This window comes from Mytilus trossulus, chromosome 12 (genome assembly GCF_036588685.1).
Source record: "Mytilus trossulus isolate FHL-02 chromosome 12, PNRI_Mtr1.1.1.hap1, whole genome shotgun sequence".
Taxonomy (NCBI): Eukaryota; Metazoa; Mollusca; class Bivalvia; order Mytilida; family Mytilidae; genus Mytilus; species Mytilus trossulus.
Window position 1 is genome coordinate 24,857,344 of NC_086384.1, and position 123,068 is coordinate 24,980,411.

At 32.3% G+C, this 123,068-nt stretch overlaps 4 protein-coding genes across 4 annotated transcripts; 1 reads left to right on the forward strand and 3 right to left on the reverse strand.

Annotated features, from left to right (window-relative positions):
* Positions 1-4,185: 4,185 nt before the first annotated feature.
* Positions 4,186-6,149, reverse strand: LOC134692322 (collagen alpha-1(X) chain-like). Its single transcript, XM_063552774.1, has 2 exons — positions 5,579-6,149; positions 4,186-4,607 (listed from the first exon to the last, which is right to left on the reverse strand). The coding sequence occupies exons 1-2, from the start codon at positions 6,081-6,083 to the stop codon at positions 4,186-4,188; spliced, it is 927 nt and encodes a 308-aa protein (XP_063408844.1). The 5' UTR covers positions 6,084-6,149.
* Positions 6,150-15,227: 9,078 nt separating this feature from the next.
* On the reverse strand, positions 15,228-28,435 carry LOC134693460 (uncharacterized). The gene is made up of 6 exons (XM_063554291.1): positions 28,301-28,435; positions 26,399-26,488; positions 23,166-23,243; positions 21,938-22,018; positions 21,132-21,224; positions 15,228-20,203 (listed from the first exon to the last, which is right to left on the reverse strand). Exons 1-6 carry the CDS (start codon positions 28,320-28,322, stop codon positions 15,333-15,335), a joined length of 5,235 nt encoding a protein of 1,744 aa, XP_063410361.1. The 5' UTR covers positions 28,323-28,435; the 3' UTR covers positions 15,228-15,332.
* Positions 28,436-31,771: 3,336 nt separating this feature from the next.
* Positions 31,772-84,712, reverse strand: LOC134693461 (rho guanine nucleotide exchange factor 10-like protein). The gene is made up of 22 exons (XM_063554293.1): positions 84,677-84,712; positions 81,266-81,321; positions 73,265-74,402; positions 72,964-73,002; positions 70,443-70,508; positions 67,628-67,860; positions 62,758-62,889; positions 62,247-62,324; positions 61,521-61,694; positions 60,958-61,074; positions 59,282-59,374; positions 58,555-58,767; positions 57,765-57,844; positions 57,066-57,214; positions 56,491-56,743; positions 55,454-55,539; positions 54,581-54,693; positions 53,801-54,063; positions 53,105-53,280; positions 40,112-40,254; positions 39,059-39,233; positions 31,772-38,287 (listed from the first exon to the last, which is right to left on the reverse strand). Exons 2-22 carry the CDS (start codon positions 81,293-81,295, stop codon positions 37,299-37,301), a joined length of 4,740 nt encoding a protein of 1,579 aa, XP_063410363.1. The 5' UTR covers positions 81,296-81,321; positions 84,677-84,712; the 3' UTR covers positions 31,772-37,298.
* A 16,824-nt stretch (positions 84,713-101,536) lies between these two features.
* On the forward strand, positions 101,537-114,968 carry LOC134693464 (alanine--glyoxylate aminotransferase-like). Its single transcript, XM_063554296.1, has 12 exons — positions 101,537-101,950; positions 103,333-103,411; positions 104,615-104,728; positions 105,592-105,656; positions 107,525-107,625; positions 108,357-108,427; positions 109,500-109,584; positions 110,008-110,103; positions 110,715-110,784; positions 111,571-111,666; positions 112,442-112,524; positions 113,085-114,968. The coding sequence occupies exons 1-12, from the start codon at positions 101,696-101,698 to the stop codon at positions 113,239-113,241; spliced, it is 1,272 nt and encodes a 423-aa protein (XP_063410366.1). The 5' UTR covers positions 101,537-101,695; the 3' UTR covers positions 113,242-114,968.
* The last annotated feature ends 8,100 nt before the right edge of the window (positions 114,969-123,068 follow it).

Genomic DNA, 123,068 nt, shown 5'->3' on the forward strand with positions numbered 1-123,068 from the left:
AGTTGGTCCCTTTACAATATGTGTACTAGACCAGTTCAGTGAAAATGGACGTCAAACTGAACTCCAAAACTTTACAAATCTTATTAATCTGCTATGTATACATGTTGATAGTTTTATCAATATTTGAGTAGGTGAGACTATCCCACGTGTCATTGAACAAATCTTTATATTCCCCTCTAGGTAAAAAAAAAATCACCTCTAAGTATCATATTCCCCTCTCCAAGATCGGGACAACAACGTAAGACGTTACGCGCGATTAATGTACATAACATTTTGAAATGCTTTTGTTTAGAAAACAGCGATAGTAAACCTCATAATTGTGTTTAAATTTGTTTAAGATGTTAAAGCAAAATGATCTAATTCAAATAATTAAGGTTAGATCCGTACTTTTTATCAATGAGAATATCCTGTTTAGTTGAAAAAACAAAAAAACAAGTGGATTCGAAAACAAAAATGTATGAAAACTTATATGTTATGTTCAGGTAATAAACAAAGCATTGGAAGTGGAATGAAACATCCATTTCCCTAGACTTATGGAGATTTGAAGATTAAATAACTTATTGTTGAATGATTTATGATGACCTAGTCCAATAGATGTTTAAATCAATTGGTATTTGATAGGTCTCATTGGCATCAATTTCCTTGAAAAGAAACTTTGCAATGTTTTATCCAAAAGTTTTAACAGCATAAATCAGTGTTGGATAACATTATATGGAAGTTAGTGAAACTTTTGTACACAATTGTTTTATCCAATTAGGAACAGACACTCTTCATATCAGTGTTCTATTAGAAAATATATCCTAAACGTGAATCGAAAACACTTTAAGAAATCACAAATTGAAAATATGAAAAGTTATGGCGCTGTATGAATGCAAATGTTTTCCCGAACAAATTATCCAAACAGCGTAATATACTTGCAATATAACGATAATCTAGTTATCCTTTTGATGGCTCATTTATTGGAGTAAAAATCCAGAGAAAGATGACCAAAGACCTCCGAAAACACGAACATTTCCATCATTAATAGTTGGATAGTCATAAACTCTAACCCACACATCATTTACTGCGTTCATCTGGACTACTATCGCCTGCATGCCTACACCCCAAGTATCTCCGTTTCCGGAATACAGTCTAACAAGCCCATTTCCATTCTTAACTATTTCGGTTTCCATGTCCTCTCCATAATAACTCATTATGATGACGTCAAAATGATAAACCCCAGTAATTTGCGCTTTAAAAATGCCGGTGTTTTGATCAAATCCACCTCCAACATTAGTTATTACGTGGTCAAACAAAACAGTTTGTCTAATCCCTAAGTTTTCTTTGTGGCTGTTCATTGTAGAAGAAAATGCAACAACAGGCGATAAACCTCGATCAACTGAAATAAAATTATTAAAACATTTGTAATGATTATTAAAACATTAAAACGGATATGTGTGTTTGGCATAACTGAAGTCTTTAATCATGCGTTTTTTATATCCACATATTGTATTCGGAAATCCTGATAAATTTAAAAAAAAATTTAAAACAGTTTGGCATTCTAAACTTTTTTTTCAATGTTATTTGCGTAATTAAACTTTTTTTTTCAATGTTATCGTATAAGCTGAATAGTGTAACACATTTTTTGGGTGAGGTCTTCCTGAATGAAAAGATATAAGGTCTACAATTTCAAGATTATATAAAAGGTATAATGTGACCAATCAATATATCATTATACATATACTGAAATAATAACCCTTTCTATTTTTCTTAACAATAAATACAAAAGTAATATTTCATAACACGAAATTAATTACAAGAACTTATCCAATATCCGCTGCTTAACATCTTTTGAACTTTCACTATTGTCATGCAAATTGAGTTCTTGGTACACCGACTTTTTTTTGTATCCACCATCACTTCTATTTTTCACGTTGAAACGTATTCTCTTAGAATGGAAAAAAGTAAAATCACAAAAATACTGAACTCAGAGGAAAATCAATTTGGAAAGTCCATAATCACATGGCAAAATCAAATAACTAAACGCATCAAAAACGAATGGACAAGAACTGACATATTCCTGACTTGGTACAGGCATTTTTAAATGTAGAAAATGGTGGATTAAACCTGGTTCTATAGCGCTAACCCTCTCACTTTAATAACAGTCTCATCAAATTCCGCTACATTTACATGATGCGTTAAATAAACAGTCACAATTAATAAAATAGTCAAAATATGGGTACATCAGTCATCATCGTATAACAATTTTAAAAAGAACAATTTAACAGGACACAAAAACATCTACTATCTACAAACACATGGATTGATTTGAGTGTCTAACGTCAGAAAAATTATAAACGTCACATAAATTTGTCGTTCAATGTGCATACAAACAATTTTAAAATTTACATAGGCAATGTACGCATACAGGGTTAAAAAATCAAAAGTATGTAAGAATAAATTACAGAAAAAGACCGAGAATAAATTACAGAAATAGACCGAGATTCAAACTAGTCCAAAAGTTATACATATAATTTATGAGAATCCAAAACTTTTAAAAGGAACAATTTACCAGGACACAAAAACATCTACTATCTACGAACACATGGATTGATTTGAGTGTCTAACGTCAGAAAAATTACAGAATCGTCTTTATCAATCTTTGGAATTTCAGCAATTGTGTCAGACATTTCCTTTGTTAACAGAAGTTCGCGTTCTAACACTATTACTCGATTTTGGTATCTTGTGCATTCTGTTTCGTTAATGTAAGTTCACGATTAGTAAATGCAACTTCATTTTCTAGTATGTTAATCCTTGATTTATATTGCTCCATTTTGTCTGACATAACTTTCAACTGCGATTTCAAGAACTGATTGTCCTCCAGTATTTTTGTCACAGTCTCGGACATATCTAGAGGTGATTTTGACAGTCCAGCGTTTATGTTCAAAAAGAATACAGTCACCGGACAAACCGAGACAATAAAAACCAAGAAGAATTTAGTAAGCAACATTTTGTAACAGTTAATAGTCTTTTGACAATGCCAAAGATGTACTCAGACAATTCCTTATTTCTTGTGTATGTAAAAGAGGTATTTTCCTTTCCTTGTGAAATAAATTGTCCATAATAAGTGCCGGCGACCTTGAACAATACAAAAAAGTGAAATGATTGTTTTATTTTAAAAAATACTCATGCACTGATTGATTACTAAAACATTTCTTATTGAAATTTCATTTAAACTAATACTTTATATATTTTAGTACAAAAAGTAAATGAGTCCTCTTGAGAAGCAAATCTATATGTGTAAACCTATTTTTTGAAAGGCTTAAAAGCGCACGAGAGGGCACAAACCTTTTTTAGCTAACAAATGGTTAATGAAACATAGGTTGCTTTTTCATATTTTTTAAATTAAATTACACATAAAAATTTTACGAGAACATTTGTGATGTACAGTAATGGGGGATCTAAATTTTGTACGTAAGTTGCTCTGTAAAAGACTCATCAGTGAAGTTCGAACAGAAAAAAATTAAATGGCCTAATACACGAAGCTGGAGAGCGTTAAGGACACAAAATTCAGAAATGTTTGGCCAAACACAGCGAAATAAACGTTGAAATAAATGAAAGATATCTCACCATGTTCGATGAAATGATGTTTAGGTTAATTGATAATTACCTGTCAATCAATACTATGCTTTACAATTTCATATATCGTAGAGGACTTGACATTAAGGACTACATTTTCCTCCATTTATTCTGTATTTTTTTCAACTTCGTACTTTATTTGGCCTTTTTAACTATTTTGGATTCGAGCGTCACTGATGAGTCTTTTATGGATGATACGCGCGTCTGGCGTATATACTCAATTTAGTCCTGGTATCTATGATGAGTTTATTTGATACAGATGGACGAATTCAAACATGAATATATGACTATCATTGCACTTTATGCTTTGTCATTATTCTATTATTCAGGGGTAACATCTTTTAGCAGTTCATTAAACTGCTTTTGAATTTATCTTCATATGCAGTACATGCTCTAGTTAATCAACGGTATCAATTTTATTTCCCCGATCTACCTTTCAACATCTTAATTCTTTTCAGTAAGTCTCAAAGCCAAGATGTATTGAAAAAACCAGTATTTCATAATAATACAAACATACTGAACCACAAGTAAAGCCAAGCCAGGAAAAAGCTGTATATGAGGACTCATTTATTGAACCAAAAACCCAGAGAAAGATGACCAAAGGCTTCCAAAAACACGAATATTTCCGTCATTAATAGATGGATTGTTATAAACTCTAACCCAAACATCATCTCCTGCAATCATCTGGATCACTACCGACTGCATGCCTACACCCCAAGTGTCACCATTACCAGAATACAGTCGGACGAGCCCATTTCCATTCTTAACTATTTCTGTTTCCATATCCTCTCCATGGTGACTCATTATGACGACGTCAAAATGATATACACCAGTAATTGGAGCTTTAAAAATACTGGTGTTTGGGTCAAGGCCACCTCCAATATTTGTTATAACGTGCTCAAACAAAACAGTTTGTCCGATACCTAAGTTTTCTTTGTGGCTGTCCATAGTAGAGGAAAATGCAACGACCGGAGGAAAGTTATCTCCAACTGAAAAAGAATAATTCTGTATCAGTTGTGGTAAAATTTTACATACGCAAATTACAAATTCAAACGTGATTTAGAGAAAATATTCGTAATGCCATTTTTTTCAAATATATTCTATTAACAAAAAAGCATACGTTTGAGTTGGTTACACAACCGATTTTATTCGTTATTCTTTAATAGTTGATTTTTATGTGGCATGATTTTTTATTTATTATTTTTGAAGTGCTGTTATGTATACACATGCATTGTGGGGTATCGGAGTTCTTTATATCAGAATGCAAACTCTTTTTCGTTTTGATTTGAAATATATTTACAATATTCTTGATCTTAGTTACTATTTTTTTGTTGTCATAAAATAAAATAATACTTGTGACATAACACAAATATTAACATCAACGTGAAAAGTTATAATAAAGTCGGACTGATTTTGATAAAGTAATGGAAATGGTAATTTTTCATTTGCAATTATATGCAAAAGGATAATATAAGTAATCTACGTTCATATCCGTAGATATAGGTATTTTAACACCCTGAGGCGCAGCCGAAGGATGAACAGAGTACTGAAGGGTGTTAAAATACCCATATATCATGTCTATGGATATGAACGTAGAGAACGAATTTATCCCCGGTATCAAAATTTCACAAGGAGCAACCATGATTAACCATTGAACTAAGGAAAACTTGCGTGAAGTTCCCTGGGATAATGGTCAGCCTCATCCGGGTATATGGGTCACCAATACCCAGAGGTTATCGGTTTTGAAACGACGTGCGTTAACCAATCAAAATCTTAGAAAAATATTAAGCCTGGGATAATACATATTATTCTAAATAAAGTCATCATAGATACCATACAACGCCTTATTGTAGTGTAAATCATGATCAAACTAGAATTTCTTGTGTATTCCAAATATGTATCACCCTTTCAACAAATAAAATGCTACTTGTATTACACAAAATTCAATACAATTGCATACCTAAAAGTCGCTTGATATCCTTTGAGGTATCACTATTGTCAGGCAAATTGAATTCTTGGTAAACCGCATCTTTTGCGTATCCATTATCAATTCTATTTTGCCCACTGATTTGTATTGTACTAGAATGAGATTGATTCACGGAATCATCTTTATCAAACTTTGGTATTTCAGCACTTGTTTTAGACATTTCCTTTGTTAACAGAAGTTCACGTTCTAACACTATTACTCGATTATTGGTATCTTTTGCATTCTGTTTCGTTGATATAAGCTCACTTTTAGTAAATGCAAGATCACTTTCTAGTACTTTTATCCTCGATTTATAATTCTCCATTTCGTTTGCCATGACTTTCAACTGCGATTCGAAGAGTTGATTGTCCTCCAATATTTTCGAAACAGCCGCAGAAATATATAAAGGAGAATTGGATAATTCAGCTTTGATATTAAAACACCAAACAACCGAACAACTAAATGAGACGACAAACAAGAAAAATGTAGCTAGCAACATTTTTGAATAGTTTTAAGTTGAAACAATGACAAATAGAGCTATTTATGAACACACAGTGCTTTATCTCTTAAAATTTGTAGTAAGTGTGTGCTTATCTTTAAGTAGTCATCTCGACATTAAATTGTTACTATACTGTGTCAGCCACCTGAACTTAATGTAATTGAAATGATGTTTGTTGTTTGACATTATTCATCACAAAATTGTTGATAAACTTCACTAATTGTTATCAAAACACCTTTTGTGAGACAATATGCTAGTAATTTAGATTTTCGAAATGATAATAAGGTTTATCAATGAAAATGCGAAATTTTAAAAAGAGACAAATGTTGATTTATGGTTTGCTATATTGAAAGACGATATCAGAAACATGTTGGACAACATATTGGTGGACTAAAATTTCAATAAGCAATATTGTTATAAACCGTATCGCTTCGTCGAAAATTGCTTCACTTCAATCTAGAATTTGAGACATTTGACCAACTAATGACTTCATACATCGACCTCTTTTTTGTTGTGGCGTAAATTATTTACTTTTGCGACGTCAACAGTTAACGAGAACATCATCACTCCTATTTTGCTCACTGAGATGTAAGCTATTAGAATGGGTAGTACTCACTAAATCGTCTTTATCAAACTTTGGGATTTCAGCACTTAAGTCAAACATTTCATTTGTTAAAAGAAGTTCGCGTTCTAACACTTTTACTCGATTATTGGTATCTTTTCAAATAACTATTCCATTATATGAACTGGATATTCAAAAATACGTTTTGTCACAAAAATAGGCACGTATCATCATATTGTGTCACTTGTGTCCGTTCAACCGCCAATCCCGCACTTGGTATATAGGGTATATACGGCTTAGTATTTAGCGCTACAGACTTTTTGCTTCAAGTTAAAATTATGAACATGGTGTTAAAACTTTTAAAATATTAAAGCTGCGCATATCGTCTGGATTTTCTTTATTTTTTGTTCATGACAGGTTGCTAGATTAGGCATTTTGTTAACAAACAAAAAAAGGGCACGCAGAGTACAGACTCCGACTTACATCTCCTACATATGGAATTTCAAGCTGGATCCTTTATATTTCGTAGTTTGTTTTACTTATAAAGAATGCATATCTGATCTCAAGATTTGTTTTGTAAATAATTTTCCACAAATAAGAGACTGGAATTTTGTGAAAGCTTGCGTACAATTCGCAATGTTTGTCCGACTTTCTTAGCAACCAACTGACACATTTATACGCAGAGTACGCTATACTTATGTATGTAGCAAATCAAGAATGTGAGTTCTGAAATTTCCTTTGAGTTTTGTTATTTTATTTTTTAGAATGTGTATTTTATCAGGATAATTACTTTCACTCATAATTTTCACAACTAACAGAATGTTCAACCTTTTTTGACGGGTGCATTACATGTGTCTTTTATAAACAACTGTTTTCAATATTGTACTGTATCATCCCGAACATGCATGAACTATTTGCCACTGAACGTTAAACAACTACCAAAACCGTGGCCGAGCAATCATATTACTGTGTAACTGGATCAAATTTTTTAAGTACTCTATTTCTGCATAGATGAAGCGATGATACCATCTTTGTCTTAAAGGATGGAGATAAAATCTCAGTTATTCAAATCACACGTGAATTTTTTCATGTTATTTCCACGTGAACTTTATAAAAATTTGAAGGTATTTTTCATGATTTAAATTAAATTTTAGAATTAAGATCTTTTATCTTTCCGGTGATTTATTCATGAACTATTATCATAAGATTCACGTTGAACCAACCAGTTCTAGCAAGTTTCAAGTATATACGTATAAAAAAAGATGTGGTATGACTGCTAATGAGACAACAGTCCACAAGAGACCTAAATAACACAGAAATTAACAACTGTAGGTCACCATACGGCCTTTAATAAAAAGAAAAGCCTATACCGCATAGTCAGCTATAACAGGCCCCGAAATGACAATGTGAAACAATTTAAACGAGGAAACTAACGGCCTTGTTTATATTAAACAATTAACTAAAAACAAATATGTAACACATAAACAATCAACAACCACTGAATGACAATATGCTCGTTTGGTGTGAAAAATAGACAAAATTAATGTTAATTCATTTGAGTGAAATTTCCATGTGCAGGACGAAATATTTCATATTGCATTACTAGGAAATTTACGACAGCCGACAGGGGAAATGAAAATACCAATCAGTTTCCGACACATATTTTGTTTTCCATTTTTCTGAGTAGGAATAACGTTACATTCTGTATTCAATAACGTCACACGTTTTCGGCCAAATTCTAAGGGTATCGATCAACTTTGAAGCCATTTATCTCAAAAACAAGGATGGTGACATATAAGTTTCTATACGTGTATGGATTCAGAATGCAATCCTGGATATTATGTTAGTTTTTTGTTTTTTTCCGTATATAAGAACATAGCCATCCATTGGAAAATCTAAAAAGGCAAGCCGAAAAAATAGACATTTCCCCTATATACCTAAGTAAATCTGTCGACAAAATTGACGTTTTCTTATGAAAATACCAAGAAAACAAAAATGGTGACCCCTATTTTTTATTACATATTCCGATGTAACTTGATTCAAAGAACACGTGTGCCAAAAAGTTTGGAAATCAGGAGATATGCCATTCGGTATCGTGTTACCTTAATTCAAGATCACGGTTAGTAAATGTAAGTTATGCTAATCCTTGATTTTTATTGCACCATTTCGATCGACAAAACTTTTTTTTATAAAATTTGGATCTCAAACACTTTTAGGAATTTTGGATCTCAAACACTTTTAGGAATTCTGGATCTCAATGCTCTTTTATTTCGTACTTTATTTGGCTTTTTTTTAAAACGTTTTTGGATTCGAGCGTCACTGATGAGTCTTTTGTAGACGAAAAGTGCGTATGGCGTATATATAAAATTTAGTCCTGGCATCTATGATGAGTCTATTTTCAACTGCGATTTAAAGAACTGATGTCATTTAGTATTTTTGCCACAGTCTCTGACATATCTAGAGATGATTTTGACAATCCAGCGTTTATGTTAGAACAAAAAACAGTCATACGACAAACTGTGACTGCTAAAACTAAAAAGATTTTCGTTAGTCTTATTTTTGATAGTTTATAGTCTTAACAATGACAACTATTATTGATGTTCAGACAATTAATGTGTAGTAAGTAGTTGTATATCACTATGGAATAGTGACCTCTCCATAACATTGGCAGTAAACAGTGCCGGTGACCTTGAACAATACAGAAAGTCAAAAGTAAAATCATTAAAATACTGTACTTCGAGGAAAACTCAAAACGAAAATTCCTGAATCAAATAGCAAAATCAAATGATAGAACACATCAAACGAATTGACAAAAATTGTCATATTCCTGACTTGCTGATTGCATTTTCAAATGTAGAAAAAGTTGGATTGAACTTGATTTTATAGCAAAAACATTGTTTTATTTTCAAAATACTTATGCCCCGATTGATTACTAAAGAAATCGCTTATTGTTTGTATATACAACACTATATCTTTATATCTTATCTATCATGTGAACTTCTCAATTTTAAACTTTTTGAAAGTTTTAAACGCGCATGATACACAAAAGTAACGACACCAGGGGCCACAAACCGTGTTTTGCTAACATATAATATAAAGAACATTGGTATACTTTTTCGGTTTATTTTTTAATAAGTTTCTTGCTTCTCATCTTAAGTCTGTCTGTTCTTTTTTTCTGCTATAATTGAGAAGATTTTACTGTTTGAAAATGAGTTCTATAACCCAAAAAAACAAACTTTAGTAGGTTTCAGGCCAGAAGGTTGGAAAGTGAAAAAACATTCATAAGCTGCATGAAAAGCATCATGTCTAATACAAAATATAAGTAAGTCCGAACCAATGACGACCCTTCATCAGATTGTATTCATCGGATCAAAAGCAGTGAAGGTGCTACAAGTCTGACAATACATAGATACATGTAACCTTAGCTGTATTTGGCACAACTTTTTTGGAATTTTGAATCTGCAATGCTCTTCAACTTTTAATTTGTTTGGCTTAATAAATATTTTGATATGAGCGTCACTGATAAGTCTTTTGTAGACGAAACGCGCGTCTAGTGTACTAAATTATAATCCTGGTACCTTTGATAACTAAATACATCTGTATACACAATTCGTCTAAACAGCATTCTTATGTTAGATCTTTCGTAAAACATTTGACCTTCCCTAGTCAAGATTCGAACTGATGCTACTAATATATCGTGGCATAAGATTGCCTTGCACTGTTTCCAACGCGCTAGACCACTCGACCACATACACTCTATGAAAACAGAGTTTTCGGTGACCAGGTTTTACCTTTCCTCGTAAGTTTTAATCTAGTGTCGTAATACAGTGAGTATATGATATATAAGGCATGAAAATGGAGTAGTTACAGACCAACTAAATTATCAAGCAAAAGCAAATTCACAGATCTGACATTGTTCAGATGATGTTTAGACGAATTATATAGACAATAACTGTTTAGTGTCTTTAAATATCAGCTGTATTTGTACGAGGCTAGGAAACAAGGTGTATGCGAGCTTTTAGCGAGCTACTACACCTGTTTCGAGCCGAGTACAAATACAGCTGATATTTAAAGACACTAAACAGTTATTGTCTTTATCCTGCAATTAATTCTGTATATTGTTTGTGTTTTGAAAGACACAAAAACTTACATATATTTAGCATTTATTTTCGATTTGTGAACCCTTGAGGCCAGCGTAGTAATATCAAAATCACACATTACGCTGAAGACGGGTTCGCACAAAATGAATCTCGAATGGTCAACAATTATAATACATCGCTAAAGGTGAATACTTATCTATTTTAACATAACAACTAATTTCAATAGTAAAAACAAATAACAAAACATTGTCCAATTTGACACAGAAGTGTACGAGTTGTCCTACGCTTCAGACTTGACATGGAATTTCACTAAACATGCATGCTGAAATTGACATGGTTGATTTTGTAACACAATCATACACGTTCAAGTTTTGAAATCGACAATTTTCATCGTCATTGGAATGCAACAGGAATACACATCCTGAGGTCAAACAGGTTCAAACAATACTCAGTCCGGCAGTGGGCGGAGCTTTAAAGCGATATCTGTATAGTATACAGATACAGCATAGCAATATATGTAGGGCTGTATCTGTATAGTAGGACACCCAATTGCAGGATAAATATAAATATAGAGTGCCGGTGAGACGAATCTCCATCTATTGTATGATGTCCACTTTTTTTCATGAAGAAGGCATTTTTCAAATTATTTTCATAAAATCAAAATTGTTTAGATTTAGAGATACTGGTCACCATTCAAATTTATTAATAAAATGTTAAAGATATATTTAAGAGTTCATCATTTGAATAAAATTAAATTACTAATTCATTCTCTCTCTGTTGACATTTCAAAAGATTCATAACAATATAATTCAATAACATCTTTGTTGTTATATAGACATAACTAATTTATGACAGAAAACTAAGCATACAAAAGCAAGCATAATAACGATAAGAAACAGCAATTCTAGAAAAAAATGGACGAATGGATAAAAATAATAAACTTATGCACTCAATTTAAATGGCTGTTTTATAAAGTATCCAATATTTGCAACGTGTTGAATATCAAATGTTTAATTTCTTGAATTGAAGCTGTCTTACAAGTTTATGATACTTTCTCTAATTCTATGGACATTTATCCCTTTCCGAACCCATTGTATAATAAAATTTGATCAACGTGTGGTTGTCGGTGATCTATAACGATCAGTGGATGATTTTAAGGGCCATAACCTTTTTTTAGCAAAAAAAAGAAAATTTATTTTTTAATCATTATATTCTTACATAGTTACTCGTGGATTTAAATTATAATTTTTAAAGTCCCCGACTAGGCTCGGACTTTAAAATTAATAATTTTACTATCTCGATTCGATAATTCCGATAATCCTCTGTTATCAATGAAAGAATCTATATTTATCATATAAACTTGACTTGTTTTATATATGGGACTCCCAGATTCGAATACACTAACCATGTAAAGGCATCAAACCAACAGCAAAATAATAAAAAAAAAAATTACAAATAAACTGAAATCAAGAATAAACAATCTCAAAATATGATTTTAATTCCAATTTTTAATGATAGAAAAGAATTAATTTAATTTGACAAAGCGTTAGTGCTAACAAGAAACAAATAACATTGGAAAATATTACATTACTGCTTGTATATGTTTTATTAAATGCACTAATCAAATGAGTCCCCTACATAGTTAAAGACATAAGTTGATTTTTCCGTTTGAATGGTTTTACACTAGTAATTTTGTTCGGTGTTAGCCACGGCTCCGTGTTGAAGGCCGAACATTGACATTTAATGGTTAACTTGTTATTTGGATGGAGAGTTGTCTCATTGGCACTCACACCACATCTTCCTATAAATATATAAGCCCTTTCCATGTATTGTCTTAAGCTGACAATTGATTCGCTTATATATTCTAGAGCCTCTATAAAAAGAAAACAATCCGGAAAGAGCTCGATAACCGTCTCAAAACCAGCTTATTTGAAGATCCGGTATAATCAATGCAAAATTTTAAACGATCCCATCAAGTTTAAGATTGGGGGTTCGTTTTTATTTCCTCAATTATTGAAGTCTCAAAACTGATTGCAGGCTTCCGATATAAAAAGTGACCCTGGTAGTAAGTTATACTCTTAATTTGTTTACTTTGTCACTCAGTAAGTATTTGTAAGATCTCAGTAAAACTTCTGGACTTTTAGTATTATTAACAAGATGTTTTAAGTGACTGTTTCTCAAAGTATCCATATAATCCAAAACGCTTTTTCCATCTCCATCGTTTATTGTAATATCAAAGAGCTTTGCTAGAAAAATGTATCTATGAACCATTAAATGAAATGGAGTACAATGAACTTGATGTGATCCTAGAGATAATGTGAAATGCATTTCGTCCTTGTGCTTCGATTTTGAATGGACCTGCACCGTGTTTTAACATTTCCCGCACAACCTAAAGACTGTTACTTTTTTTTATACTTGCATGTACTGAATGGATGGTTTTCTATTTTGATCATTCAATATTTCTTATTCCTTTAGAGACTCACTTTTTTCCAATCGTTCCAAGCGACATGTCTGAACATCAATTATTTGATTAATTCAACGAGGGTGTTATTTACTCTATCACATGACTGAGCGGGTGACATTTTTTTAATGTTACCCTCTTGTCCAGACCAATATAACATCGTGATTTAAATGACATTTCATTGAATTTACATCAAGTAATTAAATACAATGGTTAAGTTCTACGTTTTGTCTAAGATTTTATTATTTTACTGTAAACAAAAAAAACCATAAGCATTGTGTTTTCTAATACCCGTAACGTTGTTATGTACGTGACGTCATAGAACATACTTTAATAATAAAATTATTCTGTAAAAGACAGTAATGATAGGACATTCAGTATGATATATTAAACAACACATATCTGAAAGGGCGATAGAGCAGTTCGTTACCCCTCGAAAAAACCTTTCAAAAAAATTGTCACCCGCCTAGCCATGTGATTGAATAAATTGACACCCTCGTAATAGCAATCAAAATATGACATTTTAACATGAAATATAATAAAACTAAATGACGTATGGTAATTTCCGTTTTGATAACACTATACATATGGTCTCTGCTGGTTTAGTTGTAATTCCCAGAGGGTATCACCAGCCCAGTAGTCAGCACTTCTGTGTTGACATGAGTTATTGACAAGGGTCATAATTATGAATTTCCTGTTAACAAAACTTTTAAAATAGTAAGGCTTTCCTACCTCATGAATATATTACATTAGCTGTATTTGGGGAGGGGGTAGGGTGTCCGTTTACATGTAAACAACACCTCGATTTTGGCAAAAACAGTTAACAACAAATACAATAATGCTGATAACAGTTAACAAAATTGGTTAACAGTTTAATTATTTTTAGATAACAGTTAACAACACATTGAAAGAGGTCAAAACATGTAAACATAAAAAGATATTGCCCCCTGTATTTTGCATTTCATATATACGCCAGACCCCAGTTTTGTTCATAAAAGACTCATAAGTGACGCTCGAATAAACAAAAAGTTAAAACGGCCGAATAAAGTACAAAGTTCACATTTTTTTTATTCGAGCGTCACTGATGAGTCTTTTGAAGAAGAAACAGACGCATTGCGAAAATACAAAATTCCAATTCTGATTTCTATGATGAGTTTATTTTTATGGTATCGACATGCCAGTAGTTAATTTACATCCTTCCCTAAAGTTTTCATTGATACCGTTTATGTTGTTAAGTAATAAATTCAATACTAAAAGTCTACGTATTCCTGTATTTGAAAATACAATTTGGCCGTATGATATGTCTATCATCACCACAAAGGTTCATCTTCGCTGACACATTTATTTAGCGTGCTGTTTCATTTTGTACTTTTAGAAAAAGGTTCTGAAATAAACTACTTTTTACTAAAATTTGATTAATTTTTGACCATATTTAGGTAACAATCCATAGTCTTGTGTTGAATTTGTTTTGAAAAATTTCGCTCATTTTTTTCCAGAAATAAATGGTCCATGCTTTAATAATCAGACTGCAAATACAATATTAATAATATTACCCTCCTAGATTAACGATCTTGAGTAAGCGGCATTGCCCACCACCACCACCACCACCACCACCAAAACCCAATTATTATATTTCATGCACATTTGTTGTCTGTAATGTTTATTTGGTACAACCGGAATCAATTAAGATTCATTTATGAGCGTACTTTTGCCCTCTTGAAATCAAAAAATGGTCAAAGGAAAAATTATTGATTGACAATAAATAAAATACTTAATAAAATGGACACGTTTAGTTCTCCTGCATTTTCCAGTGTCAATATGTGTACTTTAGCTCCTTTGATATAACTTTGAGTAGAAGAAAATATCTATTCATAAGTTCAAAACTGTAAAACGGAATTCATTTTGAATTTGTTTAACTTGTAGTGTGAGTTTTCAATTTCTTAGTAATTTCAAACCTGTAACAACTAGTTGCTATTACTTTTTCCTCATTCTATTTCATTTTGATCTAATTCTAATTTCCTTTATTCTTTTATTCAATTATATACATCATTTGTTATCTAATTGAATGCAGCTTGTAACATACAATGCCTTGAAAATATCTAGACAGTTGCTTTTTTCACAGAAAGTTATGTGCCGTGATCAACTTCAAAGTCAACCATTGTTTCATTCGTCGATTTCGTAGCACTTCGAACCTCTAATTTCTTGAATAAATCCTCTGGTGTCGTTGTATTGTCTATCAGTTGTTTTATATCATCAAGTTTCCACATTTCAACATAGTCCAAAGCCGACTTGTCTTTGTCGTCTCTTATCCCCAAATCAGCGTCGTATGAAAGAAACAAGCTAATCAAAGCTACAATGTTATGAATGAATTTCTTAATTTCACTTCGGAAACATGTGACATATTTATGAAATTGAAAGATAAGTGAATGAAAAGGAGTTTGATTGTGTCTATTTACCTCGTTTAAATTCACACCTTTGGCCAGAAGTATGCGGGTAACAACAACACGTAAAGAAGTACACCATACGTCATCCTTATTACTAAATGTGCATGCATTGTGTAATGCAGTATTTCCATAATTGTCTTGAATGTTCATGTCACGCTGAGAATTTTCAAACTTGTGTAAAAGCAGGAGGAGAATTTTTAATGAATTAGGTCTCATCATGCTTGTGATATGATGAAAGGAATTTTGACCATGAATGTCTTTGTGAAATGGATCCGCCCCATATTTTAGCATTTCTCTCACTACCGCCATGTTTGTTGTGTCTAAATACAATAACATATATTGAAATGCTGATCTATTCCCATCGCTAAGACAAGTCTCGTCTTTTTGTTCTATTATTTCTCTGTCGAGTCCACGAGTGGAATTTCTACAAGCTTGATGGCCTTTCTTTTTATTTACATCTGCACCATTTCGTAGCATGTCTATTATTACATGGGACTGTACTTGTCGTTTCATTGCAAGATGAAGTGGTGTTTCTCCATCATCGTTGTACATATTGATATCAACACCTCTGTCAACAAGAGCTACTAATGAGGACGTTGAAACTCTGAAACTGCGTCCATATTTGGAATAGGCTATTACTAGATGATGCAAAGCGTTTCCTTTTTCATCTTTCTGATGAGGAAGTACACTAGAAGGCAAATATTTGATCGTTTTTGTTCTAAGCCTGTTGATATCAACCGCTAATAAAAGAGAATTACCAATATCAAACTTTGCTTTCTTTTCTCTGAATATTTCCGCGCATCTAAGAACTCGATCGTCTCTGGTGCTGGATAAAATACAGTGATGAAAGGGAGTTAATCCGTCCTTATCTTGTACGTTTGGGTCGGCCCCCAAATTGAGGAAAAGTCGAACAATCCGGTGAATTTCCTTACTTTGATATCTACTTGCCATTGTAGCAGTTATTAGCAAAGATGTTCCTTCTGTGTTGAGTTCATTTATATTCGGAACATGGCGAAGTAATATTTCCAGTACAGTTATTAAAACTTTACCGTCATGAATATGAAGAATGCATTCCCTAAGCAAGAAATGGATTTCATCAACTTGAAGTTCTATTTGTTTTAACCAAAATGTTCGTTCAGGCAAATCTATCAAGGAAAAAAGTACCCACAAGTGAACGCTTTGGAAATGTTGCTGGTCCTTGAAGTAATCCTGTAATTCTTCATTTTCCCTTGAGAGAAACTCAGGACAACATTGTACTATCGCAACCAGTAGTGCTATATTGCAACTTTTAAAGACAAAATCAAGGTGTGAAAACAAGTATTTCTTCAATAGCTCATCTTTATACAAAAACGTAATTGTTTTTCTTGAGTCCGTTAAAAAATGTTTTGACTGATCCATAATTAAACAAAGACTTTCCAGTGGTATTTCACACCATTTATTTTGACCATAAACGTTCAAATTCCCATGGGAATATTTCTCTATTAAAACTAAGATGTTTTTCTTTCCTAAACAATTACACTTCAACAAACAATGTAAGGGACTTTCGCGGTTGTCATTTAACAAATGCATATTTGCTCCATTTTTTAATAAAATCTCAATAACTGCAGTTTTATTTTCTTGTGATAGTTTATTTATTTCTTTGCACGAACAAGCCAAATGAATTGCACTATTTCCATATGCATCTTGAATATTCAGTAAATCCTTTGATTTTGAGGCTCCCAGGACTTTCTGGACAATGTCTGCTACTTGTTTTATTTTGTTTTCTGGCGCAAGTATACAATGAAGAATTGTTTTACCTTCACAGTCTTTTAAACTGAAATCTGCACCATATGAAATCAAAATTTCTACAATTTCAACTGAAAGTTTACCAATCAGAGCGAGTTTCATTGCAACTGAATAGTTTTTTGTATCTGGTTCTTCAGCATTGTCTTCGTTGCTTTTGTCGCTGCTGCTACTTGCGTTTGTTGATTTTGTTGAACTATTTGATTCTGACGACATACCAGACGTTTGGTGACTGTGATAAATTGTATTTGCAGCATCATCAGATTGTCCAGTTTCAATTGACAAAACCTCGGACAGATTATCATCAAGGCTCATTATAAATCTAGCTGAATAAATGTATGACAGTCTCATTTGCTTTGCAGAATCTATAATCTCTTCGTAGATATACTTTCCTTTGCTTGCTTCACTTTCGCTTACGCTATATTTTTCGGCTTGATGGTTAACATTTGCATGGTGTTCCAGAAATAGCTTTATAATGTGTGGTGATGTCCATGAAAACATCGGAGTACGGTTTAGCTTGTCAACTTTATTGATGTATCGTTTTATGTCCTCGTCAGACGCGGTATTTAAGATATATTCAATTATATCCTGACGCTTTATAAAATGGAGAATAGTTTTGTCATAGTAATCTGTAGTGTTGATAGGAGATCCTCTTGCCATGAATTCTTTGTAAATAGCAATCGAATTAGAATAAAACAGGGGAATTCTTCCATTCTTGTCTCTTTGGTTTAACGAACAACCTTTGTTGACGAAATAAGATATCAAACTTTCGTGTTGGACCCGATGCAGCAAAGTTTTACCACTGACGTCTGTCTGGTGAAAATCCTTATCGATATTGTGTTGTTCTATCAATTTCACCATGTTTAAACTTCTTGAAAACGGAAGAAGGGAATGAGGAAAAATAGACTGTGATTTAGCAATAATCAGTTCTACAATCTCAACATTGTCGTTGAGGACGGCATACCAAAGAGCTGTGTTTTCATGTCGATCTTTCCAGTTAACGTTAGCGCCTCCATCTAATAATGTTTGTATGGTCATCTTTGCAGTAACTATATCTTTCGAACCGTTTTTTAATACCTCGTCATAGATTTCTATGGCTTTTATCAATGGTTTGTTGTAGGAAAATTCTTTAAAACATGCCCCGTTTTTTAGGAGATAAGCAAGGGTAACATGTTTTTGTAAATTATCTCCGAATACACTAGCCTGGATAACAGTCATTCCTTCGTCATCGTGAACAGTACAAAAATCACACAAATAGGTTTGTAACCTGCGTTCTTTATGCATTGCACTGTTGATATCTGCATTTAATTCTAGCAAAGAACTCAACACCGTTTCTTGGAAACCGTACCAGCAGGCTGGAACAAGGGCAGCAGAAGCTTGAATTCGAACCCAAAATTGATTTTTTATGTTATCATAGAAATGTTTTGCAAGTAATGAAGAACATAATAGCTCTGAATTTAAGGAGGCAGACCAGTACAATAAAGAGCCATTAAATAAAGCTCCTAAATGGTTTTCCCTTTCTGTAATTTGCAGAATAAATCGAAACTGGTTAATGTCGTTAGTCAATAATCCTTCCAAAATTGCGCAAAAACTTGTGACGAATCTTCCATTTCGAAATGCTTCATGTTTACACACTTCGACTAAATTTCCCAATTTTATTTCATTGATAAATCTCTCTGCCAGATAGTCGTATACAGACGGACCTATTGTTACTATTTCATTATCATTTGACTTCTCAGATCTGTCAGTTCTGATTCGTTTCACAATAAAATCAAACGGTAACCACTTAACTGCTTGATGTTCGAGAGTTTGGCTAAACGAAAAGCAAATAGCTTCCAACACACATGAATGTCTAAAGTGAATGTTGGAGTTCTCTTTTACGACAAACGCTGCATCAACCCTTTTTATTGCAGAGTAAAGACGACGACCAAGCTGTGTAGCGTTTGGAAAGTTACCAATGTTTTGTAAAAGATGAAACTCGTTGCAGTTATCGTCAAGCGACTGTAGTGTTTTTTCTTGAATCTCCCCATCTTTTATCAGAAGAAACAATAATAAAGCGTAAATGTCGGGGTCATTTTCAGAAAGAACGTGTATTTCCTCTCGAACAAACTGAATAGGGGAATCAAAAAAAAGTTTTCCTTGATCAAATAATTTGTCGATACGAGTAAACATGTAAACACAATAAGGGAAACCTGGATGTTTGCATTTGCTGATCGCCTGCTTTATTACTGGGTCTATAGATTGCCGTGATCGGTATTTATCAAGATGTTTTTCTAGTATTTCTAGTCGTTCCTGTTGTGATAATTCAATCTCCGACAAATCTACAACATTCGAGTTATCTAAAACTCGATAGCTTTTCAAGCTTGTTTTGATTCTTTGAAGAATACTATTTCTGCATGTCATCACTACAAATAAAAATTCATCATATCTCATCCTTTCTTCAATAATGTGTCCAATCTCAGAAACTAGTTTCTGATTTTGGTCGATTTTGCTTCCTGAGTATCCGAATAGATCGTCCATTAAAATTATTTGGTGTTTGTTCCAGTGAACTTGACGTAGTTGTCTGACATCGTCAACTTCTTTTAAAGAATATCCCTGTGAAATTTTATCGCTTACAAGCTTATTTGCTATGAGCGTGGTGCCTTCCCCAGGTGATCCTGTTATCAACACATGGTGTTTTGTCTCTAATTTCTCCTTTGCATTAGCATACCCTTTCGTTTCAACAAAAACTTCTTCCATTGACTTAAATTTTTCTTTAAAGATCTCTTCTCCTGATAGAAAAAAGGTAATATTATTATTTTAAGCAAAGCCCTCGTGCAATACGAATATTCTTGGGTGACCAAATCTGCATATCTCCCTCAGGCACGGGAAATGGATGTTTTATCCCACTGCCTAATAAGTGTTTACTACCTGAACATAAGATATTAGTTTGCATGCATTTTTTTCTAATCCACTTGGTTTTTTATAACAAAACACAACATAAACATTGATAAAAATGCAGTACTAAACAAACGTTAATTATAAGTCTTTCTGTTTTAACGTCTGAAATAAATTTGAACACGTGACGATAATGAATTTTGCTATCGCTATTTAAAAAAGAAAGAAATTCAAAACGTGTTGTACGTTAACAGCGCGTAACGTGGCACGATGCACTTCCAAAATTTAAGAGAGGAATATGATGCTCAAAGAAAAATATGATACAAAGAGGGGAATATGAAGGTTTGTTCTATGACATGTGAGAAAGTCCCAGTCAATCAAATATTGATAAAACTATCAATATGTATAAACAGTTGAATAATATTATTTATACATTTTTTATTATTATTAGATACAAGCAAGTTGGTGTATTCTGTTGTCATAGGTTATCAAAATAGCAATTAATCATGCAATCAAATGTTTGAACCTGTCCTAAGTCAGGAATCTGATGTACAGTAGTTGTCGTTTGTTTATGTAATATATACGTGTTTCTCGTTTCTCGTTTTGTTTATATAGATTAGACCGTTGGTTTTCCCCTTTGAATGGTTTTACACTAGTAATTTTGGGGCCCTTTATAGCTTGTTGTTCGGTGTTAGCCAAGGCTCCGTGTTGAAGGCCGTACTTTAACCTATAATGGTTTTACTTTTTAAATTGTTATTTGGATGGAGAGTTGTCTCATTGGCATTCACACCACATCTTCCTATATCTATATAACGCACTTACTCTGTATACTTTCATCTTCTTCGGCTTTTTGAATGATATAATTAATAGTTTCACCAATCAGGACTGTTTTTCCCGATACATTTATCTGTGAACCTGTAAAGGACAGATATCAAGATAAATTGTGTACCATAGTTATTGATTTCTATAGTAACTTTAATCAACGCTTTTGAAAAAAAACCCAGATTGTTTACAAATAGATTACAATATCATAATAAGTTGATGCTAAATAATACCAAACAATGGTTAAAGTCTCAAATAGTTTGGTTGCAATATTTGTGACTATAAGTGCCCAAGTTTATATTATATTATAAAGAAAGTCTCAAAACAATTCCATACTTGCAGGTGTTCAATGTCAACATATGATCAGTCTTTTTGAGAAGTTTCAGGAATCTAGATTGAAACAGTAGCATGTATAGGATGAGTTCATTATCTAATTACGCACCCACATTTCCCCGCCAACACGGCCTCAGCATACTAAAAGCAGATTTAGGACTTCGTCCAACTCGGTCAAAACAACTGATAATGGTTTATATCATTCCAGAAAAAAGTGTTCATGTAGACATGCTTTACTTTATCATATCGAGGTCTTTTCTAGCTGACTATGCGGTATGGGCTTTGTTCATTGTTGAAGGCCATACGATGACCTATGGTTGTTAATGTCTGTGTCATTTTGGTCCCTTATGGACAGTTGTCTCATTGGCAATCATACCACATCTTCTTTTTTATATGAATCTTGTGTACTAAACAAACCTTTAAACAAAATAAAAGAAATATTAACTATGGTCAGTTAAACTTGCTATACATACTTCCAGAATAGTCATCTCCGTGTAGGGATCTGTCTCCTACTGGGTGGGTATCATCAGTACCTATATTTGTCAGTATGGAAACTGAAAGGGTTAAAATATTAACATGATAATGGATAATTGAATGCTATACCATTGCAGACGTAACCAACTAACAAATATAACAAACATAATATACGCGTGTTACTATATAACAAACATAATATACGCGTGTTACTATATAACAAACATAATATACGCGTGTTACTATATAACAAACATAATATACGCGTGTTACTATCAAAAATCGTATATTTTTTTTTAAACTGGTGATATATTATTAAAAATAGCTAGTGGTGCAGTAGACTCTCTTTTAAAGTTAGGGTTGTGTTCACCTCAATTAACATTAACATATTGATGGATATTAAACGTTGTATAAACCATGTATCTTAGACTAAGTTTTCACTCAGTACACATCGGACATCATATGTATTTAGTGTAGGGACGTCATTAACATTTAGATAAATACATGGTCTTGTATAATGCAAAACAACTAGTATCGGCAGATTGTGTAACCGTGGATGTGCATATGCATTTATGTATATGTATGTAATAATATTATAAATAGTTTGGTTTTAATCTACTTATAACAAAATCAAAATTTATACAATTAATTCAATATTTAAAGATCTAATTTAAGTGTTGAATTGGTAACATTTATAATAAATTAATTTAAAGGATTTACTCGTTTACCGGATAGCATCTAAATTTCTGGACTCGGTATAAACAATATCTCCATGAAAATTTGGATGTACAATCTCGTTTAAAATAAGTTTACTAAAGATACAATCATTACACCTGATAAAAATAACAATATTATGAAATAAATATCCCTTTCAAGGTAAATTTGTGGGTTTATCTACAATGTATAATGTATTGCATGTCCCACCTAAGGACCATTTGGTTTAAGTGTGAGAGATGTTTGCTGATAATAATTCAATTTATTAAACAGTGTTTCTATCTAAATTCACAATATTTGTGCCTATCATTGAGACAGAAGAGAGAGTATCAGTAAAGGAAATTTTTATATGACATTATTTTTTTTTTTACTATAGCAGTTTGTCGTGTTTTGATTATTTTTCTTTGATCATGGAAAGATTGTTAGAAACTAGTCAAATCACATTTGTGTAATGCAACGTAGCGTCTACATTTGTGAGTTTTGCGTTTAAGAAAACTTTTAAATGTGAGGTACCTGTGTCCAAGTGTGGGTCATCTTTGAACGAAAAATCCGTACTTGAAGCTGTACTTATGCATCTTCTTCTTTGTGAACCTGTTAAATAATTCAACAAAAATGTTTTTGTCTATCAATACTAAACTAAATCTTTAACCCACAACAGTGATATACCGGTACCCATTATTAAAATATTCAATTGATTAAGGGCAGATGTAAGATGAACTATTACAATTAGAATAGGGAATTAAAACAAGAAATGTCTCATAGAGACAAAAACCTGACACAAGACCACCAACACCGTGTAGAACGCCACATGCGGGGTGTCGGATATGTTTGACACGGGGTGGCAATTTCGAAGCGAAGAAAAACTGTCACAGTAAGTTTAAGTATCAAAATTTCTTTATTTAGAATTCTTAGTACCATATAATGTACTGCACGGAAGGAACTGCAACAAAATATATTTCCTGCAAGCAAAATCAGTCGTTTTCATTACTCTTTTCTCTCAAACACCTCTCCCTAGTTTTCCGTGTTGCAGATTTTGAGGCTTCATATGCAAATTTCTGGATAAAAACTACTTTAGACGACTTCCCTCTGCATCATTTATATAGAATTGAATTCCTATTATGGAATTTAACAAAATAACAGCTTCATACTTAAAATTAATTGGTTTTAAAACTAGTTTTTCGTCAAAATATAAAGTGTCGCTCGGGGTGTCAGATTTTGCATCTCAAGGGGTAGAGGTTTCCAACAAAAAAACGAAGATATTTACATATGAATCATGTAAATCTGTCTTTTGTCTGATCCTTTTTAATTCAAACACATCTGCTGTATCATTATAACAAACAAAAAACTGAAAGAGCTTCATTTTGTCTGTTTTTTAGTCATATAAGATATGTGCTCTTGATTTCATAAAAAGTTAACATGAATCAAAATATTTTGATTTGAAGCTAGAAATTTTAAAATGATACTTTTACCTTTTCAGTCACTATCATGGTCAGATAAAAAGTCACTGATTTGGCTCAATGCACCGACACATGGTGGAAAATCATAAAGCAGACCTCCATATAAGATTTTGCCGAAGCCACCAACAGTCAAACTCTATCATTGGTATCAAAGGTCTTCATCAGGTTCCTCTCAAACGCGTGACCAGGCATTAGTTTATGTTATTTGTTGATGGTTTTGAAGATGGAAAAAAATCAAGGAAAGAAAAACAGTCCTAGAAGACCAAATAAATACAAAGCAAACACTTATTGGATGTAGACAAGTTTTTTGGACCTTTTCTTTGTCAAAGAGCACATGAGGCATCAACAGATTTAGGTTAACGATTGAAAGGCCGTAAAGAGCTCGCCATCCGCCAAAAATTTGGTCTTTAAAAGTTTTAAGGAAAGGCGGGTGACAATTGGCATCAATCGAGATTGGTGTTTGTGATCAATGATTCAGCTAACGGAACTTTGTGGAAATTGCCCTTTTCGTATCAACTCGGTTCTTTCTAGTGCCAGTGACATATTTGGAACAAACTCCCATTATGGTAATGAAAGCACAGTAGACATTTTGTATCAACGAAACCATGTCAGCCGCTTTGAACATGATGAAATGTTTCAATGTTAGAACCAAGATATCTTACACAGAGGTAAGACGTTAGGATACTAAGTATCAAAGTCCATGGCGATGAAATCTGATAGTATCTTACGATTTGGAACTGCAAAACTTATTTCTTCGTCTTGAGGGTTGACCATTCTGCGCTTACATAAGCTTTCTGAAATATGTTAAATACTTTTTGGTCCAAAATTAGGAAATCAGCAGCCAAATTGATTTTTTTTCTCAAGATTTTGAATCGCAGACAAGAACAGAAGTGTCATCGTCTGCAGGTCTCCTCAGAGCTGTATTGCCATTTGTTGATAAAGATACTGGTGAGTGTTTCATTGACGAGAGTAACCGAATTCTTTTTGAGCGAGAGCTTTTTGCGGTGTGTACGTCCGCTTTCGATAGGAGCCTGATAATGAACTTTGGAAGACTGTTGGTGGCTTCGGCAAAATCTTATACGGAGGTCTGCTCTGTGATTTTCCACCATGTTTCGGTGCATTGAGCCACATCAGTGACTTTTTTTCTGATCGTGATAGTAACTGAAAAGGAAAAGAAATCTTCTTCCACCTGTAAAAAAATATTTTTAGTCATTTTTTACTGTTTATAAAATCAAATGCACATGTCTTATATGACTAAAAAAACAGACAAATTGAAAAACTTTTTTATTTGTTATCATAATATAGTAGTTGTGTTTGAACTAAAAAGGAACCGACAAAAGACAGATTTACACGATCATATGCAAATATCTTCGTTTTTAATTGGAAGCCTCTACCCCTAGAGATGCAAAATCTGACACCCCGAGCGACACTTTATATTTTGATAAAAAACTAGTTTTCAAACCAATTAATTTTAAGCATGAAGACGGTATTTTATTAAATTCTATAATAGGAATTCAATTCTAAATAAATGATGCAGAGGGAAGTCGTCTAAAGTAGTTTTTTATCCAGAAATTTGCATATGAAGCCTTAAAATCTGCATCACGGAAAACTAGGGAGAGGTGTTTGAGAAAACAGAGCAATGAAAACGACTGATTTTGCTTGCAGGAAATATATTTTGTTGCAGTTCCTTCCGTGCAGTACATTATATGGTACTAAGAATTCTAAATAAAGAAATTTTGATACTTGAACTTACTTTGACAGATTCTCTTCGCTTCGAAATTGCCACCCCGTGTCAAACATAGCCGACACCTTGCATGTGGCGTTCTACACGGTGACCAATGGGTCATCATTGCAGCGCGAAAATCCCGTAACCGGAAGGGGGATTCATTTGACCTATAAACAATAATGTATAAAATTGAGAATGGAAATGGTGAATGTGTCAAAGCGACAACAACACGACCAAAGAGCAGACAACAGCGGAAGGTCACCAATGGGTCTACATTGTACTGAACTAAGTTCTAGTATATATGTAAAAGTAAGTATATAAGTATGCATTGATAAAGAAATATAGAAACACTTAGTCTGAAACACTTCTTTGCAGCCGAAAATAAATACGGTAATCTCAACACGGAGCCTTGATTGCATGAAATATTTGACACTGTACATTTCAAGAACAAAGGTATTTAAAATATTTTGTAATTTTCCTTGAGACAAACTAATAGGACCAGTGCGTAAATGGATAGCAAATGATATAAATTTATATAAACTAAATCTAAAGAGATACTTTACTTTCACCAGACTCTCCTGAGCTTCGTTTTCCTTGTGACGTATCTCCAGTACTGGAAGAACTACTCTTCTCTGGTAAGTTTAGTCTTTCATCTGAAAGTGAATCTTTAAATATCAGTGAATTAATTTATATATTTTATTCAATTAAGGTAACTTTTAAAAGAATCAAAATTCGAACTAAACTATTACAGATCGCTTTGATTTGTTCTCTTTGAATGTAAATAACATGTTTCTAGTAAAAACTACGTTATATAAGGCTAAACATATTGAACATACAAATGAATATTATGTCCCCCATAATTTAGGACAAAATTGAGTATATCCCCATTTACCGACGGAAAATAAAATGGTCTACATAACCAATTTTATTTGCTAATCGAAAATTAAGCCGAATAAAATAACTTAAGACGGCAGAGAAGAGAATTCTGTTTTAATTGGTTATTACTAACCAACTTAAATAAAAGAGTGAGCTATTAATACTGTAAATGTATGATGTCTCTAGTCTGGTCAAAGGGTCAGAGTGTCCTATTTAATTAAACGATAAATTGTTGAAATTAGATAACTTGTTTTCACGTGCAGAGAAATTTCATTTATGACCAATGCATGATTTGATATTATCATTCTTATTGGTCAATTGCCTTGCGGGTCAGCACGAGTTCATGTGTAAGTGCATTGTGGTCACTTCCTTTTATCATCAGCATTTGATGTGTTTTAACTTGTGATTCTTATCAAACAATTTGTTCAAAATTCCCACCCGCATACCGCCCTTTATGCTATCTTTTGAAGTAGCTATGTAAATATGTTTATTTATGGGCCAGGTTTTTCTCCCCACCTTTGCTATTTTTTGTCATTTATTCAATTGAAATGATATTAGCTGATGTTATTTCGTATTAATTATGTATTATTATTTCATACTAAATATGAACTTTTATGTCAAATGTTTTATTTGCAAAATGTATTTTTTGCATTTTATGATTTTGAATAAATGACCTTTTTTCGTCAGTTTAGTTTTTATATTATATAGCAAATCAAACTCAGACTCTGGCTTGTGTATACATAGTATGTTTATGGTATCTAGCTGTCTGTCTTAAAACCAATTTCATTTGCTAATTGAAAATTAAGCCGAATAAAATAATTTAAGACAGCAGAGAAGATAATTTTGTTTTAATTGGTTATTACTAACCAACTTAAATAAAAGAGTGAGCTTTTAATACTGTAAATGTATGATGTCTCTAGTCTGGTCAAAGGTTCAGAGTGTCCTATTTAATTAAACGATGAATTGTTGAAATTAGATAACTTGTTTTCACATGTAGAGAAATTTCATTTATGACCAATGCATGATTGGATATCATCATTCTTATTGGTCAATGGCCTTGCGGGTCAGCACGAGTTCACGTGTAAGTGCATTGTGGTCACTTTCTTTAATCATCAGCATTTGATGTTTTAACTTGTGATTCTTTTCAAACAATTTGTTCAAATACCCACCCACATACCGCCCTTTATGTTATCTTTTGAAGTAGCTATGTAAATATGTTTATTTATTGGGCAGGTTTTTCTCCCCACCTTTGCTATTCTTTGTCATTTATTCAATTGACATGATATTAGTTGATGTAATTTCGTATTAATTATGTATTTTTATTTCATATTAAATATGAACTTTTATGTCAAATGTTTTATTTGCAAAATAAGAAGTTTAGTTTTTATATCATATAGCAAATCAAGCTCAGACTCTGGCTTGTGTATACATAGTATGTTTATGGTATCTAGCTGTCTGTCTTAAATATTCATTTCCTTTATTAATTATTTATGTTCATGCTCCTGAACTTTCAATTTTATTTGTTGATTGTTCGTATATGAAAAGTAAAAAAAACCACGTCATTGTTAACGAAATAAAATGCAACTTACTTTGCTCTGTGTTTGAATCCATTTTCGATCAACAAATATTATATATTTCTTACACAAAATAAGTAGGTCATTTTGTAAACATATCTTGTGAATAAGCAATATAAAACGGTTCTATAAGAAATTTAAATGAATACGAACAATAACCGTAACAAAAAAGGTTTAAATGTCAATACCAATTAAACAAATATATATAATGTATGAATTCCTGATCGACTGTTAACTGTTAAGCTACAAATATACTCCTGACCTAAAAAAAAACACTATCCCGGATATAAACAAAAAAGTCGGTCAACATAATAGATTGAAGTTGGAATTCCCAATTATTTTTATGAATGATGAAAATGAAGGTACACACAATATTCTGTTAAAGAAATCGAAACTATTCGCCAATGTTATACATTTTTCCGAAACATTTCTAGCTGGACATATATTCAAAATCATTCGGCTAAGCTGATTGGCTTCAGTTTAACGACGTAATACCCATATATATCCGACTTTAATACAGTTTATCGTATAAAAACATTTTTCCGAAATGAAGATAAAAGCACGCAGATCTGTAAAACTGTTCTGACTAAACAAAAATTCAGCAATTCATCGGTTAAGGCAGGATAATCACTATATGATTGATGTATTATTAATTTAAGCGTTTATTCTAGTTTTCAAAAATGACTAATTTTGTTATTGGATGATTTACATTTATAATGGCTATAAAAATATAAACGGGAAAAAGAACCTTTATAATAACGATTGCCACATGGTTGAGTAAAATTTCAAATCTCTTTAAAAATTTAATAAGTATGAGTGTAGTATACATTAGGCGATTTGTCGTCCGTGAATGATAGTTGTCTCTTAATGTGGAAAAAAGTATTGTTTTATTGATTTTTGAATTGTCTATTCAATTAGATCTATCCAATTGGTATAGAGACTGTCGTTTACCCTGGATCCTGTCGAAATATCATAAGGTTATTTGGTAGAACTTACATACAACAAGATAAATTATGCGAGGTAATTTACTGGCCTGTTCCAATGATACTCTTTTTATGATAGAGGAATACAACCTGATTTTAAAAAATTATATTCATATATAATAAACCAAGGATTTTAAAGTAAGACTTACTAAATAAACTCATCATAGATACCAGGATTAAAATTTGGTATTTGCGCCAGACGCGCATTTAGTCTACAAAAAGACTGATTAGTGAGCTCGAAACAAAACATGTTAAAAAGCCCAAATAAAATACGAAGTTGAAGAGCATTGAGAACCACACTTTTTAAGTTTTCATAAAGTAATCCTGAGATAGAAATGCCTTAGTATTTCAAAAATTAAAAGTTTTTCAAACAGTGGATTTATGATTATGACCATATCAAAGATAAGTCATGTTAACACAAAAGTGCTGACTACTGGGCTGGTGATACCCTCGGGGAAATAAATCTCCACCACCAGTGAAATCGACCAGGTGGTTGTAAATATCTCATCATAGATATCAGGATTTAAATTTTGTATTTGCGCCAGAAGCGCGTTTCGTCTACAAAAGAATCAACAGTGACGCTCCAATAAAAAAAGTTAAAAGCCAAAAGAAAGTACGAAGCTGAAGAGCATTTAGGACCAAAAATTCTTAAGGTTTTTGCCAAACAACTAAAGCAATCTATTCCTGAGGTAGAAAAGCCTTCGTATTTCAAAACATAATAGTTAATTTATCATTTGTGACCATAGCAATGATCATTCATTACATTACAAAAGTGCTGACTACTGGGCTGGTGAAACCCTAGTATTTATAACTCTACCAGCAGTGGTATCGACCAAGTGGTTGTAAACAAACTCATCATAGATACCAGGATTTAACCAATCATTGAATTTACATAATTAATTCCTTCCTCTTTTCATTAGAAATTTTGTCAAGTTGTCGGCAACAAAAGCAGAGAGAGCAAGCAAGCATGCTTTTATGGTTTATCTAAAACTTAACTTGAAGCAAGAAAATATGTATGGAGATCCTCCCCAGGTTTATAGGATTCAGTTCTATTGTGTTATGTTTTTTGTATCCTTTTTTCGTTATGAGCCATGGTATTTTCAGAGTTTTAATATCTAATTTTTGGTTTACAGAGTTTACTTATTGAATCCCTTGTTATTTTGTTCTTGTCATGAATCTGCATGAAACATTTTCCACTGCAATAACTTATCAACGAATCACCATCAAAGAACTGTAACAACATTTATTTTTTATTTTTCAGACTTTGAGGTTCTCTCAAAATACTAGACATGATTTCTTTTCACAATTTGAGCAGGTACCATAAAGAAATGATGTATCCTTACTTAAAATGATCTAAATTAACACGGATTTGGCTTTACTTTTTGGACCTTTTGGATTACAGCTCTTCATCTTTTATATAAGCTTTAGATTTCAAATATTTTGGCCACACACATCACTGAAGAGACATGTATTGTCGAAATGCGCATCTGGTGCAAGAAAATTGGTATCGTTGATTTTATTAACAGGTTTTTTTTATTCTACTAAGTTTAAGGGATGTTGGAATAAAGTCATGGAAGAAAACTGCCAAATTATGAATAATCTTGACAAATTGACTAATACAAGCTTAAGAAATAAGGCAGAGATCATCAGTACCTCAAAGGATATATCAACAGTTTTTGACAATTAAAACTTTATTTGGGTGTTTATGTTTTCTGTAAATTCAGCAAACAAATTCCTAAAATAAACCTATTTTTGATTGTTGTAAAAGTTGAAGTAAAGTCATCACAGTTGAAGTTAAATGATGTCCTAGACAAATTATGTGATCAAAGACTGGCTTATACTCCCATTCTAAGAATATTTTTTTCCAAAGATTAAATTATATAAATAGTTATAGCTTCACACACATCAATGTTAAAGGGTACTAAAAGGTCCAACAAAGCACCAAAAGGTAAGACAAAAAAATAACAAATAATTTTTTTTTAAATTTGATTTTAATTATTCAATTTACATAACAATCAATGATTTTGTTTAATGAAATATATCTATATAATGATACTGCAATAATAGAGATCTTAAAATGAAAACACATGCTACACAGATAAATAAACTACAATAAAAATACATGTTAATGGTAAAATAAAGATAACTCATTGTAATGTCATATCGACAAAAAGCACCTTCTCAAAGCAATTTATTCCATTTTAGATTTGGTATACTACAATTTGTATCTCGCTTTATAATCAAATAAGGAATCATAAATTTTTATTTATAAATATGATGTAATGAACCAATAAAGGAGTAGGTCTGGTAAGGGCCGATTTTGGACTCAAATTTCAGACAAAAGATTTTGGACCCTTTTTAATTAGTTTATGTGAAAGATTCACTCTTTAAAAAACACTCCGATTCCAGCTTAAATATGAAAAATCTATGAAATATGCAAAAAAAAGTCATCTTTTCAGATGTTTTTTGTCAAAATTGAAAGTGGCCGCTTTCAATTTTGACAAAAAAACATATTTATGAAGCATAAGCATTCTACTTTGCAATAAATAACCAAAAGTTTACATTTTAACAATTTTGTAAAACTGCTATATTTTGAGGCCAAAAAGGGGTCTTACAAGACCTACTCCGTTAAGTCAGTGTGTTTGCCCTATATTGAGTTTATTCATATGAAAAGTCATGTTTTGGTGATAGTTCATGTTTTGGTGTAGACTATGAAGAAGGTTCAATATGTATATTTGTCTTACTCCTTAAACTTGTCCTTTAGGTTATACAGCTATAATCAGTACTCTTGAGAGCAAAATTTGTGTTTGAAACACCAAATTCAGTTTTTTGATCGGTTGATTTCTCAGTGAGTCAAATATCGTACTCAAAAGTGATAGGACTAAACACTATATGCACTATTGTTGATGCTAGTAAGAAACGAAAATTATGCAATATTCATGCTAGTTATCAAACCACACAATCATTAATTATTAATATTATACAAAATATTTATAAAATCTAACAGAAAAAAATTATTATATTAATATATGTATCACAGTTAATATAAATATAAATTCTTTGTTCTTTACAATTAAAACTATGTTAAAATATGTCTAAAAATAACAAATCAAAGATATAACAATTTATCATAACTAATATTTTATTGCCTATAGAAAAAAAAACACATTATTGCTTACAGCATTATACAAGTTCCTAGTTACTATATGAACAAATAAGTGGAATGCTAAAGTTAAAATATATTCCTTCATCATTTAAAGTTCTATGTTGGATAGTCAGATTTAAATTGATAAATTTATTAATGACATATTCTTCTTCTTCTTCCAAATACAGGAGTAGACTCCTAGGTAGGAGTGTAAAACTTCCCGGAAGACACATATTCAATCAATAATAAGAAGTTTAGATTGATAAATCATTTATTCTGCAAGAATGTTTCAATTTTAGCAAAATCAAAACTTCATTTGATTATTGTATTGTTCATTTTGCTTAATTTGGTGTATAAAACAATGCATCCTGTTCTAAATACTCATAAATTCCATTTCACATATATTCTTAAAAAAAATAAGTTAGTATTTCAGTCTCCAACAATTTTTTTTCTAAAGTTCTCACTTTAAGGTGGTACCTAACACTACAGGGAGATAACTCTGTAATATCAGCTAAACGTTTTAATGACGTTGTGTTGTAAGGGAATAAAAAGCTTTTCAATGATCAAAATTAGTGTTTCCCAAACTGCTATATAACCAGTGTAATTTTTCTGATAAAATGCTTGGTTCAAATTTTTTGAAATTTTTATATTTTTGTCAGATGGTCAAAGTAAATATTTATTCAAAATTTTATGAATATTAAACAAGCCAAACTAATTTTAGTCAAGGTGTTGGGTACCACCTTAAGAGAAAAAAACTACCTAAAAAAGTTCATCTAACAATGATAAATAACAATAAAATAAACTTAAAATCAATGGCACCTACTTCAAATAAAACAAATAATGACATCTTCAATCACCGCTTAAATTTGGCATTTCTGAGCATAAACCAAAAACATCTCTACATGAAAATATTATAAACAAAGAAGAAAGAAAGTGATTAAAACAATTTAATCAAGACTAGAGCCTTTCTTACTAACTATGTGCCTACAAATATGATTTTACTTAAAGTGTTCTGAATTTAGGTCAAAGAGATGAACATCCTTTTAACAATAATCCTTTTGTAAGTTTAGGGTCTGTTCTAATCAATTTGTTACTTAATCATATTTGTTTCAATATATATGATTAGTACAAAGGTACAAATTCTATTTTTCTATATTCATCAAAATTAGGTGTTTGTCTTGTTTTCTGAAATATTTACATTTTCTAATGCTTGTTCTACAACTTTGATATTACAATATTTTCAATTGACCAAAATCACCATCCATTGAGGTTTAAAGGGGAAACTATGTTTATTTTGTACTACAGTGTATAAGGCATCTTTAAGAAATTTAACCTCAATGCATAAATCAATAGACACAATAATTTATATTTATAAACATCAAAGAAATTCCAAGAAACACTTAAAACAAAACACACCATTCTTAAAAAGGCTAAAACAATGAATAACATTAGTTTTTTGGGGGGACTATTGTGAATGAGACAAGAATACCTTACAATTTACAATTCATTGAACAAATATGTTTCTTTATTTCTTATATATCAATCAAACCAAGTCTTATATATCAACTTCTTCCTTCAAAGTATTGTAAAACAAACCAAAATATGCTAATAAGGATGAAGCAAAGAATATAATTGAATTAACAAAAAATTTACTAATTCTTATAATTATTTAATTTTGAATTTGTTATTACATTTAAGATGCCTAGATAATTAAAATGTTTACAAATTGACAAAAAAAAATGTTTTGAAATATTACAGTATATAATGTATTTACAAAATTCAAACCTACTTTTTGCAAAATTTTACAGGGTTTTCTTTATCCTATCAATTTAAAAATAAATTGGTCAAAACTGTGAAGTGATGATCCAACATTTCCCTGATTTTTTTAAACTATAAATTGTTCATGAGGCAGTATGTTTTTTCATGCCTTTATGACACATATTTTATTTTGGATAACTGCAAGCATCCCTGAATTGTTTTTAAATAAAAATTGTTTATTAGGCATTTAGGCATGAAGCTGACCAATAGTTCTTGGCTTTTTTGTCTGACGCATATTTCTCTTTGTGAATGGTGCTTAAGTTAATGACAAGACTTGGGCATATAAAATCAATATAATACTACTAACAAAGATATTTTTTAATGGTTTTATGACCAAACTAAAACAGTTGAGAACATTTATATCAATGTGGAATATCTATCTCTCCTAAAACTTTTTAAAATTCATCTTATCAAAAACCTTTTACATGTATTCCGTATAATTAATTCAATTCATTGGATCATGCCTGAAAATGAAGGACTTTCAATCTATATAAAGTTATGCTACAGAAGGAAATGTAACAATTGTTTAAAAGATTGATAGTCTGTCCTTGCTTCCTGCATATGTCCATCAAATCAAAAACTGTTTAATGAATGGTAATATTCTAAACTCACTAAGGCATTATTAAGGTCTACAAAATATGATTATTTGTGACATTCTTGAAGCTAGAATGCTGAAGTAAAAGTAATATGACGTCCCTGAAACTTTTAGAGTCTTTTAGGCACAATGCTAATAAAAGTAAATATTTAAAGCATATATATATAGATAGTTTTAAAGGTCTTGATGAATGTGAAATTAATCTTTTAAAGATTCATCAAATGGAATAATTTAAGAGCTGAATGAAAGAGGAATGTTTGAAAAGCATTGATTAATCTTTTTATTTACAGAGGTAGTACTGATTTAAAGCCATCTACTTTAACCATAGTTTGTTCTCTTAATTAATAACTCAAAAAATAAATTGCATATTAAGAAATGCAGAAAAGCCATTCATGGAATGTATTAGTATTGACTTTTTATTCAAAAGTATTTTTATAGTCCCATGTCTGACAATACATCTGCAGTAAATCAGCCTCATTTAAAATGCTATAATTCCATATTCTTTGAGGGGTAATTTAATTAATCAAAACTATAAACATATAAATTACTCCTTTAGTAAGAAATGGTATAACATTTCATCAATACAAAGACCTCAACAAATGGGAATTTTTTGACTTGAATATGCATAGGTATGGTAGTGGTAATTGTTTACATCTATACATAAAAGGTTTTCATATTCCAACATAACAAAACATGTTATCAGTATGTGCACATACAGAATTAAAAATACATCTACAATCTCTATGGTAACAACAAGTAACAAACTATTATTTAAACTTGGAATTATTTTAAATTATGGAATTTGCATAATTTCTTGTGTTTGAAATTTTTGATAAATTCCATGTTTATTTGGTATCATAATGTTTTGAGCTGTGCATAACACTTTGAACACAAGGTATTTTGTATAGATAGTGATGTGCGCGGCACAGTACATTCTATTGGAAATATACCATCTTATTTGTAATAGAAAGCGTTGTGAACGACACGGAACATTATAATACAGAATAAACATGGAATTCATTAAAAATTTCAAGCACAAGAAATTATGCAAATTCCATAATTAATAATAATTCCAAGTTCAAATAATGGCTTGTTTAGTATAGTTTGTGGTGTAAAAAACTAAACAGGTGCTTGCAAAGACTTAAAAATTAATAAAAATATTATATAAAAGAATTTTGGACAGATAAATAAAATTCTTCTAATGAAAAAACTGACAATTATAACAAACATTACAAGTCATTTCAGTTAGATTCCACAAACAAATTATTCATTACTATAATTACATATTTTAAGATAATACTACATCACATTTGAACACTTTCTGCTGTAAATATTTGAAAACATGCTGAGACAAAAGAACCAAACATTCACATTCTGAGACAAAATGACAGAAAATTCAATTTCATGAAAATTCATATGGCTTTGTCAAAATAAATTTACATGTACAAAAAATGTACTAATTTTAAAGAAAAATTAACTAGACATGCAGTAATTTGTCTGTAAAATTAATCTGGTCAGAAAGCGAGGATTGAAACAAAACAGAAAAGCAAGCTATAGAAGTAATATTAACAAGATTCTTAGAACAAATATTTGTATAAGACAAATATAATATTATAAAGATCATGATTTTGCTTATTGTATCACAAAAAAATTAATACTGATAGATAGACCATTCAAATGAGGTCAAGGGCATTTAAATACTTTTTGTCTGATACATTTAATGTACATTTGACAATAGATAAAAATAGTAAGTAGACCTACTACTTACAATAACTAAGAAACTGATCTATTCAGAACACTTATCAATGACAGAAAATTAGGGTACAGTCAACTAAACCCTGTAAAATAGACATGCACATGTTTAAATAATGTATTAGAAAGATGTATTTTTGGTCTATTACTAACGTAATTGTGAAACTGGCCTTATTACAAAAACTTAACACTAATTAAGAAACCTTCAAAATGAGATTTTTGTACAAAACTTTAATCTATCTAATAAGCATCCCTGCATGCAAGATAATAACAGGAAAAATACAGCCATGTTAAGGTCAAGGAATGTAGATCAACAGACAGAGTTACGGTGGTACCCAACACTTTCACTAAAATCAATTTGGCTCGTTTAATTTACATAAAATTTTGACAAATTAATGTATTTACTTTTACCCTTTAACAAAAATATAAAAAATTTAAAAAAAATTAACCAACTGTTTTGTCAGAAAAATTACACTGGTTATATAGCAGGTTGACAAACACCAATTTTGATCATTGAGAATCTTAATATTCTCTTTACAACACAACGTTATTAAAACGTTTAGCTGACTTTACAGAGTTATCTCCCTGTAGTGTTAGGTACCACCTTAATCTAATTTTCTGAGATTTATAACAATCCATAAAACTTGATATAGATTATACAATAATTACCAGAATCAACTATAAATTAAACATTTTGGTAAGAAAAGTTTGTATTTATAATCAAAATTTATAAAGCCATATTATTAAAGCAGCTTCTAAATTTTTAAAAGCAGAATTAGATTTTTTTCTCCAATCAATGTAACCATCCCCTCCCATTACAATCATAACAGAGTTACAGCCCCTTTTTGACAATGTATCAAGGGCACGTAACTTAGGCTCATCTGTTGATACTCTGACTGAAGCATGTTTTGTGCTTCTGTTTTTAGAACTTCCTAGTTTGAAAGAGTTAAAGGAAGGTTTCCTCATAGATGATCTGGTTTGCTTCTCAACGACTGGTTTTACCGGGGATGTCATTGATTCATTTCTCATCAAGTCTCTGTACACTTCATTGACATCGTCATCACCAGTACCCATAGAAGGATCTAATGTTTTCATTACATTTTGTCTTGAGGCTAATTTTGTTGGGTATTTCAATGTTTTCCCCCTTTGACAACTCACTTCAGCAGTTTTGGAAGGTAACAGTTTTGTTATATCATCTGCCGACCTTGACAATCTGTTTTCCTTGTCAACTTCTCCTAAAGTCTTGTCCCCTGTTTTTGAACTTTTCAGAGGTTTTTCCGGTGGTGTTGGTTTATGTGTCATTTTTATATAGTCTCCTTCTAATGAGATTTGCGATACTGTTTTTTCCAGATCACTACCAGAATGACGCTTTGATTCATAATGTTTTAAATCAGCCAATGGTTTCTTGTCGGATTCCAAATTAACCTGTCTTCTTAAATCAACTGTACTGTTGTAATCCAATCCTTTGGCTTTATGCCACAAATTTACAGTCCCACAATAAATTGGAATTAAAAATTGGACTGGTCCATTATGGCCGTGATATGACACAAAAGGCCTGCCACTAATTATTGGGACTCCATCTTTGAGACGTGGCAAAGGGAATGTCAAAAGTATGCCTGAACTGGTTCCGACCCAGAGGAACCCTTTACTGACCATTAAACTGCTTATAACACAACTGCTTTCCTGTCCTAATGACTGGTCAGTGTTTGCTGAAAAAAAAAAAATCACACTTTAAATGTTAGATTTGAGAAAAGAAAAAGAAAAGCATTTGTAATAATGTACTTTGATAATTTGGTCAAAAAAGATTGTTCATTTGTTAAAAAATGTTTGTTTTGGTTTTGACAACACAAAAAGTTTGGGATTAAATAATAAAAACACCACACACATTTCAAGATAAACAGATTTCATTAATTCATTTGATTTTAGTGAAATTTAAATAAGCTACAAGCTGTGTCTAACTCTATAGTCATTAAAAATCATGTTACATGTTTAAATCATCAAGTGGAGGGAGTTATCTACCCTATTTAATTACAATAGGCTAATACACAAACTGACTGATTTGTCATTAATTCTCTTTTTAAGCTTTTTCAGTCTGGACTTTTTTCAGATTTTGTCATGTTAGGGCTTTTACAGCTGACTTTACAGTATGAATTTTGCTCATTGTCAGAAACCATACAGTAACATGCTTAAATCCACAATATTTGGACTTTGGTAGATGGATAACAATCATATCACATCTCCTTATCTAAATTGAGTCAGAGTTTTTACATTTCTTTACATGCATATGTCTTTTAGTATAAACAAGACAATTTCTCTCAATAACAAAATCTCACCATGCATATTACCCTATCACAACCCCTAATTACCTTGGACTAGAACATTAACAGACTACCATGTAAGGTATGTCCCCAACCCCTTATTACCTTGGACTAGAACATTAACAGACTACCATGCAAGGTATGTCCCCAACCCCTTATTACCTTGGACTAGAACATAAACAGACTGAGCCACATTAATTTCCTGTATTTGTTTCTGGGTCTCTATGTGATAAAGATGTATAGAAGAGCTGCCTTTGTGACTTATCCATAGTCCTACTCCAGATCTCACCATGTGGGAAATATCACCGCCATCTTTACAAGCCATTTCTACCTGGTTCTAAAAATATACAAAAAATGTCATTACTAATACCCATACATGTAGGTCAAACAGTTACAAACCATGGTTTCAATAATAGTTCATTTGAGTTCAATGAATCTTTAAAGGGGCATTAGCTATGAATTTGGTGGGAAAATATGATTTGTTTTTTGTTCCAAACATTTAATAAAGCAGATTATAGAAATAGTTTTTCACTGCAAGTCTATTAGTAGTCTATTATTTAACCTTTAGAGGAGAAAGAGTGCATTTTTTCATCAAGTCGGTTATTCATTAACAAGAAAAAGAATGTCAACATTGAAAACTAAAACAATGTAAAAAAGAAGATGTGGTACGAATGAAAATTGCCAATGAGACAACTCACCACAAAAGACCAAAATAACACAGAAATTAACAGTTATAGCATGTATAGGTTGCCAACAGGAATAAACCATTTTTTGACTGATTAAGTCGATAAATATCAATCTAACATAGGTAAAACGAAATTCATACATGTATATATTTTTAAACAATAAAATGAAATTTAACATATCAAGGAAAATATGACTGCATGTGCTCTTTATCTACTTAGGGCTATTCCAGAAAAAAATGTATGGGGGTTGGAAGGCACATTGTATTAATAATACATGGATGATGGGTATCAGAGCAATTTTTCACACTATAATACACTATAATTCTCATTTACAACTGTCTGGGTGGCGGGTGCTGAAAAAAACTGCCTTCCAAACCCCCCCATACATTTTTTTCTGGAATAGTCCTGATATCAATATTTCTATTCATTACTGATTATATGACTGTCAGCAGTTTTGGCCAGTTGAGATAATGAAAAGTAAAGTAGTTAGTAAATTGAACTAGTAAATAATTGTGTTAAATTAACATACTAAATAACAAGATTCTTCCACAGGTATAATGTATATGTGTGGTCCACATGCCACCCAGACCTCCTCGTCTAGTGTAATGATACTATTTATAGGACTGGAGGCCAACTGTACAACATTGGGGGATTCAAAATTCCATACACCTTCTGAAAGATAAAGCAATACATTGTAACATAGTTAATGAAAACTATTTTTCAAAACATCTATAATATTAAACATGTAACAAAACAAGAATCAGTAAAATATCAACTTTTAATAAGAAAACACATTTCATTCTTTAATTTTTGTTTTATTTGAAATATTGGTCCTGTTTTGATTATTTATTTTGTTTAATTATATAACTCTTTTTTTTTAATACAAAATAATTCTATTTTAAAGAAGTTTGTAACAACTGATTCATTGCACAAATTTACAAGAAAATTCTAAAAAAAAAAACCAACTTCACATCAGTTTGGTTTTACACGCTGGTTTTCAAGGGTCGTAACTTTGTAACTGAGATGGCCTTCCAGCTGTCATATGTTACAAGTGCCATTGCTAAGTCTTATGTAAATCTAAGTTATATCTTTTAAGAAAGAATTTCCTCTGTTGACCCTAGGTCAATCTACATAAATTATGTCATTGAACAATCAAATCTTAGTAATTCTTACTATGGCATAAGAATATAAACATTGTGCCCTAGGAAATGAATGGTAAGTGTACAAAAGTCTTCTATGAACTGTGTTTCGGTGAGTCTGTCCAGAGTATTTTGTAAGTAAATTATGGTAAATAAACTCTTTTCATAGAAGACAATTACAAAAATTCCATTTAAGGTGCTTAAGAATAAACCCATCAACTTGAAATGCAAAAGTTACCATAACGAAACAGATATACCTATGAATGTGTTCTAACGCTTTAGTTACTTATAAATATTTCTCTCTAGACAAATGAACATCAATTCTACGGAGTATCCATGAACTTTTTTTCTAAGTATTTTCACCAGACAGCAATAGATTTTAATAGAAAACATTTACCAACACACAAACTATCTACTTGCTAAACCTTTCCCAATTTCAGAAGTCATTTTACTCACTATAGTATATATCTTAACCTACAATCAATTTTCAAACTAATAAGAAGTTATTTATAGTCTTCATTGGATTTTTTTCAGTAAAATTGCTACTTTTCAATCTAATTTCACTTTTTTATGATGAAAAGTTATTAAATCAAATTTTGAAATACAAAACAAAGTCTACCAATTTTCACCATTTACAGCTGTCAGACTAACATTCTGTAGAAAACCTAACCATAAACATGTCATAAGTGAGTTTGTTTGATGCGTTTGAGCTTTTGGTTTTTCAATTAAATAGGGGACATCCTTTTTTACTTTTCCTTGGTGTTTGTTATCTCTGTTATTTTACTTTTTACAAAAGAGTTTTATAGATGTAAACTAATTTGGGTTGTTCCTGACCCCGACATACCTTGATCCCTGTCATAAATGACCAGTACCCCTTCGTCTGTTCCTATAAATACTCTCTCTATTGTATAATGTATCTATTGACCCCGACATACCTTGATCCCTGTCATAGATGACCAGTACCCCTTCGTCTGTTCCTATAAATACTCTCTCTATTGTATAATGTATCTATTGACCCATACATGCCTTGATCTCTGTCATAGATGACCAGTACTCCTTCGTCTGTTCCTATAAATACTCTCTCTATTGTATAATGTATCTGTTGACCCATACATACCTTGATCCCTGTCATAGATGACCAGTACTCCTTCATCTGTTCCTATAAATACTCTCTCTATTGTATAATGTATCTATTGACCCCGACATACCTTGATCCCTGTCATAGATGACCAGTACCCCTTCGTCTGTTCCTATAAATACCCTCTCTATTGTCTAATGTATCTATTGACCCATACATACCTTGATCCCTGTCATAGATGACCAGTACCCCTTCGTCTGTTCCTATAAATACTCTCTCTATTGTATAATGTATCTGTTGACCCCGACATACCTTGATCCCTGTCATAGATGACCAGTACTCCTTCGTCTGTTCCTATAAATACCCTCTCTATTGTATAATGTATCTATTAACCCATACATACCTTGATCCCTGTCATAGATGACCAGTACCCCTTCGTCTGTTCCTATAAATACTCTCTCTATTGTATAATGTATCTATTAACCCATACATACCTTGATTCCTGTCATAAATGACCAGTACCCCTTCGTCTGTTCCTATAAATACTCTCTCTATTGTATAATGTATCTGTTGACCCATACATACCTTGATCCCTGTCATAGATGACCAGTACTCCTTCGTCTGTTCCTATAAATACTCTATCTATTGTATAATGTATCTATTGACCCATACATACCTTGATCCCTGTCATAGATGACCAGTACTCCTTCGTCTGTTCCTATAAATACTCTCTCTATTGTATAATGTATCTGTTGACCCCGACATACCTTGATCCCTGTCATAAATGACCAGTACCCCTTCGTCTGTTCCTATAAATACTCTATCTATTGTATAATGTATCTATTGACCCCGACATACCTTGATCCCTGTCATAGATGACCAGTACCCCTTCGTCTGTTCCTATAAATACTCTATCTATTGTATAATGTATCTATTGACCCATACATACCTTGATCCCTGTCATAAATGACCAGTACTCCTTCGTCTGTTCCTATAAATACCCTTTCTATTGTATAATGTATCTGTTGACCCATACATACCTTGATCCCTGTCATAAATGACCAGTACTCCTTCGTCTGTTCCTATAAATACCCTCTCTATTGTATAATGTATCTATTGACCCATACATACCTTGATCCCTGTCATAGATGACCAGTACTCCTTCGTCTGTTCCTATAAATACCCTTTCTATTGTATAATGTATCTGTTGACCCATACATACCTTGATCCCTGTCATAAATGACCAGTACCCCTTCGTCTGTTCCTATAAATACTCTCTCTATTGTATAATGTATCTATTAACCCATACATACCTTGATCCCTGTCATAAATGACCAGTACCCCTTCGTCTGTTCCTATAAATACTCTCTCTATTGTATAATGTATCTGTTGACCCATACATACCTTGACCCCTGTCATAAATGACCAGTACCCCTTCGTCTGTTCCTATAAATACCCTTTCTATTGTATAATGTATCTGTTGACCCATACATACCTTGATCCCTGTCATAAATGACCAGTACCCCTTCGTCTGTTCCTATAAATACTCTCTCTATTGTATAATGTATCTATTGACCCATACATACCTTGATCCCTGTCATAAATGACCAGTACCCCTTCGTCTGTTCCTATAAATACTCTCTCTATTGTATAATGTATCTGTTGACCCATACATACCTTGATCCCTGTCATAGATGACCAGTACTCCTTCGTCTGTTCCTATAAATACTCTCTCTATTGTATAATGTATCTATTAACCCATACATACCTTGATCCCTGTCATAAATGACCAGTACCCCTTCGTCTGTTCCTATAAATACTCTCTCTATTGTATAAAGTATCTGTTGACCCATACATACCTTGATCCCTGTCATAAAAAGTAAAAACACAAAAATACCGAACTCCGAGGAAAATTCAAAAAGGAAAATCAAAAATCAAAAGGCGAAATCAAAAGTCCAAACACATCAAACGAATGGGTAACAACTGTCATATTCCTGACTTGGTACAGGCATTTTCTAATGTAGAAAATGGTGGATTGAACCTGGTTTTATAGCTAGCTAAACCTCTCACTTATATGACAGTCGCATCAAATTCCATTAAATTGTCAACGATGCATGAACAAAACAAACATACTCAAAGAGTAAAAATGTCAAAAATAGGGGTACAACAGTCAATATTGTGTTATCATCTTAATATCTCTACATAAACAACAAATGTAACAAAGAAGCACAAAAAGGCATACATTAATTTAACATTCTCATTTTGCTTTTCTTATACGGCTGAATTTATCTATGTAAAGTCTACCCATAATGATAGAAGGTTTCATTACTGGTTTAAAAATGCGCGTATGAAATTCGCACAGGTAGACATAAAAATAATTTTGTCGTATGACGGCATACACAGATGAAGACTTACGTAAAGTTTATATAACAAAAACAGACTTAACAGTAAAAGTAATAATAATAGATAAAATAATGGTGTGCTTTAAAGTATGACGGGATACATAAGTACAGTTTCACGTCAAATACGCTGAATTTATCTATGTAAAGTCTACCCATAAATGATAGAAGGTTTTCATTACTGGTGTAAAATAGCGCGTTTGAAATTCGCACAGGTAGACATAAAAATAATTTTGTCGTATGTCGGCATACATAAATACAGACTCACGTAAAGTAGATATACCAAAAACCAGACTTAACAGTAAAAGTAGTAATAATAAATAAAATAATGGTGTGGTTCAAAGTATGACGGGATACATAAGTACAGTTTCACGTCAAATGTATATCATGAAAAACAGACTAAACAGAAAAAGTAGTATTATTGAATAAAATAGTTTTGTCATTCATAGTACCCCTTCGTCTGTTCCTATAAATACTCTCTCTATTGTATAATGTATCTGTTGACCCATACATACCTTGATCCCTGTCATAGATGACCAGTACTCCTTCGTCTGTTCCTATAAATACTCTCTCTATTGTATAATGTATCTATTGACCCATACATACCTTGATCCCTGTCATAGATGACCAGTACCCCTTCGTCTGTTCCTATAAATACCCTCTCTATTGTATAATGTATCTGTTGACCCATACATACCTTGATCCCTGTCATAGATGACCAGTACTCCTTCGTCTGTTCCTATAAATACTCTCTCTATTGTATAATGTATCTATTGACCCATACATACCTTGATCCCTGTCATAAATGACCAGTACTCCTTCGTCTGTTCCTATAAATACCCTCTCTATTGTATAATGTATCTGTTGACCCATACATACCTTGATCCCTGTCATAGATGACCAGTACTCCTTCGTCTGTTCCTATAAATACTCTCTCTATTGTATAATGTATCTATTGACCCATACATACCTTGATCCCTGTCATAAATGACCAGTACTCCTTCGTCTGTTCCTATAAATACTCTCTCTATTGTATAATGTATCTATTGACCCATACATACCTTGATCCCTGTCATAGATGACCAGTACCCCTTCGTCTGTTCCTATAAATACTCTCTCTATTGTATAATGTATCTATTGACCCATACATACCTTGATCCCTGTCATAAATGACCAGTACTCCTTCGTCTGTTCCTATAAATACTCTCTCTATTGTATAATGTATCTATTGACCCATACATACCTTGATCCCTGTCATAGATGACCAGTACTCCTTCGTCTGTTCCTATAAATACTCTATCTATTGTATAATGTATCTGTTGACCCCGACATACCTTGATCCCTGTCATAGATGACCAGTACCCCTTTGTCTGTTCCTATAAATACTCTCTCTATTGTATAATGTATCTGTTGAACCATACATACCTTGATCCCTGTCATAGATGACCAGTACTCCTTCGTCTGTTCCTATAAATACCCTCTCTATTGTATAATGTATCTATTGACCCATACATACCTTGATCCCTGTCATAAATGACCAGTACCCCTTCGTCTGTTCCTATAAATACTCTCTCTATTGTATAATGTATCTATTGACCCATACATACCTTGATCCCTGTCATAGATGACCAGTACTCCTTCGTCTGTTCCTATAAATACCCTCTCTATTGTATAATGTATCTGTTGACCCATACATACCTTGATCCCTGTCATAAATGACCAGTACTCCTTCGTCTGTTCCTATAAATACCCTCTCTATTGTATAATGTATCTATTGACCCATACATACCTTGATCCCTGTCATAGATGACCAGTACCCCTTCGTCTGTTCCTATAAATACTCTCTCTATTGTATAATGTATCTGTTGACCCATACATACCTTGATCCCTGTCATAAATGACCAGTACTCCTTCGTCTGTTCCTATAAATACTCTCTCTATTGTACTGTGGATTCATTAATATTCGTTGGATACCAATTTTCGTGGATTTCGTGGGTACAGAAGAACCACGAATTCAAATGTTCAACGAATAACAAATTTTCTAAGGGAATAAGTATAGACTTTGCCAAAACCACGAAATTAAATATCCACGAATATGTAAATTTTTATCAAACCACGAAAATTTGTACCCACGAAAATAAATGAATCCACAGTATAATGTATCTATTGACCCATACATACCTTGATCCCTGTCATAGATGACCAGTACCCCTTCGTCTGTTCCTATAAATACTCTCTCTATTGTATAATGTATCTATTGACCCCGACATACCTTGATCCCTGTCATAAATGACCAGTACCCCTTCGTCTGTTCCTATAAATACTCTCTCTATTGTATAATGTATCTATTGACCCATACATACCTTGATCCCTGTCATAAATGACCAGTACCCCTTCGTCTGTTCCTATAAATACTCTCTCTATTGTATAATGTATCTATTGACCCCGACATACCTTGATCCCTGTCATAAATGACCAGTACCCCTTCGTCTGTTCCTATAAATACTCTATCTATTGTATAATGTATCTATTGACCCATACATACCTTGATCCCTGTCATAGATGACCAGTACTCCTTCGTCTGTTCCTATAAATACTCTCTCTATTGTATAATGTATCTATTAACCCATACATACCTTGATCCCTGTCATAAATGACCAGTACCCCTTCGTCTGTTCCTATAAATACTCTCTCTATTGTATAATGTATCTATTGACCCATACATGCCTTGATCTCTGTCATAGATGACCAGTACTCCTTCGTCTGTTCCTATAAATACTCTCTCTATTGTATAATGTATCTGTTGACCCATACATACCTTGATCCCTGTCATAGATGACCAGTACTCCTTCATCTGTTCCTATAAATACTCTCTCTATTGTATAATGTATCTATTGACCCCGACATACCTTGATCCCTGTCATAGATGACCAGTACCCCTTCGTCTGTTCCTATAAATACCCTCTCTATTGTCTAATGTATCTATTGACCCATACATACCTTGATCCCTGTCATAGATGACCAGTACCCCTTCGTCTGTTCCTATAAATACTCTCTCTATTGTATAATGTATCTGTTGACCCCGACATACCTTGATCCCTGTCATAGATGACCAGTACTCCTTCGTCTGTTCCTATAAATACCCTCTCTATTGTATAATGTATCTATTAACCCATACATACCTTGATCCCTGTCATAGATGACCAGTACCCCTTCGTCTGTTCCTATAAATACTCTCTCTATTGTATAATGTATCTATTAACCCATACATACCTTGATTCCTGTCATAAATGACCAGTACCCCTTCGTCTGTTCCTATAAATACTCTCTCTATTGTATAATGTATCTGTTGACCCATACATACCTTGATCCCTGTCATAGATGACCAGTACTCCTTCGTCTGTTCCTATAAATACTCTATCTATTGTATAATGTATCTATTGACCCATACATACCTTGATCCCTGTCATAGATGACCAGTACTCCTTCGTCTGTTCCTATAAATACTCTCTCTATTGTATAATGTATCTGTTGACCCCGACATACCTTGATCCCTGTCATAAATGACCAGTACCCCTTCGTCTGTTCCTATAAATACTCTATCTATTGTATAATGTATCTATTGACTCCGACATACCTTGATCCCTGTCATAGATGACCAGTACCCCTTCGTCTGTTCCTATAAATACTCTATCTATTGTATAATGTATCTATTGACCCATACATACCTTGATCCCTGTCATAAATGACCAGTACTCCTTCGTCTGTTCCTATAAATACCCTTTCTATTGTATAATGTATCTGTTGACCCATACATACCTTGATCCCTGTCATAAATGACCAGTACTCCTTCGTCTGTTCCTATAAATACCCTCTCTATTGTATAATGTATCTATTGACCCATACATACCTTGATCCCTGTCATAGATGACCAGTACTCCTTCGTCTGTTCCTATAAATACCCTTTCTATTGTATAATGTATCTGTTGACCCATACATACCTTGATCCCTGTCATAAATGACCAGTACCCCTTCGTCTGTTCCTATAAATACTCTCTCTATTGTATAATGTATCTATTAACCCATACATACCTTGATCCCTGTCATAAATGACCAGTACCCCTTCGTCTGTTCCTATAAATACTCTCTCTATTGTATAATGTATCTGTTGACCCATACATACCTTGACCCCTGTCATAAATGACCAGTACCCCTTCGTCTGTTCCTATAAATACCCTTTCTATTGTATAATGTATCTGTTGACCCATACATACCTTGATCCCTGTCATAAATGACCAGTACCCCTTCGTCTGTTCCTATAAATACTCTCTCTATTGTATAATGTATCTATTGACCCATACATACCTTGATCCCTGTCATAAATGACCAGTACCCCTTCGTCTGTTCCTATAAATACTCTCTCTATTGTATAATGTATCTGTTGACCCATACATACCTTGATCCCTGTCATAGATGACCAGTACTCCTTCGTCTGTTCCTATAAATACTCTCTCTATTGTATAATGTATCTATTAACCCATACATACCTTGATCCCTGTCATAAATGACCAGTACCCCTTCGTCTGTTCCTATAAATACTCTCTCTATTGTATAAAGTATCTGTTGACCCATACATACCTTGATCCCTGTCATAAAAAGTAAAAACACAAAAATACCGAACTCCGAGGAAAATTCAAAAAGGAAAATCAAAAATCAAAAGGCGAAATCAAAAGTCCAAACACATCAAACGAATGGGTAACAACTGTCATATTCCTGACTTGGTACAGGCATTTTCTAATGTAGAAAATGGTGGATTGAACCTGGTTTTATAGCTAGCTAAACCTCTCACTTATATGACAGTCGCATCAAATTCCATTAAATTGTCAACGATGCATGAACAAAACAAACATACTCAAAGAGTAAAAATGTCAAAAATAGGGGTACAACAGTCAATATTGTGTTATCATCTTAATATCTCTACATAAACAACAAATGTAACAAAGAAGCACAAAAAGGCATACATTAATTTAACATTCTCATTTTGCTTTTCTTATACGGCTGAATTTATCTATGTAAAGTCTACCCATAATGATAGAAGGTTTCATTACTGGTTTAAAAATGCGCGTATGAAATTCGCACAGGTAGACATAAAAATAATTTTGTCGTATGACGGCATACACAGATGAAGACTTACGTAAAGTTTATATAACAAAAACAGACTTAACAGTAAAAGTAATAATAATAGATAAAATAATGGTGTGCTTTAAAGTATGACGGGATACATAAGTACAGTTTCACGTCAAATACGCTGAATTTATCTATGTAAAGTCTACCCATAAATGATAGAAGGTTTTCATTACTGGTGTAAAATAGCGCGTTTGAAATTCGCACAGGTAGACATAAAAATAATTTTGTCGTATGTCGGCATACATAAATACAGACTCACGTAAAGTAGATATACCAAAAACCAGACTTAACAGTAAAAGTAGTAATAATAAATAAAATAATGGTGTGGTTCAAAGTATGACGGGATACATAAGTACAGTTTCACGTCAAATGTATATCATGAAAAACAGACTAAACAGAAAAAGTAGTATTATTGAATAAAATAGTTTTGTCATTCATAGTACCCCTTCGTCTGTTCCTATAAATACTCTCTCTATTGTATAATGTATCTGTTGACCCATACATACCTTGATCCCTGTCATAGATGACCAGTACTCCTTCGTCTGTTCCTATAAATACTCTCTCTATTGTATAATGTATCTATTGACCCATACATACCTTGATCCCTGTCATAGATGACCAGTACCCCTTCGTCTGTTCCTATAAATACCCTCTCTATTGTATAATGTATCTGTTGACCCATACATACCTTGATCCCTGTCATAGATGACCAGTACTCCTTCGTCTGTTCCTATAAATACTCTCTCTATTGTATAATGTATCTATTGACCCATACATACCTTGATCCCTGTCATAAATGACCAGTACTCCTTCGTCTGTTCCTATAAATACCCTCTCTATTGTATAATGTATCTGTTGACCCATACATACCTTGATCCCTGTCATAGATGACCAGTACTCCTTCGTCTGTTCCTATAAATACTCTCTCTATTGTATAATGTATCTATTGACCCATACATACCTTGATCCCTGTCATAAATGACCAGTACTCCTTCGTCTGTTCCTATAAATACTCTCTCTATTGTATAATGTATCTATTGACCCATACATACCTTGATCCCTGTCATAGATGACCAGTACCCCTTCGTCTGTTCCTATAAATACTCTCTCTATTGTATAATGTATCTATTGACCCATACATACCTTGATCCCTGTCATAAATGACCAGTACTCCTTCGTCTGTTCCTATAAATACTCTCTCTATTGTATAATGTATCTATTGACCCATACATACCTTGATCCCTGTCATAGATGACCAGTACTCCTTCGTCTGTTCCTATAAATACTCTATCTATTGTATAATGTATCTGTTGACCCCGACATACCTTGATCCCTGTCATAGATGACCAGTACCCCTTTGTCTGTTCCTATAAATACTCTCTCTATTGTATAATGTATCTGTTGAACCATACATACCTTGATCCCTGTCATAGATGACCAGTACTCCTTCGTCTGTTCCTATAAATACCCTCTCTATTGTATAATGTATCTATTGACCCATACATACCTTGATCCCTGTCATAAATGACCAGTACCCCTTCGTCTGTTCCTATAAATACTCTCTCTATTGTATAATGTATCTATTGACCCATACATACCTTGATCCCTGTCATAGATGACCAGTACTCCTTCGTCTGTTCCTATAAATACCCTCTCTATTGTATAATGTATCTGTTGACCCATACATACCTTGATCCCTGTCATAAATGACCAGTACTCCTTCGTCTGTTCCTATAAATACCCTCTCTATTGTATAATGTATCTATTGACCCATACATACCTTGATCCCTGTCATAGATGACCAGTACCCCTTCGTCTGTTCCTATAAATACTCTCTCTATTGTATAATGTATCTGTTGACCCATACATACCTTGATCCCTGTCATAAATGACCAGTACTCCTTCGTCTGTTCCTATAAATACTCTCTCTATTGTACTGTGGATTCATTAATATTCGTTGGATACCAATTTTCGTGGATTTCGTGGGTACAGAAGAACCACGAATTCAAATGTTCAACGAATAACAAATTTTCTAAGGGAATAAGTATAGACTTTGCCAAAACCACGAAATTAAATATCCACGAATATGTAAATTTTTATCAAACCACGAAAATTTGTACCCACGAAAATAAATGAATCCACAGTATAATGTATCTATTGACCCATACATACCTTGATCCCTGTCATAGATGACCAGTACCCCTTCGTCTGTTCCTATAAATACTCTCTCTATTGTATAATGTATCTGTTGACCCATACATACCTTGATCCCTGTCATAAATGACCAGTACCCCTTCGTCTGTTCCTATAAATACTCTCTCTATTGTATAATGTATCTATTGACCCCGACATACCTTGATCCCTGTCATAAATGACCAGTACCCCTTCGTCTGTTCCTATAAATACTCTCTCTATTGTATAATGTATCTATTGACCCATACATACCTTGATCCCTGTCATAAATGACCAGTACCCCTTCGTCTGTTCCTATAAATACTCTCTCTATTGTATAATGTATCTATTGACCCCGACATACCTTGATCCCTGTCATAAATGACCAGTACCCCTTCGTCTGTTCCTATAAATACTCTATCTATTGTATAATGTATCTATTGACCCATACATACCTTGATCCCTGTCATAAATGACCAGTACTCCTTTGTCTGTTCCTATAAATACTCTCTCTATTGTATAATGTATCTATTGACCCATACATACCTTGATCCCTGTCATAAATGACCAGTACCCCTTCGTCTGTTCCTATAAATACTCTCTCTATTGTATAATGTATCTATTGACCCATACATACCTTGATCCCTGTCATAAATGACCAGTACTCCTTCGTCTGTTCCTATAAATACTCTCTCTATTGTATAATGTATCTGTTGACCCATACATACCTTGATCCCTGTCATAAATGACCAGTACCCCTTCGTCTGTTCCTATAAATACTCTCTCTATTGTATAATGTATCTATTGACCCATACATACCTTGATCCCTGTCATAAATGACCAGTACCCCTTCGTCTGTTCCTATAAATACTCTATCTATTGTATAATGTATCTATTGACCCATACATACCTTGATCCCTGTCATAAATGACCAGTACCCCTTCGTCTGTTCCTATAAATACTCTATCTATTGTATAATGTATCTATTGACCCATACCTACCTTGATCCCTGTCATAAATGACCAGTACTCCTTCGTCTGTTCCTATAAATACTCTCTCTATTGTATAATGTATCTGTTGACCCATACATACCTTGATCCCTGTCATAAATGACCAGTACCCCTTCGTCTGTTCCTATAAATACTCTCTCTATTGTATAATGTATCTATTGACCCATACATACCTTGATCCCTGTCATAGATGACCAGTACCCCTTCGTCTGTTCCTATAAATACCCTCTCTATTGTATAATGTATCTATTGACCCATACATACCTTGATCCCTGTCATAAATGACCAGTACCCCTTCGTCTGTTCCTATAAATACTCTATCTATTGTATAATGTATCTATTGACCCATACATACCTTGATCCCTGTCATAGATGACCAGTACCCCTTCGTCTGTTCCTATAAATACTCTCTCTATTGTATAATGTATCTGTTGACCCATACATACCTTGATCCCTGTCATAAATGACCAGTACCCCTTCGTCTGTTCCTATAAATACCCTCTCTATTGTATAATGTATCTGTTGACCCATACATACCTTGATCCCTGTCATAAATGACCAGTACTCCTTCGTCTGTTCCTATAAATACTCTCTCTATTGTATAATGTATCTGTTGACCTATCCCATGGCAGTGAAACTTTTTCTTTGGAACACGATTCAGTTTTGTCTGATCTCGTAATCCTTGTTCATTGAACACACTAAATATTAACACTCTGAAACAAAACAAAACTATATTACTAGCAAATAGTCAATTTTTTTGGGAGAAACAATGTCAATTTTGTTTTTAAGCTTTATTCATCAGCTAAGTATCATGCGCCTAAGCGTTTATTGGGAATGTTAACTATGAAAACTTTTAACCTGATACAAAGAGGACAAGCAGAATAATGGATAGAAGGAATGTCAAAAGATGATATGAAAAGGAAATATAATGCCTTCTACTATTGACGTTGGGGGATAAAAATAAAATTGGTCAAGAAGGATAATAAAATCTTGAATTTTGAGCAAAGCAAAATAAATGATCATAAATTGTTGAATTTAAGTCTGAACCAAAATGCTTTACAATAGTGATCAAGTACCTGGCACAGCCTCATTTCAAGATCTCTTCTTTGTATGGTGACTGCCGTACATTTCACTTTTCCTTTTACCAAATAAAGCATTATATCAAGTTTTCCTTTCAATCTAGGTTTCCCTCATCAAATAAATAGATTTTAGCTCATAGTAAAAAGAACTTACTCTTTTTTGACTGTAGACATCCAAACAGTATCTTCCATGAAAGCATCACCACTCTCCTTCACAGCATAACCTGGAACTGTTTCCACGGCTACCACTTCCTCACTGCATGCTTGAAAGGATTCCACCAATGAGGGCCTTGTATTCTGTACTGACACTAGCGCCACCTGTGTTCTCAAATCTGTTGTCATAACAACCCATAAATGTTGTATGCCAATGTCTGAAGATCCATGTGAAGCTAGATACACAGGCACCGCACACTTCATCTAAAATCAGTTGAATTAAACATAAAAAATTTAGTTATGAATTGTTTACTAATAATTTTCTAATTAATTTGTCAAGAGATTGATAAAAAATAGGTTTAAAGATACATATGGCTAATATTTCAATTATGTAGATTGTTTTGCCTCTCTCTGGCCAAGTTATCTAAGTAGTTCATCAGATTGACAGTTTTCTTTAGGCACTCTTTGGCCACCTCCATCAATAAAAACGTTGCTGCAATGATATAGCTCAGAGAGATAAAAGTGGCATTAAACCCAAACAACAACTCAATCAATCTTCAAGACATTAACTTACAGTATTATGCATTGATCATAAGGATTGTTAAAATATTTTTTATATCAAATGTTAGTTACAAATATTTGAAACTGTGATTTATCTCATGGTGGGGGATTTGTGGGTGGTTTTTTTGTGGGGGGGGGGGGTAGAATTGTCTACTAGAATAAGAGACTTTTGACTTATTCAGAAATCTATTTTAGAGAATGTCTTAAATGTTGGACTTACCTTGGTAAAATATCTAGGCATATCTACAGGTAAATGTTTCATAAACAAAGCTGGTTGCATAGTTACATCTTCTCCAAGGCTTAATGATGTCCATGATGGGTTGTTGATAGGATCTGTCAAGCAAATATTTGGTAATTAAAAATCAATTTCATCAATTATAACTTGGTTCAATATTGTAAAAAATTACAAAATTGTGAGTCTGTTTTTTTATGTTGATAATATTTTATATTTCTAATGAAATTTCAACTACTTTTTTTGTCATTATTTTCTTAGTTCTAACCAAATTTTACTTAATATGGGATAAGGTCTAATGAAATTTTGCAGACTGTTCTCTAAGTGGACATTGAAAAAACTGGAAGTCACCAGTTGGCATTTGATTCTGTATGTTATATTTGTTTTCATTTATTGTTTTGCACATTGACCAGACCATTAGCTATCTATTTTAAATTCTATTACATTTGTCGTTCTGGTACTTTTATAGCCTGCTATGAGGTATGATTTTTGCTTATTGTTGAATGCTATACAGTGACCTATAGAAGCTTCTATCTACATAATTCGGTCTCAGTTGGAGATTTGTCTCTATTGGCAATCATATCAGATTTTTTAAATTTAATTTTGACATTATATCTTCAACCTGTTTTTTGATAAATGTAAAATATTAATGTTTTTGAAGTGTTTGGTATTAGGATCAATTTGCTGTTATATCATGTGTAAATTCTATTATATTCTATTATATTCTTTTTCTTTTGAATGTTCAGAAGTCTATTTATCAATAACTTTGAATCTTGAAACAAATGTATAATATTATAATACTATCACTTTCAGACAATAAGTCACTTGAAATGTGATATAAGTATTCTAATAATAATTTACCTAAAGCAAGCTTTGATAGTAAGAAATCTGTAGACCATTCTTGTTTCAGTTCTGGAGAAATAGTCTGGAATGTATGTCTTTCTTTCCTGTAAAATATATGTGAATTATATTGTACACCAATTGTGTGTCACTTGATATTACTTTGGATTCATTATTATTCCTGGCACACCAATGTTTGTGGATTTTGTGGGTAATGGTTAAGCACAAATTGAAATGTTGAAAGATTTTAAATAACATTTTTAAAACAACCTTTTGCCAAACAATAAAATTGAATTCCATGATAATACAAATATTCCACAATACATTAAAATAAATACTCATGAAAATAGATGAATCCACAGTATTTTCTTCATATACAACAAATTTTAAAGACACATCTACAGGCACCAATAAAATAAAAAAACAAATAATTTGAATGTAAAATTTGCTTTCCTGTTAACTTACATTGTCACTTTCATTTCCTATTCAAAAGTAAAAAAATGCACTTTTAATCTGGTGGAAGATGAATTGCATTTTATCATTAGTTGCCCAGAATCAAGTATTCAAAAACATTAACAATAAATATTGTAGTTTTCTTGCATAAGAGGAAAGCTTGAAAATACCTACCGATGGACAGATAGGCCTAAATATAGGCCTAAATATCTGGAGTTGATTTAACCAAAAAAATTACGACTAAGATTGATTGTAAGTCATAAATAAATCAGTATACTTAAGACCAATCTTAGTCGTAAGTTTTTTTAGTGAAATAGACTTGGGTATTTTAATAGCTGTACAAAGTATTAGACAGAGGTGTTTTACATGCAATACCCATCAGGTGTTCAGATTTTTTTTTAAGTAAAAAATAATGGAAACCTTGAGGAAAATCAATCATCTGTTTAAATGTCCAGGACTTTGTAGTTGAAGGTCCACCCAAGGAAAAAAATTGAAAGACCATGATCCTGCATAACTTTGAACCCCTGACCCTGTAACACATCATATTTTCTTTATTTTTGCATGCACTTCTTGTTCTGTCTGCATTCTATATAGTAATTACTTACTTGTTATTAGTAGCATTGGTATGTTCAACAACAACAGTACAACTATTGATAATCTGTAATTGTTGGTTTTTAACTTGTATTTTTCTCTGAAGATCACTGATAACTTCACAACACGTTTCTTCAGATAGATTATCATGGGCACATTTCAGTGTAGACACTAAGGATGATATCTGGCTTAATATATTATAATCATAAACCATATCATCAAGGTCAGTCTGAAGGTTCAGGGGATCAGATTCCTGGTAGATAGACTCTGAAAACATAGCAAATATGTAATTTATACAGGGTTATTATATTAAGAATATATAAATATAAGGTTAATATAATTTCATAAGTAATGAAAACACAACAAATGGTAAAGCATGATCACATAAAGTTTGATATTTTTTTTAAGAAAGCTCTGATTCCTAGTTTCTGTGAAAAAATCAAGAGGTAAAATAGTATACCATCACCTCAGAGAAGGCGTATAATAATATACAACCAAATTCCCTTGAAGAACTTGATTTTTAACAGTATTCATAAAGTTTAAATAAAAATAAAAAATTAAAGTCAAACATAAATATTTCCTTTCTTACCTTTTCTTGTATGTATACTTAGTATGCCCCCATTGGACTTAACAGAACAGGACATTTCAGGAGATATAGCGTTATCCTTTAGTTCCAGTTCTGATATAGGTAAAGCCCATTTAGATCTTATCCTATCCACTGGTCTTCCATCCTGTTCCCTTTAAAAAAAACAAGTAACAATAATTACTAATGACCTGAATATCATAATTAAGAACAAAACAAAACAAAACAAAAAATAACCATTGATCCAGCAATTGTCAAGTATTTCTTTGTTCCTTGTTACCAATGCATCAAAATTTGCCAAAGCAGGACATAGCTACTTGATTCCCTAATCTAGACTGTTAAATTCTTAAAATAAAATTTAATATCAATAACTTTTTCAAACTTTTATGCAATTTCTTTAACTTTATCGAGAGCAAAATTTCTGAAATTTTTTCAGTTTTCTGTATTTTCTGCTGAACCTTTTTTATTTTTATTACTGATTCAAATTAAATCTGATATGTGTTATTTTCAAGGGTGAAAAATTTAGCAATTTTCATTGTATAAGGTATTTGAAATATTTTAGATGTTACAATACCTTTGCATGTACACTTATAAATTGGTGGAATTTGTCTTTGCCATTTTGTTCTATCTGGGAAAATAAGCGAAAATTTACACCCCGCGAAAATAAGCCGCTATAACTATAAGGTAGTTTCAAAACCAACACACCTGGTTGTAACAGTGGTACAGATAAGATAAGCATCCGTAAGGAAAAGTCTTCTGACCTTTGTTCTATTGTTCCCCGTTTCCTATAAATAAAAGTTGATACATTCAGTTTTCAAATTATATAATTAGATGAGGAATATTTTGAATAGATGAAGCCAAATCTATATCATTTTGATGAAATACCACACTTGGCATTTCATGGACTATAAAGCTCAAAACTGGAGTCTGAAGGAATGTCAGATCAATTAATATTAATATGCAAAACCTAGAGTAAAGATTGTAGTTGTTTGTCAGTTATCACTTTCCAAAACATGTATATACACAATCATGGCAGCTTATAACAGGGTTGCCACTCTTTATCTAACATGAAATTCCACATTTTTTTCTAAGATTATCAGTAGTATTCAAGGATATTTAGTTCTTGAAATTGTACTTGATAAATTACATTGCAAAACATTTCAAGACCATACATTTCAATTATGCATAATCGGGATCAGAATTCACCACTATTGAATCGCCCTATATGTATTGTCCTACAGAATTCGCTCACGAGTACTTGTTTAAAATATGGGTTCCAATTTGGACAGTTTTTTCAAATAGTTTTCAAATTTCTAGTAATTCAACTTTTTAAAGGATTTACCCTGAATTTGTTTGTTTTTTCTCGTTTTCCTGCTTCGCAAATAAAATTCCAAGATTTGTCCCATTTTCCATGTAAACCTAAGGAGCTTACTAAGTTTAATCCCTTGAAGGAACTTACTAGGTAGATCTCTGTATTTTAAATCACATTACTTACACAGATCTGATCTAAGTCATCTTGTCTCAATAATCTTAGTGTTGGTCTGAGGTTCTTGATGTTCAGTTCTTTCATCACCTTCTTTGCCTGAAGCTTCTGTTCTGCCAGACGTTTTGACTCGTTCAACTTGTGTGCCACATTTTCAAGGTCAGTCAGTGCTGTCTGTAATGAGGACCTGTCATGGTGTTGATGTGGAGTATACTTCAGTAAATCCTACAACAAATATATAACTGTGAATAATATGTAATTTTGAAGCAACATTTAATTACAGATGTTCATATATAATAAGTCCTCTTTGACAACAAAATAAAAAAAAAAAAAAAAAAAAAACCTGAGGAAAAGGTACAAACTCCAAAAAGAGCATGACTTAGTACATTGTCAGGATAAGTGTCTCCAGCTAAGCATGCACCACTTGTCAGCCCTAATCCACACTCAGGCAAATCGTCAAAATTAAGAAAAGGAAACAAACTGGTGAATTTACTGATAAGACAAACAATCATTAATATAACTTTAATCAATAGGAATAAGCTTCTAAACAATGGCAGCCATATTCTTAAATTATTGTCTGCAAATTATAAAGCAGTCTTATATAGAGGGTGTTATTTTTCTTTAAAAAATCCTATATATCTTTTACATAAGTCTGGTAAATTTCAGTGATCTCATTTTTATTTTTATTTATTTTGCTCCAGCTATATGTATATCACAATGCTATGCATAAAGTAACAACCTGCATCATTGTGATGAATTGTGGGAATCTTTGTACTGGTTTGACCAATAACCCAAATAGTGGTAGTCTATCTGGACTCTTCATTGCTTTTTCCTACAAAACAACATGAAAGTTAGTAAATATATACATACATATATGTAAACATAAATTACTGTTAACCAATTTATTTTTGCCAATACTGAATTTTCAACCCTTTCAAGCCCACTTCCAGGTGATTAACTTTTGCAGTTTTCAAATTAATTGGATGAAGTTAAATAGAAATAATCAAAGTTTTACATATTCACACTGATTTATACTTGGTAATTTGGATTATTTTTCTACTATGGAAGGTAAATATAATATTATTACTCCCGAAAAATATTTGGTTTACTGTAAACAGACAAAAAACATCAGACTTCAAGCATCTGCTCAAAGATTTAAAAATGTTCTAACCTTTCAAATCTGATATACCAAATTCAACAAAAATTAACTTCAAAATCATAAAGAATGAATGAGGCAGCATATCATTTATCACTACAAACTTTCATCATTTAATACTTTTTGTTCAAAACTAAACTAAATATCAATTGATTATATAATTACTATAAAATGAACCTTATGAAGAAACTAAACATTTCACATAACAATTACCACACAAGTAAAATAAAAACAATAATAATTTTTAATTGGACGATTATTTGGAAACAGTTGTATCAAGGCAGGATGTTTTAACAAAAATGGTTTCAATTTTGTGTAGTATAAGTAAAATTTAGTTTAGAAAACTTGATTTATTTATTTGGTTGTAATTGGGTTTTCAATAACTGGTACTATGAATAGCCAACCATTTTAAAAGAAATGCTATTGTTATTCATGTGTGTGTGTGCAATGAAAAGAGCATTTGAATGAGTGATGTTATATGTTATCCACTGCAAATGAACACACCAAAAGATATTATAGTGTAAACACAATTTGAGGAAACCAATTCTGAAAAGATTATACTAGCCAATGAATGTATTTCTTGAATATTTAAGAACTAAAACTAACTAATAGTAGGATCCTAGCAATTAAAGACTGTGAATAGTAAGTTAAATACAAGTGAAAAATACCTGCATATACTGTGGAAAAAAGATACAAAAATATTAAGGGATTTATTAAAATTCAAATGAAACATTTCTGTTTTGAACTCAAGTTGTTTTTTTATTAGTACTCAAAATATAGATACACTTTTTTATAAAATGTTCTAAAAATATTGACAAAATGCAAGGTCCATTCAAGAACATTTTCTTTATGAAGGGGACTGTAACAGAATAAAATGTAAATTCATAATGTAAACTTTAAACACTTTCAATTTTTTTATTTTTTTTATATAAACATGATAAAGCACTTTAAAGTATTGTAACAAATATAAATAAAGGCAACGAAATTCACATTATAGAATAAGAAATTAGGATCAAGACTTTTATTTCCATATGAGGTGGAAAGGAATTGCAGGGGACAACTCAAAACACGGTTTTATCTATTTAATATAACAGAAGTTCACTAAAATGACTGAGCAATGTTGACTGATCTCTATTGTAAAAAATATGGTGTTCCATTATTCAATGCAAGATTGAGGTATAATTTGATAAAGGATATTTTTGAAAAAATCAGGTATCTTCTAGTAACTAAAATGTTGATTTCTAACTAAATAAACTTACAGTAAGAAAGTTTGCCAATGCAGGCTTGGTATTCTGTAATGATTTTAGTTCTTCCATAGCGCTAGAGAAGTTATTGACATAGCCACTGTATAACTCTATCACCATCTCTCTGGAAAACTACAATAGCCAAAAGCATTTGATTATTGATATAGCTATCTTAAAATTATATTACCAGCTCTCTGAAAAACTATAATAACCAATAATAGTGAATTATTTTTTTGTCATATTCTTATATTAAAAATCAAATGTATATAGAGGAGAATTCTCTCTCTCCCTTTTAAGGAGGGTAGTTTTCCTAACCTAATAATGACTTCATGGTTCAGCAAGCAAACAAGCTAATAAACCAAAGATATAACCTATACCTACATACTCAATGCAATCTGTTGTAAGGGAAACCTATTTGTCTTTCCAATTTTTGTTTTGCCTAGTCAGCTTGTAATATGTGTCTACATGAATTCAGGGTCAAACATCTTGGTAGAAATGGCAAATTTGCAATGGAAATGTATAACTGCTGAGCTAACGTTTAAAACAAGCAACTTATTGATATTTGAAGTTTCACTTACAAATCCAATGAAACAAGTTCCAATTTCTTCTTCCTTGTCCCAATTTTTGACCTTATCAGCTAACTCAATCTGGAACATTTTATGGATATCTAAGATCTGTTCTGCTTTGCTTAGTATGACATCTACAATACTACCTTGTAACCCATATGTAGTTAGAAGAGGCTCCTTGTATTCCTACAAAATCAATTGAAAACCTTTAATTTAAATTATGATTATGATGGAGGCTAGCTAGTAACGTTCAAATTAATTTTTTTTTTAGATATCATATCTCCCAAAAGGTCTAAGACCTCAACTAATAATGTAAATTCAGAAATCAGGCAGTGTTTTTATGAATGGGAATAATGAGACTGGGTGAGTATCACAAAAATAAGAACTTGCATTATGATAAATTATACATAGATCGGTATGCAAATTTGGAAGAAATTATAATAATTGAGTTCGCATTTCTGTACTTTTTAAAAATCACAAAAATAAATGCCTGCAATAAATTCTAAATTAACAGAAGTTTTAAAAATATAAAAATAAAAATCTTTTTTATTTATCAGAAATACTTTTAAAATTCTGGAAAACAACTATTTTGCAATTTTATACATTTTTTTTTTGTGGTCATTGCTACGATGGGTAAAACTAATGTGTCTGATGAAATTATTCCAAAATGGAGAAAAAATAAATCAAGATGAAGGAATAAAAGAATAATTTTGCCATTATAAATGACATTTTTCCTACCTCAGAGAGTCTCCTTAGTGTATCTATGAAAGATTTTTCACTATCTATCAGAGACTGTATGGCAAATCTTCTTTTCATCTACAATAAATAAAACATTGGATGTGTATATATATATGAAAGAAATGACCTGCTTTGAATAAATCTATAAACAAAAGTTACATTATCAAAACCAATTTAAAAATATGTGTAGGTCAGGGTGACCAAAATGTTCAAAAATAGAGTTTGGCAAGGAAATTAATTTAATAACATAGTATCAGTGATACATTAAGAATGGACACTCTCCAACATTGAAGACAAAAATGGATTCACGACAAAAGAATTCTTTTTTGTTTTTCTTGTTTTACTGATCATTTTTCCTTTTAAAATTCCTCTCTTTCTTCACACTTTTTGCCAAAAAACACAAAAAAAAGGTACCATTAAAAAAAACAATAATTTAAGGGCAATCACTTCTTTACGGTCTTCTAATAAATTAAGCAAAATTTGACTTATTTGTAGATGAAATAAACCATACCTGATGATTTTCCATACTCTCCGGAGCAGGTGGAAGACAAGGAGGTGGATGCTTCTCTAGGTTGACCTTTACTGGTAGTATCTGACTTATTCTGCCACTAGAAGATGCAGATTCTTCTTTCTTCTTTACTTTCTGTCAATTATATAAAACAAAACAATTGTATAATAATTCAGTTTGTATTAGTAATGATGCTGTCATTTAGGTTTAACATCTTGGGCGTTTTGTGGTACTCAGGTTTCTGTTTCAAGATATGAAATATCAAAGATTTTATTGCAACTTAATTAAGAGTGAATAATGAACCCACATCACTCATTTGTCATAGTTTTATTCAATTGTACAAAATTAAAAAAACAACACTACCAAATACTGTAAAATGGTATTTTTATTACAAAAGCAAAGTGTTTTGAAGTGTTTTATTCTCACACTTTTCTTCCTTTCATAACAGAATGTACCTCAGCATGCTCAGGGAAAAATCACACATTTATCAAATTCGTATAATTAACAATGCAAAAATAAACCAGTAGGTAAAATATCCCACTTTAATTCACATAAAATGCGTGGATCAAGTAGCAGTGCAAGTGTTCAAGTAAAAATAATACATTCTCTGAATGACAAATATGGTACTCTTAGAATGCTAACACAAGAACTAAAACCTCAAATAACGATTGTGCAAGGTTTTTAATAAATTTTTTAAAAGGGAGGGGGGGATGAAGTAGTTGAACTCTTCAAACAGGATTTTTGATAAGCAATGATAAAAATAAGGAACTAAAATTTACTGAAAGGGTCCTTAGGATTTTTTTTTATACGAAGATGTGTAATGGGTGTGCTGTGAGGAAACTGTGTACTGAACTATGGGTATTAGCTCTGAGGAAACTGGATACTGGGTCCAAAAAGGAAATCTGAGATGTTTCAGTGGTAAGCTGTGTAGTTTCTGGGTATAAACCAGGGCCAAAAAGGCAATCTGTGTCATGTGTAAGCTGTTAGGGTACTGGGAACCTGGACCAAGGGAAATCTGATGTATACCGGTAACTGAGGAGTGTCATGGGTATGCTGTGGGGGTACTGAACTCACCATCCTTAGAGTTTCCTCCGTATGATAAATAAGATTAGCTAAATGTTCCAGATAATCATCCGGGTTGTGTGAAAATGATCTCACTAATTCCCAATTTAATTGAAGATCCTAAATTATAAGGGAATACATGATGTTAAACTGCTAGTACCATTCCTAAATTTAGTTTGAAGACATACCAGTATTTTTTTAATATAAGTGCACAATGCTTTTAAAATTTAATACCAATTTATGTGTACACCAAATAAAAACTTGCATACAGGCTAAATGTAAGCAGAATTTATAAACATCCTGAATCAAAGATCTGAACCATACAACTACACATAATAAGCTTGAATCAGCTGATCAACGGTAGCTATTAAGTGCATATATTAAAGATGAATATCATCAAGAATTGTCTATTTTATATCAAATATTGTTAATAATCTTACCTCTTGAAGATAAAAACCAAAATTAAATCATATCTACTTCAAAAAAACTTCAATCAAGGAAATATTCAATTTGTTGTAGTTATTCAAAATTTCAAATCACTGGCTTGCTGTTATCCAATATTTCAAGCTTTATATACAAGTATGAAAAAGAGGCTCCCGAGAGTCTGAATCGCTTACCTGGCAAAAGTTTGATTTTGATATTTATTTTATTATTATTTCAATTAGTTATGAGCTAGTAAAGATAGATGTCACTGGGGTATACATCAATCAGAGACAACAACACAAACAAACAACAATAAAGATCAATTTTTAATAAGGCTTGTGTCATCACAAAATTAGACCTAAGAGGTAACCCTGACAATGTCATTACTTTCAAATTCTATAAAATTTATGTAATATCTGTAAAACATAAGAATGTTTACAGAGCATAAAAAATATTTTATCAATAGGAGCAGTGTGTTTAATTCAGCAATTATGAAATCATCTGCATACAAGAATTTATATATCCAACTGAATCTCATATCAATAAATTGAGCTACGATTGTCCTTTTAGGGCTTAGTCTGCTCTGATCAGGTCATTTACAAGGGAACTAACTCAATGTTAATGTTAGCAGGGAACAGTCCAGCTTTCTTTGATAATATATTCAATAGTCAATAAACAAAGTAGTTGAATGTCCATTATTCTATATTTTATAAATATTCACAATTAGATGTATTTTATATATTTACATTCCATGTTAGAGTTGAATTGAATGATTCAGTCACCATCTTTATCTCAAAAAAACTTCCAATCAAAAGAGTTCATATACTAATCCATGTTTCTTTATAGAATAACAATTTTCTATTTTTTTTCTTTTTCTCAAAACCTAAAAGCATTACCCTTTTAAAACAATGACATATTTAATATTACTAGCTTAGCAACCTAACCAATCAAAGTACACAGTCCCCCCAAAGGGGAGGCGTCTCCAGAGATACTTTTAATTTTAATAAGACTGCTATTGAAAAGAATAGATTTTGTAAGAAAATAAAACACCCATTATATACATTGAATCACATTTACAATAGAAAATGGCATATAAACAATAGCATATAAGTGCCATTTATAAACATGTGACAAAGTTGTTATAATTCACAACTGGAGATTGAATAATTTTCAGCAGGGGTTTGAACCTCATGACTAATTGTCTGATAGGGAGAATTTACAGGAAAGAGAATTGTGCCTCCCCCAAAAAAAATGATAAGAGAACAAGAATGTATCCATAGTACACGGCTGCCCCACTCGCATTATCATTTTCTATGTTCAGTGGACCGTGAAATTGGGGTCAAAACTTTAATTTGGAATTAAAATAATTAGAAATATCATATCATGGGGAACATGTGTACAAAGTTTCAAGTTGATTGGACTTCAACTTCATCAAAAACTACCTTGACCAAAAACTTTAACCTGAATTTCACACTATCATTTTCTAGGTTCAGTGAACCATAAAATTGGGGTCAAAACTATAATTTGGCATTAAAATTAAAAAGATCATATCATGGGGAACATGTGTACTAAGTTTCAAGTTGATTGGACTTCAACTTCATCAAAAACTACCTTGAACTTTAACCTGAAGCGAACGGACGCACAGACGGACAAACGACCGAACAAACGAACGAACGGAGGCACAGACCAGAAAACATAATGCCCCTCTCCTATGGTAGGTGGGGCATAAAAATGAATAAAATATATAAAGAATAAAGAATAATGGAATACAAAAGTGTAAAATAAAATTACAAGTAAAGTAAAGGTATTTAGTAGTATTAGTAAAATCAAATATTACAGAAATAACACATAATTATATACAATATAGATAAACCATTTAACATACAGAAAAGTTTAATAGTAAAATCATTTTTAAAAGAATTTTACAAAAGATTTATTTAAAAAAATACTGTAAACTGCTCTAAATATTAAAACACACAAAAAATAGACCCATTTCAAGACCCTCAAAACTAAATCGTTTTTTTCAATTTTTTGACAGATAATCAAATTTTTCATTCAATTTTTTAAAGGTGATAATAACAATGTCACAAGTATACTATAATCCCTAATCCAGAATTATTTAGAAACGAATGCCTAATTAAGACATTCTTGATACAAGTAGTATTTGTATCAAGTTGACACTCAGTTTTGACATATATATTTACCTAAATAATCACTATAATTAAGCATTATACATTTTTAGAGAACATATAGATTTATTCAACATGTAGTCATATGAAAATTATTGCCCATGGAAAATACAACAATATTTAAGTTATGATATATGGTTTTAATTTTAACTGTGTCACAACTTCATATTTAGACAACTATTTCTTTCTTTATTTTCTTTATTTTCATTTCTTATTTATTTTATTCTGAAAATGTATAAAATATTCCCTACTGGACGTTAAGAACCAACTATCAGTCAATCTTTATTAATTTGTTTTTTGCTATTATTTCTATTTGGACCACTGTTTTTGTTTATAATCTATATGCCATGTTTACTGGTCATACAAAACTTTACTTATAACTATACCTCCTCTATTGTCCAAATCTTCCTAAAGTTAGCACTTATTCTCCCTGAATTTTGAGTCAACAAAGTCATTTTCTTTCGCATGGAGACAAATTTCTTGATAAATTAAAATTAACACACGATTCAATTACGCTTATCATTCACTATAGGGAGGGATAATCTTAGTGTATTCGACACTTTTAGAAAATTGACGACTTCCTGATTAGAAGTTAATTCTTAAAAGATACTTATACAATATTCGTGTCATATCTATATATACCAAGCATACAGCTTTTCAGGATTTTAATTTTTTTACTGTCAAATAAAGGAAATTATTATCTAAAATCCGATTTAGCATCTGATGTACTTGAAAAATTATGTCATGCATCAACATCATCTGTTATAAACCAATGAAACTGCATGTTGATACTTTACACACAAATAGTTACTAATTATAGAGGTCTATAAAATCCTAATAATTATGACGTGTTGAAAGGCTATATCCAAGATCCTTTGCTTTTGGAGAGTATGAAACAAATTTTCAAACCAAAGTTTATATATACTATTTGTTTACTATTACTTTTTCATTTTTTCTGGACATATTTTCCTCAAAAAAACAAACAAAAGGTTAGAATTTGTGTACATGCAAATATTTCTAGCCTTCAGTGAAGACTTCATGGCATAATTTTGTCTCAAAGTTGAGAAGAAAACTCTTTGAAAGTCCAACTGAAAAATTGGCTTAAGACTTTATAGGATAGTATATGATAATCTTTAGGAATGACATTAACTGATGAAATTATATCATAATAATCTTGTCGTTCTTTTATATAAATATACCTCAGGAGTTAATTTTGCCAGTTCTTTTGGCGTAGGTGGTAATGGCTTGTCAAATATGGCATCTTCTGGTCCAGGAGCATTCTCAAAGTCTGTATCACTCCCAGAACTTTCAAATTCAGAACTATTCCAGCCGACATCTTCACTCGCTCTACTATGAACATCTTCGTATGGATTTTCCTGGCTACGTATTGTGGCTGAACTACGCATACTGGAGGTGATGTTACCTTCATAGGCTAAAAAATACAGAAAAATTATCATAGTCAATTGTTTCTTTTGAAGAAAAAACTAAAACCAAAATATCAGGAAAATAAAATTGAAACATAAAATTAATTTCTAAAGGTTGCAATATGATCCAAGCCTTGGTCTTTGTTTCTGTTTCTTAGAATAATATCAATCCTTGTGTAATGTTCACATGTCCAAAGCTATCATAATAAAAAATATATATATATATCTTTATCATATTTCCAGTATTTTTCAACTCGACTAAAATTTCAGCAACCCTGAGTGATTAGCAAAAAATTTCAAAAATCCTATCATTGCTGCTCTGATATATATCATCAAAATAATTTTTATAAAAAGACGTAGATATGCTTTCATTTACTAATCATTGGAAGGTTTAATTGTTATTGGACTGAATATTAACCCTATACCAATTATTAAGCAGCAGTTTCCTCTTTATGTCATCAATAAAATTTAGTTTGTTGTCCCTTCATGACTATTTATATCATGTATATATATATCATGTGAACATAATTAAGAACTTGAAACCTGTGCGGTCATTTTTCTGGCCAATGACTCTAACTTTACACTCAAGATGAACAAGTTCATCGACACATAATTTAAATGATAACTTGTACTGTAATTCTTGTTATTATTATTATACTGTGTTGTTTTTGATATAAATAAAATGTAATATTGAGTATCATAGCAATAGGCTATATTTAGTAGGAATATTAACCATATCAAAATACACCATTTGGAAATATTTTTTTTATCCATTTCATCAGCATATGATCATAAATTTATTAATGTTGCTTTTGACAATGTTAAATGCCAGGGGCGGGTCCAGGTAAGGGCGTAATGGGCGTACGCCCCCCTTTAAAAAACAAAATTAAAAAAAAATATCGTTATAATCTGCTAGTATTGTATTGAATAATGGTAATTTATCATATTTATTAATTAAACACATACTCTGATTTCTTTTTATACTGATGATTCCCCAATCTGATGGGTCATCATCAACCGTAAAATTTCGTTTCTCGGAGTCCGGCGTGTTCGACTATGCGATTAGTATCCATTGTTGTTGATGTGATAAAGAATTTCGCCAAAGATGTCGATGTCCAACATAAAACGTCAAAAGACCTTAAAATCGTATCAAGGTGTCTTGGACACCTTTTTTAAACATCCAAATAATCATTTTAAGCCAAAAAAAGGTCCAAAATTTTTTTTTCGCCTCGCTTCATTCGGCGAAATATTTTATTCTACGCCACCCTTTTCAAATATCCTGGACACGCCCATGGATGCAGGAAGCCATTCAAACTAACCTTCAGGCTTGTCTCATATGTATATATATATGGCATTTTTTAAATATACAAAAAGCAAGTATCTTTGAATAAAACATTGTTTTTCTTTAGGGACAATCCATTCACATAGACTATATACATTTGATACAGGTACTCACTAAACTAAAGCAATCAAGGTTTCTATTAGTTTTCTGAGATTCATTATACATGTTATAGCAGCAGAACACTATTTTTAAAGACTTATAATAATACTGAAGCTGTATAATTTATTGATGCTGTTATTTTTTGTTCTTTTTATGAATTGATTTGTATTTATAGTGATTTTCTCTAAATGTTGAAAATTTGTTTCACATGATAGTCATGATAGTGTCAGTGACCATGTTCTGGACACGTACATAAGACACTTTTCCAAATAAACTGTCCACATTCAATAGATTCAAAATAGAATTGTTACATTATATAGATAGTATTGATAGTATGAATATGATACATTTATATAAGTTTTTTAACTTGAATATTTATCAAATATTACCTGTTGTTTAAAAATTCATCCAAAATATTCCTGGCATCTTTTAATAAATAGCTTTGGCTGATTGTTTTATTTTTATCTAGATCCTCAACCTTGTTATGACAAGAACTTACACAGTACAAAGTTACTAAAAGTGTTATACTATTTGGCAACATAGTCATCTAATTTGTCATGCTATGTATATTTTACTGAAAGATCACATCAGCCTGATTAAAATTATCTATTACCCTGGTGGTTGATTAAATCAATCTTAATTAGTGATTAATATAACTTACTATTTACATATTTTAAGGCAATATCAAATATAGATATCAAATAACCTACAAGAATATTTAACTTTTGTTATTCATATTTTCAAAACATTTATACATTTTTACTAAAGAGTGACATACATGACATAGTTCAAAATATACACAGATTTTAAACTCAATTTTGTGGTAATTTGCCCCAGTTGAAATGGGATAATTACATTGTTAAAACAGATATTTGCTTTTTATGTTAAATTTTCCAGAGTAAAAGCATCAATTGAAAGATCATGTATTGCTCTCAGTGGCTGTGGTAAAGGTACACGTAACACAGGAATACATAAGACCATATATATCTATTTTGACAACAGAGGGAATCTTTGTTAAACTCAAAGAGTAAAACTTGACTTGCAATTTGATTCATTGGACAGAGTTAAATGAAACATGGTACAGTCAAAAAGGGAGATAACTAGTTACTTTTACAACTTATCAAAGAATAGTATCTTATCTATACCTACCATTTGAATAGACTCCAGATGATATCAGTATAGGTAATGCTGGAACTCTCTGTGCATCCTGTATGTCTGCAACAGAAATTAACTCAAATCCTAAGTATACACTCATTGTTCACTCATATAACTTAGTATAACTCATATTAAGTGTGTTCAATTTTCATTCTAAAAAATTAACAGATTCTTTAAATTATCATTTACTTTGAAGCTGCGTAAAGACTAGCTGAAATAAACGGTAAATCCATTCTTTTCATCTGTAACTACCAAAATGAGAATTCTGTTTTAAATTTTCTTCATAATACATGTAACCGTGGTAACATTTTGAATTTGGATGTTGATCAAACAATAATTTCAATAGAAAAGAACATGTCAGGAACTCAGTTTCAGACCAGATGTTGTTTTAAAACTATATTATTTCCTTATTTTGAATTCTTTTTTTTTCCTCATGAATAATAACTTCATATGATATAATAACTCTTCCTATGCAGTTAGTCAAAACAGTTTCATGTTTTATAAAAACTTCTAGAATGTCTTCTCCTAATTAAGGTATAAACATATTCCATTATTTTGTGCTTATTAGGATGCCAAAAATAAAACACATTTCTTAATGAACTCTTGGACGACAGATTATCAGTAAGTGTTAAACATCTTAAATCAATTATAACTGTTACACAATTAGCAGGAAGAATTTGTTGACAAAAATAACAAAAAATAATACACAGACAAAAGGAGGAAGTGTGGATCGGAAATTCAAAAGGTTTAATTCTCAAAGATAGCCATCTAAGTACAGAAATGTTGTGATTATCATTACATAATGGTGCCAATCTCTGATTCAATGCTTGCATGTGTAACTGGTCTACAGCTATAATGTATGGGGTAAACTTGCACATCATTTTTTATCCATTACATTGTATATATGCATTAGAGACATGTGCACCTTCTTATGTGTTTAAGATTTACCAGTAATCTATCTTCGAAGGTCAAATTTAATCTATATTTTTGTATAAATTTAAATATCTGCATATGGTGTAATTCAATTTGAAATCACTGTCATAGCAAATATTTTTTACCTTATTTTGTTTTTAATGATCCTATTTTGTTCAGAATTATTATTCAATTTGGATGAATTTATAAAATATAAAGTACTTTCAAATAAAATAAGTCTAAGTTACATTGTACAGTACCTTTGTCAAGAACATGCATGCTTAATTTCTCATATGGGAGCAAATCAAATGGGTAAAAAATAAGTTAGATAACAATTGAACTGCTTATCGTAATCTAATTTCTGCTTTTTTGGACACAAAATATAAACCCACTATATTATCTAGCTAGTAAGGGTATAATTGTAACTAAATTTGTTCCTTACAATTTCTTGTGACCTCACATGTAAATTTATTTTTGATAAGATGGTTTTGCTTCCTGAATTACCATGATAACAGTATCAAATGATTGCATAAATAATCTGTAAATCTATATACAAGATAAAGCTTTTCAATTTTTGATGAATCTGCCCAAATTTTGTACTGAAAATTAAAAGATTAGAAAATCAACTTTTATTGTTTGTTTTCATGTTTTTTCTTCTAAGTATTCAAATAAATGGAGTTGTTATCTTACTTCTATAATTTTTGGTATGAATATGATGTGAATCGTCAAAATCAGTTGATTTTTTCATCGTCATAAAGATATTTTATCGACATGCACTAAATGCTATGGTTGACATCATTTGGGCAGATGTTTTACTATAATTCATCACAAAGGTACCCCCATTAAGACCCCCATGAAAATGCTCTTTTCATGATAAAAATACTTTAATTAAAGCAGGTTATAAAATTTATATAGCATATATATATATACATGTATCATGTATATGGGATAGTACATGCAGCTTTGTAAGTTTATGTTGGTACAATGCATATGTAAATTATAATTCAACATCATGTACATTGAACAACATCTCCCTGATATCTATATGTAATGCATAACCTCAGTGTCAAGACAAATCTACATGAATGTACTTACACATACTAGTACCAGTAAGTACAATGTAGTTATCAATTATCTACATGTTCTATACCAATATTTTTGTAAGGTACATTGCACTTAGCATGCTTAGCCACCACTTACATGAAGCATCCCTAAACCTCAACATGCTCAAAAGTACAATTAAAGTATATAAATATAACAAATTAACCATATAAATATAACTACATCATTATTCTAGCACATGTTGTAAAATTTTGTTTTAACTAAGAAATCAATATATCAGAAAAGGAACAATCAATTTTCATTAGACTGCAGAACTGTAACAAATATTGCACATTTCTCCAAGTAATGGATTTCTGAATATATACATAAGACGCATGAAGGGAAATGATCCTACCTCATTTTTTTCACCAAATTAGCTGTCTTTCATATATATATGCATGAATGTTTAAGCAAGAAGGCTACGGGTATTCAGAGTCAATATATAGCCTACCTTAATACAGGTACAAGCAAAGCATCTTTATTTAGATTGTAAACAAAATACCTTTTTGTGTTGTTTTGGCTTTAGAACTAGTACGGACACCTATAATTTGAGAAAACATATAAAATACTACATAGATATAGGAAAATGTGGTGTGAATGCCAATGAGACAACCCTCCATCCAAATAACAATTAAAATACTACATGTATATATACCGTTAAAACAATTGTCTTAGAAAAACAAACATGTAAAACAGAAATTCAAGCCTTTCATAAAATTCTACTTGAAAAAACTTAAGATTTAAGAAGATGCATGATATGTCAAGTACATTGTAGATAAATATACTTGTACAATGATAATTACCTTCTTCTTGTGGTTGGTCAGTTTCCTCCTCTGGTGGAGAAGTATAAATCCCATACAAATTACTCATTGCTGGCTCTTCTGATACTGATCCTTCAAATAAATGATTGTACTTTCCACTTCTCCCTAGTTCTCCACTTGTAACAAAGTCAGGTTTCACTTCTGTAAACACTTCATTTTGTTCCTCTCTTTGAACTAATTTAGTTTTCTTTTGAGATATTTTTTGTTCGTCCTGATCTACCTTCCCAGGAACCATAACCATGGGAAACTCGTTATTCCACGGTGGGTCATATTTGTATTTCGCTGGTTTTCGTACCAATGATTTGTTTACTTTGTTTGCCTTTATGTAACCTTCTCCGTCAGGGTCTTCAGTCACAGGTTTAGCCAAACAATATTGGTCTGTGTCTAATTTAACAGGTTTTGCTAAACAGTATGTACCGCCAGTGTCATCTTCAACTTTAAATTTCTTACTCAATTCTTTAACACTAACTTTACTAGTTTGTCCTTTTACACCAACCTGACCAAATGATAGTTTTACACTACTGACTAAATCTGACTTTTGTTGAACTAAGTTTGACTGTTCAGTTTCGTTTGTGTAAATTGGCTGTTCAACTACATTTGACTGTTCATTGAGAAGCTTGGAATCTGTTAGAGAAAGAGGCCTAGAATTTGACTGTTGTTTAACTAAATCTGACTGCTCAGTTTCATTAGCATAAACTGGCTGTTTAACTATGTTTAAATGTTCGTTTTCATTAGCATAAACTTGCTCTTTAACTATGTTTGACTGTTCAGTTTTATTTGTGTAATCTGACTGTTTAACTATGTTTGACTGTTCAGTTTCATTTGTGTAATCTGACTGTTTAACTATGTTTGACTGTTCTGGTTCAGTTGAATCTAACTCTTTAAGTGCCTCCTCTAAGTCCTCATCTGTAATCTTTAATTCTACTAAATTTTCAGAATCAATATCTTCTTCATGTTCTTTGACTGTCTCAACAGATGCTTCAAAGAAATTAGTGACAGTCACTGGTTCCTCATGGCTTGGAGAATCAGGTTCAGTGGAGTCATCAGTCAAGTCTAGAGCTGAGGTTGTAGATATGGCATCGTAATAAATCCCACTTACAGTATCATCATCACTGCTATCCTAAAAATAATCACATAAATTCACAATTATATAAACATTTCTATGAAAAGAATTTAAGCAATTATGATAATATATGTTTCTACATATTGTTGATTGATTTATGTGGGTACCAATTTTCGTGGATTTAAAAAACTTACACTTTCGTGAAATATCATCTAATATCTGGTTTTGTCAATTAGTCTGCATACAAACCTATGGAAAATATTTAACTTTTTGAACATTTAAAGTTGTGGTTTAGCTGCATCCCAGAAATTCAGGAAAAATTGTAAACAACAAAATATGAACCCTCAGAATTAAAGCAAATGAAAATATCTCTTCTTTCAACACTTATTAATTGCTGTGACTTGAATAAGATATAAAGTTTATTTGTTTTTCACTTGCTCATGAATATTGAACTTTAACCTACCTTACCTAATTAGGAATAATATTGTACATGTATATGTGTAGTAAAATACAAAAGTTTTTCCAACCTTTTTTTAGAAAGCTAAATTATCCTTCTTTTAAAAAAAAAAATCCAATACAAGTTCAAAATTGAAAGATGCAGAGCTCAATGAATGTGGATCAGCATCAACCAACATTATAAGTACTTAAAAAGTCCAGTTTACTTATCAATCAAAAAGTTCTCGTCCTAGTCTCATATAACTCCATACTTATATGATGCAGATGTTTATATTTCAAACACTTAAATCTGGGTGAACTAAGGTTTAAGTATACAGAAAAAATAGGATCTAAGATATCCAGACTAATTAAAGAAATACAGAACTTAAAGTTATCCATTTAAGATTGCATGAAGATATTCAAGTTTCAAAAACACTTACATACATGTACAAATGTATCCATGGTATCAGGTTAACAAAGAAAGTACATACAAATTAGTCCAAACTATACCAGAACAGTTTCTTATCATTTTGTTAGAGTTTTTAAATGCTAAATAGCACCATACTGTTGTGTTTAGTTAAGTTTTTCCAACTGATGTTATGGTTTGTTCTTAAAGTTAACATTGGGCTACTTTACCACTGTCTCATGTTGGAGTGGTTAATAGAATTCACACAAACATGTATAGCCCTTCAACATTCTGAATCATGCACCTGTCAAAAGTCATTCTTGTTATTCAGTGATTTGTGTTGGTTGTTGTCTGCTTGTTTGTATTTTGCTTGTTGCTTCAGTCTCAAATTGGTTTTCTTTTTTAAAATTGTACCACATTTAGTCATCCCAGGATATATTCTAGTGTTCTATGTGGTACTATATGCAGTCTGAGTCCAAAAAAAAATCAATCTACTAGTCCAGAAACTAAACATCAAATCTTGTCCCTATATGACTATATAAAATTCAGAAATTTTTCACTAGTCCGAATCAATATTTACTAGTTTGGGCCATTGGACTAGTGGCACACGGTGCAGACTGCTTGCTATATGTGTTCTGCTCACTGTTGAAGGCTTTACAGAACTAATATCATTGTTTAGATCCTAATCCATTTGTCTCTGGTGGATCTTTGTCTCATTGGAGATTAAACCACTTCTCTTTACATAAATGAAATATGTGTATACCGGTATAGTTGTTCAGTATATTCTCAGATTTAAAACATGAAAATAAAACAGAATCTCATGAGCTGCATGTTAAGGAATTATAATTAGTTCAGATTCTTGGAAAAAAATGTATCTTCAATTTATAATGCATGCATCAAAAGTCACACAATTCCAATGATGTGAAATTGTAGCTGATCAAAGCACACAAATGATTAAGCAAAATTTAATCTAAATTATGTATAACTAATAGACTGATAAGAAACATCTTTATTTTTCTTAAAATAGCAAATTGTCATTATTATTCATGCAGAGTTAGCCCAACATTCAAATATCATAAATAAATTATAATTTGAGAGAACAAAAAGATACAATGTAGATGTGTAGATACACAGTTTCACATTCAAAGCAGACATTCCCCTCACCCCATTTTCCTACCCCCCCCCCCCCCCCTCCCCCTCATAATCAATCATTATACAGACTTTATTGAAAAACAAATAATCAAAAATTTGATCCATTGTAATGTAAGCAATGAACCACATTTAAGACTTTTAAAAAAGAAACAATACTTGCCAATTACAAGTACCTTCTTAAGTATATATTTGAAGGAAGTATATATCTGAATGGATCGTTTTCATTGCCCTTCATCTTTAAACAATGAAATAATTGAATCTGGAATAATTTTGCATTCTGGAAAATTTATTAGAAATATTACAATGAAAACTACCCCAACTAAATAGGGTTAGCCATGAGTGTTAGTCATGTTCACCTGGCTTAGGTTAATTTTACTTTCACTATCATTTCAGTACGAACTAACCTGAACCCCCCTTAGCCATGAGTGCATGGCTAACCCTTATTAGTTACTTTTCATCATAGATTTCTCATCATTTTTTTCAAAATTCAAAATTATTCCAGAATCAAATAATTCCTTGTTTGTAATGTTTGTTATGCAAAATGAAATTTCTATGAGGTTTCAATGAGAACGTTAACCATAGTTGCTATTGGCGGCCGATTTAAACTTGCAACCAGCATCCAAAAGCTCAAGAATGACAAAAGATGGACACTAATGCAAGTTATAGCAAAAGTTGATATGGGCCTTTGTCTAAGAGAGCAAAATAATTGATTTAACAGAGACTTGTATAAGAGTGGAAACTTAACCCAGTACTGACAGAGAACCAGATTTGTACAGGAAACACCTAATCCAGTATTTTGATTGGTTAATTTCTTAGTCTGAGTATGATAGTCTTGCTAAATTTTTATGACTACCATGCAGGTATCAAATAAAATTACTGACATAAAAAAGTTTCAGAAGTTATACCAAAATGAAAAGAGTGTGTAGGTAAAGGTAATATCTTTGGCTAGCTTGCTTGCTAGCTGAACTGTGAAATCATTATTAGGTAATTAAGGTATTCAACCCTCCCTTTGGAGTAGTCTAGTCCTACACACAGATAGATTGGTTATCCCACTTGTCTAACTAGTCTGCTCTTAAAAGAGGGTAGTCACACCCAACCTACAAAATGACTTCACGATTCAGCTAGCAATCTAACCAAAGATATTACCTTTGCCTACACACTAGACATTTTGCTGTTCTTTTCTGGATAATACTAGATATAGATGGTAATACATGTACCAATGTATTTATTTTCTTTTGATCCGATTTCTTTTGCCTGTACATTTGCATTGGTGCACTTAAATTAATAATGTACATATTTATCCACATAAAGATAAAAGGATCATGATGAATATTAAGGATTCAGACAAATTATATTCAAATTGCCTTTAAGCATTTCCATTAATTTATACACATGCTTATTCCAGAAGAGAAAAAAGATTCAAAACATTCTTTTATGAATAGCATGTGTATAACAACATCAATAAGACAATAAAACATACATTTTAAATGAAAATATTTCACAACATAATCACCTTCCAAATAAAATATACTGTTTACATCTACATGCATGTATACCTACCTTTTAAAATAGTCTGCATGAAAAATATGTCCCCATTAAATTAAACACGATTATATTTATTGCAGCACATGTATGTGTATTATTATTGGAAAACTTCAAAAAGAGTTCAATAAGGCCAGTCAAATTTAATTATTTGTTGCGTTGTTACATTAAGTGTGATGTTCCTTCTACTTGTCTCAATCATTTTACACATGAATTGTGCTTGTAGATTTATGTTTGCAATAAATGCATTTGACACACATTAATAATATATGTAATTATGATCACACATGATCAATTACAAATGAGCCAAATTAAGCATTTCATTATCATTGATAATAAAAAGAGAAGTAATGAAAATATTAAGCTAGGCCCTGACCTGTATCAGTGGTGGATCCTGAACTTTTCATAAGTCAGGTGCCCACTGACTAATCTAGCCCGCTCATGACATGCTACAGATTTCACTATATAATCAACCAAATTTTTCCCATCAAAGAAGAGGTCCGGAGCCCTAAGCCTCCCCCTGGATCCACCTATGTGTATAAAAGTCTGTGTGATTATATAAATGATGTACATTTGGTAAGTGTATTCCTGGTTCTTTTGTTGTTTGGTTGCTTTATCATTGAATTTTACCTCATATCTCCTTTTTATTTTTATCAAACTGTAAAACCGACTGTAATTGTTTATCCTTAATTTTGTTACCCATTTGCTAAGGACTTAGATATATGTTAGTTCAAAATGATTAACCAAGTTTTAAACATCAATTTGGCCTTGATTCTGTACTTGAAATGTGTATAGATACACACAGGAAATATTAACTTTCTATTGTTAATAAAATGTACTGGTATATAAAAAGTACTAATTCCATATATGTAATTTACAATTCAAAATGCTAAGACAAGAGACACTGAATTGATTGATTGATGGTTGATTAAAGTCCAGTGGCAAATAGTTCATGCATATTCAGGAGGTGACACTTTTTAAACAAAATCTCTGCTTAATTAATTTTTGGGCTAATAATTCTATTTCTTTTATGTCAATCTCCTCTTGGAGAACATTAAATTTACTAACAAAGACATTTGGTAGTATTCTGAAGGCAAGAGGTTGAAGTTTTCATTTATACAGATCTCATATGTATTCAAGGATTCAGAAGTAGGTTTCACAAAAAAAACTTACAACTTAGATCAATTGTAAGTCATGAATGAACAATAATGAATTCAGTATATGTATGATCATTCATAGGCATGCATTTTTTTGTGAAACTGACTCCAGGTAAAGCAACCCAGTAACTGTGGATTCATTAATTTCCTTTGGTGCCAATTTTTTCGAGGATGGAGGAAAACTTGCATTTTGGTTGATTTTTAATTTTGTGGTTTTCATCTAACTCTGCATTTATGCCCTTCTGCATACTTAGGTTATTTATAGAAAATGTGTCTCTTGATGAGTATTTATATTAATGGTTCACCAAAAAATGGTATCCCAACTTTACACAGAAAATCTGCTTGCTTTGTAGCATGCCGTACATTATGGTAAAGGTATTTTTAAAATTTGACATATATTATAAGTTACAAATTCCATTTATAATGACAATTGGGTAAGAATGACCTTATTTTGACTATATGCTTTGATATTGACAGAGACCCTTACAGCTATGCAAGTGCAAGACATGTCAAACATTGACCTTAAAATTTTAACCCAATCTATTAATCACACAACATAAGATGACAATTATGACTCATTTTAAAATTATTAATAAACAATGATAAAAGTACAAAAATGTATGTAATTGGGAATGAAGAGATTTTCATGATGAGATGACAAGAGCTTCATGTCTTTCAGAACACTTAAATACATACATGTGTGTATCCCTAATACAAACATTTGTGTCAAATAGAAATAAAGGCATAATTTACTACATTGAGTACAAGGTTAATTCATGAATTGAAATTGAGGAAATATCCATCATATGTATCATACTAGCCAGTAATTTCAGTTATCATTTATATTCTCTTATTTCATGTTACATTCAAATGTGCTTTAAAATATAGAAAATATATATACTAATTGTTCATGCATTCTGTCTGATCTTTTACATGTTGTTTAATGTTAATACATAAAGACAAGTAGAATCATCGAAAATTCTTCATATAAATTACAAAAGAAACAATGATCATAATGATATGCAATACAATTCAAATGTCTTTTGTTGGGTTTCTGTCTCATCCTGAATATCTTTTCAAATCTACATTTTTTTTAATTTTCAACAGAAAAAAAACAAGATATGAATGAAAAATATTATAACAAGAATGCTTCTAGAGGACACCATGCCCCCTCTCCCAGTATTTGATATCCATGTTCAATAAACTGTGAAACCAGGGTCAAAACTAATTTTACATACACTTTAAACAAAGTTCATATTATAATCATCTTCATGTACTTATTTTTCAGTGGATGTGACATCATCTTCCTTGTATAGTATCCTAACCAAAAACTTGAACCTGATACTGGATACCTGATAACCTAAAATGAACTGGTTTCACACCATCACAACTCTTTGCTCAGGGAACCAGTTTGGGATCAGGGTCAAAACTGTGCACTCGTAATTAATTTAAAAAGCTCTTGTGTAATACTTGTAAATGTTCATATCATAATGAATAGGTGCACTATCTTTCAAGTTGATGTTAAATCAACTTCCTTGTAAACCATAATCTTCCAGTTAATTAATAACTTGAATCTGATACAGGTATCAACTATCATATCAGACTGGACATATCACATGTGGGGTTGAAGTCATAAAACTTTCCTCAGTGTTCCGAGCACAAAAATCATGCATGAAACATGAAATCCAGCATTTTGATTCTTATAAAATTTACAATTCAAAACTTAATATTTATTTACATAATTTACATGATTCATAACCATATCAAATAATAAGAATCTTACAAAATTGCACTTTCTAGAAAAATATGAAAAATTATTTGTTCAAATCAAAAACTTGTTTCCATCGATGAAACTGTATTTTAAGTATTTTCAAAATGTACAGCAATGGTATAGAGCAGAAAACATTTTTTAAATTATTTGTTCAAATCAAAAACTTAACTCTCTATCGATGATACTGAAACAGTTTTTCAAAAGGTACAGCAATGGTATAGAGCAGTAATCATTTTTTAACATTGAAAAATGAAGAGAAAAAATTAAAGAATGACAATATAATAAACTAAAGAAAAAATTGTCTTTTTAGCAAATGAAATTGTACAAATTGTAAAAAACTTTCATTAGATTTGCAGACTGCAGTAACCATAAAAATTGAACATGTTAAATAAAAACAATGAACTTAAAGAGATTTCTATGTATATATGCCTAAGAGATCATATTTTGAACCTCTTACCTGAATTTTAACCTCAGCCTCAGTCGCCATATTCAATACGGTGTAACTCGACACATCTGTAATTAAATGATAATATCAAAATTTATATAAGTAGGATTATAGCAATGTTTCAACTTTCCTGATTAAAACTAATTTGGAGTTAAGTATGAGTGTAATACTATTCTACACCTTATATAATGTAATAAATCAAGTCAAGAGTCTTGAAAAGATCAGGCATGGTTGTTATGGCTATTAATTACACTGTAATATTTACATTTCAAACAAAAAAGTTAAAATGGACAATACATATATTACATGTACATGTACATATATGTGTATAAAGCAATCTGCACATTAAAGATCTAAATTTTGTAAAAATCAATGTAAAGTACTGTAAACAAATTCTTGTAATGAAAGTCATGAAAGTAGATATGGTGGACCATAAGTTAACATGTACATTTTTTTGTATATAACAGTCATGACAGTATAATATAACCATACATGTGTGCATGTTTTTCTACCTATTTTGGTTCCTCAAATTTAGTCCAAATAATAATGACATCTGCCAAGGCTTTTTTTTACTTGCCAGACGTCATAATTATTTGGAATCCATGACAAGTTGCCCCTTTGGCAAATTGCCCACACCTAACCGCCCCACTTTTTCACCAACTCGCCCCACTTTTTAAAAAAACTGCCCCAACCTAGATTACCAAATCGCCCCACTATTTAAAAAATCGCCAAACTTGGGAAATGTGTTAAATCCTGTTAATATTACTCCTGCCAACTCGCCCCACTTAATGGAAAACGATAAAATCTAGATTAATATATTATTAACCAGGATAAATTTAGTAATGCCAACTCGCCCCACTTCTGGAAAAAGATGTTATCCCGTTGTATATAAGTTAAATTCTGTGAATATTACTCCAGCCAACTCGCCCCAATTAAAAGAAAAAGATAATATCTAGATTAATATATTATTAACCAGGATGAATGTAGTAATGCCAACTTGCCCCACTTATGAAACTAGAGGCTCTAAAGAGCCTGTGTCGCTCACCTTGGTCTATGTTAATATTAAACATTGTATACAGATGGATTCATGACAAAATTGTGTTTTAGTGATGGTGATGTGTTTGTAGATCTTACTTTACTAAACAATTTTGCTGCTTACAATTATCTCTATCTGTAACAGTAGTTTCTGTGGAAAATGTTGGTGAAAATCTACAAATTTTGTGAAAATTGTTAAAAATTGACTATGAAGGTCAATAACTCCTTAGGGGGTCAATTGACTATTTTGGTCATGTTGACTTATTTTTAGTTCTTACTTTGATGTACATTATTGCTGTTTACAGTTTATCTCTATCTATAATAATATTCAAGATAATAACAGAAAAACAGCAAAATTTCCTCAAAATTACCAATTCAGGGGCAGCAACCTAACAACCGATAATCCAAGTCATCTGAAAATTTCAGGGTAGATAGATCTTGACCTAATCAACAATTTTACTCCCGATCAGATTTGCTCTTAATGCTTTGGTGTTTGAGTTATAAGCCAAAAACTGCATTTTACCCCATGTTCTATTTTTAGCCATGGTGGCCATCTTGGTTTGATTGCCAGGTCATTGGACACAATTTATAAACTAGATACCCCAATGATGATTGTGGCCAAGTTTCAATTAATTTGGCTCAGTAGTTTCAGAGGAGAAGATTTTTGTAAAAAATTACTAAGATTTACGAAAAATGGTTAAAAATTGACTTTAAAGGGCAATAACTTCTAAAGTGGTCAACTGACCATTTTGGTCATGTTGACTTATTTGTAGATCTTACTTTGCTGAACATCATTGCTGCTTACAGTTTATCTCTATCTTAAATAATATTCAAGATAATAACCAAAAACAGCAAAAATTCCTTAAAATTACCAATTCAGGGGCAGCAACCTAACAAGGGAATGTCAGATTCATCTGAAAATTTCAGGGCAGATAGAACTTGACCTGATAAACAAATTTACCCCAAGTCAGATTTGCTCTAAATGCTTTGGTTTTTGAGTTATTAGCCATAAACTGTATTTTACCCCTATGTTCTATTTTTAGCCATGGCGGCCATCTTGGTTGGTTGGCCGGGTCACCGGACACAATTTTTAAACTAGATACCCCAATGATGATTGTGGCCAAGTTTGGTTAAATTTGGCCCAGTAGTTTCAGAGGAGAAGATTTTTGTAAAAGTTAACGCCGGACGCAGGACGACTACGACGACGGACGCCAAGTGATGAGAAAAGCTCACTTGGCCCTTTGGGCCAGGTGAGCTCAAAAATGTTATCTCTTTGTAAATGGGTTCAGAGGCGGATTTAGGGGGGGCCAGGTCCCCCCTTTTTGGGAAAAAAATTTGGTTGCTTATAAAGGTCAGTCAGTGGGCCCCCACTTATGAAAATTCCTGGATTCGCCACTGGGGTTAAATTCCGTAAATATTACTCCTGCCAACTCACCCCACTTATGGAAAAAGATGCTATCCCATTGAAAACCTTATAGAAAGTCATCTTATGTTATTCCCTTTTTTTAAATAGCAGTAAGAAGTGAGTATTTATATTTTGGTAACGTGAATATATGTCAACTAGCCCCACTTATGAAAAGTACAAGTATGAATAGAGTTAAGGGCTACCAACTAGCCCCACTGGCTAATAATATATTAATCTAGATTTTATCGTTTTCCATTAAGTGGGGCGAGTAGGCAGGAGTAATATTAACGGGATTGAACACATTTCACAAGTGGGGCGATTTTTAAAATAGTGGCGATTTGGTAATCCAGGTTAGGGCCAGTTGGTGAAAAAGTGGGGTGATTAGGTGTGGGGCGACTTGTCCTGCTTCCATTATTTGGACTACCTCAAATGTAGTGAATTGATGTGTTTGGGTATAAAGAAATGATCAGAGCTACATGTAATGAATATTATTGTCTTAATCTAGGAATCCCTTTAACTAGGACTTTTAAAGCTTGAATGCTCAACTTGGACTTATTATTAAAAATGTATGAGGGTTCCTATCAGCTGATCAGTATCAATCATAATATTTGTTTTGGGTACCAATGAAAAAAAACAGAAAACGATATTCCACTATCTCCATGATCTCTGACCAACAAAATATTATTACAGTGGTAGAATATTCAGTTTACAATGCAATGGGACAGAGTTCATTTCTACAGAGAAATACAATTGTATTATATGTCTCTGATTTCTATAATGGGAATCTGAGGTCACAGCCTCTCACAGGCTAGAATAGCAGTAGAGCCGTTTGACTTAATTTGAAGGAGACATTTTGAGGCATAACTTGTCAGTCTCAGATCTATTCCTTGTGCAATTGTCAAAGAGTAAATCATGTATGATAAACCGATACAAGTTATTGTATTCAACCCCCAAATGCAAAATGTAATATTATTTATTTTTACCTGTCAAAAATAAAGTAAAACGGAAGTCACAGGAGCAGCGAATGACACTTTTATAAACGTTGATTTGATTGGTTTATAATTCCTGCAGTAAGTTTTTGAAGCGGGTCTTTTAAAAATAATAATTAATACTTTATTGAAAAGCACTTTACGCCCATATGGACCAATGGCTTAAAACATTATACATAATATAATATGCCCTCAGTCTTAGTGACTTTTTTTAAAAAGGAGCCTAATTTGCAAGTGTCCTGTTTTGTTTCAGGATTGAGGATATGTTTTAATTTATCTATATCATTTAAGTTATTATATTTATTTTCATTTAAAAATTCTTTTCTTAATTGTTCATTTATTTTACATTTGAAAAAGAAATGAAACTCATCATCTATTAATATACCTCTAGACAGAGGCGCATTTAGGGGGAAATTTTGGTTGGTTATATAGAGAATCACTGAAGAGTGTCGAGAGCAGGCCCCTCTTAGGCAGTCAGTGGCCCCCACTTGTGATAATTTCTGGATCCGCCATTTAATAAAATAGAGACATCAAGCTATGTAGTATGAAAAATGAGCCACTTCTGTCATTTATTTTGCTCTGAAAATTGAATCAAAGAAATTTTATGTCTGTTTTTCCTATATTTAGCCTATTTGCACTCATTTTCAGAGGTAAAAAAATCTCTTGGATGGCCGGTGACCCCCCAATTTTATTTCAATTTTATTAAATAGAGACATCAAGCTATACAGTATGAAAAAATTAGCCACTTCTGTCATTTATTTTGCTCTGAAAATTCAATCAAAGTGTATTTGTGTCCATTTTCCCTATAATTCCCTATAACCTATTTGCACTCATTTTCAGCGGTCAAAATATCTCTTTAATAGATGGCCGGTGACCCCCAATTTTTTTTGCATTTTTTCATTTACAATACTTCAAAGTTAAATTTCACAAAGTACATTTTTTTTCTATACCCATGAACTACCTTAAAAAGCTGACCAACGTAGATACAAGTATATCTTGTCTTAGGGAGGGATGTACTTTATTAATAATCACTCTGATTCAAACAAAATATTCTCTGAACCTGACATCTCAATTGCCATTGGCACGCATACCACATCTCTTTGTATTATCAAGATGCTTGATTTCTTGATTCACTTGATAACATATTTGTTACGTTTCAGGACGTGTTTTTCAACAAACAAATGGCATTCCCATGGGAACCAACTGTGCTCCTCTTCATGTCGACTTGTTCCTATATTTATATTAGGCTGACTTCATACAAAAACTTCTGAAAAAAAAGATGTTAGCAATATTCTTTAACTTTACTTCCGATATCTATCTATAATACTAAAAAGACGAGGTCCAATTTGTCAGCCGTCATCACGTAAAATCGACGAATCAAAGAATTCAACTTTATATACAACTAATATAGTACAAAGGTGTAGATTAAAAATTACATCACTCCAGGTTCTTTTGTTTTCCACGTAATTAATATTGCCAATAATTAAGAAGTTCCGGGTCGAGTCCGATACCGATACCAATAGTATATTCACCTGTTACCTATTACCTTATCTGTTTAACTGGCCACCCGCTGATTGATACTTCGACAGTTTGTGTAGATAAGATTGAAACAACAGCAGGGGTCCAGTTAACTTATCTGTACGTTCCGCATCTGACAGGCGCACCACCAAACGGTGTATTCAGGATTAATATGCTATATACACGGGTCATAATCACAGGGTTTACACTACTAAATTGTCAAATTCTTACCTATTGTAGTATTTTAATCAGTAAGACTTTCTAAGAGGTTAACAATACGAATGCTAAAAATCTGGACTAAAAATAAGGCGTATAGGTACAGTTTTCAATTTGTCAGCGGGTATGACGTTAAACATCGAATCAAGGAATTCAACTTTATTTATAACTAATATAGGACAAATCTGTTGATTAAAATATACCCCATTCAAGGACATTTTGTCACGTTTCCAAATAATTAATATCACCAATAATTGATAAGTTCCAGTTCGACGGGTTCAAATAGAAAGATTTGAAAGCAGAGAAAACTGTGTATCTTAAAATCGGCATGACTTTATCAGATGACAATACTAATACTAAAATAAGACTTGCGCATATAGTTATATACTTTAATTCAGTCACGGACCTGCGATATCAAGGGTGTGCTCTAGTATATATATATATAGAAAGTGTTCTCTGATCTTCTCTATTAACCATAAACTCATGATTATATAAAAGGGGGCATGCAAAAAAAAAGGTGACTATACTGAAAAGAATTATCCGATATATACTCATGATGATAACAGACTGTGATACAAAACCACACTACCAGAGGAAACGACCACTTAAATGCTTCATTCACTAAAAAGCTAAATGGGAAGATCTCCACCAAGAACTTGATACATCATATTATTCAACAAAATCAGAGATATCTACCTAAATGACGCGACACAGTACAAGAACACATTAAAAAACGAACTCTTCTTAAATTTTGGACACGAACATACCACCAAAACTCATCCACTCTAAAACATTAAAATTTAATCACCTCACCGCTTCTTTAAGTCGGTTAAAGAGCTCACCAGAGCTCATGTTGTCTCTGTTACTAATATTATGTATATATATGCCGACTCTGAATAAAATTTACTTACTTACTTACTTACCTCAACTATTCTCTTCATGTCGGTCGGCATTTAAGGCCCTGATACATTCATTCCATTTTACACGGTCTTTAGCTGCTGTTCTTGCTGTATCCAACTTAAACTGTTCCATGCAAGTGATGTTCTCTCAGTCTCTACAGTCCGTCTCCAGGTGGTTTTGGGACGTCCAACTTTCCACTTTCCCTCAGGTTTCCATGTCAGTGCAACTGAGCATATTCTGTTGGTATCCATCCTTAGTACATGGCTAGTCCATCTCCATCGCCGTTCTATTATCATCACTAAGCTTCTTTGTTCCAGCTTTTATGTGAAGGTTTTCGTTGGATATCATATCAGGCCATCTTATTTTCAGTATCATTATAAACAGGTGTTAAATTTCTGCTTGCATGTCTTGTTCGGTTGTTTTCCAGGTTTCACATCCCTATACTGATAAAGTAGGACTGATATGACTAAGCTGTCAAATAGCTTTGTTTTAAATGACAGTACCGATGATCTCCATATTTTTCTTTAGCTTTCTTCAACCTGTTGACCATGTCATTGCCAAAACCACCTTTTGTTGTTACTATTCCTCCTAGTTAGGTGAAGGTTTCGACATCCTCTAGGTCTTTCTCATTTAACTTCACTGGGTTGTTATTTGTGGTGTTCATCCGCATTATACTTTTGTTTTAGATGTGTTAATCTTAAGTCCTATTTTGCTGGCATTCTCTTGAAGTTTATCTGTTTTCAGTTGTATGTGTTGGAATTTGTAAGACAGTAGTGCTAGGTCGTCAGTAAAATCAAGGTCTTCTAGTTTGGTGGTAAATTTTCATCTGATTCCTGTTTCATGATCTTTAATCGTTTGTTTCATGATCTTTAATCGTTTGCTTCATGACATAGTCAATGCATGGCTAATAGAAATAATAAACCAGACATCACACATCCTTGTTTTACTCCAGTTTTTACTTTAAACCATTCCAATTGTATTCCTTCGTCTATGAATGCACACTCAAATGAGTCATAATAGAGTTTTATAACTGTGATGAGTTTGTCTGGGATGTGGTAAGATTTTAAGATAGACCATAAGCTTCCCCTGTGGATGGACTCGAACGCCTTTCCAAAGTCTACAAAGTTAATGTACAAAAGAGCATTCCATTCCGAGCATTGTTTTATGATGTTTCTTAACGTGAAAAGTTGTTCTGTTGTGCTTTTACCCCTTCTAAAGCCAGCTTGTTCTTGTCTCTACTATACTGTTTATTGTATTTTGTTTAATATTTTCATCCCATCTTGTCATGTGTGTTTGTGTTATGTTATATAACTTTTGATGAACTTCTTTGTACCATTGTAATTTTATGGTGTTTGAGAAATAAAGAATCTTGAATTGAATCTTGTCTCAGCTCTTCATCTATTCATTCTTGTATTCTTTGGATAATTCTTTGTGAATACCTTACTTGGCACAGAAAGTAGTGTTATGCCTCTGTAGTTATCACAGTATGTTCGATCTTACTTTAACTACCAGACCTTTATTCCACTCTTTTGGTATTTCATCTTCAATCCATATCATGTTGTAAAGTTTATGTAAATACTTGGTGGTTGTTATTGTATCTGTTTTTAGTATCTCAGCTGTTATGCCATCTATGCCTCCTGACTTCCCATTTTAATCTTTTAAATGCTTTTGAAATTTCCTCTGTCCTGATATCGATTGGACCTGTATCTATTTCTCTGTCCTCGATTTCATAGTTAAGTCACCAAAACGGAGTTTTTGGCGACTTATTGTTTTTGTATCGTTTCTTATTATTAAGTCACCAAAACGGAGTTTTTGGCGACTTATTGTTTTTGTATCGTTTCTTATTATTATTATTCTTATTCTTCTCTTTCTGACCCCTTAAACTGTCGTACCATTTTCTTTAAAGCATTAGGGGATGGAAACTTGATATTTATTCTGGGTATAGGTCTGCATCATGGGGGTTGCAGAACCCAATGTCCATGATACCAGGGTGTCATCTTGGCATCATTAGGGGGGCTCAAAGATGGGTGGGGTCAATATTTTTTTGCATTTCATCAATTTTCTGCTGTAAATAGAGTAGATGGTATTATATTTTCTTTGATGAATATTTAGAGACACATGTCAGCTTCAACTTGGAACTAATTTTATTTCAGTAGGGGGTCACCTTGGCATAATTTTAGGGGGGTGAATTTTTATGGAACATTCCAGAACATCAATGTCAAATTAGTTCTAGAGACATTAAATGGTACATGATTGTATATAATTATGGAGGGAACACATTACAGTGGGGGTTGGACTTTGGAATATTCAAAATGGCCGCCGTTACCATGGAAACAGTAAAAATATGAAAAACTTCAAAATGCTTCAAAATCATTGAAACTTATAGCAAATGTTGCCTAATGTATGTAGACTAATCTTTTGAGTTTGGAATTTTCAAAAATGGCCGCCGTTGCCATGGAAACAGCAAAAATGTCCAAAAATTTCAAAATGCTTCAAAATTGATGAAACTTAAAACAAATATTGCCTACCATATGTGGACATTACTTTTGACTTCAAAATTTCCAAAATGGCCGCCGTAACCATGGAAACGGCAAAAATGTTAAAATATCAAAATCCATTCGAATTAATGAAACTTTACACATAGGTAATTTGGCATCATTGATACCGCAGAACAAACGATTTGGGGTCCGTTTTGGTGACTTTTGTGTTAGCATCCTAACACAGGATTACTTGTTATTATTCTTATTCTTCTCTTTCTGACCCCTTAAACTGTCGTACCATTTTCTTTAAAGCATTAGGGGATGGAAACTTGATATTTATTCTGGGTATAGGTCTGCATCATGGGGGTTGCAGAACCCAATGTCCATGATACCAGGGTGTCATCTTGGCATCATTAGGGGGGCTCAAAGATGGGTGGGGTCAATTTTTTTTTGCATTTCATCAATTTTCTGCTGTAAATAGAGTAGATGGTATTATATTTTCTTTGATGAATATTTAGAGACACATGTCAGCTTCAACTTGGAACTAATTTTATTTCAGTAGGGGGTCACCTTGGCATAATTTTAGGGGGGTGAATTTTTATGGAACATTCCAGAACATCAATGTCAAATTAGTTCTAGAGACATTAAATGGTACATGATTGTATATAATTATGGAGGGAACACATTACAGTGGGGGTTGGACTTTGGAATATTCAAAATGGCCGCCGTTACCATGGAAACAGTAAAAATATGAAAAACTTCAAAATGCTTCAAAATTATTGAAACTTATAGCAAATGTTGCCTAATGTATGTGGACTAATCTTTTGAGTTTGGAATTTTCAAAATGGCCGCCGTTGCCATGGAAACAGCAAAAATATCCAAAAATTTCAAAATGCTTCAAAATTGATGAAACTTAAAACAAATATTGCCTACCATATGTGGACATTACTTTTGACTTCAAAATTTCCAAAATGGCCGCCGTAACCATGGAAACGGCAAAAATGTTAAAATATCAAAATCCATTCGAATTAATGAAACTTTACACATAGGTAATTTGGCATCATTGATACCGCAGAACAAACGATTTGGGGTCCGTTTTGGTGACTTTTGTGTTAGCATCCTAACACAGGATTACTTGTTTAAATTGATGTTAAATTGTATTTCAGGTTCAGGTCTGTTCAACCTTGTTCTTTCCATCTTTTTAGTCTTCCATCATGGCTAGATAATGGATTTCCATACTTATCTTTGATGACTTGAGGTGGTTTCTGTTTTTCATTGCAAATGTTTCTGGTTACTTTGTATACTGTTTTCATCATACCATTGCTTGCTGCTTTTTCTGCTTCTTCTATTAAGTTGTCTGCATATCCATTGCCGTTTGTCATTTCTCATACTTTTCTTCACCTCCTTGTCTTTGTCACTGTACTTGGCATGTAAGTTGCTCTTGACTCGTTCTGATTAACTGTTGTTAGTTCTTTCCGTTAGTTGTCTTTCACCTCTACAAGTTTCCATGACTCATCGGAGATCCAAGGCTTAAAGCTTTTGCCCACGGTCTTTGAAACCTAGGGTGTTAGTTGCTGTTTCTTTATAGCATTTTGTTATACCTTCCCAGAATGTTTCTATGTGCTATAGCTTGTTTAAGAGTTGGAACCTGTTCTTTAGCTGGATTGAATATGCTTTTAGCTCACCTGGCCCGAAGGGCCAAGTGAGCTTTTCTCATCACTTTGCGTCCGTCGTCCGTCGTGGTTACCTTTTACAAAAATCTTCTCCTCTGAAACTACTGGGCCAAATTTAACCAAACTTGGCCACAATCATTATTGGGGTATTTAGTTTTAAAAATGTGTCCTATGACCAGGTCAACCAACCAAGATGGCCGCCACAGCTAAAAATAGAACATAGGGATAAAATGCAGTTTTTGGCTTATAACTCAAAAACCAAAGCATTTAGAGCAAATCTAAATGGGACAAATTGTTCATCAGATCAAGATCTATCTGCCCTGAAATTTTCAAATGAATCGGACAACCCGTTGTTGGATTGCTGCCCCTGAATTGGTAATTTTAAGGAAATTTTGCTGTTTTTGGTTATTATCTTGAATATTATTATAGATAGAGATAAACTGTAAACAGCAATAATGTTCAGCAAAGTAAGATTTACAAATAAGTTAACATGACTGAAATGGTTAGTTGACCCCTTTAGGAGTTATTGCCCTTTATAGTCAATTTTTAACCATTTTTCGTAAATCTTAGTAATATTTTACAAAAATCGTCTCCTCTGAAACTACTGGGCCAAATTAAACCAAACTTAGCCACAATCATCATTTGGATATCTTGGTTAAAAAATGTGTGGCGTGACCCGGCCAACCAACCAAGATGGCCGCCACAGCTAAAATTGAACAAAGGGGTAAATCCGACAAAGTTAAATTGTTCATCAGGTCATGATCTATCTGCCCTGAAATTTTCAGATGAATCAGACAATCCGTTGTTGGGTGCTGCCCCTGAATTGGTAATTTTAAGGACATTTTGCTGTTTTTGGTTATTATCTTGAATATTATTATAGATAGAGATAAACTGTACAAAGCAATAGATGTCAGCAAAGTAAGATCTACAAATAATCCAACATTACCGAAATGGTTAGTTGACCCCTATAGGATTTATTGCCCTTTACAGTCATTTTTTACCATTTTTCGTAAATCTTGGTAATCCTTTACAAAAATCGTCTCCTCTGAAACTACGTGGCCAAGTTAATTATAGATAGACATAATTGTAAACAGCAAGAATGTTCAGTAAAGTAAGATGTACAAACACATCACCATCATACAATTTTGTCATGAATCCATCTGCGTCCTGTGTTTAATATTCACATAGACCAAGGTGAGCGACACAGGCCCTTTAGAGCCTCTAGTCTTATTTCTGGACATTATAGTTTGGTGGTATCAAATCTCTTTCTTAAAGAGTAACTGTTACTATTTTGTATTTCTTAAATTTGATTCTTAATTTGCATTTGAGGAGTTCGTGATTGCTGCCAATGTCTGCTCCTCTCATAGCTCTTGTGTCCAGTATTGATGTTCTGTGTTTTCTAGTAACTAGGATATGGTTTATTTGATTTTCTGTTTTCTTGTTTGTTGACATCCATGTAACTGTGTGTTTGTCTTTGTGTGGAAAGATTGTTCATGCCAGTAATGATTAAGTTGTTCCTTTGACAAATATCAAGGCGGTTTTCTCCATTTTCATTTATTTTCCTTATTCCGTGCCTTCACATAATGTTCTCATGACCTTCATTGTTCATCCCAACCTTTGCCTTAAAGTCTCCCATGACTAATAGGATGTCATGTTTAGGTGTTCCTGCTATGACTCTATCTAGCTGTTCTATATATGAAGCTTTCTTTTGTTTCATCTGTAGCATCGTTGGTCGGTGTGTATACAGTGATCATACTTATTTTAATGGCTGATTTGTGAAATCTGGCATACTACTACTTTAATCTCTCATTGATTGGCTTCCATTCAATCAGTGCCTTTTTGCTCGGCTTGGCAGCATCATTCCAACTCCTGCCCGATATAGTCCATCATTTAGCCTGAATATGATAATACTTTACCATTTTGAATTGTAAACTTTCCACTGTCTAGCCATCTGACTTCGTTTAAGGCCAATATTTATATATTGTATCTGTCCATTTCCCTCTCCACTTCTGCAGTTTTACCTGTGGCGTACATAGTTCTTACGTTCCAACTGCCTAAAAGTATATATTCTTTTGATGTACACAAGGGTGTCTGATTGTGGATTTCCCGTACGTGGGCTTTCATCCACCAGTGTCATGTCCCTTAAACCATGTTGTACAGCAGAGGTGTTATCATGCTGATTTCCATATGTACCTTGGGTTTCCATAATCATCAATTATTTATTCTGTCTGGTAGCCATACAAGAAACCCACTACCTGTAGGATGGAGGTTTGTTGTCTAGGGTTTCCTTCCCATAGATTGTTGCCTGTTCCATCTTCCCGGCTTTTCTTTCTGGGTCTGCTCTCATAGCCTTTTGATCTTCCCAGATCTAACCACTAGGCAGCGGTACTATTTACCCATAGTTGGGACACAGTTGATGAGTGCTAGGTCGTGTCCACGCGCCGATTGGCCTACACACTGCATCTCTAGGGCCTTGCTGCTCCGGGATCCTCTACAATAATGCATAGAATGCTAGATCCTAGTTACCATGTACTATCGCGGGGAGGCATTGTAGAAGTCTTGAATAGTGTAGAGGCTATATACTAGCCAGAGGTGACAGAGAGCCTATGGTCCTAACCACACAAGACGCATACACAATCCTGTGGTACAGACCACTAAGCTTTAATACCCTGGATAAATCACAAAATTAGGAAAATGTTAAAAAAAAAAAAAAGAACACCAGGCTAAACCAACAAGCAAAGAGAACCAAGAACTGGTCAAATTACAGGCATCTTAAAAAAATTGCAATTAAGACAAGTCCGAAAGGCTAAAAGGGCATCAACAACATTATAATGGTGGGACTAGAAAACAACAATCCACAAACATTTGGGAAATATATAAAATCAAGAAAACAAGACAACATTGGAGTTTCACTGTTGAAAAGTAATTGTCAATGTGTTAATGATAGTAAAGGGAAGTCAGAAATATGCTGATATTATTTCTTTATTTAAAGAGGTTCACTCAATTAGAACTAGTCTAATTTTCATCGAGGCCCTCATACAAAATATATGCATACAGTTTACATTCCGCATACATTCATACATTAATTAAATTCAATATATACTAGTATATACATGCACAATTCAATCATTCAATCATCAAATGGCAATAAATGTCAATATTTGATAAAGTTTTGATTAAATTTTCTCATTCTTACAACAAAAGAAGGAAAACAAATTATTCGACTTGATACAAGAATTCAAATCAGTATTCACAAGAGACAACGACAAAACACAAATAAAGACCTCAATCTCATTCCTCAAAATAAAATATGAAGGCGTTGAAAATTTACTCTGACAACTAAATCAACCAAAAGCTTCCGGACGTGACGGTATACCTAATAAAATGTTTAAGGAGTGCTCAAAACATCTTGCATCAGGACTCTCAATAATATACAAAAAGTTAAAAAAAATACCGGACAACTGTCAAGAGACTAATTAAACGCTAACATCTCGAGCGTCTTCAAAACTATAATCTCCAAAGAGTCTGTGTCGCTCACCTTTGTCTATGTGCAGATTAAACAACAGATACAGATGGATTCATGGCAAAATTGTGTTTGGTGATAGTGATTTCTTTGTAGATCTTACTTTACTAAACATTCTTGTTACTTACAATTATCTCTATCTATAACAAACTTGGCCAATTAGATACAGAGGAAAACATATTGCAAAAATTAACAAAATTTATAAAAATTGACCTTTAAGGGCAATAATTCCTTTAGCGTTCAACTGACCATTTTGGTAATGTTGACTTATTTGTACTATATCTTACTTTACTGAACATTATTGCTGTAAACAGTTCATCTCTATCTATAATAATATTTAAGTTAATAACCAAAATCGGCAAAATTTCCTCAAAATTTTCAATTCAGGGGCAGCAACCCAACAACCAGTTGTCTGATTCATCTGTCAATTTCATGGCAGATAGATCTTAACTTGATAACCAATTTATTCCCATGTCAATTTTGCTCTAAATGCTTAGGTTTCAGAGTTATAGACTACATTTTGTCCTATGTTCTATTTTTAGCCATGGCGGCCATCTTGGTTGGTTGGTTGGTTGGGTCACCGGACAAATTCTTAAACTAGATATCTCAATGATAATTGTGGTCAATATAAAAAAGAAGATGTGGTATGATTGCCAATGAGACAATTATCCACAAAAGACCAAAATGACACAAACAATAACAACTATGGGTCACCGTACGGCCTTCAACAATGAGCAAAGTCCATACCGCATAGTCAGCTATATAAAAAGGCCCCGATAAGACAATGTAAAACAATTCAAACGAGAAAACTAACGGCCTTATTTATGTTAAAAAAAATGAACGAAAAACAAATATGTAACACATAAAAAAAACGACAACCACTGATTTACAGGCTCCTGACAAGTTTGGTTTAATTTAGCCCAGTAGTTTCAGAGGAGAAGATTTTTGTAGAAGATTTTTTGCTGAACATTATTGCTGTTTACAGTTTATCTTTATCAAATTCTATTCTCATTTTTATAAGTGTCTTTTTGTTGGGATGTACAAGTACCCGGCCACGTCCACTTTTATTTTTTTGTTAGATGAACGTATTTCTATGTGTACGCCTTTTTTAAACTGATTTTTATAGTTCATTCTTATGTTGCATTGTCACACTACTGTCCCAGGTAAGAGGAGGATTGGGATCGCTAACATGTATACTAGTAACCCCGACACATTCTGTAAGTACGAGTCTGTCCCAAGTCAGTAGCCTGTAATTCAGTGGTTGTCGTTTGCTGATGTTTAACATATTTGTTTTTCGTAAATAAGCGGCTTAGTTTTCTAGTTTGAATTGTTTGTATGCTTGTTTTGTTGGTGTAAATGGACCTGTTGCTCTAAACATCAACCTAACAATGTTAGATCTGTAAATTTGCTTTCGCAAACTTTTGGTTCTTCCCTCGCCGGGATTCGAACCCATGCTACTGTGATATCGTGACACCAAATCGCCTGCACTGCAGCCGTCCCGCTAGACCAAACGACCACCTGGGCTCTCAAAAAAAGAGCTTTCGGTGGCCATATGTTACCTTTCCACGTCAGTTTTAATCTAGCGGCGTACTACAGTAAATGATATATAAGGCATGAAGATGTTATTGTTACAGATCAGCTAAATTATCTATAGTAAAGGATCCTACAAATTAATGTAAGATACAGTCACAGAAAATAATTATATTCATAAGTACGTCTGAGTCAGTGACAACCCTACAACAGATGTATCCATCGGATCGCCATCAATGATGGTGATACATGGCTGTGTACATAATGTATATACAACTCGTCTTAACATCAACCTAACAATGTTAGATCTGTAAATTTGCTTTCGCAAATTTTTGGTTCTTCCCTCGCCGGGATTCGAACCCATGCTACTGTGATATCGTGACACCAAATCGCCTGCACTGCAGCCGTCCCGCTAGACCACACGACCACCTGGGCCCTATATATATAGGATCCTTTACTATAGATAATTGAGCTGATCTGTAACAATAACACCTCCATGCCTTATATATCATGTATATATATACTGTAGTACGACGCTAGATTAACGTACACTGACGAGGAAAGGTAACACACGGCCACCGAAAGCTTTATTATTGTGAAGCCTAGGCGGTCGTGTGGTCTAGTTGGACGGCTACAGAGCAGGCGATTCGATGTCACGATATCTCAGAAGCATGGGTTCGAATACCGGCGAGGGAAGAACAAAAAATTTGCGAAAGCAAATTTACATATCTAACATTGTCGGGTTGATGTTTAGACGAGTTGTATATATATATATATAGTCAAACAATCTGGTTTCATAGTTGACAGCTAGCCTAGTATTCTCGTATATGTAGACTAGTAGGTGACGATGTGAGACTTTGATTTTGTATATATATATATATATATATATAATTATTTTCTGTGACTGTATCTTACATTAATTTGTAGGATCCTTTACTATAGATAATTTAGCTGATCTGTAACAATAACATCTTCATGCCTAATATATCATGTACTGTAGTACGCCGCTAGATTAAAACTGACGTGGAAAGGTAACATATGGCCACCGAAAGCTCTTTTTTTGAGAGCCCAGGTGGTCGTGTGGTCTAGCGGGACGGCTGCAGTGCAGGCGATTTGGTGTCACGATATCACAGTAGCATGGGTTCGAATCCCGGCGAGGGAAGAACCAAAAATTTGCGAAAGCAAATTTACAGATCTAACATTGTTGGGTTGATGTTTAGACGAGTTGTATATACATTATGTACACAGCCATGTATCACCATCATTGATGGCGATCCGATGGACACATCTGTTGTAGGGTTGTCACTGACTCAGACGTACTTATGAATATAATTATTTTCTGTGACTGTATCTTACATTAATTTGTAGGATCCTTTACTATAGATAATTTAGCTGATCTGTAACAATAACATCTTCATGCCTAATATATCATGTACTGTAGTACGCCGCTAGATTAAAACTGACGTGGAAAGGTAACATATGGCCACCGAAAGCTCTTTTTTTGAGAGCCCAGGTGGTCGTGTGGTCTAGCGGGACGGCTGCAGTGCAGGCGATTTGGTGTCACGATATCACAGTAGCATGGGTTCGAATCCCGGCGAGGGAAGAACCAAAAATTTGCGAAAGCAAATTTACAGATCTAACATTGTTGGGTTGATGTTTAGACGAGTTGTATATACATTATGTACACAGCCATGTATCACCATCATTGATGGCGATCCGATGGACACATCTGTTGTAGGGTTGTCACTGACTCAGACGTACTTATGAATATAATTATTTTCTGTGACTGTATCTTACATTAATTTGTAGGATCCTTTACTATAGATAATTTAGCTGATCTGTAACAATAACATCTTCATGCCTAATATATCATGTACTGTAGTACGCCGCTAGATTAAAACTGACGTGGAAAGGTAACATATGGCCACCGAAAGCTCTTTTTTTGTGAGCCCAGGTGGTCGTGTGGTCTAGCGGGACGGCTGCAGTGCAGGCGATTTGGTGTCACGATATCACAGTAGCATGGGTTCGAATCCCGGCGAGGGAAGAACCAAAAATTTGCGAAAGCAAATTTACAGATCTAACATTGTTGGGTTGATGTTTAGACGAGTTGTATATATATATATATATATATTAGTAGTCAGAAAAGGTGGCGTCGACTTATGAGACCGTTACAAACTGTATTGGTATCAGGCATCAGTTACTGCATGCATGGACTCCTTTATTGTGTCGTAATCTTAGTATATTCTTCATGGCGATATTTTGCCTTTTGCTTGTTTCCTTTGCTATGAATGTTATTTGGGTTCTCCTTTCTCAATACCTACTGGAATTATTCATTCAGTATTTCTGCTTTGTTTTTTTTTTATAATAGTATAACTTTGTAGAAATTTCATTTTTCTGTGATGGTGCCTCTTCTGTCCATTATTGTTCTCTGCCCTTTGTGTACGACTATTTTTTTCAGATGTCCTTATAATTGGTGCTGATTACTTTTATGGAATTTTGACAGCTTGTCTTACCTACGATAGTGTTTTTTAAGAACTTTTGTCTAGCCATATCTTTTTTATTTCATTTTTTCTGGTCTTCTTGTGAGTGTTTTTGTATCTGATTTTTTTCATATTCTCCCTTGAGTCAAGGTTATTATTCTTCATTCTTCTATAAAGTGTTATGAATAGATATATATTTTTTTCATACTTGCTACAAATAAATCATCATGATGTGTTTAAAAATGTGCTGAAAAGGGGCTAGGTTTTAATGTAGCTGGACTATTTCTGTTCTTGTCAACTTTTAACCGTTCAGTTTACAAAAGCCTATAAATATAGTCTCTGCTGTTTATAAATAATTGTGTTTATCTGGTATAGTGAATACCGCTGTACATGCACGTACGGAATCTTGTAGAAAGCTTGTCGTCGTCATTTTATTTGAAAATTATTTTTAACAACATTATTAAAAAGAAAAAAAATCCCTCTCTCTTTATTTTCCACGCCGTAAGGATATAGATGGCAAAATATTAGTTTTTAATATTTTATTAAATTGCATTGAAAAGACTTTGAACATCTGAAATAAGTGAAACTAAGTTAATATAATTTGAAATATGAAAATATATTTTAAATAAAATATAAAAACAATTAAAAAAAAATAAAGGGGGGGGGGGGGGTCCACTCCGTGACAAACGCTTGTGGGACAAACACATATTATCCCACATAAACTCGGTGTAGTTCCAGGCTTTTGAAAGTTTAAGCAACATATCTGGAATTAATAAGGCTCAATAAGCACTTACTCCATAAACCGTTAATACGTTTGAGTAAGGTTATTAGCTGGGACATAATACATTAACAGTGCAATAGTCCTCGGTTATATATAAGTTATAACGTAAATACGTCCGTGTTTTCTGTCGTAAGCATATTGAATATAATGATAATTTTTAGAACATTAATGACCACCAAACATGCTGGTGCATGAGTCTGATGTTAACTTCGGAAAACGTTCTTGTGATGTATAAGTCCGTATACGTATATCACGTATGATAATCCCTCCTCCCCCCCCCCCCAAAAAAAAAAACAACGTCATACAACCAACCAAGAAAAAAGTATAAATGCGAACGGTTGTCTTATTTCAGTTAACATAATTTACAGCATCGGATCATAAAAAAAAGCATTTAAAAAGTTACTGAACTGAGTACCCCGGATGAAATCTCCGTGAAAGCACACGATCCATTCTAGGATAATGGAGCAGAGTGATTGAATGGTTTGCTTTTAAGACATTCTGTCCAATAACATCCAGATTCCATTCCATTCTCCTTCCTATTCAAATCCGCATTAATCAATTCCGTGACTTCAAGTTCCCATCATCATCCAACTTGTGAACAGAATCTAATCTAATCTGGAAATATATGATGCACAGTCATGGCACAAAAGTGAGTTCTCACTCAAAAAATGTCCTATCATTTCAACTAAAATCGATATTATTAAAAAAATATTGCAAAGTATTAACTGTATGAGAGATTTTTATAAAATAGATACCAAAAGGTGTAAAAATGTCGGAAGTTTTATTGTTTATTTAGTCATAATTTTCTAGTGTTTCGTTCCCATCATCTGTTGAGTTAAACACAAATGCAAAATTTTACGATTTTAATTTGGTTACAATAAGGCCACACTTAAAACTATTTTCGTTTGCCCAAACCCTACCCAAAGGTTGAGACAGTGGGTAGGTAGGAAGGCATTTTCCGAGGGGCTTTTAAAAAAAAAAAAGAAATTGAAGTATCAGATGTTTATTAATTTCCATGCCTATTTGATTAAAAAAACCTTCTTCAAACCAGGACAGTAAAAGAATTTGAGTAGGCAGCTTTTTTCTGGGTAGGTAGCGTTTGGGCAAACAAACCTATCATTTATTATGGCCTAATAGCAAACTTTTTCAAAGAGATATTTTTCTTTGTGTTCATTTCGTCACTGGAAAATTAAAATGAGCGTGAATAATATAATAAACAAATTAACAATAAAACTGCAGACATTTCTACATCTTTTGGTATCTATATTTAAATATGAAAATCGCTCATATAGTTACTTCATAATAATTTTTTGAAAAATATAGAGTTTAGTTGAAATGATAGGATTTTTTTTGACTGGGATCTCACTTTTGTCCAATGACTTGTATTTCGAATTCACTTATAAGTCTCAGATCGCATCTAGAACCAATTCATTCAATCACATATCCCACTCTATTCCACGTCCCAGCTCAGATCAGTCAACATTCATAGACCTACATGTACAGTAGGTAGTTTACATGAAGTCAAAATGCCGCTTACTGTGACTTCATAACGTCTATCCTTCCATCATGCTTTTTTTCCTTCTCACGGCGATCTTTCCCTCTATGGAATCTAAACACACGGATACACCACTTATTTTATATCAGAGCTGAACTCGTCGCGATATTTATAAAATAAACATTGAATAAAGAGAGATAAACATTCATGGTGTCTTCTTCATATCTACCTTGACCCAGTAAAATTTTGCTGAATTTGATACACTGAAAATTGATCACTCAGAAATCGTAGATGTTTACCTGAAGAATAGACTTATAAATCGTGTGTTTTAGCAACTATTTACTTTTCTAAAAAAAAGGATTTTTAGGACTGCTTTTCATTTGTGATCACTGGATTAAAATTTCGGATCTCTGGATAATGGAAAAACTACGTATTCTTTTTCGTCCCCAGACCGGAATTGTTTTGAATGTTTTGTGCAAACAAAAAACTAGCCGTTTCAGAATACCAAAGTCAAAGATGAGTTCTGTTTCTAATCCCCCACAAAGTCTTTTGAAGCCAATGGTAATACCACAGAAGCTTCTAATGGGACCAGGACCTTCAAATAGTTCTCCACGGATTTTAAGTGCGTCTGCCTTACCAATGCTTGGCCATTTGCATCCAGAATTTACAAAGGTGATTATATTTTGACACCAAACATGTGCTAGATTCTGGACATGGAAAGTGTATAATTCTAAATGTTTCACATGCTGTCATACCATCATGTTATATTAATTTAAACATCCTAAATGTAATCATCCGTATCAGTGAGTATCAGATTACAAGCTTGTTTATCTTGCTTATCATGCTTAATATACTTGTCAACTCAGGGACCATCTCAAAACACAAAAAACACCATGACTTTAAAGGTCAAAATATGACATAACAAAGATTTAAAATAAAAATAAATATGAGTCTTATACATTTAATACACAAAATCCTTTAATATTAATATAAAAAAAATACTGTATTTTCAAATATAACAAATGTATTAGAAAATACATGTACTGTATTTTAGTTCAGAAAATTATTTCTTAATATTTTTTTTTTAATATTTGAAAAAGATTTTAGTTTAATAAAAAAAGATGTGTGTACATTTTACCAAGTCAGTGTTATATTACTGCACTGTACCTAAAATTAATTACCATTTGTTAACTTTAATGACAATTTTTTTATCATTTTTTTTCCGTCATAGAACATGTACATATGATGTAGCAGTTATTGCCCTTAAATGCTCAACAATTTTTTGCATGTTTCATATAATTTTTGGGAAAAAAAACTTGGTCGATAAAGAAGAACTGTAAATTGCAAAAACAGTGAATGTGCAATGTAGCTGAAGTTGTTTGTTGCCTCCTTATATGAATTACATGTCATAGATATACATTTCAGAAGATGTGGTATGAGTTCCAATGATACAATTCTCCATCCCAGTTATGATATTTAAAATTAAACCATTGTATGTCTTTCAACAAAGAGTCTTGACTTATGCAGGTTTAACTCTGAAATAACCATTTTAGTATTAAAAAATCGCTCTGAGCAAAAATAGAGATGGTAGTCTAGCATTCTAGAGGGAAACTGTAAACAGTTAAAAAGATCAGCATGCAGGACATGATTTTCTAAAAAGAGATTGTAGTTAACTTCATGAATTTTTTACAATGGTTGGAGAACAGCAAATGTTGAGGACAAACATCATGCACATTACACTTGGTGAGCTTTGCATGCCCTTTAGACAACATGGACAATGTTAGAGCCACCCGTTTTGTTTGTTCTGGTTTTATTTTCTCAGCAAGAATTTTCAGTCTGTGTATTTACAAATTTGCAATGCTTTTTTATAAAGGTTAACACATCATGCATATGCACATGTATTTATAAGTATTTATATACATTTACAAAATGATGTACATTGTACAACCTAAATGTACATGGATGTAGAGTTGTCTCATTGGCACTACACCACATCTTCCTATATCTATGTAAATGTAGAAGCAAAATATTGTAATGTTTCTTATTGATTGTAGATAATGGATGAAGTCAAAGAAGGAACAAGATATTTATTTCAGACCAGAAACAATTGGACTGTATGTGTATCAGGAACAGGTCTGTATCACAAAAGATATATGATAAACATTAAATACATAATCATTTAATAAGACAACTTGTTTCCTCAAATCCTTCTGTTACTTGCCATGTGTAAAAAGTAAAATCACAAAAAAACTCTGAAGAAAATTCAAACCAGAAAGTCCCTTATCACAAATCAAGGACTTCCATATACGTCCCTGTCACAAATGTATCAAAAAAGACTTTACTGTTCTTATTTGTATAATTGTAAGTTTGGTTCTAAACCAATTGATCACAAAAATATCAGCCACACAAACAGACACTTGTGCCTACTCTAGTATTTAAAGGAGAAAAGGGAGCCACATAAACATGATTGTATGTTTTCTTCCGGACACATTTTGGTTATTGTACCATGTGGTTGCTATCTAATTTATGTATCCTGTCCATTCACTTTTTATGCCCCACCTACGATAGTAGAGGGGCATTATGTTTTCTGGTCTGTGCCTCTGTTCGTTCGTCCATCTGTGCGTCCGTTCGCTTCAGGTTACAGATTTTGGTCAAAATTATTTACCAGAAGTCATATTTTCACATTATTTTATACAAGATTCTCTCGCTATACATGCTATATATATACATATATATACTGTGAATTCATTAATATCTGTTGGATACAAATTTTCATGGATTTTGTGGGAACAGGAGAACTACAAATCTTAAACATGTTAATGTTCAACGCAATACAAATTTTCTAAAGGAATTTATGCAAACTTTGCCAAAACCATGACTGAATATCAACAAATATGCAAGTTTTCCTCAATCCATGAAAATTGGTATCCACGAAAATAAACAAATCCACAGTACATGATTTATTAATATATATTTATATTATGTATATAAGAGAGGGACAAAAGATAACATAAGGACAGTCAAACTCATAGATTGAAAATAAACTGAAACGCCATGGCTTAAAATAAAAAGACAAACAGACAAATAATAGTACAGAAGAAACAAAATAGAGCACTAAAGAATAAGCAAAACAGTCACTGACAAAATCTGGGGGTGACCTCAGGTTCTCCAGAAAAGTTAGAAGATCCTGCTCCACATGTGGCACCTGTCGTGTTGCTTATAAATGTATATATCATGTATATTGCACCAAGAAAATTATCAAAGAAAGGTAAAGAAAATTGACACTTCTTTTTATTAAAAATGTCAACTTATTTCTCATTGTCTTTTATCCTTTAGGTCATGCAGCAATGGAAGCAGCAGTTTGTAACTTACTTGAACCAGGGGAGACTACTCTATCATGTGTAAATGGATTATGGGGAGAAAGATACGCTGACATGGCACGAAGAAATGGTTTGTTTATTTAAAACTTGTTACTTGTAAGGAACTGATACTGATATTCTATTGTCTTACATGTTTGATATTTATAGATTATCATTGATCATCTCAATGAGATTGATTTTCTTGCATGAGCCGGGAGGGCTGACCAATGATAATCTGTTTATCGTTATTTTACCGATGCCGATGTTTCCGTGTGTCAATGTCATATCAATTTTTTCAGCAATGCCACATGCTCCCTTAGTTTTTAGCAATACTTTTTGTATCACTCGACTCCATTTTCATATCACTTGACTCCACTGAGAAAGAAATAGCGGGTCCGAGACCACAATTGTCGTCCCTTGATTTTCGTTGTTCACAAATATAGTCCCTAGTGTTGACAGTGGGTTACTTGCCATTCATTTTTATACCCTGTCAAAATTTAAGGGCAGGTGAGATTTTTTTTAATTTTCATTTATGTTCTAAAAGAAATGCACTTCGAAATAATTGTGGTCTTGACCCAGCGATAATTAGTAATAACATTGACAGTACTTATTTTACCGCACTAAGATGCATTTATGGAATATCTTGTGGGTAGCTTGCCATCCATTTTCTGTTGATTCTGATTCCTTATTTTTAAGGGATACCAATTTTAGGTATATTATCATGATTATGGGAATAGACAAAGTACAAATTTTAAATGTTTAACAAATTCAAATTTACAAAGGCTTGCATGAAGACATTATCAAAATCACAAAATCAAATATCTATTAAAATATATGATAGTTCCTCTAACCACAAAAATTGGAAAGTACAAAAATAAAAGAATTTCAGTATTATTCAGCAATTATTACATAAGAGTATTTATGAATAACATATCTTTTATTTTTATTTTACAGGTGCAATTGCTGAAACAATAAATAAACCAATGGGTCAAGTTTTTAATCTTCAAGAAATTGAAGAAGTAAGATACTTTTTTTTTCAAATTGTTTACTTCTAGCCTTCACAATACGCAAGTGGGAATGGAAAACCAAACGTAAACATTGCTCCGTCATCAAAATAAACTGTATCTTGTTGTACATGTTTTACACATGCTTACCTGAATATCCATGCTGCTTTGTTGGTAAACTTCGGCTTCAAAACACCACCATTAATTAGCTGCCATTACAACAGTGACCTTTAGTAATTTTTTTTTTATGACTTATAGGAAATGAATACGTAAAAAATGATAAAATCCTGCACAGAAGCAGAGCTCCAGATAAGAATTCACAAATTGGGGTTTTTACCCACCATTTTCTTATGTAATTGGGTGATACAGATTTTTAATTGCATTATCAATTCAAATTCACCCCTCAAGTTAATATCAAATTGGGTTTTTCACCACCAAGCTCCTTAATGTATTGGGTTTTTTCATCAGCATTACTATTTAATATTTAGACAATATCAACCCCGGATGTTTTTCCATTTTAAATATGTTTCTTTCTTTGAATAATATAGCTATTTTATTTTCTTAATTCACTGACAAGCAATTGTAGGTTGAATTTGTGTCCCGTTTCAAACCTTCTGCCAGTTTTGTATTTTCTCACATCTTATGTAAACTGTAAATAACGGATATGAGTATTCCCAGGCACTCGCCTCAGATCTATTTTTCTCTTATATACCTTTATATAAAAATTCTGAGAGGAATGCCTGGGTGTGTATTCACTCATTAACCGTAAAACGAAAAAAAAATAGTATATAAACTCTAAATATACTTGAATGTTTTTGTTTTATTCAATTAACATAAATCTGGGTTAAGTTATCCCTTATTAGAACTTTTGGTTTCCAATAACATATCATTTCATAATTGATTTGGCCTTTCACATTTTCTAACGGCAACTTATTCAGTTTTGAGGAAGTCTCGTGTTTATTAGCAATGTTCTCGTTAAGGTACGCAAACACGCCCATGGGTTCGACGGACGCTTCCTAAAACACTGGCTGAGTATTGTTATCATCATATCTTTCCCTCAGTTATTCAAAAGAAGCCGAAAACATTCAATGTATGTTATGATAAATCTCGATCAATTCGAAAAAAATATGACAACATGACACACGCTAATTGGATAAACGCCGAGAAAATCGAAATGATTTCAAAAACACGTGTACCTTTTGAGCAAGGGAAAATTCCAACAGGGACCCATTTCAGCTACTTGATGCATGGAACTATTTTAAGAACAAAAGGACATTTCCAATTATAAATACAATCAAAACAGATTTACGCAACAAGTGAAAACAGATACGGGTAAATAACGCAGACGGTAGCCAACAAAGGGGTTGAGAACTCATGGTTTTGGCATATAATTGGGTTTTCCTTTAAATTAATTGGGTTATTGAACCCTGCAATGGGCAATTGCATTGGGTTTTCTATTATTTGTATTGCATGATCACGCAACTACACAGCTTATCTGGAGCTCTGCAGAAGAATAGGTTTATGATATATGTATGCATTGGTATTAGAATTGGATTACGTTTATTTTTCACTGGTCACTCGTTTCATATGACTCTAAAAAGTTTAGCAGGGGTTTCAAAATCGATTTCAGAGGTAAAAAGTCAGGAACCTGTTGGAATTACATATCAACAGACCACTTAAGAAAGTAATAGGTCATTATAATTGATTAATTATAAAATCAACATACTTCATTTTTGTAAATCACAAAATTCAGAATAAATAGCCAAATTGCACTGAACAAACCATGACAAAAATATTACTTTATTTACTACCTTCCATGCATTCAATCTAAAGAGGTATCCTTTAACTAAAATTGAATCTAACAATAAACATGATCTTTTCAGGGACTACAAAAGTACAGACCGGTGTTATTGTTCCTTACACATGGAGAGTCATCAGGGTCCACAGTACAGCCATTAGAAGGTGTAGGAAAACTCTGTCATAGGTTGGTTGGATTCATTTTATAGGATCTATCTAAACAAAAAAAACACCAAATGTATATCTTTGATAGCTAGCATTTTTGAGAATTATTTGGCTGTTGATGTGTGATACCATAGTTTAACTGTGTACCAAAATTTACAATTTTCTTAAGATTTAACTGAAAAGAAAGGGGAGCTAACTTGATTTTGAATAGAATTTATGATTCTTCTAAGAAACATTAGATTGGGAAAATTTGAGGTAAACTGAGGTGCTTAAACAAAACAAAGCAATAAACAAAAACTAATTGAAAAAGCTTGTGCATGAAGTTATTTTTTTAATCATTTAATAATGATTACATAATTTTCATATGAGAGATTGATGGCAATTGTATATTTATATTGTCATATTTTTAAAATAAAATCACTAAATGGTTTGAGACAATCCTAGTGTTGTACTGTGATTTAAAGTCAGATGAAAAATGAATTTACACCTAAATCATGCATGCTGAATTGCTGTTTTAGAAGATTTACATAAATTTACAAAAAATGTTAAAATTGACTTTAAAGGGAAATAACTCCTTAAAAGGTCAATTGACAATTTTGGTTCTGTTAACTTACATGTTGATCTTTCTTTGCAGAACAATATTTAAATAGATACTCAAATGATGATTGTGGTCAAGTTTGGTTAAATTAAGCTAAGTAGTTAAATTTCAGAGGAGCAATTTTTAAGTAAAGTGGTATATTATTTTATTTTCAGATATAACTGTTTGTTATTGGTAGATTCAGTTGCAGCAGCTGGCGGTGTACCATTGTATGCTGATGATTGGGGTTAGTTCATTAATGTTTTTGTAGTTAACAAAATGCTATTATCTCCCTTGATTTAGAAAGTCACAATTAACTGTCACAAAATACCATTGTCTTCTTTTTAGTTCACCTTGTCTAAAAGGCCAAGTGAGCCTTTCTCATCACTTTGCATTCATTGTCCATCTTTGTCTGATAACTTTTACAAAAATTGCTCCTCTGATATTACTCAGCTAAATTTAACCAAACTTGACCACAATCATCATTTGAGTATCTATTTAAATATTGTTCTGCAAAGTAAGATCTACATGTCAGTTAACAGGACTAAAATTGTCAATTGACCTTTTAAGGAGTTATTTCCCTTTAAAGTCCATTTTTAACAATTTTTTAACAATTTTTGTAAATCTTCTCTTGACATTTGTGTGAAACTACTGAGGAAAATTTACCCAAACTTGGCCCAATCATCATTAGGGTATTGAGTTTAAAAATGTGTCTGATTACCCTGACTGCCAACCAACAAGGGGCCATGGCTTAAAACATAACATAGGGGTAAAATGCAGTTTACCAAAAATATCAGGTGAGGGACACAGGCTTCTTTGAGCCTCTGGTTTTTTTCTCCCTTGATTTAGAACATTACAATTTACATTCACAGAAAACCATAATTGCCTCACTTGTTTAAAAAATACAATTTACATTCATAAGATTATCTCCCTTGATTTAGAAAAATGCTACTTTTCATTCACAGAAAACAATTGTCTCCCTTGATTTTAAAAACTACAATTTACATTGACAAGATAAATTATCTCCCTTGATTAAGAAAATATAATTTACATTTACAGCAGATCTTTGTCTTCAGATTTACATTTACAGCATACTAATATGTCTTTTTAATTTAGAAAATACAATTAACCCCACAAATTGTCTCCCTTGACTTAAAATTTACATTCCCAAAAGACATATATGTCTGCTTTAGCCTTTAATTCAGAAAAGGCAATTTTATTTACAATATATCATTATCTCCCATGAGGGAGCAAATGAGATATATACCAGTTATACACTATATATAAATAACTTACTAATAAATGTATTTCTTCTGTAGAAATTGACTGTATATACACTGGTTCCCAGAAAGTTTTAAGTGCACCACCAGGAGCCAGTCCAATATCTTTTTCAGAAAAAGGAAAGTAAGTTTAGTTAGCTTGTTCAGTTAGACGGATGATTGAATCAGAGAAAATATAACACAAATACTTTGTAGAACAGGAACATTTAGAATCAGATTTTTAATTTTGTCTACTACTAAGATCACAAAACTACAATATGTCATCTTATATGGACACACTATTTTGAAATCAATTCAAGCAGTCTTTTCATCTTCTATGACTGAGATATCACTGTTTATTTAAGATAAATGATTGGAAATATTAGGAGAAAAAAGTCAATAATTTTTACATATATATACTTAATTAAAGAAAAGGAAGTTCAATGCCTACACTTTCACATTATTGTTTTCATAGCAAGTCCAAATAAAACATTGTTCTGAATAGACATTCCATAATTTATGATTAAGGTCAATCAATTTAGTTTTAAAGATACAAATGTTCTTTCAGAGAAAAGGTATTGAAGAGGAAGACACCAGTTAGATCATTCTACTTTGATATGAATCATCTATCAAACTATTGGGGATGTGAGGAGAATCCTAGAAGGTGTGTAACAGTGTATAAGGCTGTTTCATAAACCTGTCAATGTCGAAAAAAATCCAGATAATAATGTGGTTTTCTTGTGGACAACTTCAAAGATTAATTTCTGATTTATTTACATGTTCAATATTTCCATGTCTTGTGTTGGGTCTGTTCATTCAAAAATAATTTATTAGTTTGCCTTATTCAAGTTTGTAATACATGTTTAATCTATATGAAAAGGCTGGTGTTAGGATTTGTGAACTAAATGTACCTATTCTAAACCAAAAACTCATATTTCAGACATAATATTTGATGGTGTTAAAATAAAAAGCACAAAAATAATGTTATGATATCATGAGTGACCTTTGTGCCTTAAAATGACCTGGATATCCGACCATAATAGTTCGGAAGAGGTGGATCTAATCTGCAAAACTTGTCAACCAATTAGAATTGCAGATAACTTCATTTTTGTCAATTTAGTGGAGTTGGATTACCTTAGATTGACCATTAGTATCTACTGAAGGGAATTCTACCTTCATGAAATTAAGGAGGCCCAATTTTCAGCAAATCTTTCTTTATGTATTTAAAAAAAACCAGAAATAATATCATAAACATACCTGTTGTTTCTATTGTAGATATCACCACACAGGGCCAATAATGAGTGTTTATGCTTTGAGAGAGGGATTTTCAAGACTAGTAGAAGATGTAATGATAATTACATAGAAATTGAACCAATAAAATCAATGTTTGAGTGTAAAATTGAGAATGGAAATGGGGAATATGTCAAACAGACAAAAATCTGACTAAAGTGGTCTTCAACACAGCGAGTAATTGCGTGTGCGGAGCTTCATTTTAAAAAAATAATTTAGGCTATGAAAAGGAATTGAAGTTAGCTTTCTTGTATTGTGTGTTTGGTAAAAAAGGTACGGTATGTTTTGCTTTGTTTTTAATTTTGGTAGATAATGCTTAAAAAAATTAATGAGAACTGCATATGAAATTCATGTCATTGTGAATAAAAAATATCTTTCAAGTTCAAATTTTTTTAGTACTGTGGTCTAAATTATTAAGTTAATAGATAAAAACCAAATGATATTGGATATCAATCCATGATTCAAAATCACTATATGCACAGCAAAATTACCCATAAAAAGCAAAGGAATAGCACTTTTATTGCTGTTAGTTGTCGAGAGGCCTTCAACACAGAGCAAAAAAACTTGCACTCTTTTGCAAAAATAATTGTATCATATATACAATATTGGATACTTATGTAGATGGCAATCTTCAGCTGATATTTTTTAGCAAATTTATCATGAAATTAGATGAAATTAAGGTTCACTCTATCTGAAAATTTAGTATGAGTTCAGCGATGTTATATTTTAATGCTTTTTATGCAATTTTGAAAGTCAGTTTCATTCTTTAATTGTATGATAAACACTATTTATGTTTTTATTCAAGGAAGCATTTGATAAAAGATAAATCTTCTTTTTAAAGGGTTTAGAAAATAGCTGGGCTACACACAAGAAATGTGCTGAGATGTTACACCAAGGAGTAGAGAGAATGGGGTTGGAACTGTTTGTACAAGATAAGGTAAAATTCTAATTCATTTACTGCTAAATGACCTGAGTGTGTAGGTTCAAACAAAGTCTTCGGCTACCTTGCTTGCTAGTTGAGTTGTGAAATCACTTTAAGGTTAGATATACTACCCTCCTTTCAGAGTAGAGCAACCTACACACTCAAGTCATTTAGCTGTAACTTAAAATATATCAATTTAAAATAACTTACTAATAACTTTGTTTTAAAAAAGAAGTTAAGGAAAATTTTAGTTTAGGGTAGTTTCAGATTTGACATCAATTGTTCAGAAAAAGTGCAAGTATGAGATATATATCAACCACAAGAAGACTTATAAATAGCAATTTAAAAATACAAAGGTGTGGTTTGTTTGTTAATGACACAACTCATTTAAATGGTCAATGATAGTCTGAAGGACAAAAATGTAAACAATTGCAGGTCACTTTATTATATCCCTAATCAAAAAGTAGGGGCTGTATTGCAATCAAAGTATCTTTTCATTACTGGAGTTGTCTGATCATAAAACAAATAACATGTCATACTATTTTCAGAAACTATTGGAATAAAATGATTTCATATTCCATATACTGTGGATTCATTTATTTTCGTGGATATTAATTTATGGAATAGGGAAACTTGCATTTTCCTGGATATTTGAATTCATGATTTTGCCAGTCTTAGCATAAAATGCCTAGAGAAAGTTTGTAATTTGTTTAACATTTGAAATCTTGGTTCACTTAACTTTTATCAGAAATAACTTAACATATATGATTAAAGTTTGTTTTAATTTCAGTCTGTCCGTCTTCCATGTGTCACTGGTGTTAAAGTACCAGCAGGCGTTAATTGGAAAGAAGTAGCAGATTATGCCATGAATCAGTAAGATATTTTCTGTATTAAGATTTTTATGCCCCACCTACAATAGCAGAGGGGCATTAAGTTTTCTGGTCTGTGTGTCTTTTCGTATGTTCATCTGTCTGTCCGTCTGTTACAGTTAAAGTTTTTGGTCAAGGTAGTTTTATATGAAGTTAAAGTCCAATCAACTTGAAACTTAGTATACATGTTCCCTATCATACGATCTTTCTAATTTTAATGCCAAATTAAGAGTTTTACCCCAATTCCACAGTCCACTTAACATAGAAAATGATAGTGTGGCTGGGGCAACCCACTCTTGTTATTACTTATACATAGCTAAATTTTGAGAAAAACTATTAATATATTTCTGAAATATGGGAATGCTATCACTTGTTTCAATTTTCAAATCTTCCTAAGTAGTGATGTGAAAATGATTCTTTATGTTCGTCTGGTAATTTTTTTTTATTCAGAACCTACATTTAAAGTAAAACTGTTAAGTAAGTCAATCTTAAGCATAATGACCAATTGATTTAATACTTTTAAGATAGTATTCATATAATCAAATGTTAATTATTTTTTGTTAGGTATAAGGTCGAGATATCTGGTGGTCTTGGAGCTCAGGCAGGAAAGATATGGAGAATAGGAATTATGGGATACAATGCCACACCAGACAATGTAAATCGTGTTCTCAGAGCATTATCGGAAGCTTTAAAAAATGTAGGATTTAAATCAAGGCTGTGATTATTGTTCATAACTATATATATATTTGTTGCTTTGTATTATTCAGTCCATGGAAAAAGATATTGTGTGATCAAGAAATTTGTAGTATGGATTCCTTCACTTATGTTTTATTTGTTAAAGAATAAATTACTGATTGTTTTTTGTTTCAAGTTATTTTTGTAAGTTTGTTTCTTTAAAGACCATATTAAAAACATGTTAGAAAACTTATTTCTTTAAATATTTCAATAGCCATATTTTGTCTGTTCATGTATTATAGTTTAAATGAATTATTTTGTTAATCAAATTTTGTCTTTAAGACAAGACCAACTTTTTCAAGCTTGACATAATATAACACTTGATTTCATTGAGTTTTAAAAGTTTTTAAATGCATAACATATCACATAGACTTTTTAAAGCTCTATTATTGTTTGATCTAGTGTTTTCATAAAGGGCCCAAAACTGCCAAATGACCACATTTAGTGTATACATTGATAAATATTCATGACTTGTTCATTTATTTTTAGTCACCAGAGAGTTGTGATTAGATAATAAAAATCAGTGACTGTGGATTAATTTTATCTTCTGCCAGGTCAACATTTTAACAATTTATTTCAGTGTGTATGAATGTTCACTCCTTTTCTAGTCCTATTTTACTTTGTATGTCTACTGTCAGAGTTTAACATTCTTCATTGACAATAAGTTCAAAATTGATCCATATTGACTGTTTTAACATTTTTTACTCAACACTAACAAAACAATAATTCCTCAAAGTACTAAAATGGAAAATATGCCTTAGTTTTAAAGATAAAATGCCTAATCATGTAAACTTTTAGAAATTAAGCAGCCAAGTTTGTAAATGGCAAATTCCATAATGTATTAATCAACAATTGTGTATAGAAAGAAGTACATTACATTCTTTTTGATCAAATTCAAATTCCTTTTAAATCAATTTTAATTTGTCTTTCAATCTTTTTAGAATCACTATTATGATTCAAAGATATAGTGATACATTTAGAGTTATCTCCCATTAAGATTAAGAGTCATCTCCCATATATGTTTTTATATTATAATAGTTTGTATTCCAAGAAATGTGTTTACAATTCCTTAGTTAACAAAAAGTTAATTATACAGTCATAGGTTTTAATTTCTTAATTGATTAATTGCTGTACTTATATCAATTCATACACCAAACTCTCAGTACAACTCAATGAAAATTGATGTAAGAAACATTTTATTCTTAATTGATTTAAGAAACAATTCGAGTAAGACATTGATCTATTTGAAATTTTGCACATGGCCTAGGCCTATACTTTATAACCAGTGTTAGATCTTATTTTATTTCAAATATGTTTATATTTAGTTGATAAAAACAAATGTTTTAACATATTATAGCTCTTGTTTTTTGTTGCTAGATTTCAGTATAGAGGCAGGTTGTTTGTTCTGAATTTTGTAAATCAGAGCTCTGATAGAAATAAATATAATTTCATCTTCCTTGTTGATCATGAATTATGACATGTATAACATATATGAAATATTTCATTGTATAATTGGAGAGGTGGTATATGGTACAATTTATACAATATGATGTTTATAGTGCTGTAAATTTATACAACTGTTGCTTATATAGGCTAAGTTATAGGTGAGCTTTTGTTAATTATACAATTATGGTTTGATATACCCGTTGAATTTAATGAAAGAGATAATTTTAATGTTTATATATATATTTATAATAAAATACTATTTCAGTACATGCATCTGTATCTTTATTTCGATTTTGCTCATTTAAAGTATGCAAAGCTAAAAGGCTGATGTCAACATTGTCAACTAACTGCTGTCAACATTGTCAACTAACTGCTGTCAACACATTGTCTGTCTTTATTGTCAATTTAAAAGTATGAACAAAAAGAGATGTTGGGTATCAATTTGCTGACAAGATTTTCTCTCTAGCTTCTCTAGTTTCTACAAAACACACAAATTGGTAAATAAGAGTGCACACACTGAAATGTCTTGCCTTCTTTACTAATCATTGATATGAGGTCAAGATCAAATAGACTGACATATAGATAATAAAATATTTCCATACACCAAATATAGTTGACCTATTGCAATTAGTATAAGAAAAAAAGACCAAAAACTCAAAAACTTAACTGACCACTGAACCATGAAAATAAGGTCAAGGTCAGATGACACCTGTCAGCTATACATGTATACCTTACAATCATTCCATACACCAAATATAGTAGAACTATTGTATATAGTAAAAGAAAAACAGACCATAACAAAAAAAATAAACTATAACCACTGAACCATGAAAATGAGGTCAAGGTCAGATGACACCTGCCAGTTGGACATGAACACCTTACAGCCCTTCCATTCACTGAATATACTAGACCTACTGCTTATAGTATCGGAGATATGGACTTGACCACCAAAACTTAAAGGCCAGGGCTGACCTAGATAGAAATCCGGTTGGAGAGCAATTAAGCCAATAAGGAAATGGGAGGGGCTTAACTATCTTATCAATTATTTATAGAAGTCAGCATGGTTAAAGAAAACAAACACATGTGGAAATTACCTTTGTGTAGAAATTTATAATCCAGACTAAAACTAAAAACTAACAAATAACAAGATTATGATGATCAAAAATATTTGCATGATAATAGTAACACTTGTAAATTCAATGCATAAGTGTAATTATTCTGTTTTTAATAGAAACTAGAAATGTAGCGGTTCCAAATGTTTATCCTGTAATTATATGTTAGTTTTTTGTAAATTTTCTTTCCTTTCTGTGAAGCTGGTGCATTAGGATTCCTAGATTTCCACACTGATGTAAAGCCTCTGTCCACATTCTCATTCCAATGGCATACCGCCAAATTTGATCTCAATTTATATTGATCATCACCAAAGCAAATTCTTTTGTCTTGAAATATGTTCACAACATTATTGAAACTTTCAACATAAAATGTGTCTTTAGCAAGAATGTAATCTTGAGGATATTTATAAATTGTTGAACTTTTTATAGCAATCTCTAACATTTTTCTGGCTTTTAAATTTGTAAGTACAGTCCTAGATGGCTCATAGTTTGAATCAAATCTGCACCTTGATGAATGATGGCAATGTTCATGCTTATCACAATAATGGTTAACAATGTTATCCAAACTTTCCTTCAGTTTTAGAGAATTTTGCTCACAGTTACGGACAGCCCAGTTAATGTGTGTTGCTATGGGTTCAACTTTATCTCCTAGCTGTACACTCCAACTTATACCCTCTGAACGTTTGGTACCTTTGGAAATCTTGGTGACAGCTTTTTTCACAGCCTTGACAGCATGCCATAAGTCATTCTGATTAACGGTAAATTGAGTGTCCCTCACAAATTTATTTACAGCCAAATTTCTGTCATGTGCGTGAATTTTTATGGACACATTCTTATTCTCCAAATTTTCATATATTATTTGTGTTCCAAGTCTTTCATGTCGTTGGGCAACTTTATCCTGTGACTTTGTTATATGCTCACAGTCCATCACTTTGTGAGTTTTTTCTCCTAATGCTACAACTGTAGTATCCTTTGCATTTTTTCTCCAACCGTGCCTAGCATCTGTCATGATGTTGATGCCATCTAGGTCGTCATATGAAGAAATTTCATCGTTTATGGCATTGTCAACTGATTGAATGCTTTCATTTTCAGCATGTTCTTTATATTTTCTAAAGAATTTCGATCGTCTCTCTTTAGTGATGCAGCCAATTCCTGCCCCATTAACAAATCTAGTATAATGTACTGGCAAAAGTCCACTACTATAAAATGCATGACAAATCCTGTGATTGACCAAGAACTCATCATTCGGAAGGTAAGATGATGACGACCATAAATAGGAATGTGATTTTTCCTTGTTACACATCAGTCTTACAGATGCTACATGTCCTTTCATAGTTCTTTTCAATACTTTAAGCTTTCCATCACAAATACTGGTATGTGCCTCAAAGAGTTCTCCATATGTGTCCAAAGACTTTTCTGCAGTAACAAATAGTCCTTGGTCTACATCCTGGCTTCTTGTTTGAGAATAGGTGGATGGAAAAGGATGAAGTTCTTTCGAATTGTCACTTCCAAGTTGTTGTTTAATCCAAAAGTCTAAAAGTTCCTCTATAATTAAACTATTGTTAACTGGCTTATTCAAAGTTGAAGTCAAATAACCCTTTACTTTTTGAAGCTTTTCCAAAATTCTACTTTTGATAGTTTCATCACCCGGAATTTCTATTCTAAAATTGGGTGGACGTTTTCGTGAAGAATCTTGTTTTTCAGTAGCCATGACTAACCATGAAAGAAACTGAAGGAATGAGCAGAAATTGGATATGAAATAATCAGGAGATTATGTTTCATGATATTCAGTTTCAACTTAGAAAAATGTGTCTCAAGGTTTCATGATAATTGATTTTTATATAAATAAAAGTGATCTATGAAAATTTCTTTGATCATTACATGGCTTTTTCAATAAATTAATTTGTATTTTATTTTTTTTAAATTTCTGTGATTTATTGTAAAAAAATAGTATTTCATTTCTTGCTAAATAAATAACTACATGTAATCCCCTAATTGCCTCTAGAATTGACATGCAATCCCCAAATTGCCTCTGGACTTGTTTACATCTATTGAACAAATTTATGAGGTCACCTGCAGAGTCAGCAACTTTCTGTACACATAACCTGGTGATAAAATCCAGACCAGATTATCTTTGACCTCAGTATAAATATTTTGTTTGTGTGTTTTCTACATAATCCTAAAAAATGAGTAATAAGAAAGTTACTATGGAATTAAGTGATCTTCAATTAGAAACTATAAAACATTTGTTTGGGCATAATGATTGGGAAATTAAAATTCTTGATGACTCTGCTATTGAAAATGGCGGGAATGCACAAAATCTACAGATGACCACAGAACAGAGTACTCAAACAGACAATAATGATGAAGATGAAGATGATGAAGACAATGACCAACCAGCATTTGTTATTCAGCAAGACCCTACCAAAGAAGAATGCAGATATTGCTTTTGTAAGCCATGCATTACTGATGATCAAAACAGACAAATGTGGTGGCATGGTCAGTCAGAAGTAGCCCATCAAAGAAACTCAAGTTTGAGAAAGGAACACTATAAAAGATTTTGGACTATGCTTCTCCATCGTGGTGCCTGGAATGATGACAGATATATGCTTATGAAAGCAGATGCCATGACCAGGGACCACAGAAGCCAAAGATTTGACTGGCACAAGAGAGACATTATGCCAAAATGTGTTGTGACACTTGTGCGTTGTTGGTTTCCTAATCCTGGTGGGTTTCCATATATGGGACACATGTGGGAATAGTTTTTTGTATTCTCAAGCAGGATTTTTTATTAATTATATAGAAATCCTTTGTTCTGTATATAACACAGTTTTGGAGGGAAAATGATTGTGACTGGATAATATTCAATATTATGACTGTAATTACATTTTTGGGAAAATTAGCTGCATATTTATTTGGTTCTTTGAATTATAAAAAGAAATATAAAATGGATATGAGGATTAAATAGGAATGGAATGAATTTATCACAACAGGTAAGGTGTTTGTTGATATTTTGCATGGAAGCATGGCTGCATGCATGGCAACATCTACTTCCTGTGTAAACAAAAACAATGTATGTATCCGCCCAGCTATCAATCAAAGTAAATTTTAAATGAAAAGTACCTCTGCTTCATGATTTGTTTTAGGAATATAAAAAAATAGAATTAGTTAATAATTTTTATTTTTCTTGCAACAGATAATATAGTTCAGTTCTAGGTTCTGTGACATTTTTTTTTCTAAAAATCACTCTTTGAACAACGTTATTCTAAAAAATATGTCCCTGATATGAATGTGGCAAAGAAATTTGAATTTACCACTATTTCGTTCATTGGCTGCTATTTATACTCTTTCCCTGGCCTTTAACCTTGTTCACTGATCCATGAAATGACAAGGTCAAGTGAAAACTGTCTGACGGGTATGAGGACCTTGCAAGGTACGAACATACCAAATATATTTATCCTATTACTTATAATAAGAGAGAATTTAACTAGCAAAATATCTTCATTTATTTTTCAAGTAGTCATTGAACCATGAAAATGAGGTCAAGAACATTGGACATGTGACAGACTGAAAGTTTGTATATACAAAATATGAAGCATCCCAGGTCTTCCACTTTCAAAAATATAAAGCTTTTAAGAAATTAGCTAACCCCGCCGCCACCAGATCACTATACCTATGTCAAGCTTTCTGTAACAAAAGTTGCAGGCTCGACAAAAATCATTCGTTCAATAAACCACTTTCAAGTTTGTCTGTCACTGGAAAAAACTTGTCAATTATGCGTGCCTTTGTGACGTCATTTACCAGATAGAGGGAATCGCCTGTATCCCTGCACTATAAAAGTTCATCAAGTGTCTTAAGTGATTGTCATTGTGCAGGATAAACTAGAAACAATATTTGTTCTGAAGGTACTTAATTACAATTCCCTAATGACAGCTGTGCTAAAAGACAATTATGAGATTCAAATTTACGACTTATTTGTGAAATATAGCTGAATAGTTTTCCAACCACTCGCTTAACATTGGAAAGGAAGTGACCACACCCCCTTAACGCACAAATGATATTCACTAAAACCAAAGTCTTTGACGGAAATGCATCGACTCGTAAGTTGTCTATTCCAATGACTTTTAATAGAGGACTTGACTTTCAATATGACACATGTTGACGTTATATGTATATTAACCAACACCAAAGGGTATGTCATAATGAATGTACAACTTCCAAGTTCCTAGGACAAATGTCAAGGTCAAAAACTTTGGTGTCAGTTGACAACCCCATGTCCTATGATAAAGATACAAACTTTTTACCACATATTATTCACAGCGAGGCCCACAAAGATGGCAGAGATTCCAGAATATCCACAAAAATTACCTTCTAAGTGAAAATCAAAAGTCTTAATTCTTATTAAGGAGCATTCTGAAGCTAAGAACAGAGAAGATGTACATAAGGTTTACAAGATGCATTCTCTGGATACTTCATCATCTAAGCCAGAAAAAACTTTGTGACAACTCGGTTTAAAATTTCTGGTTTGTTAAAGTGGAATTGAATCCACTTTTTCCTTTGTTAGTACTTCTGACATATGGTCAATTGCCATAATTTCAGATAACCAACATGCAAATGCAATCTTGTTCCAATTTCTAGGTTTCTTTGATGAACACTCCTGGATCCTGGGAGGAAACTTGAACATTCCTTAGATGCATCATATATAATATTAAGTATTAAAAGAACATACTGATTCATAATTTTTATTATACATACAAAATAAAGTAACAACTCTTAAATATAAAATTAAACAAACAATTCATCAACAGATCTCTAATAAAAAAAATAGAGATTATAATGAGGCTGTTTACAGTTAACCACACCTGGAATTTATATTGGTACACTCAGATCCTATACAAAAACACAACAACCAGGGGCGTAGCTGCCGTTAGGCACTATAGGCACGTGCCTACACATAAATTTTGCACAAATAATTTTTTTATTAAAAAACATTATAAACAACGTACGTTATCTGTAGATGAACGCCAGTGAAGTTGTCAATACTCTTTCATCGAATGTCATTTGTACACTAGTCTCTCGTCCTTAGTGAATGGAATATTGGATAGAATTTAATGTTTTATATGATTTTACGTACTTCTAAAGAAACTAAACAAGAACTTTGGTTCAGATAGTTTCACTTCTGTCAATAAAAACTTGAATGAAGCTCAATTTAGACACATGATTTTTTTAATTAGTTGTTGTTAATTTTCAACTAGCTTTCCACTTTGTCTTCACCCGACCTACAATAAAAACCCTTGCCAATGTTGTTCGTCTGTTTGGCTGTGCAGGATGTATAAATACACAGTCACGTCTGGTTAGAATGGGGACATTAAATCCGACGCCTAGCTGTAGAGAGAATGCTACTCTTTGATGAGTTCGTAGTTGGTCTGCCGAAAGGCAAAATTTCTGCTCCTATCCAAAATAAATCCATCATTTTTCAATTGCAATGCATGGCATCTTAAAATTTCTAGACCTTCGTCCCGTACGTCACTTATAACAGGACCTAGATCCCTGTTGTATTTATTGCTAAAAACAAATTATGCTTAACTTGCATAAATATTTATTTAAATCCTGAACTCGCATAAATATTTATGAAAATCAATCAATCAACTAGTTTCCAGTAATTTTGGGAACTCCCTTATCTGCGTTGATGACCACAATTTTCAAACTCCTAAGCAGGTAGGGATTTTAAAGTAGAGGATATAAAGACATATGAATTTCTTGAATTATGTAACGATAGTATGAACAGAACAGAACTTTTGCATAAGGCATCGACTATTGTGTGTATATGTTTGTGTGACTTCGGTGAAGGTTTAAGAATCAAAAGATTGATGGTTGATGTCTAGCCAAAAGGATAGTTTTATTATAAAGTAATATCATTGTTTACGTGCCTTTTTTTTAAGGAATGATCGCCAATATGTACTGTTAATCAAATTAAAATCAGAGATATGAAAATACCAAACAGGTTGTACTGGTTAATTAGAGGAATACGCTGATCTACGTTGGGCAATGCATATTGTATTTTTTTTTTTTTTTTTAATATCATTTCCGATTGTACTGCGTTTATATTTTTAATTCACCAGTCAGATGTTATGGTAAATTATAATTCATAATACTTCGAACTTTTCATCATGTACATTATAATTTTCTTGATTAAACAACCAGTAAATTTAACATTTTGTACATAAAATTTTGCAGCTAAAACGCTGAAAACCGTTTTCCGTCGGGGGGCTTCGCCCCCCTGAACCCCCTACCAGGGCTCTGCCCTGGACCTACTGGGGGCCTTAAGCGGCCCCCAGACCCCCTGCCGATTGGTGCCTACAGTTGACTGAGTACCTAGCTACGCCCCTGACAACCATATTTGGCATTGGGTATCATTTAAAGCATACAAGTTTATTTATAGATATGATAGAGGCCACACAAAATAATTAGAGTTCCTCAGACTTCACAATTAATGAAAAGAGGTGTTCCTCATTTATCTACAAAATTTCTAAATAAAAATAACCATTTTCAGGCTTTACTTCAACATGATAAATATTGGTTATGTAATTGACATCAATACCTCTAACAATAAATGTTTTATTTCTAACAGTATAAGTCACCTGATAAAAAGACAGAAATTCCATCTACAGACAATCTTCAGACATTTTCCATGTTTAACATGTTAACATTAAATAACATTAAAGTTTTAAACACTTTCATACATTTTGAATGTATGTTTCAACACCAATATACAAAAATATTACATGTATTTTTATTCATCATTTTGATAAGACCATTATGAAATTCTTTGTAAGGGCAGTTCCAGAAAAAAATGTATGGGGGGTTGGAAGGCAGTTTTTGTCAGCACCCGCCACCCAGACAATTGTAATTGAGAATTATAGTGCATTAAAGTGTGAAAAGTTGATCTGACACCCATCAACCATGTATTATTAATACAATGTGCCTTCCAAACCCCCCCTCCCCACACCCATTTTTTTTCTGGAAAAGCCCTAAGATATTTGACCATTACAAATATAAAACGAAAGATTCTGTTCTAACAGTCCCTGAAATTTTAAATTTAAACAACCTCACGAAGGTAGTACCTTCTCCAGACTACTCTGATTGTTTTCATAATTTTAACAAATACTATGTACTTATTTATTTTATGTCAGTTCTAATATTCATGGGTTAAGGGAAAATTGTTAACAGTACTTTCTTGGATATTTTTTAATTC

Excerpts from the sequence above, each read along its gene's own strand:
- LOC134692322 (XM_063552774.1), bottom strand. The coding sequence starts at position 6,083 with ATGTTGCTAGCTACATTTTTCTTGTTTGTCGTCTCATTTAGTTGTTCG. Across the intron at positions 4,608-5,578 it reads GGATATCAAGCGACTTTTAG|TTGGAGATAACTTTCCTCCG; the intron begins GTATGCAATTGT and ends ATTCTTTTTCAG.
- LOC134693461 (XM_063554293.1), bottom strand. The coding sequence starts at position 81,295 with ATGGCGACTGAGGCTGAGGTTAAAATTCAG. Across the intron at positions 70,509-72,963 it reads AGCCAAAACAACACAAAAAG|ACATACAGGATGCACAGAGA; the intron begins GTATTTTGTTTA and ends TTTCTGTTGCAG. Across the intron at positions 62,325-62,757 it reads AGAGTATGGAAAATCATCAG|ATGAAAAGAAGATTTGCCAT; the intron begins GTATGGTTTATT and ends TATTTATTGTAG.
- LOC134693464 (XM_063554296.1), top strand. The coding sequence starts at position 101,696 with ATGGAAAAACTACGTATTCTTTTTCGTCCCCAGACCGGAATTGTTTTG. Across the intron at positions 103,412-104,614 it reads TGTATGTGTATCAGGAACAG|GTCATGCAGCAATGGAAGCA; the intron begins GTCTGTATCACA and ends TTTATCCTTTAG. Across the intron at positions 107,626-108,356 it reads GTAGGAAAACTCTGTCATAG|ATATAACTGTTTGTTATTGG; the intron begins GTTGGTTGGATT and ends TTTTATTTTCAG.
- LOC134693460 (XM_063554291.1), bottom strand. The coding sequence starts at position 28,322 with ATGGATTCAAACACAGAGCAAA. Across the intron at positions 23,244-26,398 it reads CTCAGGAGAGTCTGGTGAAA|GTTCACAAAGAAGAAGATGC; the intron begins GTAAAGTATCTC and ends ATTATTTAACAG. Across the intron at positions 21,225-21,937 it reads CGGAGATGACTATTCTGGAA|GTTCACAGATAAATGTATCG; the intron begins GTATGTATAGCA and ends TGTCCTTTACAG.